Source organism: Balaenoptera physalus (genome assembly GCF_965194825.1).
Source record: "Balaenoptera physalus genome assembly, chromosome: 5".
Classification (NCBI taxonomy): Eukaryota; Metazoa; Chordata; class Mammalia; order Artiodactyla; family Balaenopteridae; genus Balaenoptera; species Balaenoptera physalus.
This window is the reverse complement of record NC_138884.1, coordinates 56935925-57080103: the sequence shown is the minus strand read 5'-3', so window position 1 is coordinate 57080103 and position 144179 is coordinate 56935925. Positions and strand designations below refer to the sequence as shown.

The window sequence follows — 144179 nt, the reverse complement described above, 5'->3', positions numbered from 1 at the left end:
TGGCCTTCTAGAATGAGTTTGGGAGTGTTCCTTCCTCTGCAATTTTTTGGAAAAGTTTGAGGAGGAAGGGTGTTAGCTCTTCTCTAAATGTTTGATAGAATTCACCTGTGAAGCCATCTGGTCCTGGAGTTTTGTTTGTTGGAAGATTTTTAATCACAGTTTCAATTTCATTACTTGTGATTGGTCTGTTCATATTTTCTGTTTCTTCCTGGTTCAGTCTTGGAAGGTTATACCTCTCTAAGAATTTGTCCATTTCTTCCGGGTTGTCCATTTTATTGGCGTAGAGTTGCTTGTAGTAGTCTCTTAGGATGCTTTGTATTTCTGCAGTGTCTGTTGTAACTTCTCCTTTTTCATTTCTAATTTTATTGATTTGAGTCCTCTCCCTCTTTTTCTTGATGAGTCAGGCTAATGGTTTATCAATTTTATTTATCTTCTCAAAGAACCAGGTCTTAGTTTTATTGATCTTTGCTATTGTTTTCTTTGTTTCTATTTCATTTATTTCTGCTCTGATCTTTATGATTTCTTTCCTTCTGCTAACTTTGGGTTTTGTTTGTTCTTCTTTCTCTAGTTCCTTTAGGTGTAAGGTTAGATTGTTTATTTGAGATTTTTCTTGTTTCTTGAGGTAGGCTTGTATAGCTGTAAACTTCCCTCTTAGAACTGCTTTTGCTGCATCCCATAGGTTTTGGATCGTCATGTTTTCATTGTCATTTTTCTCTAGGTATTTTTTTTGATTTCCTCATTGATTTCTTCAGTCATCTCTTGGTTATTTAGTAACGTATTGTTTAGCCTCCATGTGTTTGTGTTTTTTACTTTTCTCCCCCCTGTAATTGATTTCTAATCTCATAGCGTTGTGGTCAGAAAGGATGTTTGATATGATTTCAATTTTTTAAAATTTACCGAGGCTTGATTAGTGACCCAAGATGTGATCTATCCTGGAGAATATTCTGTGCGCACGTGAGAAGAAAGTGTAATCTGCTGTTTTTGGATGGAATGTCCTATAAATATCAATTAAATCTATCTGGTCTGTTGTGTTTCCTTATTAGTTTTCTGTTTGGATGATCTGTCCATTGGTGTAAGTGAGGTTTTAAAGTCCCCCACTGTTATTGTGTTACTGTCGATTTCCTCTTTTATAGCTGCTGGCAGTTGCCTTATGTATTGTGGTGCTCCTATGTTGGGTGCATATATATTTATAATTGTTATATCTTCTTCTTGGATTGATCCTTGATCATTACATAGTGTCCTTCCTTGTCTCTTATAACATTCTTTATTTTAAAGTCTATTTTATCTGATATGAGTATTGCTACTCCAGCTTTCTTTTCATTTCCATTTGCATGGAATATCTTTTTCCATCCCCTCACTTTCAGTCTGTATGTGTCCCTAAGTCTGAAGTGGGTCTCTTGTAGACAGTATATATATGGGTCTTGTTTTTGTATCCATTCTGCAAACCTGTGTCTTTTGTTTGGAGGATTTAATCCATTCATGTTTAAGGTTATCGATATGTATGTTCCTATTATCATTTTCTTAATTGTTTGGGGGTTTTTTTTGTAGACCTTTTTCTTCTCTTGTGTTTCCCACTTAAAGAAGTTTCTTTAGCATTTGTTGTAGAGCTGGTTTTATGGTCCTGAATTCTCTTAGCCTTTGCCTGTCTGTAAAGCTTTTGATATATCTCCATTGATTCTGAATGAAATTCTTTCTGGGTAGAGTAATCTTGGTTGTAGTTTCTTCCCTTTCATCACTTTAAGTATATCATGCCACTCCCTTCTGGCTTGTCGAGTTTCTACTGAGAAATCAGCTGTTAACCTTATGGGAGTTCCCTTGTATGTTATTTGTTGTTTTTCCCTTGCTGCTTTCAATAATTTTTCTTTGTGTTTAATTTTTACCAATTTGATTACTATGTGTCTCGGCGTGTTTCTCCTTGGGTTTATCCTGTATGGGGCTCTCTGCACTTCCTGGACTTGGGTGGCTCTTTCCTTTCCCATGTTAGGGAAGTTTTTGACTATAACCTCTTCAAATATTTACTTGGGTCCTTTCTCTCTTCTCCTTCTGGGACCCCTATAATGCAAATGTTGTTGTGTTTAATGTTGTCCGAGAGGTCTCTTAGGCTGTCTTCATTTCTTTTCATTTTTTTTTTCTTTATTCTGCTCTGCAGCAGTGAATTCCACCATTCTGTCTTCCAGGTCACTTATCCGTTCTTCTGCCTCAGTTATTCTGCTATTGATTCCTTCTAGTGTAGTTTTCATTTCAGTTATTGTATTGTTTATCTCTGTTTGTTTGTTCTTTAATTCTTCTAGGTCTTTGTTAAACATTTCTTGCATCTTCTTGATCATTGCCTCCATTGTTTTTCTGAGGTCCTGGATCATCTTCACTATCATTATTCTGAATTCTTTTTTCTGGAAGGTTGCCTATCTCCACTCCATTTAGTTGTTTTTCTGGGGTTTTACCTTGTTCCTTCATCTGGTACATAGCCTTCTGCCTTTTCATCTTGTCTATCTTCCTGTGAATGTGGTTTTTGTTCCACAGGCTGCAGGACTGTAGTTCTTCTTGCTTCTGCTCTCTGCCCTCTGGTGGATGAGGCTACCTAAGAGGCTTATGCAAGTTTCCTGATGGGAAGGACTGGTGGTGGGTAGAGCTGGGTGTTGCTATGGTGGGCAGAGCTCAGTAAAACTTTAATCTGCTAGTCTGCTGATAGGTGGTGCTGGGTTCCCTCCCTGTTTGTTGTTTGGCCTGAGGCAACCCAACACTGGAGCCTACCCAGGCTCTTTGGTGGGACTAATAATGGTGGACTCTGGAAGGGATCATGCCAAGGAGTAGTACCCAGAACTTCTGCTGCCAGTGTCCTTGTCCTCACGGTGAGACAGAGCCACCTGCTGCCTGTGCAGGAGACCCTCCAACACTAGCAGGTGTGTCTGGTTCAGTCTCCTATGGGGTCACTGCTCCTTCCCCTGGATCCCGATGTGCACACTAATTTGTGTGTGCCCTCCAAGAGTGGAGTCTCTGTTTCCTCCAGTGCTGTTGAAGTCCTTCAGTCAAATCCCACTAGCATTCAAAGTCTGATTCTCTAGGAATTCCTCCTCCTGTTGCCTGACACCCAGGTTCAGAAGCCTGATGTGGGGCTCAGAACCTTCACTCCAGTGGGTGGACTTCTGTGGTATAAGTGTTCTGCAGTTTGTGAGTCACCCTCCCAGCAGTTATGGGATTTGATTTTAGTGTGATTAGGCCCCTCCTACCATCTCATTGTGGCTTCTCCTTTGTGTTTGGATGTGGGGTATCTTTTTTGGTGAGTTCCAGTGTCTTCCTGTTGCTGATTGTTCAGCAGTTAGTTGTGATTTTGGTGTTCTTGCAAGAGTGAGTGAGAGCATGTCCTTCTACTCCACCATCTTGAACCAATCCCAGCAAAGTCAAAATTCTAAGAGCAACCATTGTAAGCTGGAACCATCTGTAGTCTATGTATTGGCATCTCAGTCATTTTGGTTGCTCTGAAGGTTGTTCTGTAGTAGATCCCAAAGAAGGGCTTGTGGGAGCAGCATTCTGAGTGTATGTTAATAGCTTGTGGACTTATTCTTGAAAGTCAGTTCTGTTTTTCTTGTAAAAAAATTTTTGGTCATATTTTCTTGATAGTATTTAAGGTTTCTATACTGTTTTCTGCCTTAGTGTTCCTGTTGAAGTTATAAGTGACTTGGTTTTGTTGCTGAAGTGCCCAGAGGATTTTGTTCTACATTTGCAATCTAATGTGCCCACGTGTTGCCCATTATGAGTAGATTTTTCTCTGGAAAACTTGTTCCAACTGAAGAATCGGTGTCATCTTGGTTTTGCTCTTGAGGTGTAAACCATGCCAACCAGGATACTGATAGAAAAAAGGGGGAGTATGGTAGACATAACATAAAAAGCAATGTGTCTTTTCTTCTGCTGTTTTGGTATCCCTTGTGGGTTTTTGTTTCTGTTTTTTCTTATAGCTAGGCGTGATATACTGGGTAAAAGTGCTGTGAACAGGACTTTGGTAGTGTGGTGACATATGGGAGAAGTGTTCTGTGATCATATAATGATGTCTAAGGCTTTCAGTGAGTCTCTATGCCTTGGGACTGTGAACTTCACACGTGTGATCAGTTGTTTTCTCTCCCCCTGTGGGTGGACCAAATAGCTGGAATGTATTGGAACTGGGTATTTCCCTTTCGGGTCAGTTAGATTCCGATACCCTGTAAGGTGAGACTCTGGAGTACTAGTTTCCCCTGAGGGCAGACCTTGTTAAGGACAGAGTGCTCTGGCCTCTTTTAAGTGGTTCCACTTCTCCTTTCCCTGCCAGACACAAGAGCAGATTTTTCTCAGATTGTTGAAGTTGGAAGCTAATTGAGGTCCTACTGGGAAACTTGATGATATTGTGGGGGCTCCCTGTGGCTGGGTCCCCCCGGAGTTTTAAAATCTCAGGTATGTCTGCACTGAACTTCCAGCAGTTGGTCAAATATAGTTCAGCTTTTCCTCAACCTGCTGGTTCCCTCTATGGTTTCTCCTCACAAGTGCAGGGACTGTGTATTTGCCTGTCTGTCTCTCCAATATAGGAGGCAGCAGTTTGCCCTCTACCTTTCCCTCTTGTATTCATGGAGGAAGAATTCTTTTCTTTCCACTTTCATTATCTTATTGGTTGTTGGGACTGAGTGGCCACCTCCAATCTCCATGCATGTGGCAGTAGAACGTGGGCATTCACCCTCCATTTTGATTACTACCTGCTTGTGCTCTGTAACCAAAAGTCTGAGATCTGTGTTCCTCAGCAGAAATTAAACCGTGGCATAGAAAACATGTGAAGGATAAAAGAGGGAATAGTTGGCTTGGTAACTATTTGATTTTACATATCAGGCAGCGCACTTCCCAGAACAGCTTCTATTACATCATGATAGGACGATATGCTCTCGTTCTCTCTGGTCGGGGACTGAGAGGAAGACCAGAATTTGTGGAAGTCAAGGAGCTCTGCTCTGAAGGCATACCCATGTTGCATGTAAGATGGGATGACCTCACATGAAATGAGGCAGCTCTTTCCCTGAAGGAGGTTAGAGATTCTCAGGCATCACCACCATATGATGGGTACATATGTGATGTGACTCTGCCTCATGGTCAGGGAGAAGTTCTCCTTCTCTGTTCTTGGAGGACAAGAGTGTCTCAGTCCTGAATGCAAGTCTATGCTCTGCCCTCAGAGGGTTCAGAGGAGATTCCTTGGTACCAGTGCAGGGGTCAGAGAACGAGGATGAGACCTTGGTTATGAGCTGTATTTTTTTTCACAGTTCTCTTTACTTGTGCCTGAGCTATACTATTTGCCAGCCTTTGTTGTGGCCTTTATGTCTGTTACTGGGGCCCTCTTGGTATGGACATGGATCTGCAGACATTGACATAGGGCATAAAATGTAAAAAGTCTAGAATTGTGTTGCCAATCACTGAGTCTCCCAAAGAGAGTTGAAAACCTACTTACCTCTGAGGGAGGGTTTGAATCTTCAAATTACCTCCGCCTCATGGGATCAGGAGTTATCAGCTGAGGTTCCTGAGCCCAGCTGTGCTTGGAATTGAGAAACTTTAGGTATTACCTATATGCCCAAGTTCCTTGTGTCATAGGTTTCAACTCGGGCCTTCTGTAAAATTGGTCAAGTGGCTGGATGTCTAGTTGGGAAACTTACTAGAAATGCAATGCAACCACTGTTTTGCCTTAGATGTATTGCAGATTTTGTTACTGGGTCATCTTTGGGGCCAAGTGAATGAGAGCACCCACAGTAACTATTGGAGTATATCTACAATTTCCTTAGGAGCTATTGCTGAAGTATAATACCCCATCTAAAGTCACCTAAGAAATAGTTCACAAAAAATGAACTTTGTGTCTTTAAGTAGGCAAACCAACACCAAATGGTAGTTAAGATTTTTTGTTGTCTCCTTGCCTTTAATCAGGGAGGCTTAGTGACAGGTCTCAAAAGATGATAGTTAATGTCAAAGCTAGACCTGGGATTTTCAGAGTGGGAACTCCTCAGGGAGATAGGAGTTATGAGCTCAGAAGTCTGGCCATCCTACTGTGAGCTGTGTTTTTAGTGAAGAGACTTGTCAAGTGCTTCCTCCACATTTATTTCCACATTATCAGTCACACATACCCCTGACTTTGTTTTGGGAAATCATCTGTTCCCTGGTTTCCCACTAGTCTCAGTCAGTCTCAGTCATAGGTCTGATTGGCTTTAGCGTATTAGTGTCCCATTTCCCTCCCCACATACTAATGTCCACAGTGACTCGCTCAGGTATGGACATGCTCTCTAATCAGCCCCTACAACCCAAGGAGAGATTGCTGGAAATGTGCTCTTTTTTTTGAGATCTTTTGGAAGGAATATTGAATGATAAAAAAGGCTAGAGCATTCGCTGTCATGAAGGGAGAGCCTTCCCAGAAGGTGGGAGCAGGGGTCTTATGTGGGGTCCCTTCTGGACCCTGAGGAGTGAATGTGAAAAACCATTGAGAGTAGAGAAGAGATGAGGAAAGAAATCTGTCTGGTTCTTGGTAAAACTGACCTCTTGATCCAGCCTCACGGTGGGACAAAACACCTTGACTCTTCATTTTGTAAGACAGTGTATTCCTATCTCAAGGAAATTACAGTTGGGGTTTTCTGTCACTTGCAAGCAAAACAATCCTCAGTGATAGAGCTCAATGGAACATTATGGAGATGTGGGTATTAGAGTAAACTGGTTTCATCCATCTGGTTTGCAATATGAAAACCAACTCACAACTTAAGAAACTTGGGGATTTAGGTAGTAGAAATGTGTGTTAAAGGCTTTTCAGGCTAAGTTCACAATGGGGCAGGAGGAGAAAGAATAGGCACCCAAAAGGTGGCTGGAAATTCTATTCCAAGGCCAATATAAGAATCCTACATCCATAATGCTATTCTGCTTATAGTTGAGTTTACCAGCATAGATGCCATTTTCATAAGGACAAGGTAGCAGTGTTTTGGAGACAGTCTGTCATGAATAATCCAAGTCTAGAAAATCTAGGAATCTGCTACAACTCTGGAACTTCTGTCTAGCTGAACTTCTGATTAGCTGAGTGATGTCATGGTTATTAACACCAACCCTTGTGCTAGCATTGGTCATATAGAGTTGCCCAGGTAACAGTCAGCCTGGATTCAGTGAGCCTCCCATCCAGAGAATCAGGTCTGAGTCCTCACCTGCCTGGTTAGGTTGGGTCCCCTAGTCACTTAAATTTCAGATGGCCAGTGATCTGCCTCTTCTTGAAGCAAGATGAAGAGACTGATGGCTGCCACAAGTTGATAACTCACAACCGTCCTGATGTAGCTCATCTGGGTCAATAGAAAAGTGAAATTGCTTATGGTGGAACATGAGAAGACAAGAACAGAAGAATCCAAAATAAATGGACCCAAGAAAATATGACGAGGAAATTTGGCAAATAGTTCCCATGTCTCTTAATCCTTACCCTTGAGTAACTTTGGGAAAGAAACATCCTTATCTCAGGCATCCCATCAATACGGGATAAATGAATGTCAGTAGTGTTGAGGTAATTCAGGAGCTACCCCTGCCACCTCCTCTGCCCTGGATGGTCATTGTCCCTATGAATGGAATAGATTTGGGGGTATCTTCAGGCATAATATATTCATATATAAATGTGTCTTATGTATGTTTGTTAGTATTTTAGGTGGGATATAAATGTTTATACTGTTTTTACATTCTATGCTATGTAGATGCCAAGATAGGATTAATATTTGGGAACATTTTGTGGTGAGAAACAGGCCTGCAATGGAAATTTAGAGGGAACTGGAGTATCTGGAGGCACCATCAACCACAACACGGGTCCAACACTGTGAAGGAAAGAAGGAATACATTTGGGTAGGAAGTGAGTTAGACTATAGTGCAATACAACGTGCCCTGGCATCATTAATGGCAACTAACAGACCCGAAATCACCCCTCAGGAGACCCAGGTCTCCCAGGGATGGGGCTTCTCCAGGGTCATGGCTGCACTCAGTCATTGGTTGGAAACAGCCCGTGGGAGGTGTGGCTCTAATGGTCACCACAGTCCCCCTTGTGCTCACAGATCTACTTCTCTACCCAGGTTCACAGAGCAGCACATCATGGTTCCCAGAGGCCTCTCTTCCAGAGGATGTGAGTGGGATGAAATATAGCTCCCCATGTTGGAGTTGATCTTGGGTCACAACTGATACCTATCTTCTCCCTTCTCCACTCAAAATTCTCTTCACTCTTGGCTATCACCTCATCTGAAGGTGGGTGTGGTGTGACCCTAACTGTCATCTGTGGGTATGAATCCTCACTAATAGACCCTTTTCAAGCCTGAGCTGCTGACTGTACCTGAGTTACATTGAGGCAAGGAAAAGAAGTCTGAGGAGATAGTCAAGTGGATCACCTGGGCTTAATACACATACTTCCCTGCTCCCATCATGTAAAAGTAGCCCAACCTCTTGGTGATCAGTCAGTTTTGCCTGCAACAATGCTGACTCGTGAAATGACAAAGTATGTCACTTGGAGAGATGGAGAGTAGTACAGGTCAAACCTTTACCTCCCGATTCCTGGACCCCAAATGTCTTCCTACTAAGTTCATCCTATGTGGGATTTTCTGTGCTTTCTGGACTTGGGTGACTGTTTCCTTTCCCAGGTTAGGGAAATTTTCAGCTATTATGTCTTCAAATATTTTCTCAGGCCCTTTCTCTCTTCTCCTTTGGGACCCTTTTCATGGAAATATTAGTGCCCTTGATGTTGTCCCTGTGGTCTCTTAAACTGTCCTCATTTCTTTTCATTCTTTTTTATTCTGTTCTGCGGTAGTGATTTCCACTACTCTGTCTTCCAGCTCACTGATCTGTTCTTCATTATTTAGTCTACTATTGATTCCTTCTAGTGTATTTTTCATTTCAGTTACAGTAAGTTCCCTACATACGCACCTTCAAGTTGCAAACTTTCAAAGACGCGAACGTGTGTTCGCATGTCCAATCATGTAAGTTAGTTCACGTTTGTGGCATACATTGTCACATGTGTGCATCCTCTACAAGTGGTTGTGTGTACTTTACAGTACTGTATAGAGTACAGTAGTACAGTATCTTTATTTCAAGCCCAGGATGTGCAGAAGCAAGCATAAGACAGCTGTGATGTAGCTGGTACTGCTAAGAAGCACCAGCTCTTGTACAGTACTACTGTACTTTTCAAGGTACTGTACTGTAAGATTAAAAATGTTTTCTTTATTTTTTATTTTTTTAATGCATTTGTGTGAAAAGTATTATAAACCTATTAGAGTACAGTACTATATAGCCAATTGTGTTAATTGGTTACCTAGGCTAACTTTGTTGGACTTGTGAACAAATTGGACTTATGAACATGCTCTCAGAATGAAACTTGTTCATATGTTGGGGACTTACTGTATTGTGTTCTTAAACTGTTTGGTTGTTCTTTATATTTTCTAACTCTTTGCTTAAAACTTCTAACTTCTCACTCTGTGCATCCATTCTCCTCCCGAATTCTTTGATTGTCTTTACAGTCATTAGTCTGAACTCTTTTTGGGGCAGATTGCCTCTCTTCATGTCACTTTGTTCTTCTGGGATTTTATCTTGTTCCTTTGTCTGGAACATATTCCTCTGCTGCTTCATTTTGTCTAAATTGCTATTTTTATGTGTGTGGTAGGTTAGTTATGTTTCTTGACCTTGGAGAAGTGGTCCTCTGCAGGGGATGTCCTATGTGTTCCAGCAGTACACTCTCTTCTTATTACCCAAGGGCCAGAGGTCAGCTGGTTCCAGGGTAGGGTCTGACCTGCATTTGGAGACTCAGTTCTGCAGGCTGTGGGATTGTAGTTTCCTTACTTCTGGTGTCTGCCCACAGGGGGGTTATACAGAGTGGTAAAACGAGCCCCCAGAAATGGCTGCTGCCAGTGTCTGTGTCCCCAGGGTGAGCTTCAGCTGCCTCCTGCCTCTCCAGGAGACTCTCCAATATCAGTGGGTGGGTCTGACCCAGGCTCCTTTCAAATTGCTGCTTCTGCCCTGGGTCCTAGAGCACGTGAGATTTTGTGTGTGCCCTTTAAGTGTGGCATCTCTATTTCTCCCAGCCCTCTGTGTCTCCCAAAAGTAAGTAAGTCCCACTGGCCTTCAAAGCCAAATGTTCTGGAGTCTTGTCTTCCCAGTGAAGGACCCTGAGGCTGGGGAGCCTGATGTGGGGCTCAGACCCCTTGCTCCTTGGGAGAGTAATTACAATTGCAGAGATTATCCCTATTTCTGGGTCGCCCACCTGGGAGTATGGGTCTTAGCTATACTGTGACTCTGTAATCTGAAAAACTGGGTTTGACTCTTGGTAGGTATCAACCAAAAGATAAAACCAAGCCAAAGATTGGGAAAAGGAAGGATTTATTACTTGCAGAAAGTAAGGAGAATGCCGGGGATCTTTCCCAAAGCAGTGTCTCCCCAAACTGCAAAATTGGGGAAGTTTTAAGCTAAGAGTACATGCATATTCATGAAGGGGATTGGGTGGCGTATGCATATTCATGAAGGGGCTTTAACAGGAGAATTCGCCTTAGAATTGGGGCAAAGGTCGACAGAGTCCAAGCTTGAGTTGATCGAATTCAGAAAATGTCAACATTATCATCTCTTAGATTCCTGTGGGTGGTTGAGCCCTCAAGGGAAGTTTAAATTCTACAAAACAGCTCAAGAAAGTGCTTCAGGCTAATCTTCACCATTGAAACAGAACTGAGAATCTTTACAACTGATCTATTTTTCTTTGCTATTGTTACTTCTCTTGCCTAATAAGTCATCTGTTCTTTCCTTCCCTTAAGATCATTGTTACTGAGACCTGTTCAAGGGCAAGCACTGTGGCCAGGCTTAGATCCCAAAATGGCTTAGGCCAAAAATGGCTTCGCTTATGTCAAGAAAGCCATGCCTGATTCTTCCTCCAGGGACCCCCTCACCCTATCTACTTACAACTCCACCCCTCCTACCCATCTTGTTGTGGTTCCTTATTTATATCTTTAGTTGTAGAATATCTTTTCTGGTAGGTTCCAGTCTTTTTCTATAAATAGTTGTTCTGTAAATAGTTATAATTTTGGTTTGCCTGTGAGAGGAGGTGAGCTCAGGGTCTTCCTACTCTGCCATCTTGCGAATGTCCCTTGATCTCTTTCTCCTTTTGATGAATGACTCTGTTACACTGCCAAAATCATATACTTTTAATCTTTTCCCCAGTACTCCCCAAATGGATCTATGGCCATTTACTAGTGTAACTGTGCATTGGGGAAAAGAAAATAATCGGACTTCTCAGAGATTACTGGTCACCAGCTCTGAACTGACGCTAATTCCTAGACCCAAAATGTCACTGTGGTCTACCAGTCACAGTTGGGGCCTCTGGAGGTTAGGTAATAGGGTTTTAGCTCAGGTACATCTCACAGTTGTCCAGGGGATCCACACCCATCTTGTGGTGGTTTCCTCAGTTCTAGAATGCATAACTGGAATAGACATACTCAGCAATGGAGAGAATCTCTACATTGGTTCCCTGACCTGTGGAATGAGGGTTTTTATGACAGGAAAGGCCAAATAGAAGCAACCGGTATGGTCTCTACCTATGAAAGAATGGTAAACCAAAAACAATACCACATTCTGGAAATTAATGTCACTATCAGGGACACGAGAGATGCAGGGATGGTGATTCCTATCACATCCCTATTCAACTTACCTATTTGGCTTATGCAGAAAACAGATGGATTTTGAAGAATGACAGTCCAGGATTATTATAAACTTAGGTGGTGACTCCAAATGCAGCTACTGTTACAAATGTGATTTCATTGGATGTGCCAATGGATGAGCAAATTGGCACATCCTCTGGTACCTGATATGCAGTTATTGATCTGGTAAGTGCATTTTACTCTGTACCTGTTAGTAAAAACCACCAGAAGCAGCTTACTTTCAGGTAGGAAGGCCTGCATTATACCTTCACTGTTCTATTTTAAGGTCTCAACTCTGCAGGGTATTAGCCCTATGGCATAATTTAGTCCACAGGGACCTTGATCACCTTTTCCTTCCATGAGACTTCATGTTGGTTCATTACATTAATATTATGCTGATTGGACCTGGTGATCAGGAAGTAGTAACTACTCTAGACATACTGGTAAGACATTTGCATATTAGAGGGTAGGAAATAAATGCTACAAAGATTCAAGGGCCTTCCACTTAAGTGAAACTTCTAAGGGTCCAGTCATATTGAAGCATGTGGGGATATGTCTTCTAAAGTGAAAGAAGTGGTTGTACCTGCTCTCCCACCACCAAAAAGAGCACAATGCCTAATGAGTCTTTATGGATTTTGGCAGCAACATTTTCCTCATTGGTTTGTGCTACTCCAAACCATTTCCCAAGTGACTTCAAAAGCTGCTAGTTTTTAGTGGGACCCAGAACAAGAGGAGGCTCTGCAACAGGTCCGGGCTGCTGTGCAAACTTCTCTGCCATTGGCCATATGGTCTAGCAGATCCAATGGCACTGAAGTGTCACTGGCAGATGGAGATCCTGTTTGGAGCCTTATAAGTGAATCACAGCACAGACTCTTAGGATTTTGGAGCAAAACGCTGCCGTCCTCTGGATAATTTTGTTTTGAGAAACAGCTCTTGATCTGCTACTAAGTCCTAGAAGAGACTGAATGCTTGACCATGTACAGTGTTACCATGTGACCTGAGCTACCTGTCATAAACTGGGTGTCATCTGACCCACCAAGACATTAAGTTGGGTGTGCGTAGCAACACTCCACTAACAAATGGCAGTGATTTATATGAGATCAGACTTGAGCAGACCCTGAAGGCCCAAGTAGTGAGCCTGAGGAATTGGTCCAAATGTGAAGGGCTCCCACTCCTACTAAACTACCTTCTTTCTCCAAGCCATACCAATGGTCTCATGGAGATTTCCCTAGGATCAGTTGAATAAGGAAGAGAAAATTGTTCTGCATGATATGCAGGCACCAAAAGTGACAGCTGCAGAACTACAGCCCCTTCCTGCAACATTCTCAAAGGATAGTGGTGAAGGATAAGGTGGAACTTTGAAGAGTGCACCTGGTTGTTGACTTTGGAAGGAGAAAGGGCTGGAGATAAGTCTATATTGATTTATAAGCTGTAGCCAATAGCTTGACTGGATGGTCAGGGCTGTGGAAGGAATAAGAATTAGAAAACTGGACACAGAGGTCTGGGGGGAAGGTATGTGGATAGACTTCTCTGGGCAAAGAATGAAGACTCTGGCCTTCTGAAGACTGTTACAGCACCAGCTGGTGGCAACACCTTCCAGGGCTGGGAAAATGTCTTCCAGAATGCTGTCTATGGTCTAAATCTGTGTTCAGTATTTGATGCTGTTTCTCCCATAGCCAGGTTTCTTGGGTCCAGGATCCAAGGGGTGGAAATAAGAATACCTCTGCTGTTACCCCTAGTGACCTACTAAAATTTCTGTTACTCATCCCCATGAACTTAGGCTCTGCTATTCTATAGGTCTTAGTTCCAAAGGGAGGAATGATTCCACCAGGAGACATGAGTTCATTGAACTGAAAGTTGAGACTGTCACAGGCCCCTATAGACTCCTTGTGCCTCTGAATTAATAGGCAAAAAATCACTATACTGGCTGGAATGATGGTTCCTGACTATCAAGGGGAAATTAGATTGCTACTACACAAAGGAGATCTCTTAGGGCATCTTATTACCACCGAGTTCTATAGTTAGTCAATGGAATGCTATAAAAACTGAATTTAGACAGCATTGCTAATGACCCAGAGTCTTTAGGAATAATTTGGGTCACCCACAAGACAAAGAACCACGACCAGCTGAAGTGCTCACTGAGGGGAAAGGGAATATGGAAAGAATAATTGGAAGAATACCCTATAAGTAAAACCTATGACCATATTTATTTATGGTTAATCACCATAGTGACTAATCAGAGAGACAAAGACATAGTTTTGAGTATTTCTTATTTTGTTATGAATATTTGCTATAAATGAAATGTTTTTTCTTATCTCTAAGATATAAATCAACCTTATATCACAGTAGAGAAGTGAACTAAATTCAAAGGATTTTGCATTCTTTTCTGGGGAAAACGTGAGTGTGTTTTCAGTTGTAAAAAGGATAGTTTATCATGTTAGGCAGAAGTATGACTTTGTTTTTATTTGGAGGTCAAGTATTGTTTCTTTGAACCTCTACATTATTTTTCCAGCTTTATTGAGATAAAATTAACATATAACATTGTATAAGTTTAAGGTATACAACATGCTGATTTGTTACATGTATATATTGCAAAAAGATCACCTCCATATTTAGCTAACACCTCCATCATGTTACATAATAAGCATTTTTTGTGTGTGTGGTGAGAATATATGACTTACTCTCTTAATAACTTTCAAGTATATATAATACAGTATTAACTATAATCACCATGCAGTACATTATATCCCCCAAACATACTCATCTTATAACTGGAAGTTTGTACCCTTTGACAAACATCTTCCCATTTACCCTGCCTCCCAGACTCTGATTACCACCACTCCACTCTGTTTTTCTATGAGTTCAGCTTTTTTCAATTCCATATTTAAGCGATATATGGTATTTGTCTTATTCTGACTTATTTCACTTAGCGTGATGCCCCCAAGCTTCATCCATGTTGAAAATAGCAGGATTTCCTCATTTATTCTTCATGAGCCTGGCTAAAGTTTATGAACTTTGTTTATCTTTTCAAAGAACCAGCTCTTTCTCATGGCTGAATAATACCCCATTGTGTATATATACTACATATTCTTTATCCATTCATCTGCTGATGGACACATAGGTTGTTTCCATGTTTGGCTATTGTAAATAATGCTGCAATGAATATGGGAGTGTAGATACCACTACGAGATCCTGCTTTTATTTCCTTGGTATATACCCAGAAGTGGGATTGCTGGATCATATGGTAGTTCTATTTTTAACTTTTTGAGGAATCTCCATAATGTTTTCAATAGTGATATACCAATTTACATCCCCACCAACAGTATATGAGGGTTCTCTTTTCACCACATCCTTGCCAGTGGATGTTATATCTTGTCTTCTTGATGACAGCCATTCTAACAGGTGTGAGATGATAATTTCATTGTGGTTTTGATTTGTTTCTCTGATTAGTGATGTTGAACATCTTTTCATGTACATGTTGGCCTTTTGGATGTCTTCTATGGAAAGTGTCTACTCAGTTCCTCTGTCCATTAATTATTTTAATTGTTTGTTTTTTGGCTATTGAGTAGCATGAGTATAAAATGTATTTTGGGTATTAATCTCTTATCAGTTACATGGTTTGCAAATATGCTTTCCCATTTGGTAGGTTGCATTTTGTTGATTTTCTGTGTGTGTGTGTGTGTGTGTGTGTGTGTGTGTGTGTGTGCAGAACCTTTTTAGTTTGATGTAGTCCCACTCGTGTTCTTCTCCTTTTGTTTCTTGTACTTTGGGTGTCATATCCAAAAATCATTGCCAAGACCAATGTCAGGGAGCTTTTTTTCCTATGTTTTCTTCTAAGAGTTTTATGGTTTCAGATCTTACATTCAAGTCATTAATCCATTTGTCCAAATTATTTGAGTTTATTTTTGTATATGGTATAAGAAAGTGGTCTAGTTTCACTCTTTTGTATGTAGCTGTCCAGTTTTCCCAACACCCTTTATTGAAGAGGCTGTCTTTTCTCCATTGTATATTCTTGCCTCTTTTATCATAGATTGTTGACCTTATAAAGGTAGGTTTATTTCTGGACTTTGTATTCTGTTGCATTGATCTATTTGTCTGTTTTAGTGCCAATACTATAGTGTCTCTTATGATTTTTTGTATTTTTGTGGTATTGGTTGTAACTTCTCTTTCATTTATGTTTTATTTACTTGGGCCCTCTCATTTTTTCTTGATGAGTCTGGCTAAAGTTTATTAACTTTGTTTATCTTTTCAAAGGACAAGCTCTTAGTTTCATTGATCTTTTCTATTATTTCTTTTAGTCCTTATTTCATTTTATATCCACTCTAATCATTATTTCCTTCCTGCTAATTTTGGGCTTTGTTCTTTTTCTAGTTCCTTTAGGGGTAAGGTTAGATTGTTTGAAATTTTTCTTGTTTCTTGAGATAGATCTGTATCATTATGAACTTCCTTCATAGAACTGCTTTTGCTGTATCCCATAAATTTTGAAAGATTGTGTTTCAATTTTCATTTGTCTCAAGGTGTTTTTGACTTCCTCTTTGATTTCTTCATTGTATCATTGGTTGTTTAGTAGCTTGATGTTTAGTCTCCACGTGTTCGTATTTTTTCCAGTTTTCTGTTTGTAATTGATTTCTAGTTTCATACCATTGTGGTCTGTAAAGTTGCTAGATATAACTTAAATCTTCTTAAACTGTTTTATGGCCTAACGTATGCTCTATCCTGGAGAATGTTCCATGTGCACTTGAGAAGAATATACTGCTGCTATTTGATGGAATGTTCTGTGTATGTGTTAGTTCCATTTGTTCTAAAGTATGGTTCAAGTCCAATGTTTCCTTGTTGATATTCTGTCTGGTTGATATCCACTGTTGAAAGTGAGGTATTGCAGTCTTCTACTATTTTTCCCTTCTGATCTGTTAGTATTTGCTCAATACATTTACGTGCTCCAATCTTGGTTGCATGTATATTTATGACGTCTTAATTGCCCCTCTGATCATTATGTAATGACTATCTTTGTTTGTGGTTACTGTTTTTGGCTTGAAGTATAGCTTTGTCTGGTAAGTATAGCTAACTCTGCTCTTTTTTGGCTTCTACTTGCATGGGATATATTTTTCCATCCCTTCACTTTGATCCTATGTGTGTCCTTAAAGTTGAGGTGTCTTGTAGTCAGCATATAGACGGGTCTTGTTTTTTTATCCATCCAGCCACTCTGCTTTTTTTTTTTTTTAACATCTTTATTGGAGTATAATTGCTTTACAATGGTGTGTTAGTTTCTGCTTTATAACAAAGTGAATCAGTTATACATATACATATGTTCCCATATATCTTCCCTCTTGCATTTCCCTCCCTCCCACCCTCCCTATCCCACCCCTCTAGGTGGTCACAAAGCACCAAGCTGATCTCCCTGTGCCATGCGGCTGCTTCCCACTAGCTATCTATTTTACGTTTGGTAGTGTATATATATGTCCATGCCACTCTCTCACTTTGTCACAGCTTACCCTTCCCCCTCCCCATATCCTCAAGTCCATTCTCTAGTAGGTCTGTGTCTTTATTCCCATCTTGCCCCTTGGTTCTTCATGACCGTTTTTTTTTTTTTCTTAGATTCCATATATATGTGTTAGCATATGGTATTTGTCTTTCTCTTTCTGACTTACTTCACTCTGTATGACAGACTCTAGGTCCATTCATCTCACTACAAATAAATCAATTTTGTTTCTTTTTATGGCTGAGTAATATTCCATTGTAGATATGTGCCACATCTTTATCCATTCATCTGTTGATGGACACTTAGGTTGCTTCCATGTTCTGGCTATTGTAAATAGAGCTGCAATGGACATTGTGGTACATGACTCTTTTTGAATTATGATTTTCTCAGGGTATATGCCCAGTAGTGGGATTACTGGGTCATATGGTAGTTCTGTTTTTAGTTTTTTAAGGAACCTCCATACTGTTCTCCATAGTGGCTGTATCAATTTACATTCCCACCAACAGTGCAAGAGTGTTCCCTTTTCTCCACACCCTCTCCAGCATTTATTGTTTCTAGATTTTTTGATGATGGCCATTCTGGTGTGAGATGATATCTCATTGTAGTTTTGATTTGCATTTCTCTAATGATTAATGATGTTGAGCATTCTTTCATGTGTCTGTTGGCAATCTGTATATCTTCTTTGGAGAAATGTCTATTTAAGCCTTCTGCCCATTTTTGGGTTGGGTTGTTTCTTTTTTTGATACTGAGCTGCATGAGCTGCTTGTAAATTTTGGAGATTAATCCTTTGTCAGTTGCTTCCTTTGTAAATATTTTCTCCCATTCTGAGGGTTGTCTTTTGGTCTTGTTTATGGTTTCCTTTGTTGTGCAAAAGCTTTTAAGTTTCATTAGGTCCCATTTGTTTATTTGTGTTTTTATTTCCATTTCTCTAGGAGCTGGGTCAAAAAGGATCTTGCTGTGATTTATGTCATACAGTGTTCTGCCTATGTTTTCCTCTAAGAGTTTGATAGTCTCTGGCCTTACATTTAGGTCTTTAATCCATTTTGAGTTTATTTCTGTGTATGGTGTTAGAGAGTGTTCTAATTTCATTCTTTTACATGTACCTGTCCAGTTTTCCCAGCACCACTTATTAAAGAGGCTGTCTTTTCTCCACTGTATATTCTTGCCTCCTTTATCAAAGATAAGGTGGCCATATGTGCATGGGTTTATCTCTGGGCTTTCTGTCCTGTTCCATTGATCTATATTTCTGTTTTTGTGCCAGTACCATACTGTCTTGATTACTGTAGCTTTGTAGTATAGTCCAAAGTCAGGGAGCCTGATCCCTCCAGCTCCATTTTTTGTTCTCAAGATTGCTTTGGCTATTCGGGGTCTTTTGTGTTTCCATACAAATTGTGAAATTTTTTGTTCTAGTTCTGTGAAAAATGCCAGTGGTAGTTTGATAGGGATTGCATTAAATCTGTAGATTGCTTTGGGTAGTAGAGTCATTTTCATAATGTTGATTCTTCCAATCCAAGAACATGGTATATCTCTCCATCTGCTTGTATCATCGTTAATTTCTTTCATCAGTGTCTTATAATTTTCTGCATACAGGTCTTTTGTCTCCTTAGGTAGGTTTATTCCTAGATATTTTATTCTTTTTGTTGCAATGGTAAATGGGAGTGTTTTCTTAATTTCACTTTCAGATCTTTCATCATTAGTGTATAGGAATGCTAGAGATTTCTGTGCATTAGTTTTTTATCCTGCTGCTTTACCAAATTCATTGATTAGCTCTAGTAGTTTTCTGGTAACATCTTTAGGATTCTCTATGTATTGTATCATGTCATCTGCAAACAGTGACAGCTTTACTTCTTCTTTTCCGATTTGGATTCCTTTTATTTCTTTGTCTTCTCTGATTGTTGTGGCTAAAACTTCCCAAACTATGTTGAATAATAGTGGTGAGAGTGGGCAACCTTGTGTTTTTCCTGATCTTAGTGGAAATGATTTCAATTTATCACCATTGAGGACGATGTTGGCTGTGGGTTTGTCATATCTGGCCTTTATTATGTTGAAGAAAGTTCCCTCTATGCCTACTTTCTGCAGGGTTTTTATCATAAATGGGTGTTGAATTTTGTCAAAAGCTTTCTCTGCATCAATTGAGATGATCATATGGTTTTTCTCCTTCAATTTGTTAATATGGTGTATCACATTGATTGATTTGCATATATTGAAGAATCCTTGCATTCCTGGAATAAACCCCACTTGATCATGGTGTATGATCCTTTTAATGTGCTATTGGATTCTGTTTGCTAATATTTTGTTGAGGATTTTTGCATCTATGTTCCTCAGTGATATTGGCCTGCAGTTTTCTTTCTCTGTGACATCTTTGCCTGGTTTTGGTATCAGGGTGATGGTGGCCTCATAGAATGAGTTTGGGAGTGTTCCTCCCTCTGCTGTATTGTGGAAGAGTTTGAGAAGGATAGTTGTTAGGTCTTCTCTAAATGTTTGATGGAATTTGCCTGTGAAGCCATCTGGTCCTGGGCTTTTGTTTGTTGGATGATTTTTAATCAGAGTTTCAATTTCAGTGCTTGTGATTGGTCTGTGTATATTTTCTATTTCTTCTTGGTTCAGTCTCGGCAGGTTGTGCATTTCTAAGAATTTGTCCATTTCTTCCAGGTTGTCCATTTTATTGGCATAGGGTTGCTTGTAGTAATCTCTCATGATCCTTTGTATTTCTGCAGTGTCAGTTGTTACTTCTCTTTTTTCTTTTCCAATTCTATTGATTTGAGTCTTCTCCCTTTTTTTTCTTGATGAGTCTGGCTAATGGTTTATCAATTTTGTTTATCTTCTCGAAGAACCAGCTTTTAGTTTTATTGACTTTTGCTATTGTTTCCTTCATTTATTTTTCATTTCTTTCTGATCTGATCTTTATGATTTCTTTCCTTCTGCTAACTTTGGGGGTTTTTTGTTCTTCTTTCTCTAATTGCTTTAGGTGCAAGGTTAAGTTGTTCATTTGAGATGTTTCCTGTTTCTTAAGGTAGGATTGTATTGCTGTAAACTTCGCTCTTAGTACTGCTTTTGCTGCATCCCATAGGTTTTGGGTCATCGTGTCTCCATTGTCATTTGTTTCTAGGTATTTTTTGATTTCCTCTTTGATTTCTTCAGTGATCTCTTGGTTATTAAGTATTGTATTGTTTAGCCTCCATGTGTTTGTATTTTTTACAGATCTTTTCCTGTAATTGATATCTAGTCTCATAGCGTTGTGGTCAGAAAAGATACTTGATACGATTTCATTTTTCTTAAATTTACCAAGGCTTGATTTGTGACCCAAGATATGATCTATCCTGGAGAATGTTCCATGAGCACTTGAGAAGAATGTGTATTCTGTTGTTTTTGGATGGAGTGTCCTATAAATATCAATTAAGTCCATCTTGTTTAATGTATCATTTAAAGCTTGTGTTTCCTTATTTATTTTCATTTTGGATGATCTGTCCATTGGTGAAAGTGGGGTGTTAAAGTCCCCTACTATGATTGTGTTACTGTCGATTTCTCCTTTTATGGGTGTTAGTATTTGCCTTATGTTTTGAGGTGCTCCTATGTTGGGTGCATAAATATTTACAATTGTTATATCTTCTTCTTGGATTGATCCCTTGATCATTATGTAGTGTCCTTCTTTGTCTTTTGTAATAGTCTTTATTTTAAAGTCTATTTTGTCTGATATGAGAGTTGCTACTCCAGCTTTCTTTTGATTTCCATTTGCATGGAATATCTTTTTCCATCCCCTCACTTTCAGTCTGTATGTGTCCCTAGGTCTGAAGTGGGTCTCTTGTAGACAGCATATATACGGGTCTTGTTTTTGTATCCCACTCTGCTTTTTGATTGGAGATTTCGGCCCATTAACATTTAGGGTAATTATTGATAGGTAAGGATTTACTAATTCTATCTGTTTTGTGGCTGTATTATAGTTCCATTTTTCTTTTCTTCCTTTCTGCCTTTTGTAAATTGATGATTTTCTATAGTGGTGTGCTTTGATTCTCTTCATCTTTTGTCTGTTTATTGTAGATTTTTGCCTTGTGATTCCCTGAGGCTTAAATAAAATGTTATATATATAAAACAGACTGTTTAATGCTGATAACAGTTTAACTTTGATTGCAAACAAAAACTCTACCCTTCTACTCTTACCCTTTTGTTTTTGATGTCATCATTCACATTTTTTATATTGTGTATCCATTAACAAATTATTGAAGCTATAGTTATCTTTAATACTTTTGTCCTTTAACCTTTATACTAGAATTAGGTAGTTAACACAACACCTGGTTATAGGATCAGGGTATTCTGAATCTGACTATATACTTACCTTTACCAGTGTAATGTATATTTTCATATCTTTTCATGTTACTAGTTAGCGCCCTTTTGTTTCAGCTTGAAGAACTCCATTCAGCATTTCTTAAAAGGCAGTGGGAACTTTCTAAATTTTTATACTCTGTATTGCATATGTGTACATATTAAAATTAATATTTAAATGGCAGGTGGCCTTTTACAACATTATCTCATTTGACTTTGAATATAAACCTAAACTGTATTTTGTTTTGCATTTCAGTTTACAGATGTGGATACTAAGATATTGTCCTAGGTTATGCAGATAATAAGTTGGGCCATAACAAGAGTAGGCCTTCAGATTTCAAATCCAAGACGTTTCTAACATTACAAACCAAGTCAGTATAGGAAAAATCCTATTTGCATAATAGTCAGTAAATACTTGCACATACCTTGAATAGAATAATGATTCACACATGCCAGTGCTTGTGTTACCTCTCCTTATACAGATCGATTAACTGAGACTATTTAATGCTGTAATGGTTGAGAAAATTGAAAAGGAAATTTCCCAAAAGCTTGATATCTCTAGTAATCAGATGAGAGTATTAATGCTTCATTTTATGGGTATTCTATTTTTATTACATTAAACTTTGTGGTGATACAACGTGCAATAGAGCTGAAGACTGGAAATATGGAATAAAGGAATAAATTGTTCTAATTAAAAAAAAAGGGGGGGGGCAGTGATGATGGACTCCCTGAGCTTTTGTTAGGGAAAGGCTTATCTGACCTTCTTTCTAAAGAACAACTTTCAGTAAAGTTTTCAGTTTGTTTCTTTTAGCACTTTGAACATCTCATCCCATCCTCTCCAGGCCTGCAGATCTTTACTGAGCAATCCACTGGTAGCCTAATGAGTGTTCCCTTCTATTTTTTTCTCTTGTAGCTTTAAAAGTTTTTTGTTTGATTTACTTTTTTAAATTTAATTTTATTTTTAATTGAAGTATAGTTGATGTACAAATATGTTACAGGTGTACAATATAGTGATTCACAATTTTTAAAGGTTATGTTCCATTTATAGTTATAAAATGTTGGCAGTGTTTTGCATGTTGTACAATATATCATTGTAACTTATTTTATATAAGAGTTTGAACCTCTTAATCCCCACCCTATATAGCCTCTCTCCCCACTGGTAACCACCAGTTTTTCCCCTATATCTGTGAGTCTTTTTTGTTAAAGTCACTATTTTGTTGTATTTTTTAGATTCTACATATGCGGTATCATACAGTATTTGTCTTTCTCTGACTTCTTTCACCTTAGCATAATGCCCTCCAAGTCCATCCATGTTGTTGCAAATGGCAAAATTTCATTGTTTTTTATGCCTTGCTAGTATTCCATTACATATATATACACACCACATCTTCTTTATCCATTCATCTATTGATGGACACCTAGGTTGCTTCCATATCTTAGCGATTGTAAATAATGATGCATGTATCTTTTCAAATTAGTGTTTTTATTTTTTTGGATACATACCCAGGAGTGCAATTGCTGGATCATATGGTAATTCTATTTTTAGTTTGTTTGGAGAAAACTTCATGCTGTTTTCCACAGTGGCTGCACCAATTTACATTCCCACCAACAGTGTACGAGAGTTCCCATTTCTCCGCATCCTTGCCAATGTTTGTTATTTGTGGTCTTTTTGATGATAGCCATTCTGACAGGTGTGAGGTGATATCTCATTGTGGTTTTGATTTGCAGTTTCCCTGATTAGCAATTTGTGTTTGGTTTTAGATAGTTTTACTGTGTCTTGGAAAAGATTATTTTGGATTGAAATTTTGAGGTGACCTGTTGGTTTTATGAGCTTGGATGTCTAAATCTCTTCCCAGATTTGGGAAGTTCTGAGCCAATATTTAAATAAGCTTTCTACTCTTTTTTGCCTCTGGGACTCAATGATATAGGAACCATCAAAGGAAATAATATACATAAGTCCCATAGGCTTTCTTCATTTCTTTTCATTCTTTTTTCTTTTTACTCCTCTGATTGGATAATTTTAATTGATCTGTCTTCTAGCTTACTACTTGTTCAAGTCTGCCTTGAAACTCCCTATTGAATTCTTCAGTTTAATCATTGTGTTCTTCAGCTCTGAAACATTTTTGGTTCTTTTTTATTCTTTCTCTTTGAACTTTTCAATTTGCTCTTGTTTTCCTAATACCATTAAATTGTGTTCTCTTGTAGTTCTCTGAGCATCTGTAGAAAAATTATTTTGGATTCTCTATCTGCCACTTCTGAGATCTGCATTACTTTGGGGCCTGTTACTGGAATTTTACTGTATTCCTTTGAGGGAGACATGTTTCCCAGATTCTTAATGATCCCTGTAGCTTTGAATAGGTGTCTGCACCTTGGAAAAAGCAGTCTAAGTCTTCCAGACTTAATGGTCTTTGGTAAGGGAAGCTTTCACTTGCAGGTGGGGTAGGTTGGATCATGTTATGTCCCTGGGTCTAGTGGTGCAGGGTACAATGAGGGGATATGGGGTGGCACCAGATCTGGGGGGCCATGATATCTCTTTGGTTTAGGCTCCTGGGGTCCTTGGCAAGCACTGCAGGGGATCTCTGTGGCTGCAGCACTGTTGGAGTTCTAAGGGGCACTTCTACATTTGCTAGCTAGGGACCAGGGTAGGCAACGCTGATGGCGAGAGACAGTAGTTAGTACATTCTTGACTGTGGGGACCAGCTGAATGTGCCTATGTAGTGGCGGAGGCCAGTTGCAGGCCTTTAAACCTCTGTCTTAAAAACAAACCATAGTGATGGGGGCCAGAGCAGGCAGCAAGTGTTGGGACCAACTATGGGCTCACTGGCAGCTGCCGGGGCCCCGGCTGTCAGCACAGTCTTCCCTGGGGCATGCACACTGCAGTGAAGGTTGCTGTGTGTTGGGCTGGGGATGTGCAGGTGCACAGCTGGAGCGGCTAGCTACAGGTGGGTGTGGTGGTGCCAGCCGGTTACAGAAGGCAAGGCCTGATCCAGACCCACAGGCAGCTTCAGGAGGCTCTGGCTCTCAGTACACTCACCTGTGGCCGCACACTCTCTGAACCACGGCATGCACACAGCAGTGGAGGCTGAGTACAGGTGTCAGCGTGGTGGCATTCAGGAGCACAGCTGGAGGGCTCACCCTGAGTGTGGGCACGGCAGTAGAGCAGCAGGGGCCATCCTGGGGGCCCTAGGTTGGCTTCTTGCATTCACACAAGTGCAGCAGCCCGAGCTGACTGCTGGGCTCCCATGAGGGCAGGGAGGGACTCAGGCAGCTGGAGTTTTATACTTGTGTGGCTGCAGAGACTTTGGAAGGCTACCAGTGTGGGTCCTGGCCTCCCGCAGGGGAGCAGGGGGTGACTCGGGTGGCTGGCATCAGCAAACAAGACTGCTTGTGGGGCAAAAGTGGGTGGAATCTGCAGGGGGTCTGTAATGGCTGCTGACTGTTAGTTTCTTCAGTGGTGAAATCAGCTGGGTTTGTCTGCAGAGCAGGTCACTGAGAACGCCATTGCTCCTTCTGCATGACTGCTGTTGATAGCCCCCGCTTTACTTTGTTCCCAGCCATCTCTGTGTCTCACCGTTGCCAGCCTCTGGGTGGAGTGGAACTGAAGTGGGACCTTCAGGCAGTGCCCCAAAGGCTGAGAAGCTGATGGCTCACCCTGCTTTCCTTTCCCAGCAATGGGAACTCTTTCTAGTTGAGGAGTTAGCTCTTAGTGCTGAGCAACGCCTGCCTGGGGGAGGGATGATGGAGGCATCCTTCTCTTGTGTAGTTTTTCTTCTACTGTATTGCTAAAGCTGCCTAAGTGGACTCCAGAGCTCTCCCAGAGCTGTTTCTGTTCATGGATAGCTGTCTAATAGTTGATCTTTGTTGGGGGACAGAGAGTGGAGTTTCCTATGTTGCCATTTTGGTGATGTCACTCAAGATTAAGTATGGTTTAAAGTGATGTACAGTTGACCCTTGAACAACACAGGTTTGAACAGTGCAGGTCCACTTACATGCAGATTTCTTTCACTAAATACATACTACAGTACTAAACGATCTCCAGTTAGTTGCATCTGCAGACGCAGAACTGCAGTATAGAGAGCCAATTGTAAAGTTATATGTGAATTTTTGACTGGGTGGAGCGTTGATGCCCCTAATCCCCATGGCGCTCAAGGGTCAACTGTATGTGTGCCAAGTTGACAAGGGGTGGACACACTTTTGGGGTGTCAACTTGGCCAGGCTATAGTCCCCAGTTATTCAGTCAAACATTAGTCTAGATCTTTCTGTGAAGTTATTTATGGATGTAATTAAAGTCCATAGTCAGGTGTCTGTGAGGAAGATTATTTTAGATAATATTATGGGCCTGATTCAACCAGTTTAAAAGATTTGAGAGCAGAGCTGAGGCTTCTCTGAAGATGAAACTCTGTGGACAATTTCATCCATACCTAACAGTTCCAGCCTACTCTTCCTAACAGCCTGCCCTAAAGATTTTGGATTTGCCTTATTACCACTGTATAACTCATTTCCTTGCAATCAGTATCTTAATATATATCTCCTACCGGTTCTGTTTCTCCGGTTGAACCCTAACTAACACATCCTCTTAAGTATATGATATAACTTCCAAGATTAAAAAAATTTTCCAACCACACGGGGGCGAATGAAAATGACTTACATAATCTTATAGGTATGAGCCTTTGACGTCAGCTGTCCCACGATTAATGCCTTTCTGCCATCTTGTGGTGATACTTGAAAGTTTACAGTGATGACTTCTTAAGGAATACTCCTGAAAATCCTTAATCAATTCTGCTGAGTCACCATCTCATAAGAAAATAGGGAATGATGCCAAGATTACAGTCAGGTGACTTACATTTGTCTGTTTTACCAATAATGGAAGTTGAGTATCTAAACACACAATGTTACCTTCCTAGCTGAAAACAACATACTTTATAGAATATGAACATCTGTGGCAGCAGTCGGAATAAATATTTTTTTATATAAAAGTTTAGACTTAGAAAAGCAATACCTTCTCTGCAGAAAAGCTTAATATATTTCTCGAAGTTCAAAGTCCCTCCTTTCTCCCTATCCACCTCCCCATCCCACTCAACAGGTGTTCACTGTCAAAAGGTCATGCTTCAGAAGACGGAGCAAATGCAAATGAACATAAAGGATTTTAGAAGCACAAGAATTACCTTGCAGAAGTTTGATCATATTGTACATATTTTTATGTAATTTCCTTTTTATACTCAACATATCCTGGTCATTCTTCGACGAAGATTGGCTTATTCCTTAACTCATGCCCAGTATTCTGTAGTATGAATGAACCATCATTTAATCTTCTCCTTGATAGACACCAAGCTCAGAAGGTCTTAATGTTACCACCTTCTGACCAAAAACTTTCTGCAGCAAAATTCATGAAGCCTGGGCAATAATCATCATGGCTCCGGTTCAAGATGACATTAAGATGGTGAAAGGGAAATCTTACAGGAGGAGGGTAGAGAATGACAAATGACCACCAGACTACTCAGGGCCACCCTGATTCTCAGGAACTGCTATATGTGTTGATTCAAAGACAGATAACTGAACTGAGAGGACAAGATTCTCTCAGTGGAGGCCCCTGTGACTGGTGCTTGGAAACACATTTCAACAATGCTGGTGATCTTAACAGCCCTCATTTCAGTGCACTAGTTCACTACCCTAAACTAAGGAGATTCAGCTCATTCTTTGCAATAGGAGGGCCATGTAAATAAACGCCGTAAAGTGAATATGCTATAAACGTAACATGAGAAATGGCTAAATCTTTTAGATGTATACTATGTACCGTGTACATAAGCACAACTAATCTTCATGCCAACCCAATAAAGTAAATGCTGTCATCTCCTCATTCAGAAAAAGGCAATCAGCACCCCTTCTAGGAAGCTTCCGAATGCTGACCTAGGCCTCCTTGCTACCTATGTACTCCTTTCAGACACAGATGGGCTGTGTAATTGGCCAAACTGCCAATGGTTAATAAAAAACCACGAGAGAGGGAGAAAGTGGGAACCTTTCGTTCTACTGAAAGGTAGGTTGCCAGATAAAATACAGGATGGATGCCCTGATAAACTTGTGTTGCAGGTTAACAGTGGATAACTTTATAGTAAAAGTGTATATACTAAAAAACTGATACATGTATAAAAATGGGTATATTTACACAGAGTTTCCTCTTTTTCTGTGGGCCCATGCTGAACAGCAATCACTGGATAAGGGCCAACACAGAGGATGCAAACTCCCAGGCACTTCCAAGTCCAGAGTCCAGTGACAGGCCTCAGAAGAAGAGACAAGTGTGAGCTATTGGAAACCAATGCAAACTGAAATTGGGAGAGACAGAAATGCTAAAAAGGCTTCGACTGAATCCGGATGGAACACCAATAGTGTGTGCTAGAATCCAGCCACCATCTTGAAGATGTGTCAGGTAGGAATAAACAAAGCGAGACTTGAATAGATGTGAGAAGTGCACAAGGTGGTCACAATTTTGGGGGAAAACCTATAACAATGTTAGTAGACTAGCTACAGCCCCCACTGCTGCCCTTGGTCCTGAGGCCATACATAATTTTTATTTTTCTTCCTTTACATTCTAGATTACCTGCCCCTTTGTCTAGTATTTTTGCTGGACTAGAGCACTTGCCTGGTGGCCCAGACCTTTATTCTGAGTCTCTTATTACCAGAAGGGGCCATTGCCCTTATGGATGGATATATATGATCCTAGCCATGTCACTACTGTTTCTACCATCAGCTCTGGCCTAAAGAGAGCCTCTACTGACTCTCAAACAAAATCACATATTGCAGGAGAAGGAACTTCCCAGTGATGATAGTATCCCATGCATCCACACATTCCTGATGGCCTTGGTGACACAGTGCTTTAGTGTGCATTGCTGGTTCAGGAGTGTCTTACTTTTTATATATTTGGATTTTCCAGTTTTCCTGTTGTTGATTTCTAGTCATACCATGTGGTCAGGAAAGATACCTGGTATGACTTCAACCTTTTAAAATTTTCTGGGACTTGTTTTGCGACCTATCCTATGATCTACCCTGGAGAATGTTTCATGTGTGCTAGAGAAGAATGAGTATTTTGCTGCCCTTGGATAGAATTTCTGTAAATATCTGTTAGGTCCATTTGGTCTAAAGTATACTTCAAGTCCAATGTTTACTTGCTGATTTTCTGTTTGGATGATCTATGCCTTGTTGAAAGTGGGGTATTGAAGTCCCTTACTATTATTGTATTGTTGTCTATCTCTCCCTTCATATCTGTTAGTGTTTGCTTAATGTAGTTAGATTCTCTGATGTTGGGTGCATATATATTTATGATTATTATAGCCTCTTGATGAGTTGACCCTTTTGTCATTATACAGTGACTTTCTTTGTGTCTTGTAATAGTTTGGACTTAAAGTCTGTTTTGTCTGATATAAGTATAGCTACCCCTGCTCTTTTGGTTTCCACTTGCATGAAATACTTTTATCCATCCCTTCACTTTGAGCATATGCATGTCCTCGAAGCTGAAGTGAGTCTCTTGTAGGCAGCATATATTTAGGTCTAGTTTCTTTTTTTTGTTTTGTTTTAATTCATCCTGTCACTTTGTGCCTTTTGATTGGAGAATAATCACTTACATCTAATGTGATTATTGGTAGGTCAGGACTTACTGTTGCCATCTTGTTAACTGTTTTCTATGCTTTAGTAGTTCCTTTGTTCTTCCTCTCTTGCTGTCTTCCATTTGAATTGATAACTTGCCATAGCGGTATACTTTGATCCTCTTTATATTGTTATATCTACTATAGGTTTTTATTTTGTGGTTACCCTGTGGCTTACTTGAAACATTTTATAGATATAATAGTCTATTTTATGCTGATAGCAACTTAACTTTGATTGCATACAAAAACTCTACCTTTTTACTCCCCCAAACAATTTTGTTTTTAATGTCACACATTACATATTTTTATGTTGTATATTTACTAAAAATTATGTAGCTATAGCTATTTTTAATACTTTTGTCCTTTAACCTTTAAAAATTTTTTTTTGAATTTTATTATTTTTTTATACAGCAGGTCCTTATTAGTTATCTATTTTATACATATTAGTGTATATATGTTAATCCCAATCTCCCAATTCATCACACCACCACAAGCCCCTACCCCCGCTTTCCCCCCTTGGTGTCCATATGTTTGTTCTCTACACCTGTGTCTATTTATGCCTTGCAAACTGGTTCATCTGTACCATTTTTCTAGATTCCACATATATGCGTTAATATATTTGTTTTTTTCTTTCTGGCTTACTTCATTCTGACAGTCTCTAGGTCCATCCATGTCTCTACAGATGACCCAATTTCATTCCTTTCTATGGCTGAGTAATATTCCATTGTATGTATGTACCACATCTTTGTCCATTCGTCTTCTGATGGGCATTTAGGTTGCTTCCATGACCTGGCTATTGTAAATAGTGTTGCAATGAACATTGGGTGCATGTGTCTTTTTGAATTATGGTTTTCTCAGGGTATATGCCCAGGAGTGGGATTGCTGGGTCATATGGCAATTCTAATTTTAGTTTTTTAAGGAACCTCCATATTGTTCTCCATAGTGACTGTATCAATTTACATTCTCACCAACAGTGCAAGAGGGTTCTCTTTTCTCCACACCCTCTCCAGCATTTGTTGTTTGTAGATTTTCTGATGATGCCCATTCTAACTGGTGTGAGGTCATATCTCATTGTACCTTTGATTTGCATTTCTCTAATAATTAGTGATGTTGAGCAGCTTTTCATGTGCCTCTTGGCCATCTGTATGTCTTCTTTGGAGAAATGTCTATTTAGGTCTTCTACCCGTATTTTGATTGGGTTGTTTCTTTTTTTGATATTGAGCTTCATGAGCTGTTTATATATTTTAGAGAATAAGCCCTTGTCAGTTGATTCATTTGCAAATATTTTCTCACATTCTTTGGGTTGTCTTTTCATTTTGTTTATGGTTTCCTTTGCTGTGGAAAAGCTAAGTTTAATTAGTTCCCATTTGTTTATTTTTGTTTTTATTTTCATTACTCTAGGAGGTATATCAAAAAAGATCTTGCTATGATTTATGTCAAAGAGTTTTCTGCCTATGTTTTCCTCTAAGAGTTTTATACTATCCAGCCTTACATTTTGGTCTTTAATCCATTTTGAGTTTATTTTTCTGTATGGTGTTAGGGAGTGTTCTAATTTCATTCTTTTATATGTAGCTGTCCAGTTTTCCCAGCACCACTTATTGAAGAGACTGTCTTTTCTCCATTGTATATCCTTGCCTCCTTTGTCATAGATTAGTTGACCATAGGTGAGTGGGTTTATCTCTGGGCTTTCTATCCTGTTCCATGGATCTATATTTCTGTTTTTGTGCCAGTACCATACTGTCTTGTTTACTGTAGCTTTGTGGTATAGTCTGAAGTCAGGGAGTCTGATTCCTCCAGCTCCACTTTTTTCCTTCAAGATTGCTTTGGCTATTCGGGGTCTTTTGTGTCTCCATACAAATTTTAAGAATTTTTCTTCTAGTTCTGTAAAAAATGCCATTGGTAATTTGATAGGGATTGCACTGAATCTGTAGGGTTTTTTTTTTTTTTCCCTCAGAAAGGGCTAAGCTGGTTTTAATGGTACTGTGAGCTGCTTTCCCCCAGCACATGGAGCAGAAGCTCTTACCTTACAGAAAAAAATTTTAGAAACCATACACAGACTCTAGCAAAACCCTAACCATTTACATTTCAGTCTGAATAAAGCACAGCTGTGGGAGTGCTCCAGACAGTGACGGGTTGGTCTCTGTACACGGCCTTGGGGACAGCTGGGTAGTATAGTCATTTTCACAATATTGATTCTTCCAATCCAAGAACATGGTATATCTATCCATCTGTTTGTGTCATCTTTGATTTCTTTTATCAGTGTCTTATAGTTTTCTGAGTACAGGTGTTTTATCTCCTTAGGTAGGTTTACTCCTAGGTATTTTATTATTTTTGTTGCAGTGGTGAATGGGATTGTTTCCTTAATTTCTCTTTCTGATCTTTCGTTGTTAGTGTATAGGAATGCAAGAGATTTCTGTGCATTAATTTTTTATCCTGCAACTTTACCAGATTCATTGATTAGCTCTAGTAGTTTTCTGGTGGCATCTTTAGGATTCTCTATGTATAGTGTCATGTCATCTGCAAACAGTGACAGTTTTACTTCTTCTATTCCAATTTGTATTCCTTTTATTTCTTTTTCTTCTCTGATTGCCATGGCTAGGACTTCCAAAACTATGTTGAATAATAGTGGCGAGAGTGGACATCCTTTTCTTGTTCCTGATTTTAAAGGAAGTGCTTTCAGTTTTTCACCATTGAGAATGATGTTTGCTGTGGGTTTGTCATATATAGCCTTTATTATGTTGAGGTAGGTTCCCTCTGTGCCCACTTTCTGGAGAGTTTTTATCATATATGGGTGTTGAATTTTGTCAAAAGATTTTCCTTCATCTATTGAGATGATTACATGGTTTTTATTCTTCAATTTGTTAATATGGTTATCACATTGATTGATTTGCATATATTGAAGAATCCTTGCATCCCTGGGATAAATCCCACTTGATCATGGTGTATGATCCTTTTAATGTGTTGTTGGATTCTGTTTGCTACTATTTTGTTGATGATTGTTGCATGTATATTCATCAGTGATATTGGTCTGTAATTTTCTTTTTTTGTAGTATCTTTTTCTGGTTTTGGTATCAGGATGATGGTGGCCTCGTAGAATGAGTTTGGGAGTGTTCCTTCCTCTGAAATTTTTTGGAAGAGTTTGAGAAGGATGGGTGTTAGCTCTTCTCTAAATGTTTGATAGAATTCACCTGTGAAGCCATCTGGTCCTGGAGTTTTGTTTGCTGGAAGATTTTTAATCACAGTTTCAATTTCATTACTTGTGATTGGTCTGTTCATATTTTCTGTTTCTTCCTGGTTCAGTCTTGGAAGGTTATACCTTTCTAAAAACTTGTCCATTTCTTCCGGGTTGTCCATTTTACTGGCATAGAGTTGCTTGTAGTAGTCTCTTAGGATGCTTTGTATTTCTGCAGTGTCCATTGTAACGTCTCCTTTTTCATTTCTAATTTTATTGATTTGACTCCCCTCCCTCTTTTTCTTGATGAGTCTGGCTAAAGGTTTATCAATTTTGTTTATCTTCTCAAAGAACCAGCTTTTAGTTTTATTGATTTTTACTATTGTTTTCTTTGTTTCTTTTTCATTTGTCTGCTCTGATCTTTATGATTTCTTTCATTCTAGTGACTTTGGGATTTGTTCTTCTTTCTCTAGAGCCTTTAGGTGTAAAATTAGGTTGTTTATTTGAGATTTTTCTTGTTTCTTGAGGTAGGCTTGTATAGCTGTAAACTTCCCTCTTAGAACTGCCTTTTCTGCATCCCATAGGTTTTGGATCATCGTGTTTTCGTTGTCATTTGTCTCTAGGTATTTTTTGATTTTCTCTTTGATTTCTTCAGTGATGTCTTGGTTATTTAATAAAGTATTCTTTAGCCTCCATATGTTTGTATTCTTTACAGATTTTTTTCCTGTAATTGATATCTAGTCTCATAGTGCTGTGGTCGGAAAAGATACTTGATACGATTTCAATTTTCTTAACTTTATCAAGGCTTGATTTGTGACCCAAGATATGATCTATCCTGGAGAGTGTTCAGTGTGCACTTGAGAAGAAAGTGTAATCTGCTGTTTTTGGATGGAATGTCTTATAAATATCAATTAAATCTATCTGTTCTCTTGTGTCATTTAAAGCTTGTGTTTCCTTATTAATCTTCTGTCTGGATGACCTGTCCATTGGTGTAAGTGAGGTGTTAAAGTCGCCCACTATTACTGTGTTACTGTCGATTTCCTCTTTTATAGCTGTTAACATTTGCCTTATGTATTGAGGTGCTCCTATGTTGAGTGCATATATAATTGTTATATCTTCTTCTTGGATTGATCCCTTGATTATGTAGTGTCCTTCCTTGTCTCTTGTAACAGTCTTTATTTTAAACTCTATTTTATCTGATATGAGTATTGGTACTCCAGCTTTCTTTTGATTTCCATTTGCATGGAATATCTTTTTCCATCCCCTCACTTTCAGTCTGTATGTGTCCCTAGGTCTGAAGTCGGTCTCTTATAGACAGCATATATATGGGTCTTGTTTTTGTATCCATTCAGCTAGTCTGTGTCTTTTCATTGGAGCATTTAATGCATTCACGTTTAAGGTAGTTATTAATATGTATGTTCCTATTACCATTTTCTTAATTGTTTTCGGTTTGTTGTTGTAGGTCCTTTTCTTCTCTTGTGTTTCCCAGTTAGAGAATTTCCTTTAATATTTGTTGTAGAGCTGGTTTGGTTGTGCTGAATTCTCTTAGCTTTTGCTTGTCTGTAAAGCTTTTCATTTCTCTGTGGAATCTGAATGAGAACCTTGCCGGGTAGAGTCAACTTGGTCGTAGGTTCATCTTGGTTGGAGGTTCTTCCATTTTCTCACTTTAAATATACCATGCCATTCCCTTCTGGCTTGTGGAGTCTCTGCTGAGAAATCAGCTGTTAACCTTATGGGAGTTCCCTTGTAAGTTATTTGTCATTTTTCCCTTGTTGCTTTTTAATAGTTCTTGTCTTTTTTAAAATTTTTTTAATTAAAAAAAATTTTTTTAACATCTTTATTGGAGTATAATTGCTTTACAATGGTGTGTTAGTTTCTGCTTTATACCAAAGTGAACCAGGTATACATATACATATATCCCCATATCTCCTCCCTCTTGCGTCTCCCTCCTACCCTCCCTATCCCACCCCTCTAGGTGGTCACAAAGCACTGAGATGATCTCCCTGTGCTATGTGGTTGCTTCTCACTAGCTATCTATTTTACATTTGGTAGTGTATATATGTCCATGCCACTCACTTCATCCCAGCTTACCCTTCCCCTCCCCATGTCCTCAAGTCCATTCTCTACATCTGCATCTTGATTCCTGTCTTGCCCCTAGGTTCTTCATTATCTTTTTTTTTTTTTTTAGATTCCATATATATGTGTTAACATACGGTATTTGTTTTTCGCTTTCTGACTTACTTCACTCTGTATGACAGACTCTAGGTCCATCCACCTCACTACAAAAAACTCAATTTCGTTACTTTTTATGGCTGAGTAATATTCCTTTGTATATATGTGCCACATCTTCTTTATCCATTCATCTGTTGATGGACACTTAGGTTGCTTCCATATCCTGGCTATTATACGTAGAGCTGCAATGAACATTGTGGTACATGACTCTTTTTGAATTATGGTTCTCTCAGTGTATATACCCAGTAGTGGGATTGCTGGGTCGTATGGTAGTTCTATTTTTAGTTTTTAAAGGAACCTCCATCCTGTTCTCCATAGTGGCTGTATCAGTTTACATTCCCACCAATGGTGCAAGAGGGTTCCCTTTTCTCTACCCCCTTTCCAGCATTTATTGTTTGTAGATTTTTAATGATGTCCACTCTGACTGGTGTGAGATGATACCTCATTGTTGTTTTGATTTACATTTCTCTAATGATTAATGATGTTGAGCATTCTTTCATGTGTTTGTTGGCAATCTGTATATCTTCTTTGGAGAAATGTCTATTTAGGTCTTCTGCCCATTTTTGGATTGGGTTGTTTGTTTTTTTGATATTGAGCTGCATGAGCTGCTTGTAAGTTCTGCAGATTAATCCTTTCTCAGTTGCTTCATTTGCAAATATTTTCTCCCATTCTGAGGGTTGTCTTTTGGTCTTGTTTATGGTTTCCTTTGCTGTGCAAAAGCTTAAGTTTCATTAGGTCCCACTTGTTTATTTTTGTTTTTATTTCCATTTCTCTAGGAGGTGGGTCAAAAAGCATCTTGCTATGATTTATGTCCTAGACTGTTCTGCCTATGTTTTCCTCTAGGAGTTTGATAGTGTCTGGCCTTACATTTAGGTCTTTAATCCATTTTGAGTTTATTTTTGTATATGGTGTTAGGGAGTGTTCTAATTTCATTCTTTTACATGTAGCTGTCTAGTTTTCCCAGCACCACTTATGAAAGAGGCTGTCTTTACTCCATTGTATATTCTTGCCTCCTTTATCAAAAATAAATTGACAATGTGTGCCTGGTTTTATCTCTGGGCTTTCTATCCTGTTCCATTGATCTATATTTCTGTTTTTGTGCCAGTACCATACTGTCTTGATTACTGTAGCTTTGTAGTATAGTCTGAAGTCAGGGAGCCTGATTCCTCCAGCTCCGTTTTTCTTTCTCAAGATTGCTTTGGCTATTTGAGGTCTTTTGTGTTTCCATACAAATTGTAAAATTTTTTGTTCTAGTTCTGTGAAAAATGCCGTTGGTAGTTTGATAGGGATTGCATTGAATCTGTAGCTTGCTTTGGGTAATATAGTCATTTTCACAATGTTGATTCTTCCAATCCAAGAACATGGTATATCTCTCCATCTGTTTGTATCATCTTTAATTTCTTTCATCAGTGTCTTATAATTTTCTGCATACAGGTCTTTTATTAGGTAGGTTTAGGTAGGTTTATTCCTAGGTATTTTATTCTTTTTGTTGCAGTGGTAAATGGGAGTGTTTCCTTTATTTCTCTTTCTGATCTTTCATTGTTAGTGTATAGGATGCAAGAGATTTCTGTGCCTTAATTTTTTATCCTGCAACTTTACCAAATTCATTGATTAGCTCTAGTAGTTATCTGGTGGCATCTTTAGGATTCTCTATGTATAGTATCATGTCATCTGCAAACAGTGACAGCTTTACTTCTTCTTTTCTGATTTGGATTCCTTTTATTCCTTTTTCTTGTCTGATTGTTGTGGCTAAAACTTCCAAAACTATGTTGAATAATAGTGGTGAGAGTGGGCAACCTAGTCTTGTGCCTGATCTTAGTGGAAATGGTTTCAGTTTTTCACCATTGAGAATGATGTTGGCTGTGGGTTTGTCATATATGGCCTTTATTCTGTTGAGTTAAGTTTCCTCTCTGCCTACTTTCTGGAGGGTTTTTATCATAATGGGTGTTGAATTTTGATGAAAGCTTTTTCTGCATCCACTGAAATTATCATATGGTTTTTCTCCTTCAATTTGTTAATATGGTTTATCACATTGATGTTGCGTATATTGAAGAATCCTTGCATTCCTGGGACAAACCCCACTTGATCATGGTGTATGATCCTTTTAATGTGCTGTTGGATTCTGTTTGCTAGTATTTTGTTGCGGATATTTGCATCTATGTTCATCAGTGATATTGGCCTGTAGTTTTCTTTCTCTGACATCTTTGCCTGGTTTTGGTATCAGGGTGATGGTGGCCTCGTAGAATGAGTTTGGGAGTGTCCCTCCCTCTGCTATATTGTGGAAGAGTTTGAGAAGGATAGGTGTTGGCTCTTCTCTAAATGTTTGATGGAATTTGCCTGTGAAGCCATCTGGTCCTGGGGTTTTGTTTGTTGGAAGATTTTTAATCACAGTCTCAATTTCAGTGCTTGTGATTGGTCTGTTTATATTTTCTGTTTCTTCCAGGTTCAGTCTCAGTAGGTTGTGCTTTTCTAAAAATTTGTCCGTTTCTTCCAGGTTGTCCATTTCATTAGCATAGAGTTGCTTGTAGTAATCTCTCATGATCCTTTGTATTTCTGCAGTATTGGTTGTTACTTCTCCTTTTTCATTTCTAAATTTATTGATTTGAGTCTTCTGCCTTTTTTTCTTGATGAGTCTGGCTAATGTTTTATCAATTTTGTTTATCTTCTAAAAGAACCAGCTTTTAGTTTTATTGACTTTTGCTACCGTTTCCTTCATTTCTTTTTCATTTATTTCTGATCTGATTTTGTTCCTTCTGCTAACTTTGGGGTTTTTTTGTTCTTCTTTCTCTAATTGCTTTAGGTGTGAGGTTAGGTTGTTTATTTGAGATGTTTCTTGTTTCTTGAGGTAGTATTGTATTGCTATAAACTTCCCTCTTAAAACTGCTTTTGTTGGATCCCATAGGTTTTGGGTCATCGTGTTTTCATTGTCATTTGTTTCTAGGTATTTTTTGATTTCCTCTTTGATTTCTTCAGTGAGCTCTTGGTTATTAAGTAGTGTATTGTTTAGCCTCCATGTGCTTGTATTTTTTTACAGATTTTTTTTTTCCTGTAGTTGATATCTAGTCTCATAGCGTTGTGGTCAGAAAAGATACTTGATATGATTTCAATTTTCTCAAATTTACCAAGGCCTGATCTGTGACCGAAGATGTGATTTATCCTGGAGAATGTTCCATAAGCACTTGGGAAGAAAGTGTATTCTGTTTTTGAATGGAATGTCCTGTTAATATCAATTAAGTCCATCTTGTTTAATGTATCGTTTAAAGATTGTGTTTCCTTATTTATTTTCATTTTGCATGATTTGTCGATTGGTGAAAGTGGGGTGTTAAATTCCCCTAGTATGATTGTGTTACTGTCAATTTCCCCTTTTATGGCTGTTAGCATTTGCCTTGTGGATTGAGGTGCTCCTATGTTGTGTGCATAAATATTTACAGTTGTTATATCTTTTTCTTGGATTGATCCCTTGATCATTATGTAGTGTCCTTTTTTGTCTCTTGTAATAGCGTTTATTTTAGAGTCTATTTTTTCTGATATGAGTATTGCTACTCCAGCTTTCTTTTGATTTCCATTTGCATGGAATATCTTTTTCCATCCCCTCACTTTCAATCTGTATGTGTCCCTAGGTCTGAAGTGTGTCTCTTGTAGACAGCATATATATGGGTCTTGTTTTTGTATCCATTCAGCCAATCTGTGTCTTTTAGCTGGAGTATTTAATCCATTTACATTTAAGGTAATTATCGATATGTATGTTCCTATTACCATTTTCTTAATTGTTTTGGGTTTGTTATTGTAGGTCTTTTCCTTCTCTTGGGTGTCCTGCCTAGAGAAGTTCCTTTAGCATTTGTTGTAAAGCTGGGTTGGTGGTGCTGAATTCTCTTAGCTTTTGCTTGTCTGTAAAGCTTGTCATTTCTCTGTCAAATCTGAATGAGATCCTTGCTGGGTAGAGTAATCTTGGTTGTAGGTTTTTCCGTTTCATCACTTTAAATGTCTTGCCACTCCCTTCTGGCTTGCAGAGTTTCTGCTGAAAGATCAGCTGTTAACCTTATGGGGATTCCCTTTTATGTTATCTGTTGTTTTTCCCTTGCTGCTTTTAATATTTTTTCTTTGTATTTAGTTTTTGATAGTTTAATTAATATGTGTCTTGGCCTGTTTCTCCTTCAATTTATCCTGTATGGGACTCTCTGCGCTTCCAGGACTTGACTATTTCCTTTCCAATATTAGGGAAGTTTTCAACTATAATCTCTTCAAATATTTTCTCAGTCCCTTTCTTTTTCTCTTCTTATTCTGGGACCCCTATAATTCGAATGTTGGTGTGTTTAATGTTGTCCCAGAGGTCTCTGAGACTGTCCTCAATTCTTTTCATTCTTTTTTTCTTTATTCTGCTCTGTGATAGTTATTTCCACTATTTTATCTTCCAGGTTGCTTATCCATTCTTCTGCCTAAGTTATTCTGGTATTGATTCCTTCTAGAGAATTTTTAATTTCATTTATTGTGTTGGTCATCATTGTTTGTTCGCTCTTTAGTTCTTCTAGGTCCTTATTAAACGTTTCTTGTATTTTCTCCATCCTATTTCCAAGATTTTAGATCATCTTTATTATCACTACTCTGAGTTCTTTCTCAGGTAGACTGCCTATTTCCTCTTCATTTGTTTGGTTTGGTGGGGTTTTACCTTGCTCATTCAACTGCTGTGTGTTTCTCTGTCTTCTCATTTTGCTTAACTTACTGTGTTTGGGGTCTCCTTTTTGCAGGCTGCATGTTCGTAGTTCCCATTGTTTTTGGTGTCTGCCCCCAGTGGCTAAGGTTTGTTCAGTGGATTGTGTAGGCTTCCTGTGAAGGGGAGTAGTGCCTGTGTTCTGGTGGATGAGGCTGGATCTTGTCTTTCTGGTGGGCAGGGCCATATCTGGTGGTGTGTTTTGGGGTGTCTGTGACCTTATTATGATTTTAGGAAGTGTCTCTTCTAATTGGTGGGGTTGTGTTCCTATCTTGCTAGTTGTTTGGCAAAGGGTGTCCAGCACTGTAGCTTGCTGGTTGGTGAGTGGAGCTGGGTCTTAGCATTGAGCTGGAGATCTGTGGGAGAGCATTTGCCATTTGGTCTACCAGAGACCTCCCAGCTCCACATAATATCAATGTCCTGAACTCAGGTCTCCCACATCAGAGACAAAGGCCTGACCCTGGCTGGAGCACCAAGACACTGTCAGCCACATGGCTCAGAAGAAACGGGAGAAAAAAAGAAAGATTGAAAGGACAAAAAATTAATAATAATAAAAATTAAGAAAAGAAAAGAAAAAAGAAAGAGCAACCAAACTATAAAGCAAATCCTCCACCCATGATAACAAGCACTAAAAACTATACTAAAAAATATAAATACAAACAAACAAACAAAGGACAGACAGATCCCTAGGACATATGGTAAAAGCAAAGCTATACAGACAAAACCATACAAAGAAGCATACACATACATACTCACAAAAAGAGAAAAAGGAAAAATATATATATATCGTTGCTCCCAAAGTCCACTGCCTCAATTTTGGGATGATTCCTTTTCTATTCACGTATTCCACAGATGCAGCGTTCATCAAGTTGATTGTGGAGATTTAATCTGCTGCTCCTGAGGTTGCTGGGAGAGATTTCCCTTTCTCTTCTCTGTTCGCACAGCTCCTGGGGTTCAGCTTTGGATTTGGCCCCGCCTCTGTGTGTAGGTCACCTGAGGGCATCTGTTCTTCACTCAGAGAGGACGGGGTTAAAGTAGCAGCTGATTAGGGGGCCCTGGCTCACTCAGGCTGTGGGGAGGGAGGGGTACGGAATGCTGGGTGAGCCTGCGGCGGCAGAGGCCAGTGTGACATTCCAGCAGCCTGAGGTGTGCCTTGTGTTCTCCCGGGGAAGTTGTCCCTGGATCATGGGACCCCAGCAGTGGCGGGATGCACAGACTCCCAGGAGGGGAGGTGTGGATAGTTACCTGTGCTTGCACACAGGTTTCTTGGTGGCTGCAACAGCAGCCTTTGCATTTCATGCCCATCTCTGGTGTCCGCACTGATAGCTGTGGCTCGCGCCCATCTCTGGAGCTCATTTAGGTGGTGCTCTGAATCCCCTCTCCTTGCGCACCCCAAAACGATGGTCTCTTGCCTCTTAGGCAGTTCCAGACTTTTTCCCGGACTCCCTCCCTGCTAGCTGTGGTGCACTAGCCCCTTTCTGTCTCTGTTCACGCAGCCAACCCCAGTCCTCTTCCTGGGATCGGACCTCCAAAGCCCGAGCCTCAGCTCCCAGCCTACACCCGCCCCAGCAGGTGAACAGACAAGCTTCTCGGGCTGGTGAGTGCTGGTTGGCACTGATTCTCTGTGCGGGAATCTCTCCGCTTTGCCCTCTGCACCCCTGTTGCTGTGCTTTCCTCTGTGGCTCCGAAGCTTCCCCCCCACCACCCCCCATCTCTGCCAGTGAAGGGGCTTTCTAGTGTGTGGAAACCTTTCCTCCTTCACAGCTCCCTCCCACTGATGCAGGTCCAGTCCCTATTCTTTTGTCTCTGTTTTTTCTTTTTTCTTTTTCCCTACCCGGGTACATGGGGAGATTTTTGCCTTTTGGCTAGTCTGAGGTCTTCTGCCAGCGTTCAGTAGGTGTTCTGTAGGAGCTGTTGCACATGTAGATGTATTTCTGATGTATGTGTGGGGAGGAAGGTGATCTCTACATCTTACTCTTCTACCATCTTGAATGTCTCTCTCCTCTTTGTCTTTAATTTTTGTCAATTTGATTACTATGTATCTTGGTGTGTTTCTCCTTGGGTTTATCCTGCCTGGGACTCTCTGTGCTTCCTGGACTTGGGTGGCTATTTTGTTTCCCATGTTAGGGAAGTTTTCAACTCTAATCTCTTCAAATATTTTCTCGGGTCCTTTCTGTCTCTCTTCTCCTTCTGGGACACCTATAATGCGAATGTTGGTGCATTTAATGTTGTCCCAGAGGTGTCTTATGCTGTCTTCATTTCTTTTCATTCTTTTTTCTTTATTCTGTTCCACGGCAGGAATTCCACCCTTCTGTCTTCCAGGTCACTTATCCGTTCTTCTGCCTCAGTTATTCTGCTATTGATTCATTCTGGTGTATTTTTCATTTCAGTTACTGTATTGTTCATCTGTTTGTTCTTTAATTCTTCTAGATCTTTGTTAAACATTTCTTGAATCTTCTCGCTCTTTGCCTCCATTCTTTTTCCAAGGTCCTGGATCTTCTTCACTATCATTATTCTGAATTATTTTTCTGGAAGGTTGCCTATCTCCACTTCATTTAATTGTTTTTCTGAGGTTTAACTTATTCCTTCATCTGGTACATAGCTCTTTGCATTTTTATTTTATCTATCTTTCTGTGAATGTGGTTTTCTTTCCACAGGCTGCAGGATTGTCGTTCTCCTTGCTTCTGCTGTCTTTCCTCTGTTGGATGAGGCTATCTAAGAGGCTTGTGCAAGCTTCCTGATGGGAGGGACTGGTGGTGGTTAGAGCTGGGTGTTGCTCTGGTGGGCAGAGCTCAGTAAAACTTTAATCTGCTTGTCTGCTGATGGGTGGGTCTGAGTTCCCTCCCTGTTGGTTGTTCGGCCTGAGGCAACACAACACTTGAGTCTACAGGCTCTTTGGTGAGGCTAATGGCAGATGCCAGGAGGGCTCATGCCAAGGAGTACTTCCCAGAACTTCTGTTGCAAGTGTCCTTGTCCCCGCGGTGAGCCACTGCCATGCCCGCCTGTGCAGGACACCCTCCAACACTAGCAGGTAGGTCTGGTTCAGTCTCTATGGGGTCACTGCTTCTTCCCCCTGGGTCCTGATGCACACACTACTTTGTGTGTGCCCTAAGAGTGGAGTCTCTGTTTCCCCGAGTCCTGTCAAAGTCCTGCAATCAAATCCCACTAGCCTTCAAAGTCTGATTCTCTGGGAATTCCTCCTACACTTGCCAGACCCCCAGGTTGGGAAGCCTGATGTGGGGCTCAGAACCTTCACTCCAGTGGGTGGACTTCTGTGGTATAATTGTTCTGCAGTTTGTGAGTCACCCACCCAGCAGTTATGGGATTTGATTTTATTGTGATTGCGCCCCTTCTACCATCTCATTGTGGCTGCTCCTTTACTTTGGATGTGAGGTGTCTTTTTTGGTGAGTTCCAGTGTCTTCCTCTCAATGATTGTTCAGCAGTTAGTTGTGATTCCCATGCTCTCACAAGAGGGAGTGAGCACATGTCCTTCTACTCTGCCATCTTGAACCAATCTCCTCTTTAACCTTTTTGAATAAAATTTATTTTTAATATCCTATGTATTCTATAACAGACATAGAATGCAAAATTTTATTTTAAAAATCTGCAGTCCTTTTATTGGTAACCTGAGATATTTATTCTATACATTTAAATTTTCTTGAAATTTGGTGACAGTATTTAGATACATTTGTAGCCCAGAAATTAAAATATACAAAATAGTTCTAGGAACACATGTATTTTTACCTGTGTGTACACTTATAAGTCATACAAAGGTACATATTTATTTTAAAATAAAAACTTTGGAAGTGAAACCAGTTCATCTAATTTTTACCAAGGTATGACAAGAAATATTTTATGCAAAAAATAAAAATTGAAGCAGAAATAAGACTTTCAGCTTATGATTTTTTAAGACATTAGAAAACTATTCTACAAATTGCTATTTCTCAGGACAGAACCATAACTGTTCCCCTTGTGTTTTAGTCATGCTTATGATAAAACATAAAAAGTACTCTAAACACAATAAATGGAATTCTTACATTTTAAACCATTTTAATATAAAGGATAGCAATTCAAATCATATTTTACATTTCTACTTAAGTTTACATTGCACTAAAATTATTTTACAGGGATGAACTAGTTGATGTATCATGACATAATACCTTAGAATCGTTCTCTGATGTTCACATCTATATTAGTGGATATTTCACAGTCCACTTAGATGATTTGGTGTATACTAAAAAATTTAGCAGAAACAAATCTATAATGCTAATCTGTTTTAAGAGCAAAGATACTCAGTATTTATTACTGCCTTTGGGAAATACACTAACTTTTTTTTAATATTATTTAATTAATTAATTAATTTATTTATTTATTTATGTCTGTGTTGGGTCTTCTTTGTTGTGCACAGGCTTTCTCTAGCTGCGGTGAGCAGCAGCTACTCTTTGTTGTGGTGAATGGCCTTCTCCTTGCGGTGGTTTCTCTTGTTGCAGAACACGGGGTCTAAGCATGCAAGCTTCAGTAGTTATGGCATGTGGGCTCAGTAGTTGTGGTTCGCAGGCTCTAGAGCACAGGCTCAGTAGTTTTGGTGCATGGGCTTAGTTGCTCCGCAGCATGGGGGATCTTCCTGGATCAGGGTTTGAACCCGTGTCCCCTACATTTGCAGGCGGATTCTTAACCACTGTGCCACCAGGGAAGTCCCAATACATTGACTTTTAAAAACACATTTAAATCACTCACAGTAACTGGAAATAACATTTGTGCAATTCCTGAAAATTCTTATTGTTGAGTCTCCACACAGCTAATTTTTAAATACAATTTTTATTAAGAAATGAAGAGAAAGTGTCCTTTTATTCAGTAGAGCAGAATTACAAGAAGAGCAATATTAATAATAATACTTCAGTGTTGGCTTCTAAGCATGCTTCATATAACTTAAATTTTCAGTTCTCATGATTCTGCTGCAATATAACCAAGACCGTTTATAATAAGAACTGATGCTAGAGTCTTTGAAAATCATGATTACAATTTAAAACTGGAATAGCATGATAAAGCTAATGGCAACCTCTTTTTAAAATTATAGTTGATTTACAGTATTGAGCTAGTTTTGGGTGTATAGCAAAGTGATTTAGATATATATATAACTGAATATATATATTTCAGATTATTTTCCATTATAGGTTATTATAAGATATTGAATACAGTTCCCTATGCTATATAGTAAATCTTTATTGCTTATCTATTTTACATGTACTAGTGTGTATCTGTTAATCCCAAATTCCTAATTTATCCCTTCCCCCTTTCCTTTCCCTTTCCCCTTTGTTTTCTGTCTGAGTCTGTTTCTCTTTTGTATATATACTCATTTGTATCATTTTTGGATTCCACATATAAGTGATATTACATAATATTTGTCTTTGACTTACTTCACTAAACAGTATTCTCTAGGTCCATCCATGTTGCTGCAAATGGCAATATTTCATTCCTTTTTATGGCTGAGTAATAATTCCATTGTATGTGTGTATATATATACATACATATATAGGTATATATGTTATATATACATATATATATATATATATATACACATACACGCACACCACATCTTCTTAAGCCAATCATTTGTTGATGGGCACTTGGGTTGTTTCCATATCTTGGCTATTGTAAACAGAGCTGAACATTGAGGTGTGTGTATCTTTTACTTTGTCTTTTCTGTATATATACCCAGGTGTGGGATTGCTGGGTCATATGGTAGCTCTACTTTTAGTTTTTTAAGTAAACTTAATGGCAACCTTTTGAATCCCATTTTAAGTTAGTTCTAATTCCAAATAACACCTCTTAAAAAAAATTAATGTATTTATTATTATTATTTTTTGGCTGCATTGGGTCTTCGTTGCTGCATGCGGGCTTTCTCTAGTTGCAGTGAGCGGGGGCTACTTTTTGTTGTGGTGCACGGGCTTCTCATTGTGGTGGCTTCTCGTTGCGGAGCATGGGCTCTAGGCGTGTGGGCTTCAGTAGTTGTGGCACATGGGATCAGTAGTTGTGGAGCACAGGCTTAGTCACTCCGCTGCATGTGGGATCTTCCCAGACCAGGGCTCGAACCCGTGTCCCCTGAATTGGCAGGCGGATTCTTAACCACTGCGCCACCAGGGAAGCCCCCAAATAACACTTTTAGCCAGCAACAGCTTACATTTTTTTCAATGTTCTAAGATATAACTTTTGGCATCCAAAAGTATAAGTAAGCACTTTCGATTTGTGATGAATAAAAAAACAAGTGCTAAAAATACCCATGGTTTCCTGTGACAGGGTATATATTCCCCTTCAAGTAATGTTCTCCCCCCAAATTAACATTTTATTTCTCCCTCAAAGAGTTTACTAAGGAAAAGAAATCACAACAACTTTTTTTAGTTGAGGAGAAAAGACTGCTTCATAAGTTCATGTACTGTAAAAGCAACTGCTTGAGAAAGAACACAGTGAATGTAATTAAGAGAGATACCATGATATCCTTCTGAATTCCCTGCCATATAGACATACTTTATAGTCACCTCCATGGTATGGCACTTTTCAAATTCTGGAAGAACAGTCCTTAACTGCATTCACTGATGAGTTACATCAAATGGGTCAGATACTGTCTGTGTTATTGTTCCAGCAGCACCACCATAATGTAAGTTTATGTGAGTTTTCAAAACTCAGACGTTAGGATAGTCTGAAGGTCTGCGAAGAAGGGTGGGAGCATGGGAAAGGCACCAAAAGTAAAAAAAAAAAAAAAAAAAAAAAAAAAAAAATGAAACACCTGCACGGGGAGCCTTTCCTAATACAGCAGGCATCAGGCCTCTGTAAAATGCAAGGCACCTTCCTTTGCCTAAATTGTTTTGAATGCATGAATAATTCCTGTATAGGTATGTTCCCCTTTCACCGGGAGTGCTAGGCATACTCTAACCACATGAAGAGAGTAAGTACATATAACTGCTGTTAAACCTGCCATCGATCCAGCCATTCATCTGTGCGCAGACCAGAAACTCCCAGCTTTGTAGTAATTAATGTTCTATAATGCTCAAACGCGATAAACTGGATCGCACCATAGGGAACGATTTGGATCATCACTGCACCATTCCCTTTATACAATCCCCAAGGTATCCCTCCTTTGGGGAACAGCACGCAATGCAGCAAACACTCCCAAATGTTTGTAATGGTGATTGTGAGCTGGTAATAAAACCTTTGTTGATCTAAAGGAGCACCTGTTTTGGCACGGCGTCCGGCAACACCTGTAGCCAGGAAGGAGCACGGCCAGGAGAAATCTCGGCCTGCAATGGGCCCTCCAGCTCCTGCTGCCTGCCGCATCGCTAGAGGTGGGGTCGCCACAGCCAGTGCTGCCTCGGGAGATTTGGTCGCCAAATTACAAGCCAAGGGCCCTAGCCATGGCCAGAGTGGGCAGTGACAGGGCACCAACCGCCAGTCAGGAGGGGCAGAGTCTGTCCTTTAACCTTTATACTAGAGTCATGTGGTTATATGTCATCATATTATAGTATTAGAGTATTCTAAATCTGACTATATACTTAGCTTTACCAGCGCAATGTGTATATTTTCACGAGCCTTACATATTAGAAGTTAGCATCCTTTCATATTAACTTGAAGAACTTTTTTCAGCATTTCTTCTAAGGCAGGTATAGTGGTGATGGATTCCCTCAGCTTTTGGTTGTTACGAAAAGCTTTCTCTTGCCTTCATTTCTGAGGCATAACTTTGTAGGGTAAACTATTCTTGGTCGGCAGTTTCTATGTGACCATGCTGGTGCCTTGATTTTGGACTTCCCAGGTTCCAGAACTGTGAGAAATACGTTTATAAGCTATCCAGTTTGTGGTTTTTTGTTATTGCATCCTGAATGGGCTATATCAATCAAAATAGAATTGTTTATTGAAATTCTTTTTCTCTTGTAATGTCTTCTCCCCCCCCCTTCATATATTACACATTTTGGTTTTGGTGATTGTTCCCCTAAGCACTTTTATGCACATATATGTACCTCCTTATATACAGATATCTTTTCCAAAATGATCAATAAGATCATAATTGCACATGTTCAATATTTTTTCCCACTAAACAGGACATGGACAGGTTTCCAAGTCAGTATATAGTTACACTTCAGTATTTTTTAAATGCTGTATAAAACTGGATAGTATGGACATCGTGATTTTTTTCTAAACAACATTTTCCATGTAATGAAAATCTTGGTTGTGTCACGTTTTTAGCTCCTGTAAGCCTGTTCACTGGAAAAGTAACAAAACTATTTAAGGATACATATATATGTATATATTTACATATGTGTGTGCATGTATGTAGATGTGTATATATGTGTGTGTGTGTATATATGTGTATGTGTGTGTGTATATATATGTATATGTGTGTGTGTATATATATATATATATATATATATATATATATATATATTCCTAGCAGTGTAATACAATCCTTTCAATTCAAGGAACTGAGCTCCAGAGGGCAAGAACTTTATCCAAGGCCAGATTTAAACCATGACTGATACCAGTGATCATAAAATTTCCATGAAATCCTGCCAGCCTTTCAGCTTATATAGTTAATAAGGAAGAAATGACTCTTACTAATGTGATTGATAGATTTCTTGAGGATAATTTTTGAAATCCAAGGCAGTAATTATCATGCATTTTCATCTTGTCACTCTTTTGCTAAGTATGGTTCTTAAACGTCAGGGACATTTTTGTTGGCAGGATGAACATTTACAATTATTTTGTAGAATAGAGAATTGAGCCCCTGGGAGTTCAGATTCTTTTTTCTTTTCTTCTCTTTTCTCCTCTCCTCCTTTCCCTTCCCTCCCCCTCCCTCTCTTTCTCTCTTGTTCCTTCTTTGTTTCTTTCTTGGCTATTTGTCCAAGGTTGCCCATAGGCATAATTTGAGTACTCTAGTACAATAGCCTATGTCCTGGGGATACAAGAGAACTCTGAACAATGGGAGAGACAACAAGGAAATCAATGCTCCACAGTAGGGATAGGGTGAAATAGATAGCATGGCTGCAGGAGAAGGTGAAGAGTCAGCTCTACTTGGAGATGGACATAGTGGGTGATGCTTGAGTTGAGAATTGAAGGATGAGTGGACATCTATCAAGTGGGGAGGGCATGCTAGTCATAAGGAACAGCATGTAAGTGCTTGGCGTTCTGAAAATAATTGGTATAATCAGGCAAATGTCTATTTTCTATCCTGGGATTGGCAGGAGTTGCAGTGGGAAGTAAGAAAAACCAAATCACAGAAGGCCTGCCCCCTGTTAAAAACTTGGTCTATCCGCCTCCAATCTTGTCTCACATTGCAGTAATCATCTAGATGAGAGATGAGGGCCTAAGCTATGGAATGAGACATGATGGATGTGAGAGATTTAAAGATTGAATCAATGCCAGCTGAAACTTAGCCAGGGTCCTAGTTCTGTTGAGTCTCAAACTAATTGGGAGACAATGGTCAGCCAAGAGATGGGAAAATTGGTAGTTATCCAATTTCTTGTCTGATTCAAGATTTCCTGAGTTACTTGATATATCCATATCCAAGGCACTTTTTCAGGGACAATAGAAGGCATTTAAGTATACTAATACTTGGGATTCTAAATTTCTTTTCAGGACAGTGTGAGAGTGGTCAAAACTTATAAACCACAAACCTAAGGAAGTAATGGGTTAGGGATAAAGTTCAAAGCTTGAATCCTGGTCATTCCTAATGTAAAAGGTTGCTAGGACTTGAGTCTTGGTATAATTTATTTTCAATGCAAAGGCACACAATGAATGATCTCTATTTCACTTGTACTATATCATAGTAATTGAGATATACTGAGTTAATCTCTTTGCTTGTGTTTCAAAGGGGAATAATGTAGAGGCACATTAATACCATCCCCACTCCTAAAATTCTCCCCTACCTTCTTTCTCTAACTTCACCAACGTGAAGCTCTATTCTATGTCCACACCAGCAGATTCCTGACTAATCAATTTCAAAAGTCTAAATAAATGATGTTCAGCTTAAAAACAAAATGGCCCACTGGCCCCTGTAAACAGAAAATAAACTTAATTCCATGAACTGCCCAAAACCTTCTCATTTTCAGAAGCAGAAGGATCAGGCTCAGAAAATGTATAAATAGAGGCAGAGCTGAAAACTCTCCAGAGAAACAACTGAAGATACAGGCATCAGTGCTAGGACCTCACGTAGCAGGCAATTCCACCATCAATGAATCTGAAACAAGCAACACCAAGAAATAAGGATACTGGAGAATTTTGACACTTTAATTAGTAGATGCAGCAAAGTGGATTCAAAATTTCATACGCAAGCATTTGATTAACAGAGCCCAGGTCATGTGCCCACGCCCGGTTACCAAGATGACAAGGAAAAGTTGAATATACCTTTGGACATCTAGGTTTGTAGCGGGAGGTAAGCTCTGTTAGATATCAAGACTCACACAGGACCCAATAAGAAGGGGTTCATGCTGGGTATAATCGGTTGCCACACTAATGCTGCATTAAAAACTACACCAGACTTAGTGGCTTAAAACAACCATTTATTATATTCACAAGACTATGGGTCCGTTGGGTTGTTCTGCTGGGTTTAGCTGGGCAATTCATTTGGTCCTGGCTGGGCTTACTCTGGTGATTGGCTTGCTGTTGGCTAGTCCAGAATGGTCTCAGCTGGCGTTACTGGCTCTGTTCTATGTATTTCATCTTCCAACCAAATTCCCTGGGCAAGTTCTCATGGCAACTGCCTGGGTCTAATACCTAGGCTTGGAGTTGGCACACTGTCAGTTCTACCACCTTCAATTGGCCAAGGTCCAGATCCAAGGAATGGGGAAATTGTGGTTCCTCCCATGAAGAGGTAGAACCTAAGACCAATTCCAAAATTAGCCTCAATTCTCCACCTCTCCTATATCTATGCTTTTTTTTTTTTTTTTTTTAACTTTTAGAATGATGGGCAAAGTATCTTGCCTACCACTTCACCTAGCCATCCAGCTTCTTTTCTATTCTCTGATATTATCAGTAATTATAGGTAAACATGTATTCATGGTTCCTTTTTCACATAAATGATCATATAGTCACACAATTTTGTGCTTGATTATTTGCATTTCATGTAACTTGAAGTATATCCCATATTCATAGGTATATATATCTGTAGCGTTAATTCCTAAAAGTAGAATTATTGGGTCAAAGTGTATATGCATTTTAAAATTTGATAGTGACAAACAGCGCTCCATAAGAAACAGCACTTTTATATACTTTCCCACCTAGAAATCTATGCAGTTGTTTTTCCCAACTCCTTGCCAAAATGCCAATCATCAAACCACTTTATATTATAAATATGATTTTTAAAAAGGTATTTTAGTAAATTTTTAAATTTCAAATGTACAGAAAAGTTGCAATGACAGTAAAGTATAGCATATCCCCATCATTAAGATTCCCCAATTATTAATGTATTTGCTCTGCAAGCATCTCTATATGACTATCTATTGCCATTATTTGTTTTCTGAGCCACTTGAAAGCTAGTTGCTAACATGATGCCCCTTCACCTCTAAATCTAGTGTATATTTCTGGAACACAAAGACGCTCTCTTACTTATAAAGCAACAATGCAACCATCCAAATTAGGATATCAACACTGATAGAAACCTACTGTCCAGAAGTGATGCTGTGTTCTTCTCAGTGTATCACATCAGGAGGCACATGACATTGACCCATCCCACTACTGTTTATGTTAACCTTGATAACCTGCTCAAGTTGAGGTCTGAATTACAGGTGGAGAAGCCTGTCATTTTCCCCTTCTGGTGTCCTTCATAATTGAGAAGTATTTTGTGGGAAGATTTCTAATAAGAAATGGGATATTGGCCTAGTTTCAAATTTCTATCTACCAGCCTTAACATCCATTGATAATTCCCACTTGAACCAATCAGCATTGTAATGGTTGTCAAATGGTTTGTTATTTTCCTCATTTCTTCTACACTTATTAGTTTATACTCAACTGTAAGGGAAAGCATTTCCTTCTCTCTCATATGTTAATATCAGTATGTACTTCTACAGTTTTATTCAATGGATTGTAATCCATTACTGTCCTTTTTAAAAAATTTTATTATTTTTAATTGAAGTATAGTTCATTTACAATATTGTAGTTCAGGTGTACAGCATAGTGATTTAGTATTGCACACTACACTTCATTATAGGTTATTACAAGATAATGGGTATAATTCCCTGTGCTATACAGTATATCCTTATCGCTTGTCTATTTTATATATAGTAGTTTGTGTCTGTTAATCCCATATTCCTAATTTTTCCCTCCCCACTTCCCTCTCCCTTTTGGTAACCATAAGTTTGTTTTCTATATCTGTGAGTCTTTCTGTTTTGCATATACATTCAAATGTATTTTTTTAGATTTCACATATATTATACAGTTTTTGTCTTTCTGTCTGACTTATTTCACTAAGTATAATACTCTGTGTTTATCCACACTGCTGCAAATGGCAGTATTTCCTTTTTTTATGGCTCAGTTATATTCCATTGCATATATGCAGCATCTTCTTAATCCAGTCATGTGTTGATGGGCACTTGGGTTGCTTCTGTCTTGGCTACTGTATTGGGTTGGCCAAAAAGTTCGTTCTGGTTTTTCTGTAACATCTTATGGAAAAACCCGAATATCTTATGAAAAATCCAAACGAACTTTTGGGCCAACCCAATAACTAGCATTGCCACAAATATTGGGTTGCATGTTATCTTTTCGAATTAGTGTTTTCATTTTTTCTGGATATATACCCAGGAATGGAATTGCTATGGTAGTTCTATTTTTAATTTTTTAAGGGACCTCCATGCTGTTTTCCATAGTGGCTGCACCAACTTACATTCCCACCAATAGTGCAGGATGGTTCCCTTTCTCCACATTCTCGCCAACATTTGTTATTTGTAGACCTTTCGATGATAGCCGTTCTGGCCAGTATGAGGTGGTATACCTCCTTGTGGTTTTGATTTGCATTTTTCTAATAATTAGTGATGTTGAGCATTTTTTCATGAGCATGTTAGCCATCTGTGTGCCTTCTTTGGAGAAATGTCTATTCAGGTCTTCTGCCTATTTTTTTTATTGGGTTGTTTGTTTTTTTGTTGTTGAGTTGTATGAGCTGTTTGTATATTTTGGATGTTAACCCTTTGTTGGTCATATCATTTGAAAATATTTTCTCCCACTGCATAGACTGTCTTTTCATTTTGTCTGATTTCCTTTGTGCAAAAGCTTTTAAGTTTAATTAGGTCCCATTTGTTTAATCTTGCTTTTATTTCTTTTGCCTTAGGAGACTGATTCAAGAAAATATTTCTATGATTTAAATCACAGTGTTCCATCTGTTTTCCCCTAAGAGTTTTATGGTTTCAGGTCTTACATTAGGTCTTTAAACCATTTTGAGTTTATATTTGTATATGGTGTGAGGGAATGTTCTAATCTCATTGTTTTACATGTGGCTGGCTGTCCAGTTTTCCCAGCACAACTTATTTAAGAGACTGTCTTTCTCCATTGTATAGTCTTGCCTCCTTTGTCACATAGATTACTTGACCATAGGTGCGTAGGTTTATTTTGGGCTCTCTATTCTGTTCCATTGATCCATGTGTCTGTTCTGGTGCCAATATCATGGTGCCAATACCGTCTCTGTTTTGATTACTGTATCTTTGTAGTATAGTCCGAAGTCTGGGAGGGTTATACCTCCAGCTTTGTTCTTTTTTTTCTCAGGATTTCTTTGGCAATTTGGGGTCTTTTGTGCTTCCATATAAATTTTAGGATTACTCTAGTTCTGTGAAAAATGTCATGGGCATTTTCAGAGGGGTCACATTAAATCTGTAGATTGTTTTGGGTAGAATGGCCATTTTAACAATATTAATTCTTCCACTCTGAGAGTATGGGATATCTTTCCATTTCTTTGACACATTCTCAGTTTCTTTCATCACTGATTTATACTTCTCAGAGTATAGGTCTTTTTCTTTTGATGCAATTTTAAATGGGATTGTTTTTTACTTTCTCTTTCTAATATTACATTATTACAATAAGTCACATACACACGAACCTTAAAGTTGTGAACTTTCAAAGATGCAAAAGTGCATTTGCATGTCCAATCATGTAAGTTAGTTCATGTGTCTGGCATACATTGTCATGTGTGTGCATTCTCTATAAATGGTTGTGCTTTTGTGTACTTTACTGTATAGTACTGTATAGAGTACAGTACAGTATCTTTATTTCAAGCCCAGGATATCCCAAAGCAAGCATAAGAGTGGAGGTGATGTAGCTGGTACTACTGCACTTTTCAAGGTACTGTACTGTAAGATGAAAAATGTTTATTTTTCGTGTTTGTTTTTTATGTATTATTTATATGAAAAGTATTATAAACCTATTACAGTACAGTACTATATAGCCGATTGTGTACCTAGGCTAACTTTGTTGGACTCACAACACATTGGACTTACAAACTCGCTCTTGAAACTGAACTCATTCGTATGTAGGGGACTTACTGCAGTGTATAGAAACACAACATATTTCTGCATTAATCTTATATCCTGCAACCTTGCTGAACTGATTTATTCTAATAGATTTTGGGTGGAGACTTTAGGGTTCTCTATATAGAGTATCATGTCATCTGGAAATAGTGAGTTTTACCTCTTCCCTTCCAATTTGAATACATTTTCTTGTCTGATTGCTGTGGCTAGGACTTCCAATTGCTAGAAGTGGTGAGAGTAGACATCCTTGTCTTATTCCTGAATTTAGAGGGAAGGCTTTCAGCTTGAGTATGATGTTGGCTGTGGGTTTGTTGTAAATGGCCTTTATTATGTTGAGATATGTTCCCTCTATACCCATTTTGATGAGAGTTTTTATCATGAATGGATGTTGCATTTTGTCAAATACTTTTTCTTCATCTATTGAGATGATCATGTGATTTTTATCTTTCCTTTTGTTAATGTGGTGTATCACATTGTGTGATTTGTGTATGTTGAACCATCCTTGTGACTCTGGGCTGAATCCAACTTGATCATGGTGTATGATCCTTTTTATGTATTGTTGGATTTGGTTTGCTAATATTCTGTTGAGGATTTTTGCATCTATAGTCATCAGAAAAAAAAAAAAAAGAGAATTACAAGCCAATATCTTTGTAGTGTCTTTGTGTGGTTTTGGTATCAAGGTGATGGTGGCCTTGTAAAATGAATTTGGGAGTGTTCCCTCCTCTTCAATTTTTTGGAATAGTTTAAGAAGGATAGGTATTAGTTCTTCTTTACATGTTTGGTAGAAGCTGTCCGGCCCTGGACTTTTGTTTGCAGGGAGTTTTTTTAAATTACAAATTCAATCTTACTTGTAGTGATCAGTTTGTTTAAATTGTCTTTTCTTGATTCAGTCTTAGCAGGCTGTATGTTTCTAGAAATGTGTACATTCTTCTAAGTTGCCAATTTGTTGACATACAATGGTTCATAGTATTCTCTTATAATTTTTTTGTATCTCTGGGATATCAGTTGTTTTTTCTTTTATTTCATATTTTGTTTATTTGGGTTCTCTTTTCTTTGTGAGCCTGGCTAAAGGTTTATCAATTTTATCTTTCCCAAAACCAGCTCTTGGTTTCATTGATCTCTTTTACTGATTTTTTTCACTTCTATTTTCTTTATTTCCTTGTTGATCTTTATTATTTCCTTCTGCTGACTTTGGGCTTTGTTTGTTGTTTTCTAATTCTTTTAGATAGTAGGTTATATTGCCCTGAATTGCGATGAACTTCTCTCTTAGAATTGCTTTTGCTGCATCTCATAGGTTTTGGAAACTTGTTTCCATTTTTATGTCTTGATGTATTTTCTGATTTCTTCATTGACCCATTGGTGCTTTAGTAGCATGTTGTGTGTAGTCTGTGTTTGTACTTTTCCTTTTTTTTTTCTGTAGTTGATTTCTAGTTTCATACCATTGTGGTCATAAAAATGCTTAGTATAATTTCTATCCTCTTAAAATTTGTTGAGGGTTATTTTGTGACTCTAGGATGTGATATATCCTGGAGAACGTTCCATGTGCACTTGAAGAATGTGTATTCTTTTTTTGGATGTAATGTCCTATAGATACCAATTAAGTCCAACTAGTCCATTGTATCACTTAAGACCACTGTTACCTTACTGATTTTCTGTCTGGATGATCTGTCCATTGATGTCAGTGGGGTGTTTAAGTTCTCCTACTATTGTTGTATTATTAATTTCTCCTTTTGTGTCTGTTAGTATTTGCTTTATATATTTGGGTCCTCCTGTATTGGGTGTGTATATATTAAAGAGTGTAATATGCTCTTCTTGTATTGATTCCTTTATTATAGAATGTCCTTCTTTGTCTTTTTTATAGCCTTTATTTTAAGTCTATTTTGTCTGATATGAGAATTGCTATCTCTGCTTTCTTGTTGTTTCTATTTGCATGAAATCTTTTTCCATCCCCTCACGTTCAGTCTGTGTGTCTTTCACCCAGAAGTGAGTCTCTTGTAGGCAGCATATTGAAGGGTCTTATTTTTTTTTTATCCAGTCAGCCACCTATGTTTTTTGATTAGAGAATTTAGACCAATGACATTTAAAGTAATTGATAGGTATGTCCTTATTGCTATTTTATTACTTGTATTCCAGGTGTTTCTGTAGTTCTTCTCTGTTCAATTCTTTTTGTTTCTCTCACTGTCATTTGATTTTTTTTTTTTTTTGTAGTATGCTTGGGTTTCTTTTTGTTTTTTGTGTGTCTACTGTAGGTTTTTGATTTTTGGTTACCATGGGTTCATATGTGTTGACCCATAATTATATCTACTTGCTTTAAACTGATAGTCTAATTCAAACACATTCTAAAAGATCTGCATTTTTACTCTCCTCCCTCAATTTTTCTGACGTCATGTTTTATATCTTCATGTTTATCCTGTTAGTGTTTACTGTAGTTATAGTTGCTTTTACAATATTTTTTGTCTTTTAATGTATGTACTGGCATATTTAACACATTATTGACTGGGGAATTTTTGCAGAAACTAATACCTATGGCTAGTGATTTGTTACGTAAGTGAATACTGAAACACCTGCATTTGAGTAAATATCAACAACTTTTTTTTGCATTTAATGTATTTATTTGAAACTTTGTACATGTCTTACTAAAGCATTCTAATATTTTGTTAGAGTGTGTTAGGCAGTATATCAGGCACCTCTGTGTAGGGGAACAGAACATCTATTACAAATATACCATGTTTCACTGTGTTTTCCCCGGAAGAACAGAGTCTCCACTTTCTGGCAGCATTTTGTTTTATTCCTGTGGGTATTATTTCCTCTAGAATATGTTCTTTTATTTTACCTGATAGTTGACAAGGTGGATCTTTGCAGGGGGCTCTTTTAGAAATGCCACAAGAAGGACCGGGGTGGGACTAACACTTCATTCACCAGAATGGTCAGTTACCCATTCTCTAGTTACTGCTAACAAAAATTGCTTGTAAGTCATTTTATTCTGTGCATTTAGGCTACAATAAATTTTAAACGCATTGAATAAACTGCAATTACTCAAATAGAAACCCACTTTCTTATACCATTTTCAGGTTTTCCAGAGGATATTGAAGTTTGCCAGATATTGATCAGATCGATCAACTCCTTTCATACATTTATTATACTCTAATATACAAGTGGACTTAGTCATCTGATGTTTAGTCCTCCTGTCTTCCTTTCCTGTAGATGCTATGGAGGCATCATGAATAGTTGTCACCATGCGGAGTGGCCTCTTGTCTTTCCATATAAGAAGAATCATTTCTTGCATAAAGATGTCATTTCTCCCCTCTGTAGATTTTTAGATTTCTCCTTTAATTGGTTTAATAGACCACGATTCTCTCTTATAGTCCCACAAACTCTGGTTTTATTTTTTAACAATATTTCAGATGTGGACACACTGTTGTAATAATTGTCTTGGTAAATATGGTGACATGAACCAAGATAAGGTTGTAGGACTGATAATATTGTTTATTGCAGTTTCTTTCCTTCACTTGTGTAAATCTCAAGGTTGCATATACATCCAGTTTCACTTTTCGCTAACCATCCTGACCAAAATTCCATATTTTGTAAGTTTTCCATATTTTGTAAGTTTTCCAGAATTATAGGTTTTGAATCTGAGTCATCTTCTCCACCTTATCGTTGCCTTATCAAGTGATAGCTCTTGTTTGGGTACATAGATCGACTGAAATTTTGGTAGAAAATAATCCAAAAGAGGTTTAACTTTGAAATTCTGTCTGCAGGAAGTGGAGTTTCCAAGTTATTAAAGTGAAGAAATGTCATTATTTGTTTGAACCTTCTTGTCATAATCTTTGGAAAGATAGGTGTTTTAAATAAGGGATCAGTTGACCAGTATTCTCTCCAGTGTGACTTTATTTGTCCCATCAAAATAATTAATCCAAGAAACTTCTTCATGTCATTATTGGTTACATCAGTCCATTTTAAAGCCTTATCATACTTTTTATATGATTTTTCATTCTGTTGGTAATACAAGTTTGTTTGAGAAGCAACCAATTTGAAAAAGTCATTACCAAAAATTAATTCTGTTATTTCACTAACACACACTTTGTGGGTTATTACATTCAATAGTGACACCTGACACATATGTAAAGTCTTCTAATTTTCCTGAAATGTTGTCTTCAATCCACTCTTCTATAGAAGCAAAGGCGCATTCTCCAGCTCCGTGAGTTTCATTTTCACTTTCCGTATCAGAATCAATCACTAAGGTTTTTTGTCTTTTTCTTGGTCTAATATTCACATCGTCTGAATCAGAACTATATTCTGAAGAACTATCTTCTGAGACGCTAGTATATATGTCACTCGGACAATCAGAGAAAGCATCTGCATAAAATTCTTCTTCACTCAAAATTTCGTGATGTGTCGTTTTTGAAAATTTTATGGTATAAACTTGCGTTTATAATGTACACAAGGTTGGAACAAAAACCTAATGGAGCAAAATGTGAATGACTATGACAATTATAAGTTGTATAATGAACTCTTGATCAATTTTAAGCTCTAACAATTTCGCGTGGTGACGTTAATTGTATCACTCTAAAAATGTATTGATACGTCTCTGGTCAATAACATTCGGGTAACAAAAGATGTATTACTATGTTTCCGGTCAATAACGTGTTAAGTGATCTTCAATCCTTACTATATATTTGCTTTTTCTATTGGGATTTTCCGTTTCCTGTATATTTTTACTTCTTTTCCATTTAGAGAAGACCCTTCAGCATTTCTTTTAGGGTAGGTTTAGTATTGCTGAGTTCTTTGAATTTTTGCTTGTCTGAGAAGTTCTTTATCTCTCCTTTGGGTAGGGTACCCTAAGTTGTAGGTTTCTCCCTTTCAGGGCTTTGCAAGCCAGAAAGGGGTGACATGATATATTCAAAGCTTCTGCAGAGAAATCAGCTGATAGCCTTATGGGAGTTCCCTTTTATATGACTCTTACTGCCTTAACTTTTGCTATTTTAATTATGATATGTCTTGGTGTATGTCTGTTTGGGTTCATCTTTTTGGGGACCCTCTGTTACTCTTGTACCTGAATATCTGTTTCCTTCTTTAGGTTTGGGCAGTTTTTTAAAAAAATTATCTTCTTTATTGAAGTATACTTGATTTACAATGTTTCAGGTATACAGCAAAGTAATTCAGTTTATACATATATGTTCTTTTTCAGATTCTTTTCCAAAATAATAGGTTATTATAAGATATTGAATACAGTTCCTTGTGCTATATAATAGGTCCTTGTTGTTTATCTATTTTATATATAGTAATGTGTATTTGTTAATCCCAAATTCCTAATTTATCCCACCCCCTTTGGTAACCATAAATGTGTTTTCTATGTCTGTGAGTCCATTTAATTTTGTAAATAAGTTCATTTGTATCATTTTTTTAGATTCCACATATAAGCAATATCATATGATATTTATCTTTCTCTGTCTGACTTAAACTTCCCTTAGTATGATAATCTCTAGGTCCCTCCATGTTGCTGCTTGGGCATTCACAAAGTTTTGAAAAACAACCAAGAATTAGGGTATGGGTTGTATGATAAGGTTAATCTCCTATACAAGGACAGTCAGGACTGGGAGAGGTGGCTGTTTATGCAGCTAATGCATATCCAGCACAGAGTGTCAAGCAAAATAAACAGGAATATATTCTGAACAAAAGAACAAGATAAAATCTCAGGAAAAAATATTAGTGAAACAGATAAGTAATATACTTGAGAAAGAGTTCAAAGTAATTGTCATAAGGACACTCACCAAAGTCAGGAGAACAATGCATGAATGATAAGAATTTCAACAAAGAAACAAAATATAAGGACTGTACCAAACTGAAATCATAGACCTGAAGAATAACTGAGCTGAAAAATTCAATAGAGGCATTCACTAGCAGGCTAGATAAAGCAGAAGACAGGATTAGCAAACTCATTTTACCAGGCCAGCATTACTTTGATACTAAAACCAGAAAAGGACACCACAAGAAAAGAAATTATAGGCCAATAGCCCTGATGAATATAGATGCAAAAGGACTTACCAAAAATATTATTAGCAAACCAAGCTCAGCAATACAGTAAAAGGATCATACACCATGATCAAGTGGAATTTATCTCAGTGATGCAAGGATGGTTCACCATTCAGTTCATCAATGTGATATACCACATTAAAGTGAAGGATAAAAATCATATGATCTCAATAGATTCAGAAAAATCCTTTGACAAAATTCAACATCCATTTAAAAAAACTCAACACACTGCAAAGTAAAGGAGCTGTTACAGTGGAGGATTACTGGACTGAATGTCAATATTATGACATAGTATGAGTGTGTTTCATGTTTGGTAATTGCAATCATTGTTGCTTTTGTAAAAAAAAAAAAAAAAAAAAAAAAACAAAACTCAACAAATAGAATGTACCTCAACGTGATAAATGCCATATATTATAAGCCTACAGCTAACATCATATTCAACAGTGAAAAACTGTAAGGTTTTCCCTTAAGATCAGGAACAAGATAAGAGTAACCACTCTTCCCACTTTTATTCAGCATGGAAGTCCTAGCCAGAGAAATTAGGTAAGAAAAGACATCCAAGTTGTCTTTTTGCATATGACATATACAGAAAATCCTAAAGGCTCCACCAAAAAACTGTTAGAACTAATATTTACTAAAGTTGCAGGGTACAAAATCAATATAAAAATGTCTGATGAATTTCTATAAAGTGTCAGAGAAATTAAGAAAACCATCCCATTTATAATTGCATCAAAAGAGTAACATAGGATTACATTTAAGCAATGAGGTGAAAGACCTGTATACTAAAAACTATAAGACATTGATGAAAGAAATTGAAGACAACACACACAAATGGCAAGATATACCATGCTCATGAATTGGAGGAATGAATATTAAAATAACCCTACTACCCAAAGCAATCTACAGATTCCATGCACTCCCTATCACACTACCAATGGCATTTTTCACAGGAAAAGAACAAATAATTCTAATTTGTATGGAATCAGGAAAGACCCTGAATAGTCAAAGCAATCTTGAGAAAAAAGAATACAGCTGGAGGTATCACACTCTCTGATTTCAGACTATACTACAAAGCTATAGTAATCCAAAGAGTATGCTACTGGCACAAAGCCAGACACATAGATCAATGGAACAGAACAGAGAGCCCAGAAATAAAACCACATTTATAGGGCCAATTAATCTACGACAAAGGAGGCAAGGATGTACAATAAGGAAAAGACAGCTCTTCAATAAATGGTGTTGGGAACCCTGGACAGCTATATCAAAAGAATCAAATTGGAAGAGTATCTCACACCATATGCAAAATACACTCAGTGGATTAAAGACTTAAAATGTAAGACCTGAAACCATAAAACTCCTAGAAGAGAACATATGCAGAACACTCTTTGACACTGGCATAGCAATATTTTTCTGTCTCCTCAGGCAAGGGAAACAAAAGCAGAAGTGAACAAATGGGACTACATCAAACTAAACTGGATAGGCACTTTTTTTTTAACCAAAGAAGACATACCAATGGCCAACAGACATATGAAAAGGTGCTCAATATCACTAATCATCAGAGAAATGCAAATCAAAACCACAAAGAAATACCACCTCACAACTCTCAGAATGGCAGTCATCAAAATGACAATAAAAGTTGTTGGCAAGGATGTGGAGAAAAGGGAACTCTTGTTCACTGTTGGTGGGATTTGTATATTGGTGCAACCATAATGAAAAACAGTACAGAGGTTCCTCAAAAACTAAAAATAGAACTACGACATGACCCAGTAATTTTACTTCTGGGTATTTACCCAAAGAAAACAAAAACGCTAATTCAAAAAGATATATGTGCCCCAACATTCACTGCAGCATTATTTACAATAGCCATGATATGGAAGCAACCTAAGTGTCCACTGATAGATGAGTGGATAAAGAAGATGTGAGATATATATATATATATATATATATAAAATACTTAGCATAAAAAATGAAATCTTGTCATTTGCCACAACATAGATGGATTTAGAGGGTATCATGCTAAGTGAAATAAGTCAGACAGATGAAGGTAAATACCATATGATCTCACTTATGTGTGGAATCTAAAAAACAACAGCAAAAAACCAAAACAAAATGAAAAGAGACTCATAGATATAAACAACAAATGAGTAGTTCAGAAGGTTAGGGATTGGATGATTGGGCAAAATAGGAAAGGGGATTAAGAGGTACAGAATTCCAGTTGTAAAATAAACTATAGGGATGTAATACACGGTATAAAGAATATGGTCAGTAATATTGTAATAACTTTGTATGGGAACTGATGGTTATTAGACTTATCATGGTAATCATTACATAATGTATGTAAATGGCAAATCACTATGTAGGACACCTGAAAGTAACATAATATTGTAAATAAACTATGTTTCAATTAAAAACTCCATACTACCCAAAGCAATATACAGACTCAATGCAATCCCTATCCAAATTCCAATGGCATTTTTCATAGAATTAGAACAAACAATCCTAAAATTTATATGGAACAACAGAAGACCCATAATAGCCAAAGCAATAATGAGAAAGAAGAACAAAGCTGGAGGCATCACACTCTGATTTCAAACTATACTACAATGCTACAGTAATCAAAACAGTATGGTATCACCATAAAAACAGACACATAGATCAATGTAACAAAATAGAGTGCCTAGAAATAAACCCACTCATGTATGGTCATTAATTTATGACAAGGGAACCAAGAATATAGAATGGGGAAAGGACAGTCTCTTCAATAAATGGCATTGGGAAAACTGAACAGTTACATGCAGAAGATGAAACCAGATCGCTGTTTTTACACCATACACAAAAGTTAACTAAAAATGGATTAATGACTTGACTGTAAGACCTGACCATAAAACTCTAGAAGAAAACATAAGCTCCTCAACATTGGTCTTGGCGATGATTTTTTGGATTTGACACCAGAAGAAAAATAAGTGGAACTACAACAAACTAAAAAGCTTTTGCACAGAAAAGGAAACCAACAAAATCAAAGGCAACCTACTGAATGGGAAAATATATTTGCAAATCATATACCTAATAAGTGGTTAATATCCAAAATATATATAGAACTCATAAAACTAGCAAAAATAATCCAATTCAAAAATGAGCAGAGTGGATGCTAAACAATATGCTACTAAACAACCAGTGGATCACTGAAGACATCAAAGAAAAAAAAACCTGGAGACAAATGAATGAAAACACAATGATCCAAAATCTATGGGATACAGCAAAAGCAGTTCTAAGTGGGAAGTTTACGGCAATACAAGCCTACCTCAGGAAACAAGAAAAATCTCAAATAAATAACCTTATACCTAGAGGAACTAAAAAAAGAAGAACAAACAAAACCCAAAATTAGTAGAAGGAAGGAAATCATAAAGATCAGAGAAGAAATAAATGAAAGAAACTTTACAAATAATACAAAATGTCAATGAAACTAAAAGGTGGTTCTCTGGCTAAAGGTTTATCAATTTTCTTTTCAGACTCATCAAGGAAAAAGCATAAATCAATAAAATCAGAATTGAAAAAGAAGTTACAACCAAACCCACAGAAATACAAAGGAACATAAGAGATTACTATGAACTATATGAAAAACAAAAACAAAACAAAAAAACAGAACTAGAAGAAATGGACAAATTCCTAGAACTGTACAATCTCCCAAGACTGAACCAAGAAGAAACAGAAAATATGAACAGACTAATTACCAGTAATGAAATTGAATCAGTAATTGAAAAAACTGCCAACCAACAAAAGTCCAAGATCAGATGGCTTCACATGTGAACTCTATCAAACGTTTAGAGAAGAGTCAACACCTATCCTTCTCAAACTATTCCAAAAAAATTGAAGAGGAAGGAATGCTTCTGAACTCATTGTACAAGGCCAACATCATCCTGACACCAAGTCCAGACACACAAAAAGAAAATTACAGGCCAATATCACTGATGAACACAGATGCAGAATTCCTCAAAATATTAGCAAGCTGAATCCAACAATACATAAGAATCATACATCATGATCAAGTGGGATTTATCCCAGGGATGCAAGAATTTTTCAGTATCTGCAAATCAATTAATGTGCTACACCACATTAACAAATTGAAGAATAAAAATTATATGGTCATCAACAGATACAGAATAAGTTTTTGACAAAATTCAACATGAATTTATGATAAAAACTCTCCAAAAATTGGGTATAGAGGGAACATATCTCAACATAATAAAGGCCATATATGATAAATCTACAGCTACCAACATACTCAATGGTGAAAAGCAGAAAGCATTTCCTCTAAGATCAGGAACAAGTCAAGGATGCCCACTCTCACCACTTTTAGTCAACATAGTTTTTGAAACCACAGCAATCAGACAAGAAAAAGAAATAAAAAAGACTCCAAATTGGAAAGGAAGAAGAATAAAATTGTCATTGCTTGCAGATGACATGATACTATACGTAGAAAATCCTAAAGACACCACCAAAAAACTACTAGAGCTCATCAAGGAATTCAGTAAAGTTGCAAGATACAAATTAATATAAAGAAATCTGTTGCATTTCTATACACTAACAACAAACTATCAAAGAGAAAAATTAGGGAAACAATCCCATTTATAACTGCATCCAAAGGAATAAATCTCCTAGGAATAAATCTGACTAAGAAGCTAAAAGATCTGGACTCAGAAAACTCTAAGACACTGATGAAAGAAATTGAAATCAGCACAAACAGATGGAAAGATATACTGTGTTCATGGATTGGAAGAATTAATATTGTTAAAATGACCATACTACCCAAGGCAATCTATAGATTCAATACAATCCCCAACAAAATACCAAGGGCATTTTTCACAGAACTAGGACAAATAATTTTAAAATTTGTATGGTATACAAAAGACCCCAAATAGCCAAAACAATCTTGAGAAAGAAGAACAGAGCTGGAGGTATCATGCATTCTGACTTCAGACTATATTACAAAGCTACAGTCATCAAACCAGTATGGTACTGGCACAAAAACACACACATAGATCAATGGAACAGAATAGAGAGGCTAGAAATAAACCCACACACTTATGGTCAATTTATCTACAAAAGAATGCAAGAATATACAATAGGGAAAAGACAGTTTCTTCCCTAAGTAGTGCTGAGAAAACTAGGCAGCTACATGTAAAAGAATGAAATTAGAACATTTTCTCACACCATATACAAAAAATAAACTCAAAATGGATTAACGACCTAAATATAAGACTGGAAACCATAAAACTCCTAGAAGAAAACATACGTAGAACACTCTGACATAAACTGCAGCAATATATTCTTTTGGATCTTTCTCCTAAGGCAAAGGAAAACAAATAAAAATCAACAAATTGGACCTAATTATACTTAAAAGCTTTTACACAACAAAGGCAACCATCAACAAAATGAAAAGACAACCTATGGAATGGGAGAAAATATTTGCAAATGATATTACTGATAAGGGGTTAATATCCAAAATATATAAACAGCTCATATAACTCAACTTGAAAAAAACAACCAAATTTTAAAATGGTCTTCTTTAAGAAGACCTGGATAGACATTTTTCCAAAGAAGACATACAGATGGGCAACAGATACATGAAAAGATACTCAACATTTCTAATCATCAGAGAAATGCAAACCAAAGCCACATGAGATATTACCTCATACCTGTCAGAATGGCTATCATGAAAAAGACCACAAATAGTAAACATTGGCAAGGGTGTGGAGAAATGGGAACTCTTGAACACTGTTGGTGGGAATGTAAATTGGTGTAGCCACTGTGGAAAACAGCATGGAGGTTCTTCAAAAACTAAAAACAGAACTACCATATGACCCAGCAATTCCACTTCTGGGTATATATCCAAAGAAAATGAAAACACTTATTCAAAAAAGATACATGCACCCCAATGTTTACAGACACATTATTTACAATAGCCAAGATATGGAAGCAACTTAAGTGTCCATCAAGAGATGACTGGGTAAAGAAGATATGTTATTTATATAGAATGGAATACTACTCAGCCATAAAAAAGAATAAATTTTTGTCATTTGCAACAACATGGATGGATCTGGAGGGCATTATGCTCAGTGAAATAAGTCAGACAGAGAAAGACAAATACCATATGTTATCATTTATATGTGGAATCTAAAAACACCAACCAAACAAACAAAAGACCTGAGCTCATGGAAACAGAGAACAGATTGGTGGTTGCCAGAGGTAGAGGTGGGGATGGGTGAAATGGGTGAAGGGGGTCAAAAGGTACAAATTTCCAGGTATAAAGTTATTAAATCATGGAGATGTAATGTACAGCATGACGACTACAGTCAATAATACTGTATTGCATACTTCAAAGTAGCCAGAAAAGTGGATCTTGAAGGTTCTCATCACAAGAAAAAAATTCTTTGTAACTATGTATAGTGATGCATGTTGACTGGACTACTGTGGTGATCATTTTGTAATATATACAAACATCAAATCACTGTGTTGTACACCTGAAACTAATTATAATGTTATGTCAATTGTATTTTTTAAAAAATTCCGTGCTGTCTTTTGGAATCATATCTGGAAGCTTGCCCTAGAGTCTGTTTCTCTCATCAATTCTGTAAATCATTTCACACCCTTTTAAGTCCCTGTCGGCTTTTCAAGCAGGAGAAGGCTCAATTGTCTCTGCCTGCACTCTGAATGGATACACATGGTTATTTTTGGACTGAGATGCAACTTTCCTTTGCACTTCTGAAACTCCAAAATGTTGTTCTAGTGAAAGTGTTTAACTTCACTAATACTGATGACCATGTTGGAGTTTGAGGGAGGGCCCTATGAATAGTAACCACTCTTCTTTACCTGAGTTCAGAACAGGTTGGGACATAGAGAGAGGAATTGATGATGTGGAGGTCAAAAAAAATCTCCCTTTTTAGCTGATAAAGCTGTTGGGAGAAATGCAATTTAGGTTTCTGGTCAAAAAGACTTGCAAATACTGCACCCAAAGTTAAATTCACCCACTCAGTACAAGCTGAGCTGGACTCTGGCAGGGCTTCCTAACAAGGTCCAGCCCCTGAAAAGTTGATGGTATAGAGGAGCAGAACCGATGAGAACATATACTCTTCTTCCAGACGGGCAGATCAGAGAGAGAGAGAGAGGAGCATCTCCCACATCCCTCCCCTAAACTCAATCACCAGAGTGCAATCTCCATTCTTCCAGTTTGCAGAAGGAGGAGCTTCCACTTTGGGTGAGTGTTCCCTCCATCTTCCAAAATGTATGTCTCAAAACTTCCCTTCAGTCATCTCATCCAACTAAGATTTATTTCTTTTCAAGGGTTCTTATGCTTTTTTCTCCCTCTGGTTTATCTTTCTGGGAATAAAAACAGTAGTCTGTCTAAAATAGTTAGTTTTATAAAAATAAGTTAATTCCGTCTTGATCAATGATAGGTATAGTGGATGGTGTCCCATGTCACCCAGACACCTCTCCAGGAGTGAAGTACTTTTCACCTACTACTGAGAACACTTAGCTCTCAGTCTTCATGTCTTGCCTGAAGAGAGGCAGTTTGCCTGAGGGCACAGCCCCTTCCTAGAACAGTCCACATTCAGTGACTGATTATCCTACTCATTGACGCCTCTGCCCCCTTGATCCAACTGAGAACAACAATAAGGGGTCTTCTCAGCTTCAGAGATTCCTGTCGAGTCTGGTGAGGTCTTTGTGTCACCATGCGGTGGTCCAAATTCCCTTTCTGCTGAATCCTTCTTTCTATCCATCCCTTCCGCATGTGTTCAACTTAAGAGCAACATTTAATAAACTTCCTGTACACTATTATTTGTCTCAGAGGCGGTTTCCTGGGGACCCAACCTGCAACAGTTAGTGCCAAACTGGAGGAGGCAAGGAAACATTCTTTCCGAGAAACTTCAGAGGGAGTATAGCCCTGCTGACACACTGATTTTGGACTTCCAGTCTCCATAATTATGAAAAAATAAATTTCTATTGTTTTAAGCCATGCAGTTTGTGGTCATTTGTTACAGCAGCTCTAGGAAACTAGCACAGACCCCCTCACTGATCATGCATGGAGTACTGATAGCTCCTGGCACAAGGCTGAATTATTAAAAGGTTGAAATTGTTAAAATGTTTGCTGATGGAGAAGTGGAAGGAAATGAACTAGCAGGTGCACTGGATCAGGTGTTTGAAAAGTATGGGGAAATACTGACCACATGTACAGTGGAATTAGGTGGCTCTTGCTAAACGCAATTGGTATTTTGGAAAAATAACAAGAAGTTGAGTGTTTAATCAGTAACTAAAAGCTAAGCCAGAGGCCTTCTTTATAGCATCTAAAGAGGCTCTTGTCTCCTTCACCAGAAGCCAGAGAAAACAGAGGACTAGGCTCTGGACTTAATCATAAATATAGCAGAGCTCTGAAGAAGATTCACTTCTCAGCTAGGTAAGTATGCAATGCCAAGGTCAGGGTCCTAGTTGGAACAGAATGGGGTCATCTTCAAATCCCTGCATTCCTCGGAACCCATGATCCTGCAGAACTTATCCAGTCTTCCCCATTAATGGGATTCATGATGATGCAGAACCCCCCCCACCCCCCCACGCCCCCCCCCACCCCGCTCCAGATCTATACTCAGTCATTAAGTAGATTTCAATCACAACATAACCCAGCTGGGGATGTGCTAGCCTGGCTAGGCTGATTAGGGAGAAAAGGTACTCTACCCCAAAGGAAGTTTCTTGGGTGAGAAAGATGCCATGTGGAATTCACATAAGTCTCAATGGGAGAATCACAATGCAGACCGCTAGGGTTCTGGACAAGGTCATTTACAGCAAGAATTGTACACTGTTTGTTTGAAAAACAGCTTCTGGCTTGCTACTGGGCCTTGATGTAGACGGAGCATCTGAATATGCTATACCAAGCAACTATGCAGCAACAATGCCCTTCATAAATTGTGTTAAACCAGAACCCACAAATCTTTAGATCGGGTAGATGGAATAGTACTCCAGGATCAAGCATGAACAGAGCTGAAGGACAAAGCAGCAAAACAGATAGCCCTGACCTCATCACTGTTGCACTAGTGTCTTACCCTCAGGTCACACCCTAGGCAGCATCAGGGTCCCTTATGACCAGATGTAGAAGTAGGAGAAAAAAGATGTCAATCCTTCGAAGAGTTTCAGCTGGCCTAAACTGCTTCACAGGATGGCATGGAGGAGACACTGTCTACCAAACCATTGAGTATGAGCTAATGAGAAGGACATCAGCATCACTAAGAAATTCAGTGGTGGCTGCCTTTGTAGGCCAGAGGTGACAAATGGAGATGCCACTGCAAGACTGGCACCACTGAGAGCAAAGAGCATGATCAGATTCTGAAACAGTAGAGGCAGGAGGTAGCGCATAAGCATCAGAAACCTAGTGGACACGATCACTGCAATCAGCAGCATGGTCAGAGTGGCCGCCAGAGGGTTGCAATCTGGCTCAAAGAGATCTGAACCATGAGGACACTCTGTGGAATGTGACATGGGCCCACTATACAGATGACATCAGGCAAGACATTTATTAGAGAAAGTGCCTGTCAGGGAAAATGGTGTGGCAGCCGGGTGAGGCTGAGAGAGCCATTAGTCTGCATTGCATGTCTAACTCCAGAGGAAAGAAGTAAGGTTGCATGGAAGCTTCTTAGCCTGAGTGCAACTCTAAGGAAAGTTTGGCAAGGCCACTGCAGGGTCCTTGAGCCACTTTACTTCCCTGCTTGTCCTGCCAGAGTGTCCAGTGTGAGGAAGAGCAAGGGTTATTTGTCCCAGATAGTGGGGACAAGATGGCAGCTCCACTATTGACTTGGCTTTGGGGGAATTTCAATTCCATGCACATATATTTCAAGAACAAATTAACCTGGTTATGGAATTCATTAGACAGTGGGGTTGCTTTTAATCATCATCTGGCGTCTCTTTAAACTGAATGGCTTGCTTGGGATTTAATCAGGCAATAACAAAACTTTGATAAAAATCACAACTCAGGGTTTTTGGTTTTTTTTTAATATTGCATAACGAGACAGAGTGATTCCAGATAAATTAAAGTTGGGCAGCACTCTTCTTTTGGATGAACTCTATTAATCAAGTGTATTTTATAATTATTGTTTATTTGATCATCAAGCCCTAAGGGTGAGTTAAAGATTTTAATTTCCTGGGAAACGATATGCCAAAGTATGAAATCAAGAAGACTGCTATAAAAGGCAAAGGATATCTAAAATGATGGGGCTACCACAACTGGTCAGTTCATAAATAATATTTGTATGATTTTACAGGCTGGTTGCCAGTAATTATGTCAGTTACTCCTACTAAGGAAATATCTCATTCCAAGATATTAAAGTTAGACCTCACTACAGAAAATCCATTAACTTCATCATAACTTTATAGAAGTTTGATAAAAATTCATTAATCAAATTGTATAGACCTGGAATATCTTTGGAAGGATACTCTATTGGAGGGTCATGGCAGTCAAGATTATGAAGTAGATTAACAGTGTTTGTTGTGTTAGAATTTGTTTACTATATCAATGTACTAATTTTAAAATTATAATCAAAATCAAAGCTTTAAGTCATCGTTGGTACAATTATCACTTTAAAATCATAGTATTTTGATACTATGATATACTTAATGTAGGAAGTATTGGATTTACATATGAACATATTTATATACTGTGGGTTCTGTTTTGTTAAAACCTGGACCTATCTCTCTTGGAGACCCTTTCTAGGATAACCTAACCATAGTCAATGTGGAATGACCCAGGTTTGGGGAAATATGCCAAAGCACCAGTAATTCCACAAGACCACACCATAGTAATCCTATGAGGCCACACCATGAGTCCACACCGTGAGGAAAAGACATTTCCACATTAACTCTGGGGTAAGAAATGAGATGTATTCTGGACTAGGGAAAGTGAAGAGGCTTGGAGTACTTCTGCTGGTGGGGGTGAGATCCACGTGGAGACAGACAAGCGTTAAGAGAGAACATCCAAACTCCTCCGGTAGGTCTGAGTTCTGGTCCTGCTACTGAGTGGCAAGACTGACATTTTGGACATGTAATTACTGTCTTGCCTTCCTGAATTTGAGAGGGGGACAGTCATGGAGGTCACCACGAGAGAGCTGTGTCCAGCAGAGTGACAAGTGATGAGCTCATCAGTTTAAGTAATGGAAAGAAGCAGCTTGCAATGGCCAGGTGAGGAGGAGAAAAATCTGAGATAATTAATCCAGGGTACATGTGAGACAGTACATTTGCAAATAGCTAGAAGTCAGTGTCCGCTTCCCCATTTGACAAAAACAAACAAAACCAAAAACCCAAAACCAAAACAAACCTGTGGGGAATAGGCCAATAACTTTGCCTTTAAAGGGAGTGTAACATCGCTACAAGCTAGGGACCTTGATGGATTATCCTCTATAAGCCCCAAGTTCAGTAACTCCATAGGCTAGCAGGGAAAGCTTCCTCCAAAACAATCTCTGCTGGTCACTTAGTTCAGGAGCCCCATGGACTGAGATCTCATTCTGGGCAGCCCAGAGCAAGATATTTTAGCCTCCTGTGTCTGGGGTCTCCAACCCCGTGTAAGAAACAACCCCATCAGTGCTAGATGAGCCATGTCCTCCCTTTGGAGCCTGAATCTCTGACCTTTGAATAAGGCTCTAAGTTCCCGATAGGCAAATTACCAGGAGAGTCATTTATTATACTCTTATCAACTGAGGAAGAATTATGCCTGTTACTCAAGGGATGCAAAGCCTCTCCTAGCAGGCAACTTTGTCAGACAATTTTCATGAGGGGCTTTCTAGAGCAAGAGCTGAGGGATATAGTAAGCAACATCTGCCATGTTGCTGGAACAAAGAGAGGAATGGATTCCATTAGCCTGTTTTGTTTTTTTTTTTTTTAATACCATGCCTCGATGAAAGCTGAAGGCATAACACCAAAGTATAACACAGCAAACGTGATTGTGTGTGAGGCCAAGAAAATATTGTGCAAGTACATGAGGGTCCTATTCAATCTGAGGATGGAATGCACAATAACAAGAATTGGATGTGCTGCTTGACCTGTAATCAATTCTTCACAAACATCACTTTTCTCAATTAGTCTTTTGGAAAGAGGCAGCAGATGATTTGAAATTAACCTCTACTAAGGGTGTAGAGGGGAATTGTTTTGCTTGTTCAAAGTTTATCCAATACTTTAAAGAATCAAATGAGCATGGGGTAAAGTTAATATCCAAAATTATGGTAATTAAGCAGATTCACTAAGCCCTCTGATCCAGATGAATCTCCATCTCTCTTTTGTTTGGGGTAGACTTGGAGGTCCACACAGGCAAAGTCAGAGTCTTTAATGTCCCAAGTCTACTGGATAATCTGTTATAAACTGGAACCAACTTCCTACACATTTAGACTTTCAGGCTATAGGCTCTTCTTACCCACTTCTAGAAACTTATGTCTGGCAGTTTCTTTCAACTCCTGAAGGCCTGCTTGGTTTCAGGGATTATATCTGCCCATTGGTATCTGGGTTTTTCTGGCCAGAGGAACAGAAATCTTTCCCTTTTGTGATCCTGAGGGAACTCCTGAAGCAGAGCTGGTGATTACATAGATTCTGGCAAATGTTGCAGGCAAGAGCCAGCTCCACCCAAGAGAATCCCCTGTGCCGTAGGGTCTGGGAATGAAGAATGAGAGAGGATAGTATCTATAGATTCAGCTGGCTTAGACTTTAGACTAGAGTAAATATTTAGCACTTTTGGTCTCAGCTCCTTAGCTTTGACAGAGATGTTGAAGATGTCAGTTAGCCAGTCTCTCTGTTGGAAAAGTAGACTTTTTATGCCTGCTGGAGTTTATCTACTGAACAGATTAATAACTCAACAAAAGACTGCTTTATATTTATATGGAGCCATCCATCAGAAATCTAACTCCAAAAGCTACTGTATAAAAAACCCAACCTAACCCTGGTTACTAGGAGAGACTGATTAGAAGTCCACATGAAGACAAGGATTCATCCAAATTAAGACAGCACTTTTTAAGGTCCCTTTCAGATGACTCATTGGACCAGCTAAGTGGATGATACAATAATGAGGGCTAGGATGCACAGTTGATGTCTGTCTATGGGAGAGATGCATTTGGACTCTGAGGGAGGTGTGGTCTCTAGATGGGTCCCCAGGGCAGTACTAGCTGTTGATTCTCTAAGTTGTACGCCTTATAAAGATGTGGAGGCACGGTGGTCAGGAGTGTCTCTCCAATCCTGGCTGGCAGTGTAGATGGGGAATGCACACAACTAAGCCCAAGGGTGAACTGCTGGGGCACACCCGTGGGACCAGGTTTAGTGCTTTGGCCAGGAGATGGCAGTGTCTAATCACACAGCAGAGCTCACGGAGCGCTGAGGCACCTTGGCTGGATGGAACCACAACTGGGTAGCTTCTGAAGGGGTTTTCTGAGAAGAAATGACTAGCCGTGACCGACTCATGCAGTCTTAGGACATCTGGGGTTCTACAGCTATGGGTAAAGACATATAGTTCTTGGGAGGAGAATGGCCAGGTTAATCTAATTGACCCAATCTGAGGCTGATTAGCAGAAAGAAGACCCCAAGAAGGGGAGGAGATGCTGAAAGGCTAAAGCAGAGCAAGACACATCGGAGAAGAGGTAAGAGTTGGACCAATAGGTGTAGGTCTCAGAAGAGAACGAATCCCAGGGAGGTGAGAGAAAAGACGGGTTCTGTCAGTGGGGAAATTGTGGGGACCACATTTCAAAGCACCAGTGTGCATGGCTCTGTTGACCTCTCCCCTCTCACAAAATAGATTATGCCCCAAACATATACTGAGCTAACATAGCTGGCAACAGGTGGGCAAGACACAGATGGTCCCTACTCTCTTGGATCTCTGTTTTCTCGTTAAGGCACGTGACCTCTTTTACCTGCCTTGGGAGGGGTGTTCCTTACAGTGGTTCAGCAATCCTACCTGTATGGGTCCCTCCTCTTTGGAGACTGGTATTTTGCCAAAAGCATGATGGTCCCCTGGTTTATATGCACTGTTTTGGGGTCTGCTAAAATGGAAATGGTAGTGGTAGGGGGAAGGCTTTTATGAGATAAGAGATACTAGGTATACTATGTGCCATACGAAGAAAATAACATGGTATACCATAGCAACTTTGGTTCTAAAATATAAACCCAGTGAACTTCTAGGTGATTTGCCTAGAAACTAAACTATCTAAGAAAATAACTTACTAGAATAGTGGTTTATAATTATGAAACAGTTTTAAATACTTGTTAAATATACTTTTACTGATTAAAAACACTAATACTTTATGGCGTTGGGTTCCAAGTATTTTGCCTTATCGTCATACTAATATAATACCAATACTTATTAAAAATAGTGGTTTATACTTATTAAATGGTTTGTATATAACTCCATTTGGTAATCAGTGACTTGCTGGCACGTTCTAACACTGACAACCTCATGTGGAGCATATGAGTAAATAACTTGTCCAAGGTAACTCAGCTCTGAGAGTTGGACTAACTCTGGATCCCAGAACTTCTGATTTAGTCCAGAGAACTTTGTTCATACACCGTGATACAGTCTAGTTTATGTAAGCAGAAATTGCACCCATGTACTCTTTCAGGTCCCATGGGTTCACACACTAAGCTGTAGGAGTTTTGAATATTAGTAAACTCTCTGGAGCATTCGTTTGTGAGAAGGTACCTGATGGTGATCAGGAAACCAAGGTGAAGAGACCTGCTCTGTTGTGTCCATACAGAACCTTGCTCAGAGCAATGGGGCTGAAGAAATTGGTGCTCCATTTCCCCCTACTAGCCTGGAGGTTCTTCACTGGGTGTCATTCGAGACACCCAACCGTAGAACATGAATCATTCTTGAGGCCAATCCAAAATACTGCAATGCCCATTGTGGGCACTGTTTTCTCCTAAAGATGTAAGACCAATCTTGACCTTCTTAGATATTTGTGTTTCAGAGCCAGATGGATGTCAGGCAAACAGAAAAGCCCCTGGGGGAGGATCCAGCACTAGGCAGGAAGCCAGACCATGGAACAAAATACTCAGCCCCCAAGGCCACAAGGAACTTCTCACTTGTAATGGAATTCGTGACTAGAGGGGTCTTTGGGGGTATCCTGGTGGTAACTTTGGAAAGCCCTATAGTGGGGTCAGATCTGGGTAAAACATACCATCAAGGGTCTCTAGTGTTTTGCTTTCATAATCCCCTGTTCTCAGATATCCCTTAACTTGTCAAACTGTTGAACTCACTCTGATTCCTTAAGCCATTGGAGCAGCTCACATCCAGACAACATGGCATCCCTTATGTGCACCATTATGTTTTGTTTAAACAAAACAGCTTAAAACCAAAGGAATGACCTATTTTGAATATTTAGAGTTTAGAAGAATGGGCCATAGCATTTTCCAGATGCCCCATGGTACATGCCCTCAACCACTTATGACTTCACACCCGAGGGGGTATTTATGTCTTATTCATGCTGGCAGTGTGCTCCCCAGGCTCACACTGGACCTCTTCTGAGGGGCGTGGCTTTCGCCAGTCCAGGCTTTTTCCTACGTGTAGCCTGGAAGAGTTAAGGAGTTGTTTCTGGGGGCAAATCTGAGAAGCATACAAATCCTTCTGCAAAGGTGAAAAGCTGGATGGTGGACTTCAATATTGCACCTCATGGTGGCTTTTCCTTCTTTTCTATCTGATGCTTCCCCTTATACACTCTTGTTTTCTGGGTGTAGGCAGTTTATATAGGAGGCAATCCCAAATCCTTATCTCAGACTCTGCTTTTAAGGAAACCCTAACTAAGACACAGGCCCCAGCTTCAGGAGATCTAGGTCACTCAGAAAAAAAGCCTATAATTTTAAAAAGTGAGTGAGGGAAAATTACATCATAAGCTATAAAACTACAGTAAGGCATCATTCAGTAATGGAAGAAGAGACCAGAGGTGAAAATAATTCTTGACCTCAGGGAACTTCCATTCAATGTTTTAAGTTCTCTCCATTAATGAAGGAATAGAAAAATTGGCTTCTGACATGCACTGCACACTTTTTGCTGTTTGAGCCTTGTCATAATTCCTCATTTGGTGGACTTTTTTCTTATCTTTCTTTTCAATCTTATAGGAGCCAATGAATCCTGGTGCCTACCTTGCCTTTGCTGCCCTCTACAGCTGCTCCTCTTTCATTCTTTTAAAGGGTGGCTTTTACCTCAACTGTAAAGGAGATCTAAGATTATATGATGATTCTGATTGAGAGGCTGAGGGAGACTGTCTTAAGAAACTGGCATCCTGTTCAGAGGGTTCCAATCTAAGATGGTGACATCAGAGGCTCCTGAACTTACCTCCTCCCACAGACACACTAATCTACAGATACGCATGGAACAATTCCCTATGAAAAAAAAATCCAGAAACTATCTGAGTGACTCCTACACTAAGGTGAATGAGAAACAAACCTACATCAAAAAGGACAGGCTGAGACACACTCACCGTAAACTCCACCCCTGGCACAGCACCATACAGTCGGAAGGGAACTCCCAACTCCCAGCTTCTCCCTGAGCAGTGAAGGGTTTAGACCCAACATCTCACTCCCCAACTTTTAAGACTTCAACCTGGGGGGTGGCCCCCCCCCACCCAAACACCTAGCTCAGCCAACAGGGCTTACATCCATGAGAAGCACCAGATTATAGCAAACAAAGAAACAGTTTTTAACAGGCTCTTGAGGACTCCCCATGGCTATCCCCCCAGGGCTCAGTATAGAGGCAGCAATCGGAAATGCCCATCTCACAATCTTTCCCTGAAATAGGCCTATTTGCATATCTTAAAAGGTGCAGCCTGAGGGTCAGGCTCCTAATTTAGCCCACATCTAGGGTGACTGTGGTTCTCCCTGGAGACCAGGGAGGCCATTGGGAGCCATCTCTGGATCTTCCCTCTGCTCTGCTACAGGTCACTAATATCTCCCTGAAAGAAGCGTTTGCATATGTCTTAAGCCCTGGCTTTTTTTAGCTCTTGCCCAGAGGATGCAACCTTTGATCACATGGCTCCGGTAGCTAGTGGGGCTTGTGTTCATGGATCCCACAGGACTATAGCAAAAAAGAATCAGTTCTTAACCAGCCCTCCACCCCTATCCCACCAGGACTCAGTGCAGAGGGAGCAGACAGAACCACCCAGCTCCCAGTCTTTCTCTGACAGATGTCTACTTGTATACTTTAGAAGCTGCTGCCTAAGGGTCCAGCTTCCAATCAGCCAGCATCTAGGTGTTGACTAAGATCCTCCCCCTGGATACTGATAAGTCTTGGCACACTCTAAAACACTGGGAGCCACAAAGACAAAGAAGGAACCTTGGACCATCACAAGTGTTTGAGAGATAACCAGGAACTAGGGCTGATAAGATTCACTTCCTACATAAGTCCACTCCTTTAAGACTGGGAGAAGTAGCTATATTATCTGAAGTGCAAAAACCAACACAGAGAGTCAAGGAAAATGAAGAAAGGCAGGAATATGTTCCAAACAAAAGAACAAGATAAAACTCCAGAAACAGACCTTAATGAAACAAAGGTGATTTACCTGATAAAGAGTTCCAAAAATGGTTATAAAGATGCTCACCATGTCAGGAGAACAATGCATGAACAAAATGAGAATTTCAACAGAGATAGAAAATAAAAGAAAGTACCAAATAGAAATCACAGAACTGAAGACTATAATAATTGAACTGAAAAATTCAATAGAGGAGGTTTGAAAACAGACTAGATGAAGCAGAAGAAAGGATCAGCAAACAGGAAAACAGGGCAGAGGAATTCATCTAATCAGAGCAGCAAAAAAAAAAAAAAAGAGTGAAGATAGATTAAGCGACCTATGAGACAACATCAAGTGGACCAGCATTCGCATTATAGGGGTCCCAGAAGGAGAAGAGAGAGAGAAAGGGCAGAAAACTTACTTGAAGGAATAATGGCTGAAAACTTCCCTAACCTGGGGAGGGAAACAGACATCCAGATCCAGGAAGCCCAGAAAGTTCAAAATAAGAAAACACAAAGAGACTCCACTAAGGAATGTTATAATTAAAATGACAAAAGTTAAGACAAGGAGAGAATCTTAAAAGTAGCAAGAGAAAAACAACTTGTTACATATAAGGGAACCCCATAAAACTATCAGCCGATTTTTTCAGCAGAAACTTTGCAAGCTGGAAGGGAATGGCATAATATATTCAAAGTGCTGCAAGGAAAAACTGCCAACTGAGAATACCTTACATGGCAGAGCTGTGCTTTAGAATTGAAGGTAAGATAAAGAGTTTTCCAGACAAGCACTAAACCAGCCTTATAAGAAATATTAAAGGGACATCTTTGAGCTGGAATTAAAGGACACTAATTAGTAACAGAAAAACATAAAATCTCATCAGTAAAGTAAATATATAGTTACATTCAGAATATTCTAATGTTGTAATGGTCGTGGTAAATCACTTACAAACCTAGTATGAAGATTAAAACACAGGAGTAGTAAAAATAACTATAACCACAATAATTTGTTAATGGATACATAAGGTAAAATGATGTAAACTGTATCATCAAAAACATAAAACATGGAGGGGGGAGAGTAAAAATACAGAGCTATATACTATGTGTTCAAACTTAAGTTGTTATCAGTTTAAAATATACTGTTACAAATAGAAGGTATTTTATATGAGCCTTGTGGTACCACAAGTAAAAATCTATAGTAAATACACAAAAGATAAAGAAAAAGAGATCTAAGCATACCACTACAGAAAAATCATTAAATTACAAAGGAAGAGACAAAGAGGAAGAAAAGAACAAAGGCATTACCAATAGCCAGAACAATTAACAAAATAACAACAGTAAGTCCTATTGATAATTACTTTTAATGTAAATGAAGTAAATTCTCCAGTCAAGTGACATAGAGTGGCTAAATAAATTTCTCAAAAGACCCAACTATGTTGCCTGTAAGAGACTCACTTCAGATGTAAGGACACATAGAGACTTAAAGTGAAGGGATGGAAAGAGATATTCCATGCAAATGGAAACCGAAAGAAAGCAGAGGTAGCTATACTTATCAGATGAAATAGACTTTATAACAAAGACTGTAATAAGAGACAAAGAGGGTCATTTTATGATGATAAAGGGGTCAATCCAACAAGAAGATATAACATTTGTAAATATGTATGCACCCAACATAGGAGTACCTAAATATGTAAAGCAAATATTAACAGATCTAAAGGGAGAAATAAACAGCAATACCAAAATATTAGGGGACTTCAATACCCCACTTACAGCAATGAATAGATCATTCAGGCAGAAAATCAATAAGGAAACATTGGACTTAACACTTAACTAGATGTACTTAACAGACATTTACAGAACATTCCATCCAAAAGCAGCAGAATACACATTATTCCCAGCTGCACATGGAACATTCTCCAGGACAGATGATATGTTAGGCCACAAAACAAGTCTTAATAAATTTAAGAAGACTGAAATCATATCAAGCATGATATGCTGATATGTTAATGAAAAATTGCAAATATGTGGAGGTTAAACAACATGCTACTGAACAAACAACTGATCAAAGAAGAAACCAAAAGAAAAATCAAAAACCCTTGAGATAAATGAAAATGGAAATGGGATTCAGCAAAGGCAATTCTAAGAGGGAAGTTCATAGCAATAAACGTATATATTAAGACATAAGAAAGATCTCAAACATCCTAACTAACACCTCAATGAGCTAGAAAAACTGAGCTCAAAGTTAGTAGAAGGAAGGAAAAACCAAAATCAGGCAGGTATAAATGAAGTAGAGACTACAATGACAATAGAAAGATCAATGAAACTCTGGTTTTTTGAAAAGATAAACAAAATGCACAAACCTTTAGCTAGACTTATTAATTTAAAAAAGAGACAACTTAAATAAATAAAAGTAGAAATGAAAGAGGACACATTACAACCAACAGCACAGAAATACAAAGGATCATAAGAGGCTACTATGAAGAATTATATGCAAAAAAAAAATTGGTCAACCTAGAAAAATGGGTAAATTCCTAGAAACATACAACCTACCAAGACTGAATCATGAAGAAACAGAAATCTGACCAGACCAATAGCTACTAAAGAGACTGACTCAGTAATCAAACACATATCCCAAAAGAAAAGTCCAGGAACATATGGACTACATATGGTAGTGAATTCTACCAAACATTTAATTAATGGAATTTTATCACATTCTTTTTATATTTTTATTATACATTATATAAATATATAATTATGTATTATTTATTATATTTTATGTAATATAATTGTATACTATTTATTATATTTTATATTATATAATAACATTATAACTATAATAATATAATCAATAAATTATTTTAATGATATTAATGTAATTAAAACCAATCCTATCAAACTCTTCCAAAAAATAGAAGAGAAGGGAATGCTTCCACACTCATTTTATGAGGCCAATATTACTCTGATAAAACCAGACAAGGGCACTACAAGAAAAGAAAATTACAGGTCAATATCCATCATGAACATAGGTGCAAAAATCCTCAATAAAATGTTAGCAAACCTAACTCAAAAGCACATTAAAAGGATCATACACCATGATCAAGTTGGATTTATTCCAGAGATTCAAAGATGGTTCAACATTTGTAAATCAATCAATACAATATACCACATTAACAAAATAAAGGATAAAAAGTATATGATCATCTCAATAGATGCAAAAATGCATCTGAAAAATTCAACATCCATTTATGATAAAAATTCTCAACAAACCGGGTATAGAGGGATTGTACCTCAACATAATAGAGATCATATATGACAACCCACAGCTAACATCATACTCAATGGTTAAAAGCTAAAAGAGTTTCTTATAAGATCAGGAAAAAGACAAGGATGTCCACTGTTACCACTTTTATTCAACATAGTATTGGAAGTCATATAGTAGGAAAGGGTGATGGTGGAATTTGAACTCTTGCAATCTTAATCCAGAGCTCCTGGCCAGAGCAATCAGGCAAGAAAAAGAAATAAAAAACATCCAAATAATAATGGGAGAAGTAAAACTGTGTCTATTTGCAGATGACACGATATTTTATATAAAACCCTAATGACTTCACAAAACAAAAACAAAAAAACAAACAAAAAAGACTTCACAAAAAAAACTGTTAGAACTAATAAACAAATACAGTAAAGCTGCGGTGTACAAAATCAACATATAAAACCAGTTATGTTTCGATACACTGACAACAATCAGAAAGAGAAATTAAGAAAACAATCCCATTCACAATTGCATCAAAAAGAATAAAATACATAGGAATAAACTTAACCAAGGAAGTGAAAAATCTGTACACTGAAAACTGTAAGGTACTGATCAAAGAACCTGAAGAAGATACAAATATGTGGAAAGATATTCCATGCTCATAGATTAGAAGAATTAATATTGTTAAAATGTCCATACTGTCCAAAGCCATGTACAGATTCAATGCAATTCCCATCAAAACTTCAATGACATTTTTCACAGAAATAGAACAAACAATCCTAAAATTTGTATGGACCCACAGAAGACCCATAATAACCAAAGCAATACTGAGAAAGAAGAACAAAGCTGGAGGCATCACACTCTCTGATTTCAAACTATAGTACAAAGCTACAGTATTCAAAACAGTATGGTATTGTCATAAAAACAGACACATGGATCAATGGAACAGAATAGAGCACCTAGAAATAAATCCACTCATGTATGGTCATTAATTTATGACAAAGGAGACAAGAATTTAGAATGGGGAAAGGACAGTCTCTTCAATAAATGGTATTGGGAAAACTGAACAGCCACATGCAGAAGAATGAAGCCAGATCACTATTTTACACCATACACAAAAACTAACTGAAAACAGATTAATGACTTGAATGTAAGACCTGACCATAAATCTCCTAGAAGAAAACATAGACAGTAAGCTCCTTGACATTGGTCTTGGCAATGATTTTTTGGATTTGACACCAAAAGAAAAATAAACAAGTAGAAATACAGCAAACTAAAAACCTTCTGCATAGCAAAGGAAACCATCAAAACAATGAAAAGGCAACCTAGGGAATGGGAGAAAATACTTGCAATTATATTTGATAAGGGGTTAATATCCAAAACATATATAAGGAACTCATAAAACTGAATGGCAAAAAATAATAATTCAATTCAAAAGTGCACAGAGGAACTGAACAGAAATTTTTCTGAAGAAGGCATCCAAGTGGCCAATGGGTTTGTGAAAAGGTGTTCAATATCACTAACATTCAGGGAAATTCAAATCAAAACTACAATGAGATATAACCTTACACCTGTTAGAAGGGCTATCACCAAAGGGACAAGAGAAACGAGTGTTGGTGAGGATGTAGAGATAAGGGAACCCTTGTGTACTGTTGGTGACAATGTAAATTGGTACAGCCACTGTGGAAAACTCTATGGAGGCTCCTCAAAAATTAAAAATAGAACTAACTACTGTATGATCCAGAAATTTGACTTCTGGGTATATATGTGAAGAAAATGATATTGCTATGTCAAAGAGATATCTGCACTCTCATATTCATTGTATCATTATTCACAATAGCCAAGACATCGAAACAACCTAAGTGTCCATGAACAGAAGAATGGATAAAGAACATGTGGGAAAACATACAATGGCTTATAGTTGACCCTTGAACAACATGGGGGTTAGGGTGTGAAACCCCTGCAGCCAAAAATCCGTGTATAACAGTCAGTCCTCTGTGTCCACTGTTTTACATCTATGGATTCAACCAACTTACAGATTGTGTAGTACTATAGTACATTTTTATTGAAAAAGTCCACATATAAGTGTATCAGCACAGTTCAAACACATGTTTTTCAAGGGTCAACTGTTACTAAGCCACAAAAATGAAGGAAATCCTGACTTTTGTGACAATATGGATGGACCTGAGGGCATTATACTAAGTGAAATACAGACAGAAAGACAAATACTGTATGATATCATTTGTATGTGAAATGTAAAAAAAAAAAAAACAAAAAAAAAAACTAATAGAAACAAAGAACAGATTGGTGGTTGCCAGAGGACGGGGGGTAGGGCATGGGCAAAATGTGTGAAAGTTGTCAAAAGGCATAAACTTTCAGTTATAACATAAATAATTCCTGGGGATGTAATACACAGCATGGTGACTATAGTTAATACTGCTGTATGGCATATTTGAAAATTGCTAAGGGAATAGATCTTAAAAGTTAACATAACAAGAAAAAAATGTATAACTATGTGAGATGATGGATGTTACATAAACTGATTGTGGTGATCATTTTGCAATATAAACACATATCAAATTATTATGTTGCATACCTTAAACTAATATAGTGTTATATGTCAATTATATCTCAATGAAATTGGAGAAAAAAACAAAAAGAAACTGGAACCCTGTGCAGCCCTGGGGATGTCCCCTCAGATCTCCTTTCAAGAAATAACTTACCATGGAGCTCTGAGGAAAGCAGCTGCTGACAGCTTCTCTGCAGTGCCTTTGGGATCTAACCCAATATTGGAGCAGTTCCCAGCCAATGAGTTAGTACAGCGAAAATACAAGGGCCTGCCTGACCATTTCTGACCAACTCCACAGGGGGTAATCTTTGCCTCAGAGCCCCCTTGAGTTGCCCAAGATATCTCTGGTAATGTGGTAATGTGGTGCAAAAGCCTTCCGTGACCAATCCTGCTTCCTCCCCTTCACTTGTCACAGGTGCTACCCCCCAATAAGCCTCTTACACTCCTAATTTCATCTCAGCATCTCTTTCCTAGAGGATCTGAACTGACACAATTGGCACCAAGAATGGTCTGAGAAAGCAAGATATGTTTTGGGGACTGGATCCCTCATTTCCCAGCTGGCAATGCGAACTCTATCCTGGTTGTTATGTGAGACATGGATAATCTATGGATGTGTTTGGGGGGATGGGCAAACTCCAGACCAAGGGCCAAATTCCACCTGCCACCTGTTTTATTGTCGTTTTAATTTGTATGGAAAAGTCTTTATTTTTCCTTCAGTTTTTTTTTAATCACTAGACTTTTTTGGGTGCAGTTTTAAGGATACAGAAAAATTGAGCAGAAATCCCCTCACCTCCCCCCAAGTTAGCCTTATTGTTAACATCTTGCATTAATGTAGTGCATTTGTTACAACTGATGAGGCAATATTGGTTCAATATTATTAACTAAAGGCCATAGTTTACATTATGGTTTACTTTTTCTTCTGTGTGTTCAATGGCTTTTGACTAATGTATAAACACATGTATCCACCATTATAGTATCACACATAATAGTTTCACTGCCCTAAAAATCCCATGTGCTTTATCTATTCATCCCCAAATCATTGGCAACCACTGATCCATAGCTTTACCTTTACCAGAGTCATATAGTTGGAATAATACAACCACCTGTGTGGTTTTTTTTAAGTTGTATTGGATCTCAGCCATGTGCATTCTTTTATATATTGTTTATTTTTGCACTACAACAAGAGAGTTGAGTAGTTGCTATAACTACTCAATAATAATAGGCAAAATATTGTCTATTTTTGCTACTTTTGCACTACAACAAGAGAGCTGAGTGGTTGCTACAGAGACTGGTCTCAGAAGCCCCAAAGTACTTACTATCCAGCCTTTTACAAGGAGTCTCCGGACTCCTGTTCTGTGGCACAAGGTGGCAGCCCAGCTGCTAAAATTCTCTCCAGGTTAACTTAGTGGAATGTTTTAGTAGAGGAGAACAGTGTGGCCAGAGCAATCGTTCAGCTGTTTGAGAAGCAGGCATGGGTGGGTACAGAAGAAAATGAAAATGAGGACAATAGAACTGGCTGGCTGGTACTAAATCACATTGAGCCACTAGATAGAGAGAGGAACAAGCTGAAGCAGTTAACAAACCATCAAAATCAAGTGTGGAGGCCAGAGAACTTCTTCAGTAGCTTCCAAAAAGCCGTATTTCCTAAAGTGAGAGAGCAAAAGAAGTGGAAGACCAAACTCTGGATTTAATAGTTAGAATTGCTGAGAAGCAAAGTTGACTGAATGCTCAACTGAGGCAGGTCTCTTATACCAAGGTCAGGGCCTGGTTGGACAAACTTGGAACCATTAGTATGGGATGGAACTATGTTACTCCTCATACTCCCCTGAACCCTTAGAGACTGCAGATGTGGCTAGCTCACCCTTCCCGTTCCTATAAAGAGAGTTACCTCTTACCCTAGCCCTCACCCTCACCCTCCACAAGGCAACAGAAGCTCTACCATAATATCTGCCCCCATTCTCCTCTGGCAGCCAGACTGATACCTGGGGTTAAGCATTACACAGCCAGGTAGATATGGGCCTGCAAGAATTAGCCAACATGAAGCAGCAGGGGTCAGGAGAGTACCCACGGTTTTGGATTTGAGTGTGCTTGACCTAGGGAATCAGGACATTAGACCAGATAAGGGAGAGTTTTTTGACTTGATGGCGCTACTGCTGATACTGGATTTAACACCCTGGCAAGGGCTTCTGGGGATGAAGCAAACTTAATGCTATGGTGACTCCTAGAAGCCTGGAAAATGCAAGGGCCCATGCTGAGCCAAGTTGAAACCCCTTAATTGCAATGACAGACAGTAGAAGAAGGAACTAAAAAAGCCCAAGGACATGGGCATACTGGATTAAATATATTTTGTGATGATAAAAGACCTACCATGGCATGATGTTCCATGGGACAGCCCAAAAGACACTCATTCACCAAGGTCATTAGGAATGTACTGGCAAGAGGGTCACCAGCGTCAATAAAAAGTTCAACAGTCACTCTCTTCTGAAGGCTAGTTGCAGACAGTAGGAGGTGCATTTAGAGGTCTTGGCTCATTTCTAATAATGGAATGGTGGAGGTCCTGAAGCAAAAGAGCCCAGGTGGCAGCCCTCAACCAGCAAAAGCCAGGGTGTCATGATTATTATAAAGCCAGGTAAGGCGGGAATGGCAGCCAAGTGGAAATGACCTCCAGCGAGTTCTGAGATGTGTAACATCTCACAGAACACAGCATTCATAGAAGCAATATACATGAGAATCAATGAGGGCATTGATTAATATGTATAATGAGAAGAATGAACAAATGGATGACAAGACGGCTGAGAGTGGTTACCCCGATAAAAAGTCATAATGTCTTGCACTGTCCCCAGACTGAGCCAAAATTACTCTGCCAGTTGATGTTTGTTAGCCTTTGTCATCTGCCACCCCAGAAATGACATTATGGGCATAAAGATAGAGGGTCCACAGTAGCAGAGATGGAGGCCATGAGTGGACCCAGCAATGCAGACTCTCACTCAGTAAGGCCAATCTAACTACTGGTGTTTCTGAATGTTTAACCTGCCAGCAACATAGACCAACGCTGAGCCCCTGATATAGAGCTCTTTTCAAGGAGACCAACCAGCCATTTGGAGGCAAATCAATTACACTTCAACCCTTCTGTCTCAGAAAAATGAGTGAATCATTCTCACAGGAATAGCCACTCTGGATATGAGTTTGCCTTTCTTGCCCTCAGCACCTCGTTCAGTATCACTATCCAGAGTATCACAGAGTTCCTGATCCACACAACACAGTATCTGACCAAGGTCTCCCATTACAGTGAAGGAGGTATGGGAGTGAGTCATGACCATGGGATTCCCTAGTCATATGGCACTGTGCCATCCAGAATCAGCTGGTCTCAAAGAGCTTTGGAAAGGCCTGCTAAAGGCAGAACTGAGGTACCTTTCTCCAGAATACACTGTACATATTATCGAGAGATTTCTAAATGGCACAGTGACTCCAGCAGGGAGCACATTTGGACCAGGAGCCAAGAGTTGGAAGCAGAAATGGCTTTACTCATCATTATCCCCAGTACCTCACTAGGGAACTTTATGCTTCTCATCCTCACAAATCTGGGCTCTACCATTTTGGAAGTCCTAGTCTCCAAAGTAGGCGCACTCTTTTTTTTTTTTTAATAAATGTTAGGTTAATGCTTTTTTTTTTTTATTTATTTATTTTTGGCTGCGTTGGGTCTTCGTTTCTGTGCGAGGGCTTTCTCTAGTTGTGGCAAGCAGGGGCCACTCTTCATCGGGGTGCGCGGGCCTCTCACTGTCGCAGCCTCTCTTGTTGCGGAGCACAGGCTCCAGACACGCAGGCTCAGTAATTGTGGCTCATGGGCCTAGTTGCTCCACGGCATGTGGGATCTTCCCAGACCAGGGCTCGAACCCGTGTCCCCTGCATTGGCAGGCAGATTCTCAACCACTGAGTAGGCGCACTCTTGCTTGATAATACAGAAAGGGTCCCAGTGAGCTATAAATTATGGTGGCCACCGAGGCACAAAATTTCTCCTTGGAGTTACTCTCCAGTTGCTCACGGTGGTAGCTGGCTTGATAGTATGCACTTCACTGGCTGCTTTGCTTCCCTGTTTCCCTTCCCCACTCTCCTATCAGGGTTCCATCTACCTCTCAAACGACTTGCATTCTAGCCTCATGGTCTGCTTTTGGGGGACCCCAAACTAAGGGACAGGCCTAGGGAACACAAGAGATGCTGCAATAACTCTTGCTCCTGTTTAGGAGCAGTGTTCTGTTAGACTAAAATCATTCAAAATCTAAACAAATCTAAAAAATCTGTACTCTATGAACCCTGAAACAAGAATCCCCAAATATTCTACTTACAGTTGTTCTGCTTTGGAACACAAAAATGTTCAGTGGTCACACCAAGATGACATGCAAGTGGTGCTTGATGATCTTGCTTCCCCATAAATTATTCCATTGATCCAAGAACATAGATGGTACAGAACGAACAGAGGAGATTCGAACTCAAGGCATTTGAATTTTACACAGGCCATGATCAGGGACCAAGAAACACATGGCAAAGACTCCCTGCTCACGATAAGATGGGGAAGGTAGCACCTAGCTTGGAGCAAGAAGAAAGTCTATTCTCTCTCTTTTTGTGAATGGCATGGCCAAGGGGGAGAGACGTCATCTCCCTTGCAACCCTCTCAAGCAGAGACTGAGTGGTGATCAAATGTTAATGAAGCCAGGGAGATTAAGGGGAATACTGTGAAAAGATTAAAGCAGATGGGACACCATTCTGATGGGAACAGGGTTGACCATGTTAGAATGGAAGACAGCAGGGGAGCTGCCATCTGCACAGGATGCTGCCTTAACCAAGTTCATTACTAAATGGATTGGTTAGTTATTACATGGGCAGCTCCACACAGGTTTCCCATTTCAGTGAAAGAGCCAGCATTCTGCCTTGCCAGCCCCTCTTGAATCTATTCTTGTATTACAGAAGGGACATTCTCCCTGGAGGAGGTTGAGAGACAGCTAAAGCAGTGTTTGAACCTTTCCTTCAGAGATGAGTGCCTCTGCCTGAAATGATCTTTTGCCACTCTCCCATAGGACAGAGGTCATGGAGGGCCACTGTCCTCAAGAAGGCGCTTGCCCAGAACTGCAGACCTCTGCCTGATGGGGTACTTGCAGAAGGAGACTCCACTACGAGCAGTTCTCCTTCTCCTCTGTGTACACTGCCTCTGCCTACTGAACCCCCAAAGTGCATTCTGAGCTCTCTGGTTCCTTGTGCATAAGAGAAATTGAAAGAAGCCCCACAGCAGACCAAAGTTTGCTGTCTTTCCAGGCAGGATATGGGTGTATATAAAAAGACCTCATGAAAAAACAAAATAAAACAAAATAAATGAATAAAATAAACCAAACAAAAAAGAACACATAGAATAGAATAGTGGTTACCAGAGGGGAAGTGGGTGAAGGGATGGTGAAATGGGTAAATGGGATCAACTATATGATGAAGGATGGATATGAAACTTTTGGTGGTGAGTACCCTGTAGTATATACAGAGGTCAAAATACAATATTGTAGACATGAAACTTAAACAATGTTGAAAACCAATGTTACCTCCATTTTTTAAAAAAGTTACATTCTGGCATCCAGTGCAGGATCATACAAGAGCAGTTGGTAAAGAATGTTGTTGCGGGATTTCTACAGGACTCCCCAGAGTAACTGCCCACCCTATCTTATACTTGTGGATCAAGGCAAAGAGACATTCTCCACATCCAAGATGGTTTGGACCATACAGAATATTTTTGCCTTAGCTACACTTCAGCTTCCTTCTTCCTTAAGCATATGCTCAAATCTCTTGAGAGACAGTATTGTACAGGAGTAGATCAAAGCAGAAGCTCTCGTTTCAGGTTGTAAGAGTTCAAATACCAGCATCACTCTTCCTACTGTGTGACCTTATACAAATTACTTAACTTTCCAGCCCTTTACTCGCCTGTAAGTAGAGATAATAATAGGATCTATCTCTGCGGGGACGCTGTGAGGATTAGACGAGCTAATGCCTGTACTTGGCCTTCTCCACTTAAAAGGCACTATCCTGAGACTCAAAAAATGTATCATGAGTTTACTGTCTCATTGTTAAGGCAAGGAAAAGCCCATCAAAAGAAAAGCTGCCCCTCCCGTGAGAAGAAACTGCATGTGTCCAGTGCTAATAGCGCAGAGCTGGGGTCTCGGCCAATGATCCCAGATCTCAGGCCGGGGCAGTTTTCAGGCAAGACCACCCACTCACTATCCATGGGGAGTGAGAATCCACAGAGACTGTACCCACAGGGTGCAGGCCTTTAATTCCTTTGCTTATCACAGGAAACAATACAAATGCCTTTGTCTTTGACCATGGAACTTCCCTCCACTGATGAGTGAGGAAGAGGGTGGTTGAAAGGTACAGTGTGGTGCAGGTCCTGGTGTTTGCATGGAAGGTCTGACTAGTGAGTGCTCCGTGGGCTGTGTGAGGGGAGGGAGTGGGGGCAGAAGGGACGATGGCTTCCACTCGCAGAAGCTTTATGGACACTGAAAGCTACTCCCCAAGCACAATGGCATGAAAGTCGTGGCAGCTCTGGGAAGTTGTACATGGAAACAATTTGGAGTACGGTGGGCAGCCAATCTGCCAGCCCCGATCTTGAGTGTTGACAGACTGTCTTCCTTCACGGACCTTCTTCATTAGTACCTGACTGTCCCCTCCCAGACAGTGAACACTTTCGTCATGCTCTACCTCAGGTCTCAAACTCTGATGCCTACAGGGGCCTGGCAGGTGATGCAATGAGTGATATCCCAGTGACTAAGATGTGGGGAGTTCTGGAGATAGGAGTGAACTAGAGAAAACATACCCTGTATGAGGAGGCAACTCTTATTTCCTGCCTTTGGATTGTTGCCACGTGGGATTTTTCATAAGAAGCCAGAAAGCCAGGTTTTCTGTAAAAGTTTCAGATTAAGAAAATATCGTGTGTGGGGAAAACCCAGCACATCTGTAGACCAGATCTGCCTCACTGACCATCACCGTACAACCTCTGTTCTACAGTTTATAAAGTAAATTCCGTATTCTCCTGTAACTTTCACAAAAAGCGAAAGTCTTTTCATTTTCCAGATGAGGAAATTAAGGCTCTGAACAGTGGTCTGCTTGTCACCACTCAGTTGTGGATGAAATAGCTTGAGCTCAAGTCCGTCTTTCTTTCCATACGAGTCCTGTACTTTCAATCACACAGTGCCCTCCTTCACTTCTAATGGGAGTATGGACCACTTGAGCCAAGGATTATATGCTGAAAGTTTGGCACTGCTTTCCAAAAAGACCTGGTTTTTTGTTTGTTTGCTTAATGAGCATTCAGTACTACTCCAGTTAGGAATGGCTGAAAGAAGCCCTATAAGAGAGAAGCTTTAGGGCTTCTCTTTTGGGGGAAGCTTTTTGGAGAAGAATCTCTAGGAAAAGAAAGTTTAGAGCCCCAATTAACTAGACCTATAAAAAAATGGCTCAACACGGTAATTACCTTTTCCAAGGCCTGATCAAGATGTCTCTGAAGGTCCTCAGCAAGTGGGATATTTAAGCCTTCAAAACAATTTTTAATTTTTTCGTCACATGTGCAAGAATTAAATAGAAAAATTTTGTAATTAAGATAGGGGTGCCCAGATTCTGGTACTGCTTTACAAATGGGCAGCCCAAAGCAGAATTCTAACACAAAGAAGCAGGCACCACCTCAATGATTCTTCATTTTTCTGCTTTTAGTAGTTACTTCCTGTGTCAGTTCAGAACTCCCCAGAGTCAGACACTGGGATGGATTAGACATGCAAGATACAGGGAGATACCAATGAAGAGTAAAGGAGAAAGAAGCAGGAGTATGCAGGGACAGCTTTCAGACTATCATGCAGGACTGACACCTTTTAAAGGAGAGAAGGAAGCAAGGGTTGGTTAGGAAGAGCCTCTCAGCCTGCAGTACAGTTCTGAGAAAGTTGTGACCAGGCAGATGTGGTCCTGGAGCCAAAGTTGACTGTGAGGTGAAACCTGCATCCCACAGGACTGGCTGGCTTCAGAGCTCCTGACGTGCTCAGTCATTGGCTTGGAAAGCCTCAGTCCCACTGGCCTCTGGGTGAACACCATGGTAGATCCAGGAAGCAGCAGCTGAGGTTGCCAGTCATCTAAATTTTCTGCAGCTGGTTTCTTGATGGAACATCAGAGTGGGGCATCTCCATGGCCACTACACCCTCCTTGCCTGGATACAACCCAGGTGACTCACAACAGAGCTGGAGTTTGGTCTCTAGATGAGTGAAGGGGAACAAATTATCTTTTTCTTTCCTGCCTGAATTCTTAAACAATATAGACACAGGACAAAAGCCAGCAGGTGGTAGCCAAAATATTGCCTTTCCTACTGAGAAGCCAGATATGGGAGAAAGTAACTTATATCTGCAGGGCAGTGGGCTTCTCAAAACAGCCCAGAATTAGACACTTAGCCATTCCAGCAACACTGACCACTCCAGGGCTCTAAGTCACGTGTTGCCTCTAGAAAACCGACAGAGGCAGGAATGGGAGAGAACACATGTTTCCTGTGGGCAGCCTCACTCCCAAAAGGAAAGAGGAACAAGCTGGGCTTCACGTCCCCAGTCTACTCTTTCAGGGAGGAGGAAAGGAGCGGTGAGAGAAAAGTGAAGAGTGCTTTAGCTGCAGGAGCTACCTCAACATGGAAAGATTAAGAACAAGGAAGGACACTTCTCTTCTTTCCTTCTGGTTCTAGTTTGAGTTCCCTCCAAACAGTCAAAGACTTGAGTGCAGGAGGTTTATCTGCGGTGTCTGGAGCAGAAGTGAAGGAGTGGGGAGAGAGATGGGAAAAATGTAGATTGTTTTTCCTAGAAGCAGTCTCTAGGCAGAGTTTGGTGTGCAAGGTGTTTCTTGGGGATCAATGTCTGTGAAAGGAGGCAAGGGGAAGTGGGATTGGGCAGTCACACTGGATGCAGACCTAACAAAGCCAAGGTCAGCCAGGAAGGGTGTTCTGGAGCAAACATTGCCCATAGCATCATGCTGCATGGCACCAAAATGGCCACACCTTTGTGCCCTCATCTCATGTAGTCATCAGATGTGGGCTTCCCAGGAAGCGCAGGACCTCAGGTGAGACAACTCTGGGACTAAGGTAGACCCGGAAGGAGCTGACGTCTGGAGCTGCTGGTCACAATGTCTGGATCAGGACAGTGCATCTCTTTGTCTACCACCGAAGAAAGCCAATACAGGTGAGCAGGATACTGCTGTAGGCAACTATGGTTCAAGTCCCCTGGGGACTCACAGAGCATCTGCTAAGAATATGCCTCAGGATTGTCCTACCAAGGGATGGGGGGCTACAGTATTTCTCCACTGACTTCCATCTGTCATTAGTTGAGGGATACCTGAGGGTCATTCAGTCCTTGGCACTTCCAGGCAAGCACCTTTAGCACCAGAGAAAACCCTCAGGCTGAGCAGCTCAGATAGATGTTTGAGGAGGGAGGCTGCCCATTGCAGCCACAGACCAGCTTGGAAGTGACAAGGGGGATGTAGAGCAGGATCTACAAACAGCATCTGCCATACCCCTGAATATGCCTAGCAATGCCATCTACTCTAAGGTAAAATTAGGTAGCATTCTGAGTTTCTGCTGAATTTTGGGGGTGTAACCAATGGATCTATGATTCTGTGGTTGGTCCAGTTCCAGAAAATGTGAGCTCTGGTATTCATTCTAGTAGCAGAGAATGAATACAATGTGAGTGATGACTGATAGGGCTGTAGGTGATGTGAGACATTAATCCCATTGAGGACAGCAGTTTGCAATTCAGGTTGCATTTCGGACAATCTTTGACTTTCAGTAGAGATGTTGAGTCTACTCTGTAAGAACAAATGTTTGACTTTGGGAGGTGTTTGGGCCTCTTCCTAGTCATCTAGTAGTTCAATATTAGCCATTCTGCACCACACACAGTGAAGAAATCCTGAAAGGGACTGAACCTGAAGTGCCCTAGCTCACTAGGGGCTGTCCAGCAGGTTTCCACCCCTTCCCAACCTCTCCATGAGTGGTGTGATCTACCAAAATGAAAGTTACACATGTGAATGCCTACAGACAAATTTCCAGAAGCTGAGCTTCTTGTACGGCCCGCCACTCCTATGTCTAAGCCTCTAGAATTCCTACCCATTTAGTATAAGTCTCCAGTGATTGAAATATAAGTCTTTAGTGATTGTTGGCCTACAGCTGATGCCAGCAGGACTGTTGTCTTCCCTAGTGTTTAAAAGGGAGCTATTTCTTTCTTCCGAAATCAGGGTACCATGGATCCAGTGGAGAGAGAGGCTGAAAGAGCTGGCTGGGGGATGCAGACTGTTTGAAGTGCTTCTATGTTTTGTCTAGAAAGCAATGGCTTTTGGACTATTTTCCAGTGTCCTTCTGCCCTGCACAGTTCAGAATGTACAAGCCATCCGTGCTGTCCAGGAAGCTGACTGTTCCTCCTTCTGCATGAAGAGAACATGGTCCATTTGTAATTACTTTTCATTTTCAGAATATGCACTTCCAGTAGTCTGTGCGGTATAACTTGGCTAAGAGTCAAGTTAAAATTTGCAACTAACTATTTTTGTCGTTAAGAAATTGTAATTATATAATAAAATGAACTTGGAAAGGCAACAGTGTCTTATCATTATACCTAGAAAGTATGACAAAAACAAAAATATTAACACGTGTGTCCCCAGCCCACTTACTGCCCCAACTTGTGAAAGAAGTTCTGTCAATGTCCACTGAGCTCTTACACGCCCTACCCCCCGCCGACTCAACCTGGGCAGAAGTTCCTGGATCCTGGACCTCTTTAGACAAAAAGGTAAACAATAGAGAAGAAATACTTAATCTGAAATTTGAAGCATGCCCTACTTCATCCTCACCATTTCAGTGAATGGCACAATCATTTCCCCTTGGTCCACATAACGAATCCATCAGCAAATCCTGTAGAATTTAACTCTAAAATATTTGGAATCAGCTCATTCTTTCCTCTCCATGGCCACATTTCTCAACTAAGTACCCTCATCTCTCCATAACTGGCCCTCCTGCATCCATTATTGTTCCATTAAAATAATTCTCTTCAAAGCAACCAGCATAATCTTTTTAAAAAAAACTCAAATTTATTCATGTTATCCCTCTATTTAAAACATACCTTGACTTCCCACTGCTCTTAGAATTAAATCCAAGCTTTTAAGCCACTACAAAACCCTACATGATCCTACCGGCTTCTTCACTTCACCTCATTCCATTTCCCTGCCCTCACTGAATTTCAGACACCGTGAGCTTTGTCTTAGATCGGATGCTCCTAAAAGGAGAGCCCGGGACAACTATTTGTATGCTCTAGTTTATTTTGGAGGGAATCCCAGGGAACACAGTGAAGAAAAGAGAGAAGAGACAAGGAAGAGAGTAAAACCAAAAAAAAGGTGTTTTAACAAGTGGGTTACTACTGTGGGCAACTGGGGCTCAGTCCCACTGGAGACCCTCAAAGAGCTGCATGGAATGCACTTTGCATTGTCTAGTGACAGGCAAGGAAACTGGGGTATTCACTCATCCACTCCCATTCCTCACTGACTGAGGATCACTGCTGGGAATGTTGACTCTCTGGTACTTCATCCCCATGTTACAGCCAACCTTGTTCCCATAGCGATAGGATGAAGCCTGAATCCATATCCTGAATTTGCTGCAGAGCCTTCTCTTGCTCTGACTCCTAAAGCATGATGGTACCTCCTTAGTTGGGCCATGCTGGCTCTTGATCCTTGTTATTAGTTTAGAAGCCATGAGGAGAGATGCAGTCAAAATTTAGGACAAGCATCATTTTTCAAGGCACCTGTCTCAGGTGAAACCTCTGCATGTTTCCAGATAGTGGGGGGCCTGTTATGCTCCAGTAAGGGGCCATGAGGCAAGTCCACCATCCCCAGAGTGTTCGGGGGAATGTGGGCATTTAGCGTTCTTAAATGCATCCCACCAGATATTCTTGTCACAGTACTTACTTCTTCCTTATAGGGCCAGACTTTAGCATAGGAGATTTTCTGGGACTATGAGTTCAGCCTTATTTATAATTCTGCTCTTCTACAATCAGGTATTGGATCTGATTTTTATCACAGTCTGCCCTCCAACTGCAGGAAATGACCTCTTTAAATACTGCCTGGGGAGGCCCTTTAGTTTTCATATAGTGACCGAGTTGGTAGTTAGTGGACGTGAACCTGTCATTTTCTTCCTTGAGAGCATCAGCATCACTTCATAACCAACTGGCTCCATGGTCCCTAAGCTTTTCATTGTCCCGATATCTCTGCAGATTGCATAAGCCAGTGCATCCCCTTCTACCTGTATCCCAGCCCAGCTGGCCACAGATGAGCGTCTTGGTAATTGTGATGCTACAGCACAGCCATCCCACTTACCACAAGCAGTGAGGTTAGAAATCACAGGCAAAACTCTCTGAGTCTGCTGTACTTTCTTTTTAATGTTTAAAGATTTAGAAACTGAGGCCAAAACAAAGTGGCCAAAGTGGTCCTCCAGCTAGCTAATGGCAGAGCTAAGCCTAAAATAAGTCCCATGAGGGGTACTGTTTCTGGCAGCCCAGGTATAATAGAAACCTTCTATAATATTTTGATCCAACAGATCATTTCTTTAAGGTGTATAGTGTTCTTTTTTTAATTAATTTATATATATATATATATATATATATATATATTGTATTTTTTGGCTGTGTTGGGTCTTCGTTTCTGTGCGAGGACTTTCTCTAGTTGCGGCAAGTGGGGGCCACTCTTCATCGCGGTGCGTGGACCTCTCACTATCGTGGCCTCTCTTGTTGCAGAGCACAGGCTCCAGACGCGCAGGCTCAGTAGTTGTGGCTCACGGGCCTAGTCGCTCCGCGGCATATGGGATCTTCCCAGACCAGGGCTCGAACCCGTGTCCCCTGCATTGGCAGGCAGACTCTCAACCACTGCGCCACCAGGGAAGCCCCTGTATAGTGTTCTTGATGTTCTTGGTGCTCCACCCCTTTACTGGCTGGTGCACCCATCCCCCACATGCTCTGAATGTTGGCTAATAAAGTTCACAGCTGCTCCTTCTCCAGAGAATTGGCTCTGGGCAAACAGAAACCTGTGGGAGGCTGCACTACACCTCCTCCCTCTCCCACGCTCTCACCTGGGCCAGACCTTCCAATGACTAGCTTGGGGCATAAGAAGCCAGCCCCCTTGCCTTGAGGTGCAACTAGTTTTATGGTGGAATTTATGCTTCAGAATTCCCAAAGGTTCAAACTTAAGTGAGATTCCAGTGAGCTTTTTGCTTAGCTTTTTCATCTGCTCTATCTTGCTTCCCTCATTTTCTTAAGAGTACTCACCCAATTAATCACTTAAAAATCCCCATCATAGGTCTGCTTCTAGTGAAACCAAACTAAGACAGTTGGTAGAGGAAGCAGATGCTAAGGATGAGATTCTGAAGTTGGATTGCTCACTATCTGTATGGCACTGAGTATGTGAAGTAGTAATAGTTCCTGGCATGCTGGAGCTCTGGGATTGCTAAAACTAACTGGAATGATGTATAGGTGAAAGAGGAAGCTCTAGTTGGTACAGTGCCTTGGGCGTTTGAGGGGTATGGTAGAGAGGGCAACCAACATTCATTCCACAATCTTTATGGTTGCTAAGACAAACTCAGATATACTGATCAATGATTTAAAGAAAGCTTCAAGAGTCAGGTGGCCTCCTTGACAACATTTAAAAAGACCCATATCCTTTGCAGCTGAAGGGAAGACACAGCTGAACAGGGTCAGGGCTAAGGTGCGGCAAAAGAGGCACCTAGGGCACAAAATTTTAGGAGGCACTTACACTCGGGGTCGTGGTAGAGCAAGGTCAGTACTTGCATGGCCTTGAGTATGAGCACCTCCCTAAATTTTGTACCCTAAGTGCTTTACTTGCCTCACCCTAGTCCCAAACCTACAGCTGAAGATCAGACACAGGTGTTAATTTTAACAGAGGCAGAACTTCAGAAATGGCTGGATTCCCAGCCCGGTCAAGAATCCTACACCAAAGTTGGGGCTCTAATAGGGAAGGATTAAGACCTTGAGATTTGGAATGGTTGTATCTGGGGAGATGGACTTGAGAAACTTGAATCTTCTGATCCCTTTGAGCCCTCTGGGCTTACAGAAGTAGTTCATGCCCTTTGTTGGAAGGTAGAGCTCCCTCCTTTCCTTGAAGACTACGCAGAAGCCTCAAATGAGACACATGCCTGTTAAGACACTTGCCCTCCTCAGCATCTGTCCCCACCTAATCTCCTGTCCAGCAGACCTATAATTAGGGTCAAATCTCAGCAGGGCCCTCCTGGGGAAGTGATGGGCTTGTTCTGGTGGGTGAGAGATGTCAAAGGAGCTACAGAATCTGGCTAACAGACAGGCATGAACCAGGAGAGCATACCTGGGAATAGATCCTCTGGGGGTTGGCCCAGCTGGGGAGGAACTTAAATCTGGATAAGTGGGATTTGGTCAAAATGAAGGAACTCTTCCTTGACACAGGACTTAATGCCCTGGAAAGAACACTGAGTGACAGTGCTGGGATGGCTTTTGGAAGCTTAGAAAAAGTGATGGCCCACATTGAATGAAGTAGAGATGGCAGAACTGTCTAGGCAGCCTATTGAGGAAGGGATAGTGCTAAAACAGATCTACTGCAAAAGACTTGACCATGATCTACTCTATAAGAGCTAAGCATGTTCCTCAGCCAAGTCTGCAGGATGCTCTTTAAAAAGGCAATAATGAATGCACCTGTAAGAGTGTGCCAACCTTGATGGAAAGCTATCCTCTATGAGCTGCAAGTTACAGTAAGAGATGCTGTTATGGACCTGGGCTCCCTGGAAGCGATGGAGATGATAGGTTCCCGGAAGAGCAGAGGCCAAGTGACCACACTTAACCCTCTGAACAAGGTGGACATAATGACCATAATGGGCAAAAAGGTTGGATGACTCTCAGGGAGACCTGACCCATAGTCATCTCTGGGGATGGCTCACACAAAATGGCATTCCCATAGAGCAGCCCACAAGGATACTGTTTAATATAGAAAATAAAAAGCCGTCAGGAACACATGAGCAAAAGTGTGATGTCAGTTGCCCCAGTAGGAAATGATGATCTCTTGCTACCCTTTTCATAATTTAATATTCTGGGGCCTTAGTTAACTTAGGAGTTGGGTTTGTTACCCCAATTGGTACTATCTTTTTCTTCCAGATAGGACAGTGGTTTCTGCTCTTATACCAGGGATATACACTTGCTCCTAGATGAGCCCTTTCATGTTTGGATGAATCCACATGCCCACCACCATGTTTATATGGTCCACCAGGGTCCTTTCCAGGTTGCCTTGCTGCTACCAATCAATTTTTCCTCACAGAGTTTCCTACTCTGTGAAATGAATTCTAATTTCCCCCAAAAATTGGAAGTACATTTACTTCTTTGCTGCTTTACATAAGTCTTCGGGCATATAGACAATACCCAAAATGCTGATATGGGATAGAAACTAAGACTATGTCATCTTAATGTAATTTTGAATGTTTAGATAGTGATTCAAGCAAGGTTTCTTTTAAGAGCATTGAGTCTGACTCTCACTGCATCTCTTTTTTGGTGTTTAAACATTTTTTTAAAATGAGGATGTAGCTCCTTGATTGGCAAAGTGTTGGCAATGTTTGAAGCAGAAGTTCAACTGTACAACAAGCAGTTGACATACCATCATCTGAGCATGCTTGTATAATCCAAAATTTAGGGTCATTCCCTTTATTTTCCTTACCAGAAAGTGAATAAGGCTTCCTGCTAATGCGTACCTCCAAGAGTCCCATTCCTGCTGGCAGACAAAAGGCATCCAGAGCCTGATTCAGCAGATTTGTGGTCAGGACTTTGAACCAACTTAAGAGCGTCCTTTTGAAATGGGGGCCAGAGGGGACTTCCAAATGCCTTGAGGTTGTTCAGTGTCCTCAACTAATTATACTGTCCTCCCAAATATGTAAAAGAGGAACTAGGCTCATGTAAAAAGAGTGGGATTCCCCTTTTGGCTCACGGTGGATGTTTAAGCCTTTATTCTGAACATAATGTTCTTTCTTCCCCAGTTCTCCTCCTTCTTCAATCCTTTCTGCCTCTTTCCTCTTATAAAATAAACAAGGCAAGATTGCACTTATGGGCCCGTCCCTGACCAGCAATTAGATCATCCACAAACCTTCTTGGTTTGGACGTTATCCACCACTCATGTCCCCACTGCTTGGGGGTGCTAGAAGGGGGCTGAGATGGGGGGGGGCGGGTAGGGTAAGAGCATCCTGAGTTCTACGGCCCTATAGTACTTACTTGAGATGAATACTCTCAGACAGGACCATATTTCTGGTCAGTAAACTATTCAGAGAATCACAGAATACTCTGTTGGTCTGGATATTCCAAGCTCTATCTGCCCCAACTGTCTCATCTTTTAAGCAAGGATCCTGAGATCCCTGACTATAAATATAAAATGAAAACTTAGTAAATGTGCATGGCTTGATCCTGAGAGGGCTCGAGGGGCTCACCTGAAGAAACCCAAATAGCTCCTGTCAGAGCTGAAACCAGGAAGCAGGTTTCCCTAGGCAAAGTTCTTACTTGGAGACTGCAAGACTGTTTGCTTGTGGATGTTCCTATTGTGGCCCAGCTGACTTCTAGATCAAACAGATGTATGCCCAAACAAAAAACTCCCCAAGCACTTATTTCTAGGACATCATCCCCACCCACAGGCTTCTGAACACAATGGGTCCAGGGCATTGGGTCTGGGCTTTCCCACCCCTCTCCTCCACCTCTCTCTACCCCCACAAGTCCAGTCTTTGGGACAGAATTCGCTATACTCAAACCAACAGGCTGCTCTGCGAGGTCCTTATACAGTTGACTCTTGGACAACGTGGGTTTGAACTGCATGGGTCCACTTACACATGGATTTCCCCCTCCACTAAATAGTACTACAGTACTACACAATCTGTGGTTGGTTGAATCCAGGATGCAGATATGGAGGGCTGACTATGAAGTTAAGTGTGGATTTTCAGCTGCAGGGAGGGTTGGGGTTCCTAACCCCCAGTTGTTCAAGGGTCAACTATACTATTGACCAAGTGGGTTCCATCTATACCCCTAGAGTTTGCAAGTGTTTCTATCTGGTTTTGTGCTTCCAGAAATCCTGCAAAAAGACCTGGTTGGTGATTAAGGAATATACTTCTTATAAAGTTTTAGAGCTGATACCTGTCATGAATAAGACTGGCCCTGCACTTTCAGTACTCACCATCCATCCCAGCAGCCCCCAAGGCATTCAGTTGCTATAGGAGTGACTATTAGCTACAGTGAGAGTCTTCCCCTTTCATCCCTATATGAACATTTCTCCTCCAAGTTATGGGTCATTACTAACATTTGCATAGAGTTCAGCTGTTTCCCACCTGCTATTATGCCAATTCAGTTGATCTTCACAACCATGTGAAGTCCTAAATCAAAAAGATCTTAATCTCTCTGCTATTAGATTTCTAATTTATTATAAAAGCAATAAGTGCTTGCTCAAGATAACTCAAAGTGTGCAGCTAGAATTCCAAGTCTGACTTATTCATATCAAATCCAGGTTTCTTCCCACTGTTTCATGCTATCTTACTACATGACTTCTTCCTAGGTGTTTAATTTATATTTTTTAATTTAAAAGTTAAACGATGTTTTCTTTATGCTATTTACTAAAAGATACCTTCACAATTATGGAGTCAGCTATTGGCCACTTCCAAATTACCATTTTCTGCCTTTAGCATATTTTATGATCCTTAAAGTGAGACCCACACATTCTTTTTCTGTGGTAGCAAGACTGCCCAGTTAGAGATCTTTGTTGGTGAAGGAATCAGTATCACCTCTGTTCTCAGTGTCTGAGTGGTTCTTACCTTCCTTCCAACCTCTCCCTTACCTCTCTTACCCAAACACCTCTTCTACATGACATAGGTGACAAACGCCTGGGAGTTGGACTTACCTTTCCATGTTCTACTCCTCCTTCTAGGTCACCCATTGAACGAAATGTGAAATCTAACGTGAGAATAGGATAGACTCAAATCACACTGTCAAACTCAGTGATCACCAGAGACTCCTGAAGACCAGAGCTATACCAAGTCATACTGTAACAAATTTCTCTGGTTCCAGCACTATAATAGATAACTGTGATGTCTGCAGAGCACATAATAATACTTTTCTCTTAAACTTCTTCTCATTTTAGGGATAAGTTCATAGAAGCCATACTTATATTACATAATTGTGTCTCCCTGGCATTAGTAGAGTCTGGATAGATCCTGTCTAACCCAAAGAGGACCAATCAGATCTTCTCCAAGGACACGGAGTTAAGTCAGCATGTTAATGGGTGGTTGGAAATATAACATGTAAACTTAAGAAGTGTGGAGTGGTTGTTTTCCATCAATAGCCTAGGAAAGCAGACAAAAAGTATCTGACTATGTAGAAACAGAGATGGGAGAGTTCTGGCAGTTTACCAGGCTTAGATTCTTGTCACTTTCTGAGGTCCAGCTGACTTCATAGCTTTAGAGTCTGTTCAACATCCTCTCTCTTTAAAAAAAAATAAAAGTTGGTTTACTTGACACTAGAGAGTCATAACTTATAGAGCTGGTTAAATTTATCCATAAGCTTCCTCTTTATCTTGACTTCTCATTCTCTTGAACTCCTGCCAGGGTCTGGAGTAGAAACCTTGCAGAAAATTGATTTTTGCCCATGTGTTTAATCCCAGTTTCCTTCCCGCCTGCTTCTCTCCCCACCCTCCAAGCCACATCTTCTTTTTGATATTGTTCTTTCAACCACGTCCACTGCTGACTATAACTCTCATTTTTCTTGTAAATAAACTTATCTATGTACATTACAGCAAAATAGACTACCTCTATACTTTTTTCCTCTAATTAAAACCTGGACATACTAATTTCTTGGTCACTCACTTGAGAGGAATCTGTCCATTCTCCCAGAAGACCTTGAAATTTGGCATGGAACTCAGTATCAGTGTCCTGGTTCTGCCTTGTCCACAGATAGGTCATGGATCTTCAGCTAGTCTGATCACCTTCCTCAGGTACTTGTTATACCTGTCATTATTGCTATCATCTTATGAAACCTACCGACCCCATTTCCAAATGCTCACAGATTCATTGAGGGTTTGGGAATCTGGATATGGTCATACTCTTTGACTTGACTCCTGTCATCCTAAGAATATTCATCGTCCATGTCATTGTCTCATCCTTTATTCTAGTCTGTTTTTTAACCATCTATTCCCATGGTCTTCAGGTAACAAATATGAATATGCTTTTGTGGCAAATACTGTGGATTGCCTGCCCTATGGGCACTCACCTCCCCTACAGTTTCTTTACTCAACTGAAGCTGATACTTGGTTACCCAGCCTCTCTGGCAACTAGCTATTGGTGGCTAAGTGACCCAGTTATGATCATAATCATAAGAAAAATGTTTGGAAATGCTTCCTTAATTGATAAAAGGAGAAAAGTCAGGGAAGAGACCCAGAGTCTCCTTTTCTGCTTTTGGACTTTATCATGTGAAGATATGTTGCTTGGAGCTACTGTAGTCATCCTGTAGCTCTGACCAGTAGTTCTGACCGACACCTGAGGTTGGTAGAAAAGACAGATAGAAAACTCTGGTTCTCAATGACATCGTGGAGCTTCCAAACCAACACTGCAACCAGCTACTTCTGGATTTCTTGTTACTTGAGAAAAGTACACTCCAAATGTTTGTCACTTCTAGATCAGGACCTTTGCTACTTGCAGCGGAAAGCAACTTATATACACTATGAGTACACCAAGAAGCTTACTGGGAAATAACAGATAATAAGAGTCCTTGCCCTTGAGGAATATACTTTAGTGAGGAGGTAGTCATGTGAACTAAAAGTACATTGTATTTGCTAGACTAGTGGTGAACTAGACTGTTAAGTTCTCAGCTGACAGGATTGGTGTCTGCTTTGTCTGTTGCATCCCTAAAGCCTTCTGTGGCAACAAAAATATTGTGAGTGCTCAAAATAAAACTGAAGAAAGGGTGACAAGAAATAAAATCTCAACTCCTGTGTGCTTGCACATGTGTAAGGTGGGTGAGCATGCTAGAACTTAAGAAGGATCACTGACTTTGCGACTTATTTTAGGTGGGGGGTAGGTGTATGATTGTGCTGAGGTAGGAAAAATCAGTCTTCTAGATTAGACCTCTGTTTTTTAAATTTCTTTAAGAAAGGGTGTGTGTGTGTGTGTGTTATGAGCGAGAGAGACAGAGGCAGAGACCAGTGGCCAATCTCCACTGAATAAAACTGGTTTTCTAAAATGGTACAGATGAACCGGGTTGCAGGGCAGAAGTTGAGACACAGATGTAGAGAACAAACGTATGGACACCAAGGGGGGAAAACTGCGGTGGGGTGGGGATGGTGGTGTGCTGAATTGGGCGATTGGGATTGACATGTATAAAGTGATGTGTATAAAATTGATGACTGATTAAAAAAAAAAAAAGACTGGTTTTCTAGATGTGATACAATTTTTCAACTGGCAATCAGGCCATGTCATAAGCTCATTCTACAAGCTTGTGTGTTACAAACATTACTATTTCCAACATAAAATTTTGAATTAAAGTACCACATTTTAGTGACAATTTCTATAAAACATCAAGCTAAATGAAATTAATACCATATATTCTTGGAGTCCCACATCTTAGCCAGATTTATATGCATTTGGTACACTTTATTGCTGTATATGTTTAGTACTATTTGACTTCACTTATACTAATGTGTTAGATAAAACCTCTTAAAAGGAGAAAATAAAAATTAGGTATTATTCACACCAAACACTGAAGTACCACTCTTTTTACCTAATCTTAGGGAGAAAAAAATATTATAGGAAAGATATCTAAGTTTTAAAAATTATATCATATCCAAAAGTGGAACTGGAGTCTCAAATTCCTGTCTGATTAATAGTTCCCTTTATTGCTCCCTAAATGCCAAAATTTCACTGTAGATGTAAGACATATAGTCTTTCAGCTCAGTGTGCCATGGAGCTCAGGTGTGGCACATCTATGGTGGCAGCACTTTAGGAAGAAGAAAAATAGCATCAAAAACACTAAAGTCCTACAGTAGAGGAGGTTAGAAATACAAATGTTGAAGCACTAAAATCTCAAAGTAATAATATCCCTAATTTTATTAGCAAGAAGATATACAAGCATAGCAATGCATGATAACCCAGCATTTCTGCCTCTTTACTATTTGCAAGTTGCAAAGCACCGTAAACCAGTGGTTAACGGGAGTAGGCTAAGGGGCTACAACATGGGCACAAGAAGTCTCTGCTACAAGACTTTTCTTTGTTCCAGGTATTATGCTAGGCCCTGGAGATATCTATTAACTTGCTAGTCTCAGGATTGCTTTACACTCAAAAATTATTGAGGACTCCCAAAAACTTTTGTTTATAGGGGTTGTATTAATTGGTATTTCCTATATTGATATTGAAACTGTACTTCTTGATAAAGCACATGAATTTAAGAAAGAAGAGCAGACAAGGTTATACTTTCTTCCACCCAAATTCATCAGCCTCCTACAGGGCATCCCTAATTGGGAGGTTTTGCTCTTGTTATATAGGAAGAGGAAACCAATACCAATACCAAATGTATCTCAAAGGGAAGGACCCTATCGCATGCTGGAAGGGAACACCAAGTTTGTTTTCCCTTGAGCTACTACATCAGTTACAAGATTTGAAAAGCTGTGCCTTTGGTGCAATGACTTTAACAAAGATCTAAACACCCAATGGACTTAAACTATCCTTTTTTCTAATACCATGGACTGGGTGCCCTCTCCATTCCCACCCTGGAGAAATCCAGGAATAAAAAGTTGATTAAATATATACATACATAAACTGTATTTAATTCAAACTTAAGGTAAGCACGGAAAGTATAAGTGTCTTAGCCCTAGAAAGCAGAGAGTACGGCAAAGCTTACATGTAAACCTGATGTTAGAGGTTGCAATCCCAGGGCAACAAGAGTGAGAGAAAGGGATGTGAAGAAGGGAAATACGGAATGAAATCCTATAAAGTAATAAAGAAATCCTATAAAGTAATATATTATCAAGCAAGCTATAACTTCATACAAATCCACAGGGGGTTGCTTGGATACAGGAGACATCTCGGAAAAGGCCATATGAAAGCTGTCACTGGGTCTTGAAATCTCTGGTGGGGGATCAGGAGGAAGGAAGTAGCATTTGTCAGCTCCCTTCTGCCTCCCATTGGTCAATATTTTATTAAGGAACAATAACTCACCTACACTACCCGATATGTTGCTTGGCCATTCCAAGCACCTGCCAGGTGAGCTAGAGCCTCCATGGGTCTGGTTAAGTCAAACCTTGGCAGTGAAGCTGCTATAGGTGCTGCTATGATGGCACCACGGAAGCTGTGCCCTGGAAGAGGATAGGGCCACTGGCAGTATTTGGAGCAGCAATGACCACTGAACAATGTTGGGATTGGAGCTGAGCAACTCTGGGAAGATGCATAAACAGTCTGGCATAAATGTCACTTGACTGAAATGTGACTTCATGCATACATCTGGAATTTAAGAATGCAGTGGCCACGATTTGTACAACATTTTATATCTAGGCATTTGCCAGTTATTAGAAACACACAGGGACAAGCAGCCTAGGATGAACCAATAACGTAACCAATGTAGTCATTTTTGCACCCCCTTCAAAATCCACCCTGCTTTACTTAATGCGTTAGAAGATAACCTTGCTTATAAATTGTTTGAGGCTTATTTGTTACCCAACTAGAGAAAAACTGGTTATCATTTTCCTTTAGTTTCTTTTCTTATTTTTTGAGTCCTGTGATGACTGGTACTGTCTGGAACATTGTTGGATTTTTTTTAATTTTTTACAGTAAAAAAAAAAAAAAGGAACAAACACTAGCAGTCACAATTAACGGTCAAGAGATAGTTCACTGCTTAGTTGGTGGTCTCTGGGCATCTTTACTTAGATGGATGATTCTTAATAGTGCTATATTGTGTAACTTAGAGTCAAAAATCCCCAAATGTCACAATACATCAGAATTTCAAGGCTTTTTTCATCTAGGGTCCATAATATGCTACCTACATAAAGCAATGAGCTTTTTATGGATCTGGGATTCCCGGTAGCTGTGTATTGTCCTTTCCTTAACAGAGAAAACTTTTTAAAACAGTGGTTGAGAGGGAGGAGTCAAGATGGCGGTGTAGGAAGATGTGGAGTTAGCGTCTGCCCACAACTAGGGCGCCTGCCGGCACCTGGTGGGGGACTCTGACCCCCAAGGAGATGGGAGGAGCCCCAAAGTGAACCGGTAGGACATAGGGGGACTGAGGGGGGAGGAGAAGTGGAGGCCAGGGAGATGAGGAGACTCAGCTGGGAGGGACTCTCTGGGAAGAGGGAGAGGAGTGGAAGGCCATCACTTGGCCCACTTGGGCTGGGGAGCCTGCTGAGCTCCCAAGCTGCTTCCCTCCATCCAAAGCCCATCCAGGCCACGTGGGTCCTGGAGGCATAGGAGGGGGGCCTGGGAGATCAGGAGTGGCAGGTGGGAGGAGCCATCCAGGAGGAGCGGGAGAGGAGTGGAGGGCGATTGCCCTGCCCACTGGGGCCCGGGGAGCCTGCTGACCTCCCAGGCCGGTCCCCTACAATCCAAAGCCCCCTTCAGGCCTGTGGGTCCTAGGGGCATAGGAGGGAGGCCAGGGAGATCAGGAGAGGCAGGTGGGAGGGGCCCTCCCAGACCCCAGACTGGAGGAGCAGGAGAGGAGAGGAGGGTGTTTGCCCCACCCACTCGAGCCCAGGAAGACTGCTGGGCTCCCAGGTGAGGTCCCCTGCCCTCTGAGACCGAGGTGGGGGTCACACCTGGGCCCCATCTGTTCCTTGAGCCTAAGCCCCACTCCTCACAGACCCCAGGGCCTTTTCCAGCCTTGTGGGTCCTGAGCATTGGCCCTGCCCAATGCCCAAACCTCGCCCTTGTTTAGGCCCTGCTCTTCACAGCCAAGGCCCTCCCCCCACCTTTTTCTTTTCTTTTTTTTCCTTTCCCTTCTCCTCTTTTTTACTATTGTGGTACTGATGTACCTTCTGGTTGTTGATTCATCTATATTTTTATTTTTACATTCTTTCTAACATATCTGCTAGTTTCCTAGTCTAATTTTATTTTTTACTTCGTTATTTTTCTCTTTTATTTTTCCCACCCCACGTGGCTTGCAGGATCTTTATTCATGAGCCTTGGGTAGGGGGGAAGGTCCTGTGGTGGGAGCTCCGAGTCCGAACCACTGGACTAACAGAGAACCTCAGACCCCAGGAAATAGTCATCGGAGTGAGGTCTCACAGAGTTCCTTATCTCAGCACCAAGACCCAGCTCTACCCAATAGCCTACAAACTCCAGTGTTGGAAGCCTCAGGCCTAACATCCAGTAAAACAGGAACACAATCATACTCATTAAAAAAAAAAAAAAAAAATGAGATAGCAAAAAAAAATGTCACAGATGAAGGACCAAGGTAAAAACCCACAATACCAAATAAATGAAGAGGAAATAGGCAATCTACCTGAAAAAGAATTCAGAGTAATGATAGTAAAGATGATCCAGAATCTCAGAAATAGAATGGAAGCACGGATTGAGAAAATAAATGTTTAACAACGATCTAGAAGAACTAAAGAACAAACAAAGAGAGATGAACAACACAATAACTGAAATGAAAAATACACTAGAAAGAATCAATAACAGATTAATGGAAGCAGAAGAATGAATAAGTGAGCTGGAAAACAAAATGGTGGAAATAACTGCCAAGGAGCAGGTAAAGAAAAAAGAATGAAAAGAACTGAAGATAATCTCAGAGACCTCTGGGACAACACTAAAGGCACCAACATTTGAATTATAGGGGGCCCAGAAGAAGAAGAGAAAAAGAAAGGGTCTGAGAAAATATTTGAAGAGATTATAGTGGAAAACTTCCCTAACATGGGAAAGGAAATAGTCACCCAAGTCTAGGAAGCACAGAGAGTCCCATACAGGATAAACTCTAGGAAAACCACACCAAGATACATTTTAATCAAACTAACAAAAATTAAATTCAAAGAAAAAATACTAAAAGCAGCAAGGGAAAAACAAAAAATAACATAAAAAGGAATCCCCATAAGGTTATCAGCTAATTTTTCAGTGGAAACTCTGCAGGCCAGAAGGGAGTGGCAGGATATACTTAAAGTGATGAAAGAGAAAAATTTACAACCAAGATTACTCTACCCAGCAAGGATCTCATTCAGATTCGATGGAGAATTCAAAAGCTTTTCAGACAAATAAAAGCTAAGAGAATTCAGCACTACCAAACCAGCTTTACAACAAATGCTAAAGAAACTTCTCTAAGCAGGAAACACAAGAGAATAAAAAGACCCACAAAAACAAACCCAAAACAACTAAGAAAATGGTAATAGGAACATACATATCAATAAAACACTGATGAAAGAAATTAAAGATGATACAAATAGATGGAGAGATATACCATGTTCTTGGATTGGAAGAATTAACATTGTGAAAATGACTCTACTACCCAAAGCAATCTACAGATTCAATGCAATCCCTATCAAACTACCACTGGCATTTTTCACAGAACTAGAACAAAAAATTTCACAATTTGTATGGAAACACAAAAGACCCCGAATAGCCAAAGCAATCTTGAGAATGAAAAATGGAGCTGGAGGAATCAGGCTCCCTGACTTCAGACTATATTACAAAGCTACAGTAATCAAGACAGTTTGGTACTGGCACAAAAACAGAAATATAGATCAATGGAACAGGATAGAAAGCCCAGAGATAAACCCACGCACATATGGTCACCTTATCTTTGATAAAGGAGGCAAGCATATACAGTGGAGAAAAGACAGTCTCTTCAATAAGTGGTGCTGGGAAAATTGGACAGATACATGTAAAAGTATGAAATTAGAACACTCCCTGACACCATGCACAAAAATAAACTCAAAATGGATTAAAGACCTAAGTGTAAGGGCAGACACTATCAAACTCTTAGAGGAAAACATAGGCAGAACACTCTATGAGATACATCACAGCAAGATTCTTTTTGACCCAGCTCCTAGAGAAATGGAAATAAGAACACAAATAAACAAATGGGACCTAATGAAACTTAAAAGCTTTTGCACAGCAAAGGAAACCATAAACAAGACCAAAAGACAACCCTCAGAATGGGAGAAAATATTTGCAAATGAAGCAACTGACAAAGGATTAATCTCCAAGATTTACAAGCAGCTCATGCAGCTCAATAACCAAAACACAAACAACCCAATCCAAAAATGGGCAGAAGACCTAAATAGACATTTCTCCAAAGAAGATATACAGATTGCCAACAGACACATGAAAGAATGCTCAACATCATTAATCATTAGAGAAATGCAAATCAAAACTACAATGAGATATCATCTCACACGGGTCAGAATGGCCATCATCAAAAAATCTAGAAACAATAAATGCTGGAGAGGGTGTGGAGAAAAGGGAACACTCTTGCACTGTTGGTGGGAATGTAAATTGATACAGCCACTATAGAGAACAGTATGGAGGTTCCTTAAAAAACTAAAAATAGAACTACCATACGACCCAGCAATCCCACTACTGGGCATATACCCTGAGAAAACCATAGGTCAAAAAGAGTCATGTACCACAATGTTCATTACAGCTCTATTTACAATAGCCAGGACATGGAAGCAACCTAAGTGTCCATCATTGGATGAATGGATAAAGAAGATGTGGCACATATATACAATGGAATATTATTCAGCCATAGAAAGAAACGAAATGGAGGTATTTGTAGTGAGGTGGATGGAGTTAGAGTCTGTCATACAGAGTGAAGTAAGTCAGAAAGAGAAAAACAAATACAGTATGCTAACACATATATATGGAATCTAAGGAAAAAAAAAAAAGGCCATGAAGAACCTAGTGGCAAGACGGGAATAAAGACACAGACCTACTAGAGAATGGACTTGAGGATATGGGGAGGGGGAGGGGTAAGATGTGACAGGGTGAGAGAGTGGCATGGACATATATACACTACCAAATGTAAAATAGATAGCTAGTGGGAAGCAGCCACATAGCACAGGGAGATCAGCTCGGTGCTCTGTGACCACCTAGAGGGGTGGGATAGGGAGGGTGGGAGGGAGAGCGATGCAAGAGGGAAGAGATATGGGAACATATGTATATGTATAACTGATTCACTTTGTTATAAAGCAGAAACTAACACACCATTGTAAAGCAATTATACTCCAATAAAGATGTTAAAAAAAAATAATCTTGAATGTAAATGGATTAGATGCCCCAACCAAAAGACAGAGACTGGCTGAATGGATACAAAAACAAGACCCATATATATGCTGTCTGCAAGAGACCCACTTCAGACCTAGGGTCACATACAGACTGAAAGTGAAGGGATGGAAAAAGATATTCCATGCAAATGGAAATGAAAAGAAAGCTGGAGTAGCAATTCTCATATCAGATAAAAATAAAGATAGTCACTAGAGATAAGGAGGGACACTACATAACGATCAAAGGATCAATTCAAGAAGAAGATATAACAATTATACATGTTTATGCACCCAGCATAGGAGCACCCCAATACATAAGGCAAATGCTAACAACCATGAAAGGATAAATTGACAATAACACAATAATAGGAGGGGACTTTCACACCCCGCTTACACCAATGGACAGATCATCCAAACAGAAAATAAATAAGGAAACACAAGCTTTAAATGACACAATAGACCAGATAAATCTAACTGATATTTACAGAACATTCCTCCCAAAAGTGGTAGAATACACTTCTCAAGTGCACATGGAACATTCTCCAGGACAGACCACATCTTTGATCACAAGTCAAGCCTTGGAAAATTTAAGAAAACTGAAATTGTATCAAGCATCTTTTCTGACCACAACGCTATGAGATTGGAAATCAATTACAGGAAAAAAACTGTAAAAACCACAAATACATGGAGGCTAAACAGTGCGCTACTAAATAACCAAGAGATCACTGAAGAAATCAAAGAAGAAATTAAAAAATACATAGAAACAAATGAAAACGAAAACACGATGACCCAAAACCTATGGGACACACCAAAGCAGTTCTAAGAGGGAAGTTTATAGCAGTTCAATCTCACCTCAAGAAACAAGAAAAATCTCAAATAAACAATCTAACCCTACACTTAAAACAACTGGAGAAAGAAGAACAAAGAAAACACAAAGTCAGAAGAAGGAAAGAAATCATAAAGATCAGATCAGAAATAAATGAAATAGAAACAAAGAAAACAATATCAAAGATGAATAAAACTAAAAGCTGGTTCTTTGAGAAGATAAACAAAATTGATAAGCCATTAGCCAGACTCATCAAGAAAAAAAGGGAGAGGACGCAAATCAATAAAATTGAAATGAAAAAGGAGAAATCACAACTGACACTGCAGAAATACAAAGGATTATAAGAGACTACTACAAACAACTATATGCCAATAAAATGGACAATCACGAAGAAATGGACAAATTCTTGGAAAGGTACAATTTTCCAAGACTGAACCAGGAAGAATTAGAAAATATAAACAGACCTATCACAAGTAATGAAGTTGAAACTGTAATTAAAAATCTTCCAAAAAACAAAAGTCCAGGACCAGATGGCTTCACAGGTAAATTCTATCAAACATTTAGAGAAGAGCTAACACTCATCCTTTTCAAACTCTTCCAAAAAGTTGCAGAGGGAGAAACACTCCTAAATTCATTCTACGAAGCCACCATCACCCTGATACCAAAACCAGAAAAAGATATCACAAAAAAAGAAAATTATAGATCAATATCACTGATGAACATAGATGCAAAAATCCTGAACAAAATACTAGCAAACAGAATCCAACAGCACATTAAAAGGATCATACACCATGATCAAGTGGGATTTATCCCAGGGATGCAAGGATTCTTCAATATATGCAAATCAATCATGTGATACACCACATTAACAAATTAAGGAATAAAAACCATATGATCATCTCAATAGATGCAGAAAAACTTTTGACAATATTCAACACCCATTTATGATAAAAACTCTCCAGAAAATGGGCATAGAGGGAACCTACCTCAACATAATAAAGGCCATATATGAGAAACCCACAGCAAGCATCATAATCAATGGTGAAAAACTAAAAGCATTTCCACTAGGATCAGGAACAAGACAAGATGTCCACTCTCGCCACTCTTATTCAACATAGTTTTGGAAGCCCTAGCCACAGCAATCAGAAAAAAAAGAAATAAAAGGAATAAAAATTGGAAAAGAAGAAGTAAAACTGTCACTTTTTGCTGATGACATGATACTATACATAGAAAATCCTAAAGATGCCACCAGAAAACTACTAGAGATAATCAATGAATTTTGTAAGGTTGCAGGGTACAAAATTAATGCACAGAAATCTCTGGCATTCCTATACACAAACAACGAAAAATCAGAAAGAGAAATTAAGGAAACACTCCCATTTACCACTGCAACAAAAAGAATAAAATATCTAGGAATAAACCTGCCTAAGGAGGTGAAAGACTTGTACTCAGAAAACTATAAAACATTGATGAAAGAAATCAAAGGTGACATAAACGGAGAAATATACCATGTTCTTGGATTGGAAGAATCAATATTGTGAAAATGACTATACTACCCAAAGCAATCTACAGATTCAGTGCAATCCCCATCAAATTACCAATGGCATTCGTCACAGATTTAGAACAAAAAATCTTACAATTTGTATGGAACCACAAAAGACCCCAAATAGCCAAAGCAATCTTGAGAAAGAAAAACAGAGTTGGAGGAATCAGACTCCTCGACTTCAAACTATACCACAAAGCTACAGTAATCAAGTCAGTATGGTACTGTCACAAAAACAGAAATATAGATCAATAGTACAGGACAGAATGTCCAGAGATAAACCCACGCACCTATGGGCACCTAATTTATGGCAAAGGAGGCAAGAATATACAGTGGAGAAAAGAAACCCTCTTCAATAAGTGGTGCTGGGAAAACTGGACAGCTACATGTAAAAGAATGAAATTAGAACACTCTCTAACACCATACACAAAAATAAACTCCAGATGGATTAAAGACTTAAATGTAAGACCAGACACTGTAAAACTTTTAGAGGAAAACAGGAAAAACACTCTTTGGCATAAACCACAGCAAGATCCTTTTTGACCCACCTCCTAGAGAAATGGAAATAAAACCAAAAATAAACAAATGGGACCTAATGAAACTTAAAAGCTTTTGCTCAGCAAGGGAAACCATAATCAAGACAAAAAGACAACCCTCAGAATGGGAGAAAATATTTGCAAGTGAAACAACAAACAAAGGATTAATCTCCAAAATATACAAAGAGCTCATGGAGCTCAATATCAAAAAAACAAACAATCCAGTTAAAAAATGGGTGGAAGACATACCGATGGCCAAGAGACACATGAAAAGATGCTCAACATCACTAATTATTAGAGAAATGCAAATCAAAATTACAAGGTATCACCTCACGCTAGTCAGAATGGCCATTATCAATAAAGCTAGAAACAATAAATGCTGGAAAGTGTGTGGTGAAAAGGGAACCCTCCTACACTGTTAGTGGGAATGTAAATTGATACAACCACTATGGAAAGCAGTATGGAGGTTCCTTAAAAAACTAAAAATAGAACTACCATATGTCCCAGCAATCCCACTGCTGGGTATATACTGAGAAAAACCATAATTCAAAAAAAGACATGCACCACAATTTCACTGAAGCCCTATTTACAATAGCCAGAACATGGAACCAACCTAGATGCCCATCAACAGATGAATGGATGTAGAAGATGTGGCACATATATACAATGGAATATTACTCAGCCATAAAAAGAAACAAAACTGAGTTATCTGTAGTGAGGTGGATGGACCTAGAGTCTGTCATACAGAGTGAAGTAAGTCAGAAAGAGAAAAACAAATACCCTATGCTAACGCATATATATGGAATCTAAATTTTAAAAAAATGGTACTGATGAACCTAGTTGCAAGGCAGTAATAAAGAGGTAGACATAGAGAATAGACTTGATGACATGGGGTGGGAGGGCGAAGCTGTGGTGAAGTGAGAGTAGCATCGACATATATACACTACCTAATGTAAAATAGTTGGCTGGTGGGAAGCAGCAGCATAAGCACAGGGAGATTGGCTCGGTGCTTTGCGATGACCTAGAGGGGTGGGATAGGGAGGATGGGAGGGAGGCTCAAGAGGGAGGGGATGTGGGGACACGTGTATGCATATGCCCGATTCACTTTGTTGTGCAACAGAAACTAACACGGTATTGTGAAGCAAATATACTCCAATAAAGATCTATTAAAAAATAAAAGTGGTTGATTCTTTAAAATACATGACATACAAAGTAGGACTCCTTCAAGAACGTCAGTTATCCACCATTCCATTTCACTTTAGTGCATACCATCTTTGAAGATCTAGATTCTAAATATAGTTTAACCTTACCATCTGCCATCCCACATTCTTGAATAGAAAAGAAGAGAAGTAGATGGTCAAATGCTCATTCCCATGAGGATATTTTTATCAGAGCTTTTAGTGTGTGTCATTTATCTCATCCTATACAGCTACTGCCTCCACATTTCCTGTCCGCCCACTACTTGATGCAATCCTGGCAACTTTCTGGATGCTTTAAGAGGACAGTTTATCAGATTGATTGTTCACAATGCATAAAAGCACATCATCTGTCATGTGTGAATGCCTAAATAGCACTCTTCAGCATGTCACTGGCTCAAAGCCTACTACTCATGCACAGAGGATGGCCAGCAGGCCCAGAGGCTGCAGAAGGGAGAGAAACCTTTTGAATACATGAACACTCAACAGCTCCAAGGCTGGGGGCTCATGCTAGTGATGATTACCATGCTAGTAATGGTGATTTGTGAGGTCCCAAAGAAAGAGCCCCCCTTCCCTTCCAGCTACACCAACCCAGCTCCTATAACGCAGTATTCCCTGACTAGGCAGCCTTGGTAATTGATATCCTAACATCAGAGATGCCTTATTTGAGTTAAGGGGTTATCCTTTTCAAGGTGGAGGTCTTCTGCAGGGCAGAGGCTACTGCTATTGCCCACTGAGTTTATTGGGATTGGAATCTTTAATTCTCTTGCTGAAGTGCAAGTAGATAAAAAATCTAAGTGATCCTGGATGAGACAGGGAAAGAGAAAATTGAGAGCAGGGAAAGTCAGTCCTGGTGAGGTGGGAAGTGGGGTGAGATTCCTCAGAGTTACCCCTGTCGGGTATGGTGAGAAAAGACCCGTGACCAGTTTCACCTTTACCACTTTGCTCAGGTTCATCTGGGAAACATGATTTATGAGACTGAGGATGGGGGGTAATACAGAACTACTCAAATTTCATCACTTCATTCTCTCATGCAATCTTTTTAATGCCCTTGCACCAACTGCAACAGTCTCACATCAAATGCACACTCATAGCCTATGTCATGAGCAGCAACAAGGTGTTATAAGTTAGTTATTATTAAGATAAATAATTTAAATCTTCAGCCATTTACTCTTGCTCAGTTAATAAATTTAATAAGAACTTTGAACGGGATTACATCCTCCCCAGTTTCAGACATATTCTTGGATAGAACAGAAAGGGTGAATAATAGCTAGCCTGCCTTGCTTTGCACATAAACCACAGCGTATCTCACCCATGTCTACGGAATCATGCCCAAATTCCACAGCATGCTCTACAAGGCCTTCTGGGGTCTGAGCCCATTAGCTTCTTCAGCATCAATTCTTGTCACACCTTCATTTGTACCATTTGCTCCTGACATACCAAAAGGCTTGCTATTTTGCCAAATATGCATTTCCTCAGTCTAAAATGCTGTCCTTCACCCAGTGCCCTAATTTCAGAGCATTTCACTTAATTATACTCTGATCAAGTATTACTGTTTTTAGGAAGTAAGACTTTCCTCACAAGCTCTCCCCTATAACCCCATTTTCATTTATAGAGGACCCTTCTTCTGGGTTCTTCTCATATATTTACTTCCCCTGTTAGTTCTCTGAGGTCAGAAATTGTCTTATTTTCTCTTTCTCCAGTATCTACCACACAGTAGATGTTCTTATTTGTTGGTTAAGGGGATATAAACAACTCATACTGCCAAAACATTTGTTTCCATAAGTTATTTAGATTCTATCATCAAATATTTATTAAGCCACAAATTTTAAATGGCAGAGCACAGATAATTGCATGGTTGGACTATTTCCACTTTTATTTTCTCCATCATCCTTTCCTAGAATGCAAAACTCAGTAATTGATTCCAGCCCAGTGAGTTGTTTGGATGTCCATGCTGCTTCAATTCAGAGGTTTCACTTGGCTTTCTCTGTGCTTAGTAACTGAACATCAACCTCATTGGTGATAAGAAATGAACTGTGATTTGATATGATTACAGTGAACCATGTTTACTTTGTGTGTATATATAAGGCTTCTCAACTTGCTTGGACTTTTACATGGCAAACAAGTTTTACATTTTTTCCCTTTAGTGCCAAGCGAAGATTATTTGTGTCTAAATGGAAAGGAAAAATATTTTAGTTAAAAATAACTTTACCCAGGAGAAAGGATTCTGAGAAGATAGAAGAGTAGGGGGCACCAGGAATCTGTCTCCCACTTAGATAACAATTGCACTGGCAGAATCTGTCTGATGTAACTATATTGGAATTCTGGGGTTTGTAGAAGAGTTACACTTCCAGGGGAAGACTTAGAAGGTAAATTTTGATTAATTTTGGTCATTTTTAGCTTTTAGCACACTAGCATCTGCCCACCCCCCTACCCCCATGGCAGACAGCTGTGCATGTGTTCCTAGAGCAGCTTTCCCACAGCTTGCAGTAGCCAGGATGAGCAAAAAGGACCTTGTCCTCCAAATATTGAACATCTGTGCTTTGACTGCTGATTGCTACTTCTGATCACAGAGGTTCAGACAATATCTTATAAGCAACTACTTTAAATGTAAATGGATTTACATTTGTCCATGTAAACTATCCAATCAAAAGACAGAGGTTGGCAGAATGTACAAAAATGCATGACTCAACTATTTGCTGTCTACAAGAGACTCACTTGAGATCCAAAGACAAAAAAACAGGTTGAAAATGAAAGGATGGAAAAAGATATTCCATGTAAATAGTAACCAAAAGAGAGCTAGAATGGCTATATTAAGAACAGACAGAATAGACTTTAAATCAAAAATGTTTACAAGAGATAAGGACATTATATATTAATAAAAGTTTCAATATAGCAAGAAGATATAACAATTATAAACATACACATACCTAATGACAGACCAACAAAATATATGAAACAAAAACTGGCAGAATTGAAGAGAGAAATAGACAGTTCTACAATAATAGTTGGAGATTTCAGTACCGCTCTCACAATAATGAGAGACAGAAGATAAGTAAGGAAAAGAGGACTTAACACAATAAACCAACTAGATCTAACAGACATATACAGAACACTCTACCCAACAACAGCATACACATTCTTCTTAATGCATATGGGACATTTTCCAGGATAGACCATAAGTTAGGTCATAAATTAAGTCTCAATAGATTAAAAAAGATAGATATCATAAAAAATATCTTCTCTGACCACAGTGAGATGAAATTAGATATCAATGCCATAAAGAAAACTGGAAATTTCACAAAATTGTGCAAATTAAACAGCACATTTTAAACAATCAATGGATCAAAGAAGAAATCACAAGGGAAATTAGAAAATAATTAGAGACAAATGAAAAATGAAAACACAACATACGAAAACTTACGGGACACAGCAAAAGTGGTGCTAAGGGGCAAAATTATAGCTATAAAATTTTTTGCATCCATGTATGATTTTAATTAAATTCTCCTAATACCCCAGTAGGTTAGTCATTAAAAAATTTTTTTTTACATTTAAAAGATCTCAAATCAACAAACTAACTTTAAACTTAAGGAACAAACTAAATTCAAAGCTAGCGAAGGGATGCAAATAAAAAGAGCAGAGATAAACAGTATAGAGAATAGGAAAATAATGGAGAAAATTAATGAAACCAAAAGTTGGCTCTTCGAAAAGATTTTTTAAAAATGACAAATCTTTAGCTACATGGACTAAGGAAAAAAAGAGAAGACAAAAATACAAAAGTCAGAAATGAAAATGGGGGGGCTTCCCTGGTGGCGCAGTGGTTGAGAGTCTGCCTGCCGATGCAGGGGACGCGGGTTTGAGCCCTGGTCTGGGAAGATCCCACATGCCGTGGAGCAATTGGGCCCGTGAGCCACAACTACCAAGCCTGCGTGTCTGGAGCCTGTGCTCTGCAACAAGAGAGGCCACGACAGTGAGAGGCCTGTGCACAGCAATGAAGAGTGGCCTCCGCTCGCCGCAACTGGAGAAAGCCCTTGCACAGAAACTAAGACCCAACACAGCCAAAAAAAAAAAAAAAAATTAAAAAAGAATAAAAACCAAGTTTAAAAAAAAAAAAAGAAATGAAAATGGGGACACTACTATCAATATTACAGAAATAAAAAGGATTGTAAGAGTGCTATAAACAATTATACACCAAAAAAAGGATCACTTAGATAAAATGGACAAATTAACAGAAATACAAAACCTACCAACTCTAGAAAATCTGAATAGACCTATAATTAGTAAGGAGATTGAATCAGTAATCAAAAATCTCCTGACAAAGAAAATCCCTGGACCTGATGGCCTCAATGGTGAATTCTGCCAAACATTTAAAAAACGAATACAAATGCTTCTCAAACTTTTGCAAAAAATTGAAGAGGAGGGAACATATCCTAACTCATTCTGTGAGGCCATCCTAACCCTGATACCAAAGCCAGATAAAGACACCACAAGGAAACTACACAAATTTCTTTATGAATATTGATTTTAAAATACTCAACAAAATACTAACAAACAGAATTCAGCAGCATATTAAAAGGATCATACACCATGACCAAGTGGGATTTATTCCTCAAATGCAGAGATGGTTTAACATAAGAAAACTGATCAATATAATAGGCCACATCAATACAATGAAGGGGGAAAAAAACACATGATCATCTCAATTGCAGAAAAAGCATGTGACAAAATTCAACACCCTTTCATGATAAAAAACAGTCAACAAAATAGGAATAGAGGGAAACTACCTCCATATAATTAAAGCCATATGTGCAAGACCCACAGAAAACATATACTCAATAGGGAAAGACCAAAACCTTTTTCTCTAAGATCAGGAACAAGGCAAGGATGTCTGCTTTTGCCACTTCTAGTCAACATAGTACTGGAAATTCTAGTCAGAGTAATTAGGCAAGAAAAATAAATAAAAGGCATCCAAATTAGAAAGGAAGAGTTAAAATTATCTGTTTGCAGATGATATGATCTTTTGTGTAGAAATCCTAAAGACTCCACAAAAAAAAGCTCTTAGAACTAGTAGATGAATTCATCAAAGTAGCAGGATAAAAAATCAACACACAAAAATCAATTACATTTCTATACATGAGCAATGAAATGTCTGAAAGGGAACTTACAAAAACAATTTCATTTATATAGCATCAGAAAGAATAAAATGCCTAGGAATTAACTTAATCAAGGAGGTGAAAGACTTATACAATAAAAACTATGAAACATTGCGGAAAAAAATTAAAGACAAATAAATGAAAACACATTCCATGTTCATGGATTAGAAGTCTTAATATTATGAAATTTTCAATAATGCCCAAAGCAATCTACAGATTCAATGCAATCCCTATCAAAATCCCAATGATGCTTTTTTCAGAAATAGAAAAAACCAATCCTAAAATTCATATAGACTCTCAAGGGACCCTGAATAGCCAAAACAATCCTGAAAAGAAGAACACAACTAGAGGACTCACACTTCTTGATTCAAAACTTATCACAAAGCTACAGTAATCAAAACACTGTGGTACAGGTATAAAAGACATGTAGATCAATGGAAAAGAATAGAGAGCCCATAAATAATAATTGCATATATGGCCAAATTATTTTCAACAAGAGTGTCAAGACCATTCAGTGGAGAAAGGACAGTCTTTTCAAAAATATTGCTGGGAATACTGGATATCCACATGCAAAAAAAAAAAAGAAGTTGGAACTTTACCCAACACCATATACAAAAGTTAACTCAAAATGGATCAAACACCTCAATGTAAGACCTAAAGCTATAAAACTTTTAGAAGAAACCACAGTGTAAAAGTTTCACAACATTGGATTTTATTTCTTAGATATGACACCAAAGGCACAGGTAACAAAAGAAAAAACTAGACAAATTAGACCTTATCAAAATGAAAAGCTTTTTGCTTAAGAGGACACTATCAACAGAATAAAAAAAAACAATCCACAGAATGGGAGAAAATATTTGCAAATCACATATCTGACAAAGGATTAATAGCCAGGATATATAAAGAACTCCTAAACTCAACAAAAAAAGAACAAACCAACCAATCTAAAATGGGCAAAGGGCTTGACTAGACATTTCTCCAAAGAAAATATACAAATGGCAATAAGCTCATGAGAAGATGCTCAATATCACTGATAACTATGGAAATGCAAATCAAATGTACAATGAGATACCACCACATTTTTTAAACTAAAAAATACAAGTTTAATAGCCCTATGACAATAGTTTTTTAAGAAACAGAACCATCTTCATGCTACAAATATTTCTTCATTGATATTAACATTACTCTGACAACTATACAACTAAACTGATCTGAGGAATTTTAATTGAATCATTTTATGTTACATTTTCTTGTCGATACTGTCCAAACGTGGTACTGTTTTTTTTCCATTGTTTTTTCTTCTCTGTTTTCTTTTAAGTGAATCCCTATATCTGAGAATTATATCCACCCATTAAGGTGACTACTATCAAAAAACAGAAAATAACAAGTGTTGGTGAGGATATGGGGAAATTGCAACACTTGTGTACTATTGGTGAGAACGTCAAATGGTATGGCTGCTGTGGAAAATAATATGACAGTCTTTCAAAAAATTAAAAATAGAATTATCATATGATTTAGCAATTTCACTTCTGGGCATAAACGCAAATGAATTGAAAAAAAAAGTCTCAAAGAGATATTTTTACACCCCTGTTCATAGCAGCATTATTCACTGTGGCTAAAACATGAAAGCAACCCAAGTGTCCACTGACAAATGAACAGATAAGTAAAATGTGGTATATACATTCAATGGAATATTATTCAGCTTTAAAAAGGAGGGAAATTCTGAAATATACTACAACATGAATGAACCTTGAGGACATCATGCTAAGTAAAATAAGCCAGTCACACACAAAAAGCGAATACATAATGATTCCACTTATATCCACTTATATGAGGTACTTAGAATAGTCGAAATCATAAAGACAGAAAGTATAATGGTGGTTTTCTGGGGCCAGGGGGAGGATAGTATGGGGAATTATTATTTAATAGGTATAGTTTCAGTTTTACAAGATCAAAAGAGTTACAGGATGGATGGTAGTGATGGCTGCACAACAATGTGAATGTATTTAATACCACTGAACCATATACTTTAAAATGGTTAAGATGGTAAATTTTATGTTATATGTATTTTACCACATTAAAAGAAGAAAAAAAGAAACCCTTCCCAATGTATAATTACTTGATACCAATCAATAAAATTAACTTTTTAGAAAATTCAATTTTTACCAGCTTTAAAACTCAATGAATATGGAGAACAGTAAGGAGTTTCCTTAAAAAACTAAAAATAAAGTTGTCAAATGAGCCAGGAATCCCACTTCTGGGCATATATCTGGAGAAAACCATAATTCAAAAAGATACATGCACCCCAGTGTTCATTCCAGCAGTATTTACAATAGCCAAGACATGGAAGCAACCTAAATGTCCATCGACAGAGGAATGGATAAAGAAGATGTGGTACATATATACAGTGGAATATTACTCAGCCATAAAAAAGAATGAAATAATGCCATTTACAGCAACATGGATGGACCTAGAAATTATCATACTAAGTCAGACAGAGAAAGACAAATATCATATGATATCACATATGTGAAATCTAAAAAAAATGATACAAATGAACTTATTTACAAAACAGAAATAGACCCACAGATGTAGGAAAAAAACTTATGGTTACCAAAGGGGAAAGGGGGGGAAATGTGGAATTTAGGATTAACAAGTATACACTACTGTATATAAAATAGAGAAACAACAAGGACCTACTGTATCACACAGGGAACTATATTCAATATTTTGAAATAACCTATAATAGAAAAGAATCTGAAAAAGAATATATATACATATATGTATAACTGAATCACTTTGCTGTATATCTGAAACACTGTAAATCAACTATATTTCAATATAAAAATAAAAATTAATAAAAACTTCAATGAGTAAAAGTACTGGTATCAGAGAAGACTGTTCTCTGCTTCTCTTGTTAGAAAATACATTTTCAATGTTCTCCAAAGTTTGTCATGATCTGACCAAAAAAATGCAAGCTTTTAATATTTTCAATTCTGCATTTTTCTCTTTGTATAATTGAAATATCAGAACTTAGTTTTCTTTTTAAAAGCAATGATTGCTCCCCAAATTCATTGAATTTTAACTCATTTTCCAGCTATAAAAATGATCCAAGTTATGGGCAGGCTCATTTTTCACTGAAGTGATTATGATGAATTATTCATATAGTTAGAATGAGCAGTAGGGTAATATTTGTTAAAAAGGATTTATGTCCTAGAATTAACATTGCTGTTTGAGCCACAGGTTTGAAAAAGAGGGGCTATGGCAAAAAAATTTAAAAAACCACATCAACCTAATGTAAGTTGTAGATTCATCCTTGCAGATGTACTATGGTTTTGAGTTACACTCACAGTGTATCAACAGGAAATTATTTGGATGTCTATCATCTTATGACTGAGAAGACAAATAGGGCAAATGTGTTTACTTTTTGCACACAGTTCCCAAGACTGGTAACATAAAGTTCCTGTAAATTTTCATTTCCAAAAAGTTTATTTATTTATTTGTTGAAAATTTCTTCTCATAGCTATAGAAGTGTTTCATTTATTGGTAGCCAATTAAGCTTGAATCTAAGGATCAACACATGAATGAAGTGTTTTTGACCATCTTTGAGCATCTGGGTTTGCTAGTTTACTTGGAGGCACATTATTTTAAGTTCTGCCTTGGATGCCATTTAGCTATTTACTAGTCAATGAGTGTTGCTTCCTTGAGTTTCTCCGATCTGGCTCTTGCAGATAGTCGGCAAGGAAGATACATTGCATAAAAGAATAGTTTCTTGGGTTCAGGCATGAGGGGCTGGGTGGAGACCAACCGGAGGCAAAGGGTTCAGGCCAGGATGCTTTGGTAGGAAGGGGAGTCAAGTTCTGTTCTGAATTCCTACCTCCGTTGCCAAAGCTGTTATCATGTCATTTCAACCAATCAAATGGCTCCTTTAGTTTTTGTTTCTTGTTCTTTTATCAACCTGTATATCTGCTCATTATTATAGCCTCAGCGTCAATAGTGTGAACTTAAGCGTGGTAAGGAACATCACTAGTTACTGAAATATCACAAACTCTGTGAGATACAGCAAATTTTAACTACAGAGTTTGTACTCTTTTGACATTGAGACAGGCTTTCTTCTAAATTTTGACATATAATAATTGTTTCCAGGCATATTTGCTATTTATCAGGCTGCCTGGTCTTAGAGGGATAGGCCATGCCCAGCAGAGAACAGGAAATATACAGCAGAGGAGACTTTGTCATGAGGAAACGTACCTGCAGAGTAGCTTGATGGAGTGTCAGACTTCAATATTGTATTGTCTCCTTGGTCCAGTGAGTCCTTTCCAAAATGATCCAAAATGAATATATGTGACCACCAATCTTTGGGAGATAGGAGAGAAGATATTATGGTCATTCCTTGCTTCTAAGCGAGTCCAGTTTGTATGATCATTGAAACACAGCAATTACCTTTTTAACACTGGGAGCTTTTAAGAACTTTGGCAAATACTAGACTCCAGCACGAGGTCCCTAAAATCCTAGGGAATAGTAAAGCTGTTGTGATGGACACACACCAGTTCAATGAAAGATTTGTTATCTCAGCTGCCAAAGCGCTGTTGGCAGACAGTAGGGTGACCAGCTATTCTGGTTTGCCTGGGATTTTTCAGTGCTGAAATCTGGATAGTCCTGGGAAATCTGGGATAGTTGGTCACCTTATGAGACAGCTTTTTAGCTGTCAGGACCTTCGGCAATTGTCTCAGGTGTAGAGACCCATCTAGCATAAGGATGTCCCTTCCCAGCATGGCTCACATCCCATGACTGATCTGTGAGGGCATATACAGGCCTGGCCATCTGGCCCCAACTCAGGGCATCTCTGAAGAACATTCTAGTTCCAGAGCTTCCCAGTGGGATCATCTGAGGCTGGTCCTCAGCCTGTATCACAGCTAGACCTCTTCCTCCTCTCAATCTTGCTTCCTCCCCCTGCCTTCCATACTTTTAGATCTCAAGGGTGCTTCTTAATAAATATCCTGGATGTTAAACTCCATCTCTGAGTTTGCTTCCCAGGGAACTCAAAGTGTACAGTGGCCCATGATCTAGGCTTCAAACAGAAGAGTGTATGAGTTTATTAGCATTTACAGTTTTTTCATAAGTAAGCTCAAATATGGTTTTTTTGCTTTTGCCTGGAATGATGGGAATGCCTTGATAACAGTGATTCTCTTGAGTTGACCAGAAGCCATGATTAGTAATTATATATTTTCTCATTTATTTTCCATTTAAATGTTTAAATGTGGTTTTATACACATATTTTAAAACCTGTGCTCTATAGGTAGGGTGAATATTTAATACAAGAAGTCCTTGAATTACCAGGTACTTTCGGATGACAGTTGGTCAGACAAGGTGATGTAATGTGACTGACTCAAGCTAATTTCAGTTTGTGATTTTTTGTGGGGAATGGGAATGGCTGAATACTTTGCAGAAGCCATCTGCTAAAGCCTTTTCCTTTTTTTTTTTTAGGTAATATTGCCCATTTTTTTAATAGTTAAAAATGTTTTAATGAATTAAATGATACACTAGAAAATATTTGCTTAAAACCAAATGTATTAAAAGAGGGTCAGAGGAACAAAATAGTCATGAGACAGAAAGAAAAAGAAAATAAAAATAATTGATGTGATTCCAGCCACATCAGTAATTATACTTACAATCTAATTAACAGCAGAGACTGTCTGGATGAAAAACAACAATATCCAGCTCTATGTTGTCTACAGGAAATATACTTTAGATTCAAAGGTACAAATAGAAAATAAAAAGATAGAGAAAACCATACCATTCACACATCAACCAAGAGACAGCTGATGTGACTATATATCATACAAAATAGACTTTAGGACAACAATGTTACTAAGGCAAACGAAGGACATTTTGGGATGATATACAGGTCAATTATACCTAACAACAGAACCCTAAAATACATGAAGCAAAATCTGACAGAATTGAAGGGAGAAATAGAAAATTCAACAATAGTAGTTGGAAACTTCAATATCCTACTTTATATAATGGATAAAACAATTAGGTAGAATGCCAGCAAGGGCATAGTAGAACAATACTATAAACCAACAAGACTTAACAAGTACAGAACACTGCACCTAAAACATCACAATACATATTCTTCTCAAGAACTCATGGAACATTCTCCAGAATAGATCACTTATTAGACCGTTAAACAAACCTTTATACACAGTAAAGGACCGAAATATTACAAAAGAATGTTATCTTTTTAAAAAAATTTTTATTGGGATATAGTTGATTTACAATGTTGTGTTAGTTTCTGCTGTACAGCAAAGTGAATCAGTTATACATGTATATATATCCACTCTTTTTTAGATTCTTTTCCCATATAGGTCATTAGAGAGTATTGAGTAGAATTCCCTGTGCTATACAGTAGGTTCTTATTAGTTATCTATTTTATATATAGTGGTGTGTACATGTCAATTCCAATCTCCCAAAGAATGGTATCTTGCTTTGGCTCTTCTGGCTGCTATAGTTATCTCAGGTTTGTAAAATAGATAACAGTAAACTCTACCTCGTGGTCTTTCAGCTGCTACCACTGCTGTTCATCCCCTTCCCTTGGTAGTAAATCCCAGTTCAAATTCCTGAGAGAGAACCTGACCTATCACATGGCCTGGCATGAAAAGGTGAGCTGTATCACCTTGGGCCTTGGATTGGTGGCCCTTGCATTGTGTGTCCACCTTTGTCTACTTAGTTGGCCATGTGATACCAAGCATGATCACCTAAAGCTGCCCATTCATCATGGGCTGTAAGTAGGCAGGTACTGACTGACATTTCCAGTGGTTGAATCCAGTACATGGTTTGAATTTTTTCTCTAATCCTAATTAAGTTCCAACTTGAGACATGGCCTGAATTTTAAAAGCATATATCCATTTGGCTACATACCCTGGCCAAATTGAAGGTTTAAAAGATACTTTCAAGTGAGAAATGTAGTACATTTTGAAATAAATATACAAAGCATTATTCCAATGAAAGATGATGTTGGTACCATGACTCCTCTCCCCAGTTTGGTACTGAAATAACTTAGAAGGGAGTAGTAGACGAGACTTTCTTTAGTGTTTGGAATCATAGAAACTTAGAAAATCTTATTGAACTCATGATACTTACAACACAAAGGGAAGTAAGCAAGTAGGCTTGTGCTTCCCCTATCATGAAAGAAGGAAATTGAATATTCTCTAATGCCCTATGATTAGGGCCAAACCTGATGGTAAAATGTTACCTAAAATTCACATACCAGCTCCTTAAATTCTATTTTAAAAAAATCGTAAGATACTCTAGGCAGAAAGAAGTAAGAAAGAGCAAAAAAATATCCCGAAGCAACTGGTTGAAAATAATTATGCAAATATGTAACAATACAAGGTTTTTACTTTAAGGTAATAGTGTTAGTTCCTGGGCAGAGAATGAGAGAAAGTGAGGAAATAAAATTTCTGTCTTGAATTCTTTCCAATTTGGCATGTATATTAGATGTCTTCAGGAACACTTTAGAAGAAGTCTCTATAGCATTGGGCCTCTGCAACATTAAATCATTAATACTGTTTTTCAAATAATATTTCTCATTACAGTTTTTAGTCTTTCCAGTTTCAGATATTTCTCACTTCCCATAACAAATGTAGCCTGGCAAAACTGACTGTACAAAAAAAATTCCATTTTCTTTGCTATAACAAATGATCCTATGATGGGCAATCTTCTTCTTAGGGAGGAAAAGAACCTCCAAAATTGAAGCATAACATTTTGGTGATAAATGTAGAGGTTAATGGAGAGGTTAGATTCATGGCATAAGGGACATTATGGTCCCAGTAATGCTCTTCAACTGGTACTTTCCCTAAAACTAGGATCCTCCTTTACCTAACCCCTCTGTTTTTCTCTCCAGAGGCAATTTTTTCTGTGCTTGGGGATTCATTGGTCCACAAGTGCAGCTCTAGTAACATTGTAGGTAGATTCCAACAATAGGACCTTGATTTTCTCCTTCTCTGGTCTCACTATTTACTGCTTTTTAGTTGAAACTCTTATTTCTCACCTTGGTTACTGCAAAGCCTCCTTGAATAATCTTCCTGCTGCTGTCAGAATGGTCTAGCGTGGGGGGATGGTCCTTCAGTGGCGTGGATACCACCCACTTCAACATTCTCAGCTCTCACTCCTTACATTTGCTCTAGCTACATTAGACATCTTGTAGTTCAAATGTGTCATTCAGGTTTCCTAGGGGCTGTGGCATATCCTGCCTTGACCTGGTGTTTCTCAATGTTCTCCATGGTCCCCTGTGTATCAGCCAGGATCCCAGCAGAAATAGGTGGGAATTTGAGGTGAATTGAAAAAAAGCAATATTTATTAGGGTGTGGACAGGTACAGAGAAGCCACATGGATAAAGTAATATTCCGGTGTGGCACTAATATTGGCCTTAGGCTGGAAGGGGAGATGGGAGGGAACACTTATCAGAACCTGGAGACAGAAAGGGTCAGCAAAACCCCAGGTGGCAATTCTGCAGGGGGAGCTGAGAACAAAGTCACCTCCCCTCAATCTCCTCCTTTCCATCCCCTCCTTCTTTACAGCCTTCCTGAATGCTCACCTTTGCCTGAACCCCACTGGGAACCACAGGGCAAAGAAGCTTCCTGATGCAGTCCTTGGTGGGCTGCCCTGCAGGGCACAGGGTGACCAAGTGTGGAATGTCGCTTGGGAAAGTAAATAGAAAATATTCAGAGTGCCCTGTATCATAGAGTCGCCCTGCAGGACTTGATGAGGAAGCAGCTTGCTGAGGCCCACCGTGCCTGCTAAATCAGAATCCCTGTTATTGGAGCCCAGGAATCTGCATGTGGCAGAGACAGTGAGTCATCCACTGAAGAGCTTTGACCCACTTTCATAGTGTAGAGTAGAGGCTGGAAGTGACTGTGCACTCAGGAACTACTTTGTATCTAGATGAAGCCAAATGACACCTTTTTGCTAATGCAGTGTTAGTAGGAGTGTGTGAATTTCACTATTCTCTTTCCCCTGCTTATTCAGATGCAAAGAACTCAGAGATCCTACAGCACAGCAGAACCACAAAATGAAAGCATCAAGAGAAAAGCAACCCACCAACTATGGGAACACAAGAAATGAACTTTGAAAGAAAATGTCATTATAAAACATATTAAACATTAACAAAATTAGAGAGAATAATGAATCACATTTACCCATCATCCAAACTGAACAATTATCAAGATTTTCCATCTTAGCTTAACTATCCCTTTTGTCTTTTTCTTTGCTGAAATAGTTCAAAGTAAGTACCAGGCATTGTGTCATTTCTCCTTTGCCTACTTAAGTATGCAGCTCTTAGAAAGAATGTATTCTTACTTAACCACAATACTGGATGATACCTAATAAAATTATTAATAATTCTTTGGCATCAGCTACAGAGTCCACATTTCACATTTGATTATTGTGTTTCTTGCATATACTGTTGACCCTTTTCCCAACTTTTCCCTGTTGTCTTTTTGCAGAAAATGAGTCAGTTCCTCAGAATGTTCCCCAGTCTGGATTCATCTGTTTCCTTGTGCTGGTGTCACTTAACTTATTCCTCTATCCTTGTACTTCCTGTAAATAAAAGGTCACACTAGAGACTCTAGATTCAGGTTCAACTTTTCTGGGAAAGGACACTTTATAGTGTTAAATGCTGTTCTGTTTGGTAAAAATGCAGAGTATTAGAGTCATGTTAGCTATTGTAGCAAACAGCCCCAAGGAATCCAATGGACCTTGCAGCTGAAAATGACCTAACTTGGAATGTCCTCTTCCCTCTTTTCTGGATTCTTATCTCTTGGAACTCAGCTTAGGAGAGTTCCTCAGCTTTATGAGAAACTTACTAACACCTCCCCTTCTCTAGTGTAGACTAATATTATTTACTACAAAGGCTTTTGTGTGTTTCTATTCTAGCATTCACTTATCTCACATTAATGACATATTTGCTAATATGACAAGATGGAACTCTTATTTTTTGCTGAGAGCCAAAAAGCAACCAACCCCACAATCCAAAGTGTTACCAGGTGTTGTATTTGCCTATGCAGAACTTCCAAAGGAGTTGGTTGGAAACAAATTGTATCCCCTGGCTATATCCAGGCCATAGAAGTGAGAATTAAGAATTGAGTCAAGAAATTGGAATCTAGAAAAACAAAGGATTTCTCCGGAGGGGTTATTAGTACAGTGGGCCTTCCCCACCTCATGGAAGAGACGTGAAGTGTTCTTTCCCCTTCCTCGAGCTTAGTGATCAGGTCTTTGATGAGCTAAGAGAGTTTGATCTATATCCCCTGGAGTTTGGGGAACAGAGTAAAACACTGCTGAAGATGCTAATGGCAAGAAGTAATGGTAATGAGCTGAGAGTTCAACCAGGCTGCCCTAGAAGCCAGCAGCCTGTCCCTTCACAGCTCAGTGGTCCTGTGGGTCCTGATGGAGAGAGCCAGCTGAGAGCTATTGCAAGTTCTATTGAAAAGGACTTCCCTGAAGGGATGGTTACCCCGACTGAGAGATGGACCATCCAATTCCCGGAGTTTGAGGGAGGAGATATAAGCAGGCACCCTGAAGAAAGGGCATCACCCATGTCACAGGAAGTTCCTTTGCAGTTCCCAGTGGGAGCTTCCAAACAACCCATGGGAGATACTGTCAACCAGACACCTGCTCTGACCCAAGATCACCTGAGTGCCAGCCAAGCCCATCCCTGCCTCTGAGCAAACCTCTGGCCCCCACCTTAGGCTCTAGCCTAACAGGAGCCAGAGGCAGCCTAGCAAGTGGGAGAGGAATAGCAGGGCCCCAGGAGGGAGATGGATAAGCTGCCAGGAAGGGGAGTCTTTACCTTAAAATGAAATTTGGTGCTTTGACAGGGAATGAATTACTGAAAGAAGACATTTTTTCCTTTAGAAGTAACCAGAGGACCTTGTTATTTGGGATTTACCAGAAAAGTTATTGGGGAGACCTGCCCTAGATTTCTTCTAAGGTACAAGGAAGCAAATGTTCTGCAGAACAGGTAGTAGGGAGAGCAGAGTAACATTTTCTGTTATTCTTGTTCAACTCAGCATCTCATGTGTCTGATTCTTTCACCAAATTGAGCTCTCCTTGAGGACAGACTGTCCCATCCAATTTTATTTCTTAAAAAGTTTGTAGATAAACAACAAGGATTTACTATATAGCATGGGGAACTATATTCAGTATCTTATAATAACCTATAATGGAAAATAATCTGAAAAAGAATGTATGTATGTATAGCTGAATCACTTTGCTGTACACCTGAAACACAATATTGTAAATCAACTATACTGTAATAAAATAAGTAAATAAGTTTGTAGTGCACAGGCATTTGGTTAAGGTCTAATAGAGTATATATGATAGAAATATATTGTAATTAAGTACATATTTAATCCTTTGGACCTGGATCTCAAATGAATCTGCTCCCTACTTTATTAGTTTCAAAGTACTGTAAAACAAATATCTGTATCCCTACACACTGAAGAGAGGAAATAATTTATCAAAAGAGTAATTATTGAACAGTATTCACTGGTGAGATTGAGTTACTTTTCAGTGATATAGTACAGCTTTCTCCAACTCTTAATCAATCTCTTTATATTTTCCAGATGTAGTACTGATAGGATTTTAACTTCTAGCCCAATGTCATAAGATAAACAATTAATTTTGGAACATTCCTTAAATGTATTTCCCCTTGAGATATTAGACAAGGCCTGGCAAGGGAATCCAAAGTGCTGTTTGTAGCATGAGAAATTTTAGGCTTGGTAGGTCTCCGAGGAATCTTTATCTCTAACTTCAGACTGAGGTAGACTGCTATAAATATTCTGGACACACAGGTGAGAGCACTGTGAACACTATTCTGAGCATTTTGGGGTCCTAGTTTTCTCCCCTGTGAAATGAGAATTGGCCCAGTTGATGAAGGTCCTTGAGTCCAACAGATTTTATCTGATCATATTTGGCTACTCTTGGCCAGTTACGTTTATTCAAGGGGATGAAAGAAGAAGATGTATGAACAAAATGACCCTGTTAATGAGGTGAGAGGTTGAATGCATCCGCCCCACACACTCTACTGCCTGGCTGACTTCCAGAGCCAATGTCCATCGTCCCTCTTGGTATGGACAGCCCGGTCTGGAATTTGTTTCTAGAAACTAGTAAGGAATGTATGTGGTTAGTTTGTTCTGTGAGTCTCAGATCAAAGCTTTGGAAGACCCATGCATAGTCCCTGGAGAACTGTGCCATGGGCCACTCTGAAGTTCCACTTCCAGGTAAGGGATGCAGGCCTTCTTGCTTGGGTGATCATGGTCTGGTCAGAGGACCAACCATTCAGCACACTTTCCTTTGACCAAGATTCAGTCAACTTCAACTATGAATTTGATTTTTATTTTCATATTCCTCAGTGACAAGAGGGAGATTAATTATCCAACTTGTTCCTTCTTCATTTATTATTTTATCATTAGTTTCATCTCAAACCAGCTCCATCTCTCAGCTTAGGGTGCCGTAGGATTAAAATAATTTTAGTGACAAAATTTGTAGATAATTTTACAGAAATTTAAAAATGCAGAGGATCAAACAGTAAATTCCCACAATTCTACCATCACATATTGCTGCTGTTACTATTTGCGTCAGTTTGCTAGGGCTGCCATAACAAAATACCACAGACTGAGTGGCTTAAATAACAGAAATTAATTTTCTCACAGTCCTGGAGGATAGAAGTCCAAGATCAAGGTGTTGGCAGGGTTGGTTTCTTCTGAGGTCTCTCTTTGGTTTGTAAATGGTTGTCTTATCCCTGGGTCTTCATGTGGTCCTCCCTCTGTGTGTATCTGTGTCTAAATTTCCTCTTCTTATAAAGACACCAGTCATATTGGCTTAGGGCCCACCCTAATGACTTCATCTACCTCTCCAAATACAGCCACATTCTGAGGTAATGGGGTTAAGACTTCAACATATAAATCTGGGGGGACGCAATTCAGCCCACAACACTACTTTAGTGTATATTCCTATATACTTCAATCATACATCAACATTTTTATTTTATGAAATTGGATCATGCACCAGATAACACACATTAATACACTAAATAAAATTTTTCTGTGTTAAATATTCATGAAATACATTTAGTGACCAAATGCCAACTCAATCTAAAATAGACCTTCATACTATTGAGTGTTTTACATGGTAAAATATGTATGTCTTAGCTTAATCCTAAGGATGGTGATCGTGATGATCATAGGTAAATAAAAAAGGGAAATGATAGAAACTACATTAAAGGAGGAAAAGTCTGCAGTAACTTGAAACCTGGATAAAGTGGCACTGAAATGTACCCAGTCATTCACCAAATCTGTGGATTTGTTACATACTTGTCACTTAGCCCAGATGCTGAGGCTTCAAGTGAGAAAAGACACAAGGTCCCTGGCCTGATGGAGTTTATATAAGATGATGTAAGTGAAGACGGTGACAAGCAAACAGATAAGTGAAACTGCAAACTGCGGTTAAACATAAGGGGAGGGAAACCAGAGTTACAATAGGACCAACTTAAGGAAGTCAAGGGAGACCTTTCTGAAGAAGTGGCCTTTAAGACAAGATTCAAAGTTGAGAAGAGCCAGACACATGGGGAAACAAGCAGACTGGTAGTAGAGTCATTGTGTTTGCTGGTCAAATATGAAGAGTTTGACGTGCTAAAGATGCTGACAGAGGGCAGTGGGGCTGGAAAATGGTGGGCAAGTTGGTTTCCTTTCATGAACATAGGGACTGGAACTTTGGCAAACAAGACCCTAAGGATGGGTGGGAGAGTGGGTAGATAGACTTTGCTCATATTAAACATTTAAAAGTATACTTGTGATACATTTCACCAAAGAAGAGAAACAGATGGCTAATAAGCATATGAAAAGATGCCTAACATTATTAGTCTACAGGGAAATGCCAATTAAAACCACAAAGAGATAGCACTACACACCTATTAAAACAGCTAAGGTGAAAAATAGCTATGACACCAAAAGCTGGTGGGGATATGGAGAAGCTAGATGACATACATTGCTGGTGGGGATGTAAAATGATACAGTCACTCTGGAAAATAGTTTGGCAGTTTCTTTAAAAAACTAAATATGCAACTACCATGCAACCCATCATTGCACTCCTGGGCATTTATCCCAAACAAATGAAGACTATGTTTACACACAAAAACCTGAATATGATGTTTATAATAACTTTATTTGTAACAGCATGAAACTGGAAACAACCCAGATGTTCCTCAACTAGTGAATGGTTAAACAGTGGTACATTCACACCTTGGAATACTGCTTAGTGATAAAAAGAACAAATTGCTGATACACAACAACCTGAATGAATCTCCAGAGAATTACGCAGAGTGGAAAAAGCTGATCCCAAAAGCTTACATGCTGTATGAGTTCACTTATGTAAGATTCTTTAAATGACAAATTATAAAAATGGAGGACAAATTAGTGGTTACCAGGGGCTAAGGAGGGGGTGGAGCAGGAAGAAGTATGTGTGGCTATTTTTAGGGTAACATAAGGGGCCCCTGCGGTGATGGAAATGTTCTGTATCTTGACTGTATCAGTATTAATATCCTGCTTATGATATTGCACTATAGTTTTGCAAGATATTGTCATTGGGAGAAACTGGACAACATGAGATCTCTATTATTCTTATAGCTACATGTGAATTTACCATTATCTCAAAATACAAAGTTTAATTTAAAATATATACCTCTGAGAAGAGTGGGGGGTTTGAGTCAGGACTTATTTCAAATTTGTCGCAAATGGCAGAAGTCCAAGTAGTGTAGAACTTAGGTGTGCCACTTAACCTCTCATTTCCAGTTTCCATGCCTGCAAGAAAATGGGGCTGGGCCATAAATAGGTTCTAAGGTCTCTTTTTGCTTCTATAATCCCATGACTAGAGTGAGGTATATATATTTGTAGAACCTTGTTTTCAGCATTTTCATATTTATCAAAGACCCTCTGAAAATCTTTATGGAAACAGCACTAAATTTCTTTCTAGCATTACTCCAGAAGAAGTAGATCCCACCTTCCTGCCCTCCTAAAGACTGCTTTGCATACTGTGGCAAGATTACTGCCATTGTAAAAGGGGAAACACTGAGCAATTTCTTTCCTGCCCCAAGAGATCTTCCCACCCATACTGTCCTCACAATATCTTCTTCCAGAGAGAGAGAGAGAGAGAGAGAGAGAGAGAGAGAGGAGCAGGGAGGGAAGAACTGCTTTCAGAAGACACACAGTATGGTCAAGAACATTCATTTTCACAGGAAGAACTGAGGATATTTTAGGAACTCTGTTCTAGATCCAATTATTTACTTATTTTTTAAGGCCTGGGGGTACCCTGAATAACAGTTGTATAACATACTACTTCTTTTACATTTTCATAAATTCTATAATATACTTCCTTCCCTTCTAGGCATGCCTTTCCAGTTGAGCCATACTCGTGTATACAGATGTAGTCCTCAAATCTCAATCTGTTACCCATTATATTTTCCAAGGGTGACTGCAAAATCTCTCTTACCCCACATGCCTTTCTTTCAATGTGACCTTAACATTTCTCCCATAAAGTGTTGGCATCTATATTCCCTCTCCTTGAGTCTGGGCAGAGCTTTGTGTCTGTCTTGACCAACAGAGCATGATGGAAGTGACACTGTGCAACTCCCAAGGTTAGAACATAAAAATGCCACACACTTCTATCTGCTTTCTTGGGGACACTCATTACTGGAACCAAGATGCTGTACTGTGAAGAAGCCCAAACTCACCCAGGTGGAGAGGGCAGTGGTGAGGCTATATGGAGGTATTTTGGCCATACATTCAGCTGAAGTCCCAGCCAATAACTAACATCAGCAGCTAGGCACGTGAGTGAACATGTCTTTAGATAATAAGCTCCCATCTGTGAGGCCACCTTAACAGCTGAGTCCCAGATAAGACCCTAAACGTAGTGGAGCAGAGACATGCCATCCTCACTAAGCTCTGTCTGAATTCCTGACCCACAAAATTAGTGAGCCTAATAAAATGGTAATTTTATACCACTAAATTTGGGGTAGTTTGTTAAGCAGCAATAAATAACTATACATCTTGTTAGAATAAATACTCAAGCTTCACCCTCCTCCCTGAATCTTCTGCTATTGCCACCCAACTGGTCAAACCCTACTAGAATCCACAGAGCAAGGGAGTCCATTGATCAGCCTATGTAAGTCAGCTTCCTGGGGTAGTAAGCAGGATGGAATGTGCATCTGGAATGACTGGCAGATAACCAGCACAGTTGGGAGTCTCATTTATACTCTGCTTTAGTTCAGTGATGATGTAAAGTAAACAGGATGAAAGTTGGGACGCCTAAATTTGATCCAGGATAGGATAAATAGTAAACAGCAATACTTTAACCATCCTTCAGTTGAATCTGTAAAATGAGGGGTTTGAAGTAATTAATTTCTAAGTTCCCTTTCAGCTCTGGCATTTATCACGAAAAACTACCAGAGCTTAATCATTAAGAACATAGACTCCATACCATCTAAACCATCTATAGATTCAGTACAATCCCTGTCAAAATCCCAATGGTATTTTTGTAGAAATATAAAACAACAACAACAATTCTAAAATTTATATAGAACCATAAAAGACCACAAATAGTCAAAGCCATCCTGAGAAACAATAAAAAGTTGGAAGAATCACACTACCTGCTTTCAAACTATACTACAAAGTTATAGTAATCAAAGTAATATGGCACTGGCATAAAAATAGACACATAGACAAATGGAACAGAACTGAGAGACCAGAAATAAACCCTTACATATATGGTCAACTAATATTTGACATGGGAGCAAAGAATACTCAATGGGGAAGGGATAGTCTCTTCAATAAATGGTGTTGGGAAAACTGGATAACCACATGCAGAAGAATGAAGTTTGACCCCTCTCTTACACCATTCACAAAAGTTAACTTGAAATGATCAAAAAAGAAATAAAAAAATACCTAGAGACAAATGAAAACAAAAACATGACCATCCAAAACCTATGGGACGCAGCAAAAGCAGTCCTAACAGGGAAGTTTATAGCAATACAAGCTCGCCTCAGGAAACAAGAAAAATCTCAAATTAAAAACCTAACCTTACACCTAGAGCAACTAGAGAAAGAACAACAAACAAAACCCAAAGTCACTAGAATGAAAGAAATCATAAAGATCAGAGCAGAAATAAACGATATAGAGATGAAGAAAACAATAGAAAAGATCAATGAAACTAAGAGTTGGTTCTTTGAAAAGATAAACAAAATTGATAAACCTTTAGCCAGACTCATCAAGAGAAAAAGGTAGAGGACCCAAATCAAAATTAGAAATGAAAAAGGAAAAGTTACAGCTGACACCACAGAAATACAAAGGACCATAAGAGACTACTACAAGCAACTATATGCCAATAAAATGGACAACCTGGAAGAAATGGACAAATTCTTAGAAAGGTACAATCTTCCAAGACTAAACCAGGAAGAAATAGAAAATATGAACAGACCAATCACAAGTACTGAAATTGAAACTGTGTTTTAAAAACTTCCAACAAACAAAAGTCCAGGACCAGATGGCCTCACAAGTGAATTCTATCAAACATTTAGAGAAGAGTTAACACCTATCCTTCTGAAACTATTCCAAAAAACTGCAGAGTAAGGAACACTTCTGAACTCATTCTATGAGGTCACCATCGCCCTGATACCAAAACCAGACAGATACCACAAAAAAAGAAAATTATGGCCAATATCACTGATGAATATAGATGCAAAAATCCTCAACAAAATACTAGCAAATTGAATCCAACTATACATTAAAAGGATCATACACCATGATCAAGTGCGATTTATCCCAGGGATGCAAGGATTCTTCAATATATGCAAATCAATCAGTGTGATACACCACATTAAGAAATTGGAGAACAAAAACCATATGATCATCTCAATAGTTGCAGAAAAAGCTTTTGACAAAATTCATCACCCATTTATGATAAAAACTCTCCAGAAGGTGGGCATAGAGGGAACATATATCAACATAATAAAGGCCATATATGACAAAACCACAGTTAACATCATACTCAACAGTGAAAAGCTGAAAGCATTTCCTCTAAGATCAGGAATAAGACAAGGATGTCCACTCTCCTTACTTTTATTCAACATAGGTTTGGAAGTTCTAGCAATAGCAATCAGAGAAGAAAAAGAAATAAAAGGAATACAAATTGGAAAAGAAGAAGTAAAACTGTCACTGTTTGCAGATGACATGATACTATAAATAGAAAGTCCTAAAGATGCTACCAAAAAACTACTAGAGCTCATCAATGAATTCAGTAAAGTTGCAGGATACAAAATTAACACACAGAAATCTGTTGCATTTCTATACACTAACAATGAAAATTCAGAAAGAGAAATTAAAGAAACAGTCCCATTTACCATCACATTGAAAAGAATAAAATATCTAGGAATAAACTTACCTAAGGAGGGGAAAGACCTGTATTTTGAAAACTATAAGACGCTGATGAAAGAAATTATAGAGGACACAAACAGATGGAAAGACATACCGTGGTCTTGGATTGGAAGAATCAATACTGTTAAATCACACTACCCAAGGCAATCTGTAGATTCATTGCAATCCCTATCAAATTATCACTGGCATTTTTCACAGAACTAGAACAAAAAATTTTTTAATTTGTATGGAAACACAAAAGACCCTGAATAGCCAAAGCCATCTTGAGAAAGAAAAACAGAGAGGGAGGAGTCATGCTCCCTGACTTCAGACTATACTAGAAAGCTACAGTCATCAAAACAGTATTATACTGGCTCAAAAACAGAAATATAGATCAATGGAACAGGATAGAAAGCCCAGAAATAAACCCACACACCTATGGTCAATTAATCCACGACAAAAGTGGCAAGAATATAAAATGGAGAAAAGACAGTCTCTTCAATAAGTGGTTCTTGGAAAACAGCTACATGTAAAAGAATTAAATTAGAGCATTCTCTAACACCGTACACAAAAATAAACTCAAAATGGATTAAAGACCTAAATGTAAAACCATATACTATAAAACACTTAGAGGAAAACATAGGCAGAACACAGGCATAAATCACAGCAATATCTTTTCAGATCCGTCTCCTAGAGTAATGAAAATAAAAACAGAAATAAACAAATGGGACCTAATTAAACTTAAAAGCTTTTACACAGCAAAGGAAACCATAAACAAAACGAAAAGACAACCTACAGAATGGGAAAAAATATTGGCAAACAACACGACCGACAAGGGAGTAATCTCCAAAATATACAAACAGCTCATACAGCTCAATATTAAAAAAACCCCAAACAACCCAATCAAAAAATAAGCAGAAGACTTAAATAGACATCTCTCCAAAGAAGACATACCAATAGCCAAAAGGCACATGAAAAGATGCTCAACATTGCTAATTATTAGAGAAATGCCAATCAAAACTATAGTGAGGTATCACCTCACACAGGTCAGAATGGCCATCATCCAAAAGTCTACAAATAATAAATCCGAAAAGGGTATGGAGAAGAGAACCCTCCTACACTGTTGGTGGGAATGTAAATTCGTACAGCCACTATGAAGAACAGTATGGACATTCCTTAAAAAACTAAAAATAGAGCTACCATATGATCCTGCATTCCCACTCCTGGGCATGTATCTGAAGAAAACCATAATTTGAAAAGATACATGCACCTCAATGTTCATTGCAGCACTATCTATAATAGCCGAGACATGGAAGCAACCTATCCATCAACAGATGGATGGATAAAGAAGATGTGGTATCTATATATATACAATGGAATATTACTCAGCTATAAAAAAGAATGAAATAATGCCATTTGCAGCAACATGGATGGACCTAGAGATTATCATACTACATGAAGTAAGCCAGACAAAGACAAATATCATATATCACTTATACATGGAATATAAAAAAATGATACAATGAACTTATATACAAAAGAGGAATAGACCCACAGACATGGAAAACAAACTTATGGTTACCAAAGGGGAAAGGGGAGAGAGAGGGTAAATTAGGAGTTTGGAATTAACATATACACAATACTATATATAAAATAGATAACCAACAAGGACCTACTGTATAGCACAGGGAACAATATATATATATAGTTCTGAACCACTTTGCTGTACACCTGAAACTAACACAACATTGTAAATCAACTATACTTCAATAAAAAAATTTTAATCTAAAAAAATAAATAAATTAACTTGAAATGAGTTAAAAACTTAAACATAAGACCTGAAACCATAAAACTCCCAGAAGAAAACATGGGAAAAAAGCTCCTTGACATTGGTCTTAGTAAAATTTTTTTTGATATAACCTCAAAAGCACAACAACAAAAATTAATAAGTGGAACTACATCAAAAGAAACAACCAACAAAATGAAAAGGCAACCTAAGGACTGGGAGAAAAATATTCGCAAATCATATATCTGATAAGGAGTTAATACCCAATACATATAAAGAACTCATACAGCTCAATGGCCAAAAGCCAAATAATCTGATTTTAAAATGGGCAAAGGACCTGAATAGGTAAAATAAAAATTCAAAACAAAAAAAAAGAAGATACACAAATGGCCAACAGGTACATGAAAAGGTGCTCAACATCACTAATCATCAAGGAAATGCAAATAAAAAGCATAGTGAGGTATCACCTCATACCTGTTAGATGGCTGCCATCAAAATTCAAGAGATAAGTGTCGGGGAAGATGTAGAGAAAAGGGACACTTGTGCACTGTTGGTGGGAATGTAAACTGGTATAGCCACCATGGAAAACAGTATGGAGGTTGCTCAAAAAGCGAAAAATAGAACTACCATACAATCCAGCAATCCTCCCTATGTGTATATACCCAAAGAAAATGAAAACAGGATCTTGAAGAGATATCTGCACTCCCATATTCACTGCAGCATTATTCACAATAGCCAAGATATGGAAACAACTTAAGTATTCATCAATGTATAGATGAAGAAGATGTTGTTTATATACATATAATGGAATACCACTCAGAAGAAATAGGAAATTCTTCATTTGCAATAACTTGGATAAACCTTAAGGGTATTATACTAAGTGAAATAAGTCAGACAGAGAAAGACAAATACTGTATGATATCACTTACATGTGGAATCTAAAAAAAGCCAAACTCATAGAAACAGGAAGTAGAATGGACTGGGGGGGTGGCAGAAATGGGGAGATGCTAGTCAAAGGGTACAAACTTCCAGTTATAAGATGAATGAGTTCTGGGGATCTAATGTACAGCATGGTGATTATAGTTAACAATACTGTATTAAGTACACTTGAAAGTTGCTGAGAGAGTAGATCTTAAATGTTCTCACCACAAGAAAAGAAGTGGCAGTTATATGACATGATGGAGGTGTTGGCTAACACTATGGTCATGATCATTATGTAACGTATAAATATATCAAATCATCACATTGTACACCTTAAATTCCCTCAATGTTATATATCAATCATATCTCAATAAAGCTGGGGGCAAAATGAACATAAACTCAAGAGCCTATCTGCTTGGATTCAAGTCCTGGCTCTGCCATTACCGAGCTGTGTAAATTTAGGTAATTCCCTTAGCCTCTCTGTGCTTCAAATGGGGATAAAAATATTGCCTACCGTATGGGTTTGTTGTGAAGATTAAATGAGCTAAGCAGTGTAAAGCACTTAGCACAGGGCTGGGTGACAGTAAACACTATAAATGTTAGCCGTTCTTATAATAGATAGGAAGAGAAGATTACAGCATACAAATTGTGAGAGGGAAACAGAAGATGGAAAATTAGCAACATTTTTTCCTTTTCCCTTTATTTTCTTTTTTAAACAGGAATAGCTGCTGCCAAAGCCTCTGATCCTTCGGTTTCTTTACAAAGATGAATTTACCAGGATAAAAAAGTTAAAGAGTGACTGCAGTGGATAAGAAGCTACCTAGGGTTATAGGGGTCATAGGCTGAGTGCAGTCCTAGAATGGCACCTAGCTGTACTAACTACCAGGTATCTTAGGAAAAACTAGCCCTCTAACTAGAGGCCAAAAAAGGTCTTAAGCTGTAATTCGATATTTTATTTCCTCATTCTGCATTATATAACACAGTCCTATACAGGATGCTAGCTATACAAAGTATTTCTTCACCTCCAGCGTGTGGTTTCTAGCAGCATTCAAAATCTCTTTTTAAAGAGAATGATGGGTATTTTTCAGTTTCAACCGTGAAACAGTTCTTGATTTATCTCTTTAAAATAGGTTTTTTTTAAAATTTTGCCAGAAACAGTATACTAAAACAGTCCGTTGTTAAAACAGAGTATTCAAACAAGCTCTTACAGCATATTCATTCTTAGGGAATGAGCACAGTTCCAATGCTGTTTAACTGTCTGATTCCTGCTCCAGTTTCAAAAAGGGAGAATAAATTAACACCTGGAAAAGGAAACCTGTTTTTTCTTTTTCTTTCTTGTTTTTTACATCACTCACCTTCTCAAGATAATTCCTAGGCAACAGAGCTTATAGCCTAAGAGCGAGGACAGGCAGTTAGTGCACATCAGATTTTTACCTTAGCTACAATTTCTCTCAAAAGGTTATAGAAGAGAGAGTAAAAGAAAACTGCTGTCAGTATTAATGGTAATGCTAACAGCTAGCATTTACTCAGCTAGATACTGTGCTAAGCACTTTACATATGCAGGTTTGTAGTGCAGTCTTTTGCACACAGAAGTTCAATATTGCTTGAATGAGGATTGCCAAACATAGATGGTCATCTTCCCCGTTTCATTTTATGTCCTTTTGAAGACAGAAAGCCAACTAAGACATATTTTGTTTTGCAGCTGTTTTTCTCCATCCTCTACAAACACTGGGATGGTCTTTCTTTTTCTTCATGTTTTCTGCCCTATTTAGATCTTAAACACAGGGGCTCGATGAAATTGAATAACACAGAACACACAGTTCATTCACTAGAGAGAGAAGTAGACAAGAGTAGGAGAGTTGCTCATACAGGCTTTTCCTGGGTGAAAAAAGGGCAGACTTTAGATCTCAGCACTATTCCACCCACCCCTGGTCATCAGCACAGTCATTCCTGCAACGCTTGGACAGGACACATGGGGCTCAGGCCAACTTAGCCTGCGTTGGAAGCTTTCATAAAAAGAGTTCTATCCCTGCTCAGTCTTACTAAACATTTTCTGAAGACTCAGTGAAGAATGACTTATGACTTTGTTTAAATTGAGTATGTAACAGCTGAACTGTTGAGAGATTCATTTGGTGTCTTGTGCATTGTTTTGTTTTGTTTTCCTTTTCTTTTCTGGGAAGCTATGAACTCTTCTTGGAGAAAAGAAATCAGAAAATATTTTCTTTTCTCTGCACCCATCCCCAACTTTCTCCCCTGCACTGCAGAAGCCAAAATTTACAAGGCTGGCTAATTTGAAGAGAAAGATGATAAGGGATTGGCGTTTTAGAGGTAGAAGAGAAAATGGTCTGGTTCACTCTGATGAAGCTCACTAGAGATGGTAGAATCACTGGTAGAGATGGTTGCCTGGATACGCAAGGCAAGCACTAACATCTTGACCTTGCAGTCTCCTGTGGAGGGCCCATGTCTGAGCTCAGCAATGGCGGAGGGAGTAACCAAGTCTCACCAAACCTGGCAGCCTGCCATTGAAGCCTGTGGGCCTGGGCAAAGACCAATGACAGTGGCATCCAAAAGTGACTAAGAACCAACAGTCTTCACTTTTTTCCTTGACCTTTGGGTCAGAAGGGCCATAAAAACAGAGAGATATTGGCATTCTTATCAACCTTGTTGAGAGAAAAACTAACTTGATATAACTATTTTTGGAAAAATAGGTACATCGTATTTATTGCAGTCAATGTTATAGAGCAATTGCTATCTCCCTTGGCTTAGTGTCATTTATGTGGCAAATCCTAATGTAGTTAATAATAGAGCAAGACAAAAAACACTCAGTAGAATGAATGAGGGTGCAGCAAAATCCAACTAGTTGTGGTTTGCAAGAAACCTACCATAAATAAATTTTTTAAAACCCTGGTACATTAAAATAAAAGGATAAAAAATTTATACCTGGCAAAGATTTATTTTATGAAAACTAGAGTGATACTTCAGGACAAGAAATATTACTAGAGATAGAGAGAAATATCTCATAATGATAACTGAGTCATTTCACCATAAATGTGAAATAATAATCATAAATGTGTATGTACTCAGTCACAGTTTCAAAAATACACGAAGCAAAAACTGACAGAACTGAAACTAGAAATAAACTCACAATAATACTTGGAAAATTTCAATTCTCTTCTCTCAGTAATTGGTAGAATAGAAAAATTCCATAAGAATGTAGAAGAATGAAACAACAATATCAACCAACTTGATCTAGACATTTACAGAACATTTATAGAACACTCCACCCAAAAACAACAGAATATATATTATTTTCAGATGCACATGGATCACTCACCAAAATAGACCATATACTGGACTATATAGAGTCTGAAGAAATT

The 144179-nt window shown here is 38.9% G+C and overlaps 1 pseudogene across 1 annotated transcript; it reads right to left on the bottom strand.

The window, feature by feature from the left end:
- Window positions 1–41612: 41612 nt before the first annotated feature.
- On the bottom strand, window positions 41613–139796 carry LOC309661810 (solute carrier family 25 member 16 pseudogene; annotated as a pseudogene). The gene is made up of 2 exons (XR_014268389.1): window positions 123880–139796; window positions 41613–49440 (listed from the first exon to the last, which is right to left on the bottom strand). The product of XR_014268389.1 is annotated as a solute carrier family 25 member 16 pseudogene (transcript).
- Window positions 139797–144179: the final 4383 nt, after the last annotated feature.